Source organism: Numida meleagris, chromosome 4 (assembly GCF_002078875.1).
Source record: "Numida meleagris isolate 19003 breed g44 Domestic line chromosome 4, NumMel1.0, whole genome shotgun sequence".
Lineage (NCBI taxonomy): Eukaryota > Metazoa > Chordata > Aves > Galliformes > Numididae > Numida > Numida meleagris.
The window spans coordinates 59,644,090-59,788,268 of NC_034412.1; the positions used below are offsets into that span (position 1 = coordinate 59,644,090).

The following is a 144,179-nucleotide window of genomic DNA, read 5'->3' on the forward strand; positions in this document are numbered from 1 at the left end:
AAAGTCAGCCTCTTTCTTAGAGTTTGTAGCTCCACCTCAGCTCCAGGAGCCCAGGAGGATGCATCTGGGCTCCACTACCAACCCACTGCTGCAGCCAAGTGACCCTGCTTCCTTTAACAAGCCTTTTAACATGAACTGTAAAGGATACCTCTCCTGCCTTGAAAGTAAGATAAGACTGAGTTTGTAGAAGTGTTTTTCCTTGCTTGTGTTTGACATAAAAGTTTTTCAGGTTATGAAAGTTAAACTATGATACATGCTTAATACTTGTCGTGGGGAGTAGTCTTCCTCTCCTCTCTGAGGAAGCAGTGAAGAAGCCATTAATATAAGCATGCCTTGATAATGTAGTGGCAAAGCTGTTAAATAAAAATACAATTCATTACTGGCTTTTGGGGTACTAATGCAGTGTTGATACATAAGTTGATCTCGTTACCTGTTTTGTCCATTTCTGGGATGCCTGTATTTTAAGACTGGTTTCATGTGGCAATTCATGCTATTCTTATGTGGTAGTACAGATCAAGCGTAGGCTGCCTCAAACTACTGCTATTCAGAGATTCATCTTAATAGATACTGTACAACCTGTGTGTTAGCATTCATGTTACTTGCTTAATTACACCACTAGCTATGTACTTAGTGCTTGAAATACGATAAAGAAATCTAAAGTAAATTTTCTTAAATGTAAAATTTGTCTTAGCTTTTGCTGTATCATCAGAGAAAATGTCTACACCTGTATGTGGTGGAGCCTGCAAGCATCACTGGCAAACAATCTCAAACAGCTGAAGAGAAATTTTCCACCTTTTGAAGTCGACAGATTTCTGTTTTGACTCTATCTGTACTTGTATAAATGGGTTAAAAGCAGGCAATTTAAGAAAAGGCCACATCCTAAATTTTGCAGCTGCTAATTCTTCTTTCAACTACAATGAATGAAGCTTGGTATATGTAGACTAGCTTCAGGTGATGATTTTCCAGAAGGCACTAATTCTCATCAAAGTTACTCCTACTAATTTAAGGGACAGGAAGGTCTAGCTATCCCTGAAGCCTCTTGAAAAATCTGCCCTAGGTATGCTGGTTCCTAGGCAAGTGATGCAGGCACAGAATTTGATGGAGTGATTCTCATCTTGCATGGGAAGTTTTCAGTTTTTAGTAATATCTAGTATAACGCCTACTAGAAATAACTAGGCCTGTACTTAGTTGTCTTACTTTATTAAGAGAAGGGTATGTAGCAACAGGCAGCTGAAGTAACTGTACTTTTCTGCTCCAAGGGCTTAGTTTTAATAAACTATTATTATCTATTAATCTTATAATGCATACCTTTCTAACAGACCTGTAATCTCATTTCAATTGACAAAACTTCTCAGTCTGGTAACTCTGTTAATGAAGAGTCTGACTGACCATAAGGCAAGAGTAGGACTGCCTAACATTAAATCACAAATCAGAAATACTGTATTACCTTGCTTTGCTTCTAGATGGAGAGATAAGCAATTTTCTGCTTATCCTTTAAGAAAAATTATGGGCACTTTGGATGTAGGGGGGAGGGAGGTTAGAGTCCAGGTTAGAAAGTGATTGGATTATCAGTGGTTTAACTTATTTACTGACCTGTTCGTGCCAGTTTGATACCTGTGCTGTTCTAAACCTGGGATTACTCAGTACTTCGAAAACTAAAATTAAGAAGCTTTTGCAGAGTATAAGATTTTAGTTTTTTTTTTTTTCCCTCCATACTTTGTCTGTTGATGCTTACAGTACTCTAATCTCTACTTGATTTCCCCATCCCCCCTCTTTCAAGATGCTCTCTGGCAAAAGTTGAATTCTCTTCTTGAGCTGCTGCAGCTGTTTCTGGCTATGTAGGTGCTACCTATGTGTAGAGGAGACGCTAGGCTTTTCGTGTTGCTTCCATACTAAACTTTTGTAGCATTTTGTAGCATTTTTGAGGAGAGCCTTTCATTTGTTGTCTTTTAAGTATAGCATGGGTTTTGGAGCCTGTTCAGAGTTTTAGTGAAGCTGTGAGAAGTTCAGATAGCAACTGGTACAATTCAGAGATGGTTCAGTCTTCTGAACAACTGTCTAGACTGGTTTATAAGTTTGTAGTATTAATTCTGTTGGAGATGCAAATACTCCACTTCAGCTGTTCAGTGGTTCCAAATTCTTCTTTTTAGAAGAATGCTTTTAAGGCTTCTCTAAGGTCTGCATAATTGGTTAACTTGCCTGAGCAACTAATGCTGACATCAGGCTGTGCAGGACGTATTCCCTCCCCTACTGCACTACTTCTTTAAAACTATTTATTTTAAAGGAAAAATGTTTTTAAATGCAAGTTCAAGTGAAGAGATAACACTAATAGGTTTTTGAATGCAGCCAGTTATTTCTTTCCAGTACAACTCACTCTTTAATGAAAAATCTCTGCTCATTTAATAAAGACTTATTTATCTCATGTTGTAATCATGAGTGAATAATGAATGTATAGTTGGCATTCTGATCTTGCAAGCAGTGTATATCTTGAAAGTCTACTGATTTATGTTATGTTTCTGCCTGCTGAAAATTGTAGAGTTAAGATACCTTTTGAGATAGATAAATGTTTATCATGCACTTCAAAAAGATACCCTCTCCTCCTCTGAAAACTTCTCTTACTGAGCATATCTACTATGAAAAACTGAGAAAGAACAGGTGTGAATCTTGGGTGAATAGTCACTTTTTATAGACAAACAGTATGGCTATTAAAAAGGGAGATTCTGTCTCAAAGCCAGGAAACTTACTGTCAGGGTGAGGTGATGTTTGCGGGTGTTTTGAGTAGTTAAGTGTTGCTTTTGTTCTTTCTTGGAATTAGGTCTTATTCCCCAGGACAGAGACGATGAGTTAGTTAATGTGAGGGCACAAGGAAGAAAACTCTACTGAGTGTAGGCAGGACTTGCACACAGGCCATGGGCACTCTCACTACTTTTTCCTCTCACGCACCCACGCGTATGCCAGCTGCAGTCTGTCCCTATTATTATTACTGTGTTCGTTCTCCTCAATTGCCTATCACACATCTGGGAAGCTGAATGGGAAATAAGTACAAATACATTACTTCAAGGTTTTTTTATTATTTTTTTGCATAGCATTATAATTAGAAGCTGGAGGCATACATTTCTCTCCATAGCTTAATAGTGAGGCATTGTTCCTCTTGTTTTCTCATTTCGTGAGTACTGTATCTTTGTAGCCATTCTTTTACAGAACAAAAGATTGTTTTAATGGGTGACATATTTAAAATTAATGGGTAGGTACACTGAGCTAGTGTGTATATTGTGCTGTTCTAAAGAGCTGGTATAGCCTGCCTGGAGAGCAGGAGAGGCTGCAGGCTGCCTGCAGATGTTGACTGGACAGACAAGTTGCTCATGAGTGATTCCATTACGTTTCCTCAGATCCCTTTCTGAGTAATGTTGGGCAACTGCTCCTAACCTCTAATGGCTTCCTTATGTTCTTTCACCCTCTTTTGTTCAAACGGTGTAGCTGGCTGCTGAGAAGGACAACACATGACAATGGCCAGCGCAATACAGTTAGCAGGCAGATGACGCGTGACAGTGTATAGACAATACACTGGTTCTGTTTCCTCTGTAATTGATGACTGAGTGCTGGGTAATTTGGCTCATGCCCTCATCAGAGGGGGTGGAACAGGCCCAAATGACATGAAGAAAATACAATGCCTGCTGCTTTGGTTTAAGCAGTAGTTTGAAGCGAGTTGCAACCTTCCAGATCCCTTTCAGTTGCAGGTTACCTGTTAGTATTGACAATCAGAGCCCCTTCTCTCATTGTGTTTGCGGTGTTTGATCACATTCCTCCAGCCTTGTGCACGCAGCATTACAGCTGATTGTATAATAACTCAGTCTAGCATTCACAGCATGTTTTGCAGGGCACTGTGCCTGGAGATTTTGATCAGCAGCTCCTACTTTGGGTGAAGGATGAGAGAAGCAGGAAAGACTGGAAAGTTATGACATACTTTTTACCAGATCCTCATGTTGATTTTATATCAAAGTGTGAGGGAAATGCTTCTGAGATCATTGCTGTTTCTGGTATAAGAATGTGTACATAGCACGTGAAATTGTCACTCGCTCTCCCTTCTCCAAGAAGTACAGCTTGATAAACACACTACTAATACGCTGCACGTAGTAGATGAGTATTGTCATGATTAACTGAAATACTAAAATTACTTAATTAGTGGGAAAAAATAATAAACCCTGACCAGGGCTCTGAGGTAAGTCTATCAGGACCTCTTCCCTCAGTTGGTGTGCCCTGGCTGCCAAAATGGCGAACAGTACCCAGGGATGCGTCAGGCCCAGCACTGCCAACTGGGTGAGGGAAGGGATTGCACAGAGCAGAGCAGGACAGCCTTATCTCAAGCACCATGTGCAAATTTGGGTGACGCAGTATAAGAAGGACCTGAAGCTATTAGAGAGCATCCAAAGGAGGACTATGAAGATGCGGAAGGGTCTGGAGGGCAAAGTGGCTGAGGTCCCTTTGTTTGTCCAGCCCAGAGCAGAGGAGCTGAGGGGAGGCCTCGTGGCAGCCTGCAGCTCCTCACAGGGAGCAGAGGGCAGTGCTGAGCTCTGCTCTCTGGTGACAGTAACAAGTCTTGAGGGAACAGCATGGAGCTGCATCGGGGAAAAGACAGGTTGGGTGTTAGGAAAAGGTTCTTCACCAGAGGGCAGTGGGCACGGTCCTGAGCTGCCAGAGTTCAAGCAGTGATTGGACAGCACTCTCAGACATAGGATTTGAGTTTTGGGTGGGCCTGTGTGGAGGCAAGAGTTGGACTTGATCATCCTTGTGGGCCATATCCACTTGGGATATTCTCTGATTCTGTGAAACCTCAGGTTTTCGTTGAACAAAGCCTACATCAGACAAACCTCTTGCAGCAGAGGCAAGAGAGAAAAGAGAGACTAGACATGGGGAAGGGCTTATAAACCAGTCTCCTGCTGCTCCCTTTGTCCTTGCTTCCAGCTTTGGTTTCAGTCAGCTCTGTGACTTTTGCAATTGAAGCAGACTGAGTTTGCTTCAGTCCCTATAATTTTTTTTCCTTTGCTACTATATTCTCCCACAGCTCTCAGCCATCTCAAGAGCTTGCACTGCTACCTCCTGTCTCGTTGCTGTTTGCTTCTGAAGCATACCTAGTAGCTTTCAAATGTAGGTGCCATTCAAATGTAGGTGCCCTTTCTTCTACAGGGAGGCCCTCTTGTCTCAGCTGACTTCTTTAAGGGAAAATAATATATATAAAAAAAAGTAAGTTGGATGCCATCTGTCTCAGTCCCTAACAGAGATATTTTGTTTCTCTGGAAAAATAAGAAAAATATGTTGTGACAGAAGTGAAGCGTGCAATATGAATATTTAGCTTCTGTTATCTTGACTTTTGAGGTAGAAAAGAGTATTAGAATATCATGAGGGGAAGACAACATCCTCCCATCCCTACCCTCTGGAAGCTATCCACATCTCCAGTCCCTTCACTGACTGCCTTGTACCTCAGTTGGAATTTGGGCTTTTTCTGTGAGTTCCTTATTTTTGTTGTTGTTTTTGTCCAAGCTGCAGATCTTTCCTAATTAGGAGACAAGTATGTGATGAAGAGTGGAAGTTCAATATGTTCTGCTTGGGATGCATAATTCTGTTCAAATTTGGTGCTATTGTAGTAGACCTCCTGTTCCAATACAGCTCTGTTCAATGTCAATGCTTAGATCAGATTAAAAAGAAAGATCTGATGGTTAGCAATTTGCTGAGAGATTGCTAAGAAATATAACACATCTTTCTCTGCTAAAGTAATGTAGCTCCTACAACACTGAATATGGTTTTCATCTTATTTCTGTCCAAATCTTCCTAACGATTTCAGAGAAGTTGTTATGGTGAAATATATGCATCTGTAAATTAACCACTAGTACAATGAGAAGTTATACAAATCTATAAAATCTAACTAATTCATTGACAGTTAAATGAACAAGTTACTTCACAATATGATGACAAACAACGGTGTGAAGGAGGAGGAGGAACATACATGAAAGAAACAGCTGAACAACAATAAAAAGAATTGAGACATATTTTCTTTAAATGAAAACATCTTAAACAATGACCTTTCTGACAAACCACAGAAGTACTAAACATGCAGCTTTTTTAATAATTCCATGCTGAATTTTTGCACACACACTCCCTGGAAGATTAATACAGTCCAAATGTCTGTTCTTTGGACAAGGCCAGTGGGTGTATACTAAGTGAGCAAGTACATACTTGCAGGTTACTCAGAGTAGTCACAATAAGTCGAGGTGATTTATGTTCCTTCTCTCCATTTGAATGTGAATTTTGCTCACTTGATATTTTCTATATCCTTGTCTTCACTTTTGTGGGAAGAAAGTGTGGGGGAGAGAGAGGAAAGAAAATTGTTAGTATGTGATCTATGTCATAAAAAGTATTCTTAGAGTCAGCTAAGAATGAGTTGCCTTTGAATTTAGTTCAAGCTACCTCTAGTCCTACTGACCCTGGGCTGCTGTAGCACTCAGTATCATATTGTGTTTGAAAACCAGAAATGTCTTGATTTATGATGCTTAGAATCCTGTTTGTTTTGTCCCACTATGCAGTTACTGTGATCTGGAAATGGGGGGGGTGGGGGGAGGGAGGGGGGAAATATTGTGAGAAGATACCACAAATGCCATAATCAGTAGCTACTGGTTCTTAGACTTGTTAAAGCAGTAAATTTCTTATGCAGAAAGTACTTGAGGTTTACTTTTATTAGTTTATTGAAACCTTTTTAATTATCACTTCTTCCTAATAGCTTTCATCATAGAGATATATTGGATCAAATAGCCATCTGGTTATTGCATGAGGGAGTTGTTATGTGACTTTAATCTGATATAACAATAACTATTAATAACAAATTTTCAAAAGCCAACCCAAGAGTATTAGTTAGATTAATTGCATTCAACCAAGCGTAGGCTATTAAGGGTTGAAATCCTTGCAATGAACAAATGTGTCATCTATGTCTGCTTAATGTTTTGCTCCCAATCTTTTAGGTTTTTCATTTTTTTGCTTACTAGCCTTGAACAATGATAAAAACTGTTATTATAAACAGTCCCCAGCCCTCAAAACTTTACTAGAAATACGTTCTACCTATTACCTGCAGGTCCATAAAGATGCAAAACTACTGAGTTCAGATAAAAATAAATGGTTGTTGTTCTCACTCGACAATGTTTTATTAGAATTACTGTCCTCACATCTACCTAGTAACTTCAGTTTGTAAACTAACTGGAAGCAAAGCACTGTCAAAAACTGTCTCACAAATGACAAAATAGAATGACTCCATATTGAAAAATGATAGTTTCATGACAGAAATCATGAGAAGGGAAAGGGAGACTGCACTTCTGCTATTATTTGCTGAGAGCTCAGTGAACCTGTGCCTGTGCCCATGTGAGGAGGGGATGGCTGGGTTCAAAAAGCTGCTGGTTAGACAGGCAGGACCTCAGCAGCTGCATACTGAGCGCTTTGCATAGAGTGCCTCCTCTCTCCTGCTCTGTGTTTAGAGTATCTTGATGCTATAAGAATAATCTTACTTAGACAAAGGTCAGGCAAAACCGTGTTAGTCACTCTGCAGCCTGTGACGGTGCAGGTTGTTTTGTCCAAACGAAGTGTGTTTAGCATGCAGGTTGGCCACAGCCATATTGTACAACAATGGCTAACTGTGGTGACAGCATTTGATTCGGCTTTTCTGTGATTAATTATTATACCTTGGACAGACTTCAATATAATATTGGAAAGGGCATGTTAATATCTTGTACCTCTTGAAATGCTTTTTAAATAAGATGCAGCTGCACTGTATTTTCAGTCCATTCTCTTGCTGCTTTATGACAAAAGATGACTAACTCATTTATAGCAATACTGAGCAGTAATAACCTTGAATTTATAGGGCATCCAGTGTTTAGATGCCTTAGGATGCCTGACAGGCTATAACTTAAGACGTAGCTTCTGAAAAAGCGGTGTGGTTTAACACAATAGAACTGATGGAGAAACAGAAACCCTATTGTGTGATAAACAGAATGGTGTCCCACAAACAATATCAAATCCAAACCCTCTGCAGCCTGACCCAGGGGGTGCCATTGTTTCCTCTGAAATGTCAGAGGAGTGCACACTTGAGTTAAGGGAAAGCATTAACTTAGCTTCACACATAGTAAACCAGAACCAGCTACAGCTTTAGCCCGAGCTGTAGGATTTGTTGGTCTTGTTAACCTGGGATGAATACTTCAGTAAGGAAGCAACATAGTGGATGACGTACTTTCAAAGTACACTTGTCTTATGTATATACATGTGCAAATTACTCTAACAATTTTTCAATTTTTTCTCTACCAATTTTATGTAGATACAGCACTTCTTTAAAAGTTAGTGAACAGTTCTTAATCTGCTCTTGAAATTGACTTCTGTCCCATCGTGTGGGTTTACAGGGCTGTATCAAGCTTTGTCAGGTTCTTGGTGAAGAGCAAAAGTAGTTCCTGAAAGTGTGTCATGTGAAATTCTTTTCCCCAGTTATTCCAGACGTTTCTGCTTTGTGAAGCCAAGTAGACTCGTAAAGTTTAGATGGAAGACTTTGCTTAAGAGTTGTTTGGCTCATTTTACCATTGCTTGTAGGTAATACAAAAGTATTTATTTCTGTCTCAGTTTTGGGTGATATGATAAATGGTAAAAATGATATTATTATCTTAAATCCTTCTAGTCCTTTCAAGATTGAGTAACTTCACTAAGCATCGTTGAGCCACATAAGATGTTTATAATCATATAACTTAATCTTTGAGATAATAATTGGTTTTCTTCATTTTTATTATTTGCATATTTTCTATTGTATGTTAGTAATTCTACAGTTGATCCCTATAGATCTTGGCAACAATATCTGAAAACTGTTTGAGCCAGCGTTGTGTACTTGATTATTGAAGCTTGTTACATCTTTTATAGTTGGAAAGGATTGCACTGAAGGTCTAGCCTTCCATCTTGTACAGTAAAGACTTGGAAATAAAAATCCTATGGTTAAGCAAATTATCCTACTAAGTACAGTGAAAGATCATTTTGTGTACATTTTCTTTATAATTACAATAGGATGGCCATGTTCACAGTTTTCTTATTTGATATCGTGGCTGTATCAAAATGGGGAAGAAATGGGCAATTAGGTAGTCTTTGAGACAGGCATACAGTTTCCAAAACAGCACGTTTCAGTCTTGTTTTTATCACGTCATTCTAGTTAAATAATGCAAGAATACAGTGCCCCCAGAAGCATGAGAGCCAGGAATTTACGCATTAGAGCATCAAAATACTTTTTTGTCTAAAGGACTGTGATTTTTTTTTTTTAGATTGTGGCTATTTTAAAATAAGCATTTCTTACAAAGATTAGTAGAGGATATGAGAAAGAACAACTTAGTTTTATGGAAATTGATGCTATTCAGGAGGTCTTCATAAATCAGAATAAAAAATATTGAAATGCAATGCTCAGAATGTTGTTGCCAACACAATCTAGTTTTTAAGATGCACAGAGAGAAATGGAAATATTAATTCCAGTGAGTATTGGGTTGACGTAAAGCCTCTAGATTGTGTTGTGTTTTTTTAACTTACTTATATCAAAAGATACTATATATATATCAGCAGCTCTTTTTGTCTCTGATTGTACATCTTCAGCAGACTTGACTTCGAATTCTGAACATTTGAGAGAGAATTACTAAGTACCTGTGGTGTCAGATGGAAAGTAATGGAGGTTTACAGATTTCAAATGGAAGCACTCAAATGAAAAGCTATTTACAAATGTTCATCCTGCTTAGTGTAATGAAAAACTAATTCCTGACATTTGTTGGTGTGTGTGGTAGTGTAAGTCTGAATATCCTGCACGACACGGCAGACCTCAAAGGTTGAGATTTATAATGAAAGTTGCCATCCATCTGCTATAAAAATATTAACAAGTCACTGCAAGTTCATCGTACAGTATGATCAGCTGTCTTCCAGCTACAGGAAAACCCAACACCGTGTTCCATGGCCTGTTCAGGAATGATGGGGAAAAATACCATCCAACGTTCAAGGTTTAATAAAGAATTTATGGCATGGCTGAACTGCCACATATAATGAGTTAAATGATAAGGCATATAAGGCAGGTATGGAAAGGGAGCCTAATTTCTGTTTTTGTTTGTTTTTTTTCAACAAATAAAAATAATTGCACAAAGTAGAAATTGGCTTGGAGGCAAAATTTGTGTTACATGAAGATCCCTCAATGTTAGTTTGCAGGTAGGAGAAGGAAGTATGTAAATTTAAGACTTAATGCTTCCGGAAAGAGCATATGATCAGCTCAATGCAAGGCCTAATGGGAAATAGGATCAAAGAAAGTCTGACCTAAGTCGTAGGGCATTTATGTGAATCGTTAGCATTGAAAGTAGTAGCTTACTGGAGAGAAGCTGAATCTGGAATATCACTTGCCATTAATGAAGAGAGAAAAATGGATCAGATCCTGACAGGGCTGAAAGGAAAAAACCACAGTGGGTGAGATCAGTTTAGGAAGTTGCACTTAAACTGAAATAGTATGCTAATTAGCTGAGGAAGACACTTTTAGGACGCTTAAGGATGTGGCCCAGAAGTTCATTTACTACTGGAAAAAGTGATTCTGCCAGTTCTTATTAGTAAAGAAAAGAGTGGCTTATGGTAAATGTTTTTGTTGTTGTTTTCCTGTTTGGAAGAAAGATTTGATGGAGAAATAATTTCTAGAATGAAATGTATACTAAATTCAAAAAATACTGAGTCCAAAAAGCTCCAAAAGAATTAGTGTAGAAAAAGTAAGTCAAAAAAGAAAGCAGTCCTTAAAAATGGCTTTGAAAAGAATCTTCCTCAGCAAATCAAAATACGTTAGGGAAAGAATAACTTTGTTTTTTTTCCGAGAAAAGCTAACAGACAAAAAACTGTCAGAACTGGAGAGAAAAACTGAGACTGAGTAGGTGGGGCTTGTTGTCATACACTCAATAACCAAGTTTAATTGCTTAGGAAAGTAGATTCTTCCATCTAAGAGATTGAGTTTTTAAGTGGTAGTATAATATATGGCTTAAGCTGACTCCATGTCAACACAATTTGTTCTAGGTACTTTCACTGGCTGTACGTGGTGATTACTAATAGCAAGGGTGCCATTGTCCGCAAAGAAGGGGGAGCTGTAAAGGCATGCACAGGTCTTGCTAAGTTTTGCTGGTTGATTCTAAAGATTTAATTTGACACTATTACACTTCTCATGCCTGCATACACTGACATGTTGTGTAGACTAAAGCAATATGGTTTCACATTCAGCTTCTTAATATTGCATACCAAAATCACTGGTTTTGGTTTTAAATAGCCATATGTATTTGGTTTCTTTGGGAAAGAGAGTAGCGGAGGAAAAAATAGCAAGTTTTTTTTAGCCTGAACTCTGTAGAACTCAGAAAAAGAACACGAAACCTGAGCAGTCTGTATGCTATTCCTCTTCCCATTTTTCTCCTCAAGTAATGTGATTACACAAGCTGAAAGCTTCCTGACAACTGCAGTGCAAAATATGAATGGGCAAAGTTCTTTTTTAACCTGGTTTGTATACTGCAGTGTAGAAAGGTTGGGAAGTCGTTTGCAATGAAAGAAACAAAGAACCCATACAAAGTTAACGACGTTGTACGTAGAGAAACTGACTTGGCAGATTCTAAGAATATTTGACTGAAATTCTTGCTCTCTGGTCAAAGCTGAACACTACTTGCATGCTGGGAAAGCGTGGACATATGTGAACGAAGAAGAGAGAGCGTGACAATGTTGCAAGCATCCTGCAAATAGGCTACTATCTACACTAGTCAAAGACTGCTCTTAAAATGCTGGTCCTCTTCTAACTGCATTGGAGGGAAGTGGATGAGGTTGGAAAATAGATGTATAGATCCAGGAAGCAAGTTTTCAAAACAGTTGCTGCTGAGTTGATTAGGATTCAGTGAAGAAAACTTCAGTGGAACAGTGAATGTACAAACTGGGAATGAAGAATCATTATCATGAACAGCAACCCTTCTAGAATCTCTGTCAGCTACCAGAACCAAATTCTGATATCGCTACGGGTGCTGCAACAAGCTAATATTCTAATACTTAGGATGCAAGGAACTACTGAAAGGAGAAAATAGCATTTGCCTTTCTGATTTCAGTTCGCTGTGAGAGGGGCAGGAGAAGGAGGAAAGAAATGTAAAGTAAACTTTTAAGGATGATAGCATACCATCTAAACCATATGTGTCCAACCTGCTAGTTTTATGATTGTGTTGCCCTCATTTTTATGTTTGAATAAAAAGCATTTAAAATTTTGTTACTTATAGTCGTTAACTATAGTATTTATTTTATATGCGATCCAAGAAAATACATCTCCACACAATGTGGCCCAGCCAAGCCGAAATGTTGAACACCCGTAATTCTAAACAAAGGAGTACAAATTAAAAACCATTCTTTCTTCTGGAGAACAGATTCTTTTCCTCTAAGCTGTGGCATGCTTCAGGGCCTGGCATGCATACTTCAGGAATCTTGTGAAGATCATTTTGTCCGTAAATCTTTGTATTTCTTCTTAGAATATGACATGTTAACTTATTAAGTCTGACCCTTAATTAACTGTTCCTTGGTTGGAGAGAGCATCTTAATATGCTTCTGGTGTGATGTTGCAACAAGTAGTAGAACTCCAGACGAGTAACTTGCAATTCTTTTGTTTGTCACAGCACATGGATTTCTTCCATGAAATTCCATTTGGGACACACTGGCTTCCATGACCGTGTTAAAGCTTTCTCCTGAAAATACCTCATGCCCTTTAGAAGGAAGTTATCTAAGCAGTTCCTGACACTATCTGACTTCAAATCTGCAGGTTGTTGGATGCCCCAGTGTTCTTCCTTAATGCTTCATGTAGTTCTAAACAAGTAATTACAGACTAACATAGAAACATATTTTTTTTTCTCTCTGTGCTAGATTCCCAATGAGTTATCACCCACTATTTGCATTTTGGGGTTGGGGTGGAAGGTGTTTTTTTTTTTTTTTTTCTTAATTGCTCAGCATTGGATAGGCTATGGGTATGCCCTAGGATAGGCCATAGAAAGAAAACACTTGACCATATCAACCTTGATGTGCGCACAAGCAATTCAGAAAGTAAAAAGCAAAGCAGCAGGAATGCAAAATATATGAAGGGCATCCCCTGTTTAGTCAATTTGAAGTAGTTTGACTACAAGAGAACATCTGTTTAGCTATTATATAAACAGTATAGGTACCTTTATGTAAAAGTAAGACACTGAAAGATGACGTTAATCGTAGAAAACTTAAAAGAATTAGCATTTGTGTTATAACAGGTCAGGTTTGAATATTACGCCTTTAATATAACTTAATAGATTTCTTGTCCTTCGTTATTCACTGTGTTATGTGGTACAGGTTAAAACTAAAAATGTGGTTTTGATTTATTTCATTTTATTACTTCAGAGTGAATTGTTATACTTTGAGATATATTCCTCAGATATTTTTGGTTCCCAACAATTCATTTGATTAACTCAGTTGAAATTAACACCAAAACTTTCAAACCATTCTTCTTAAAAGTATTAGGCCAATAAAAATGGAACACAGCTGTCCCTTTGTATTTCTTTCCATATTTTTTTGCAAGTACATTTTGTAAATAGCAACTGAAGTATTCATAGCTAGTCAAAAACGTAAAACAAAAATGAAGTTATGCTAAGAATACTAGGAAACAAAACATAAAGTAACTGTACATGAGTTAATTAAAACTGTAATGAACCAGATAAAGTGGAAACACTGCAAATTATAATAGCAACTGGGAAAGAATAATGGAACTTATGTCTAAGTATTTTCCACAAATCCTGTCCTGGTATGATGCAAATGTGTGTGTGGGGGAGGGAACAAACCCTAAACCCTCTGTGCTCAAAGCTTGTTTAGTGGGTGGTGCTAAGTTTGATAACCCCTTCTTTAACTTTTTTCCCTGTCTTTAAACTTCCTAGTTGGGTTAATTTAAATGTAGCTTATGTATCTAAAATAAAAATTATGCTCGTGTACATTCTAGTGTACTCTTATCACTGCAATCAAGTATGTTCCATGCAGTGGAACAAAAACCATGAAACTTATTTACGTTTCTTTATAAACTCAGTGATGCCTCGGGAAGAGGAAGGGACTGACTGAGCTTTCCTACACCCGAGTTGTTGTAAGATTTCACACTGAAAGAAAGTAGTGTTTTTAATTATTTCTGTATAGTTTTGTACTACCATTTCAACAGCATTTTTTTTTTCAATACTCTGGATTAATTCCAGTTCTCAACTTTAGGTAAAACCAGCATGTTTCATATTCAGGCTCCACTCTACTCCTTAACCTCTCTATAGTCCTTTACCTAGGACTCTGGCTAAAGAGAACTGTTATTTGAAATCTCATGGGATCCTACTGATACACCTATTCTTAATTATATGAGCAAATAATTTCATCTTAAGTACACAGCGTAACTGCTTTCTTCCTATTCTTGGAACATCATTTACTGCTGTTTAGCCCAGCTGTGGCAGATCAACTTTCTTGAGTAATAACAGTATTGTCATTAATCTGGGCTAAGGACTTTCATACAAGTCACTTATGTTTTCTCTGGGTGACTGTGGTTTCTGCATGTGATCTTTGAATTGTGCACACAAACCAGTTTCTCAGGCATTGTTTTAGAACATGAGTGCCACTCATCAGTGCAGTTAAGCCACCTAGACACACTGAATAGCTTTTGGCAATGGAGTTAGTTGTTTCTGTGAATGCAAACATTCCTGGACTGATTGTCACCCTCCCCCCAGTTGCACCTTTCTTAGTTTTTCTTGGCACTTGCACTATCTGAATACAAAGCAAAGAGAATTGCCTTGGCAGGTGTTTCTGAGGGAGTGGAGAACTTGAAGATAGCAAGTCATTGTGTGTGGTGATTTAACTGTATAGAACAGATAACGCTTTCTGAAATGCCAAGTGCAGCGAATATTTGGCAGTGACTTTCTGAGAAGAAATCAATAGATCAATGCAGATCACAGTGCATAGGCTGCTGGTAAGAGGCTTTGGGAAGTGGACACAAAGGCATATTTCTCAGTTGCAGAAAATAGCCTTTACAATGGGCTGATACAAATGCTTTCCACGCTTTGTTTGTTAAAGCCTTTACTGAGAAGGCTATCCATTTTATCTGCGCTTTCTCTTATGTGGTCGTTGCTTGTATGTATGGAGGAGGCCTCGGCGGCATCCCTGCCTGGCTACTACAGAGTGATGGTTCATGAGACTGTGACAGTGAATTTAAGTCTGTCAGTTATGTAACCTGTTATGAGTTCCTCATGCCTTCAAACTGCTGCCAGCTATGCCAGCAAACCCTGCTGTACATGTAGCTTTTGTAGAAGTGTGCTTTTGTTTGTTCAGTTGGTCATTTTGGAGATGACTTTGCTGTGCCAGCAAGAAAATTCTTTTTTCTGGTGTATTCAGCATCCTCAGCTGAAAAATTTTCATGACAGAGGACAATAGCAGGCTATATGCACTCATGTTACATATGCACCAAATACAAAACAGTAATTCAAAAACATAATGTTCCACTCTTGCTATTGATTAATGATCAACATACATGCATCATGATATGAGCCTTTCATCTTTGTTCTGTCTGAGTCATTAGGAGTTTTGAGATCTTACCCTCCTTGCAGTTGCATTTGGGACAAAATAGAAGAGCTGTAACACATCTCTGCATGAACAACAGTGTCACCTTTACATTCAACAAGGCTGACTTTTATCCTTCGCAGTGTCCTTCTGTATGAACCAGAAAGGGTAATACCAACAGCACATTAAACTTATATATATATGGATGACTAGCTAAACTCAGAAAAAAAATCTGTAATGTTGCCAGGGCAGTTGTGAACATCCAATTCACATGATAACACCCATACTGATACAAAAGGAGAGATTGTTTTGGCATCTGTTTTGCCCACTGTAAAAGCTTCTTTCCTATTTTTCTTAAACTGAAGGAGGTGCCACTAGCTGCATTTCATGTTAGAAAAATAATGGATGGAGTTTATAAATGAAAACAACTAGTCATGCCTACTTCAGGAGCTTAAAAGCAAAACATGTAAGTGCATAGCAAGTTGTGTTGCAGTATTTCTATAAAGTTATTGTAAGGTGAATTATGGAGCACCACCAAGTTTTTGGTTTTTTTTTGAGAAATACCGAGGACTTCATAAAGTGAAAATTACTTTTAAAATATTCATAGTCCTTGGAAAATGTCAGAAAATTATGCTAATATTTTAATTTTATATGAACTAAGACAGACTGACCTCAATTCAAGAAAGTATTCTAGTCTAGAAAAATATTAAGTTCAGTTATGCATATGGAAGCTTTGGCATTGGATCTTAATTAAAAGATTAGTTAAGTTTTGCTATTATTCTTAAAACTGAAACGTAGGCCTGGACAACTTGGTTCCTCTGTTCAATGTAATTGTTTTTGAGGTATTAAAGTTCTTACATATATACTTTTAAAAACTGTTAATTTAATTTTAATTAATCATTAATTTGTTTAATTTAGCAAATCTAGGTTTTAAAGCTGTGTCCAATTATTCTTTCATTCCCAAAGTCATTCTTCCAACTATGTTTTTTGGATCTTCCTTCCTTTTATTATCAAAATGAGGGCCCCAGGTTATTTACAAGAGTAGTTGCGCATATATTGAATGACATCATGCATCACTATATAAATATCTGTGTATATATATGTGTGTGTGTTGGTGAGGATACATATTACCTTTGTTATAATATTTTTAAAAGTCATGTATCTATTATATGACTCTGTAGATCTTAAGCACAAAATGGCTTAATTGTGCATATAAGGACACTAGAAAGTAGTCGAAGGGAGTCTCATACAGCTAGCCCAGTTTTGCCTTCTTTCACTTTTCCCTAGATCTCTGCCCATGACTGGCAATTTCTGCTATTGCAGAAACACAATTGATCCACAAGGATACACATACTTCCATAATGACGTTGACTGTCATACTGTAATTAAAATTCTGGACATTTTCATACCAATGCAGGATTTTTCCTATATTTTTGTGAGAACTAGAAGCTTTAAATACTGAACTTCTACTATCTATCCATTTGTTAATGTATCTGGAAGAAAATTAAGTAGAAGACCACCATGCTCCAGGGGTCTGCTTTTGAGTGTTAAAGCATATTTAAATTGTTTATAAATGTAACTTTTTTTTTCAATGTTTTCCCTGTGCTTGCCACACATGCTTTTGTACTTGCTTCTATCTGCATAATCAGATGCAAACAAATCTCTTTTCAACTACAGCAGTCACTACTTCAACTTACTGTATAAGCACAGCAATGTGTATGATGTGGACAGAAATCTCAACTGAAATTAATCAGTTTTCTAGAAAAAATTCAGTGTTGAGCATTGCGGTTTTCTGAAAAGGAAGCACTATGGTGAGATCATAGCAAACAACTGAAGTGCAACAACTTATTCCCTGTTCAAACTAGATTGTGTGTAGCGTTGGTCAGAACACAATACCCCTGCTGGGTATATGTCACCAGGATAGTGAAGATTTTACTTTTTTGACAAAAACAATGCTACTTTTGGGTTTCTTTAGGGTTGCTAAATTTCTGGTATTCTTTGAAAACAATCTAAGTGAAGGATTATGTGATTTCCAAAGTCTTATTTCCTATGCTGAGAGATAGTGAGGGTAAACCCAAGTGATGTTAAGCAAATATAGTGCATGTGGAAAGTACTTCGTAGCACGGAAGCTCTTTGGGTATTGGGCCCAGTGAGAATACTCCTGGGAGTACTTCAGAATACCCGACCCAGCAGGCTGATCTCAGAGCGCTGCCGGGCGACGAGGCTCCAACTGCTCTGGAAGCGAAGCCGGCCCCTCGACGGCGCGAAACTCCCCAGCGGTTCTCAACGGCCGCTGCCCCACCGGGCGCGCGCGCCCCCTGCCGGCGCCCCGCCGCCTCTGCCCGGCCGCGGCGGGCCCAGCGCTGCGGGCAGGCTCCTCCCTCCTCCTCCTCGGGAGCAGGACGAGCCCCGCACCCAGCCCCTCTTCCTGCCCCCTCCCCCGGTGCAATGGAAGTCCCCGGGAATCCTCCTCCCCGCTAGCAGGCGGCGGCCCGGCCCGGTGCAAAATGCTGGGCATGTACGTACCGGACAGGTTTGCCCTGAAATCGTCCAAAGTGCAGGACGGGATGGGGCTCTACACGGCCCGCAGAGTGAAGAAGGTGGGTGACGGCCTGGGAGAAGCGGCGCGGCCCGGCCCGGCCCGGCGGGGAGTCTGCCACGTATCCCGGCAGAGCGGGACGGCTCAGCCCCGTTTGCTCGGCGCTCGCCCCGCTTCCGCCCGGCCGGGCTCCCTTTGCTCCCTCTGCCCGGGGCCGGCCGGGCGGCGTGTGTCGGCGGGCGCGGGGAGCGGGGCGGCCGGCCCGGCTACCTGCGGTGGCTGTGCTCTGCGGGTTGCCGCTTTCCCAGCTTGTCCCGACTTTATTTTGTGCTTCTGGGTTCGTTTAGACCTCTCGGGGGCGGAGGTGCCCGTCTGTCGTTCGCAGGCTCCTGCCGCTTCCGCAGCCCGGCAGGCGGAGGGTTAATTCCTCACTGCCGGACCGTGCCGCCGGGACAGGGGAGGGTGTGATCCCCCTGAGCCGCAGCTACCCGCAAATCCCTCCTGTCCCAAACAGGCTGTGTCCCTTGGTGCTCAATGACTGAAGGGAAAACCTCTTGTTTGAAGTCTCTATTAAAACTGCTCAGCTGGCGCGTTTAAACAACTTGTTTCAACCGCTAGAGGCATACCTGAAGTTGTGAATCCTGCATTACTGAGCACTTCTACTTTAAATGTTTTGCTTTACTTCCTTGTCCAGGTTTTGGTGCTGACTTGGTTGGCAGGACTGCCAGATTTTGTAGTTGTCCACCAGGCTTAAACACTGTAGGTAGGCATGCCTCATCTCTAAGGCCTCCTTCAGGGATAGAAGGATGTAGAAGGGGATCAAGGTTTTTATCAGTTGGCTTAATGTTTTTTTTCCACTGAGAGTCTGAACTCTCATATTAAACCTTTGGGAATTCGCATATGAAGGAAAATTGTAGTCTGCTATCGCACATGAATCCCTGGACTCTGAAATAGAGTCAACTTGAGAGTGAAACTGACCGAAATTGTTATCTGCATGTCAATATCAGCTGAAGGTCTGAATCCTTTTGCTTCATACTGTTGTAAATCGAACCCTTAGGTCTGCATGCTAGGAAAAATAGATCTCTTTCTTGCTAGAACTGGTCCATATCGGTTTTGAATTGTTTTTATACTGATCAGGTATGTGCTGTCAGATCTCTGCCTGTGCAGCTGTGTTGGTGTGAGCTCCCTGTACAGGACATCCTAGGAAAACTCAAAAGTTGCAAGTGGGACGTGTACTACGTGTGGAATGCAGAAGGAAAAGGCAGAGACATTGACAGTAAGGTCTGTCAGAGTTTTAGGAGCATGTTGTGAAATGTCTGTTATGGACTTGGTTTTTGTTTGGCTGAATCCTCTGTGCTTTTAGCACCAGCAGATGTGGTGTGCAAAGCCCAGGTCAGAAGTATGTGCCTGACTTTGCTCCTCGGTATGATGAGGAATCAGCTCCTGAGTTGCCCTATGGAAACTGGGCGTTGCTTAGAACAAGCATTCCTAAAAATGGTTAAAGACCTAAGCACAATGTGTGAGAACAGTAGATGTGTAAACAACACAAATGATACACTGGATATTACCAGGCTGTTTGTTACTCTTTTCCCATGGAAAAAAAAAAAAATCATATCTGAAGTGCTCTCAACTTTCCTCCTGCCCAGTAGTGAGTGAGGCAGCAGTACTACACTTCATGGCTATACTATGGAGTAGTTAACAGCTGTCAAAAAATTAATTGTTAATTAATTCCTTGGAACTCTGAGACTAGCAGTAATTGTTGAATATGACACTAATTGTGAAATAAAATCTGTGTTCTTGAGTAGCTAATGCCGCACCTTCTATTTCCTATTGTTATTGCACAGCTGTAATTGGAAGTCAAGCACACTTCAGATGATCTTGTATCAGAAATTGCAGTAACAACTGTCCAAATGTTAAGTAATTGTGAAGTAGGCCTCTGAAGATTATAGTATTTGCAAAATTTTGGAAATGGTATGTTTTGAACTGCTGTTACCTGCCATCTGCTTTTGTGCCTTTAGGCATTATGCCATGTTTTCAGTTTTTATGTCAGTAGGTGTAAAAGGTGGAATCTTTTTGGTTTGCTTTATTACCTCCACAAAAGCTGTAATTCGCTTGTAATTTTTTTTTTTCTTCAGCATCTGGCCTTTGGCTACAGCACCGGTATAAGACCATTGGTATAATCATGAGGGAGAGCTACCGCGTTTCTCAGTGTTCTGCTGAGATTGGGACAAGATTAGTCACGTTCTCAAAAGCAGCTTTTTTGAATGATGTGACTTTCATACCTTCAGTAATTTTTGTAGTTGGCTTAAGGCTCTGCTTTACTGATCTAAGAGGAAGTCTTGCTATGTTTTTGATCTATATATTCGGTATGACAGTGTACTCTCTAGCTAGGACTAATGGAAATATTGGAAAAAATAATCTTTAAGGCTGAATTAATAATGATGCTTATCGCCATGGGCCCTTGTGCTGCGAGACACCAAGTTTTGCGTCTGTAATTTCTGCTTTCTGTCCAAGTTTGAGGAGCCATAAAAAGCGCTTAGAAGTTTGAATCACCTCCAGTTCATGTTACATTCTCTTTACATTAGAGATGGGCATCTTGACTTTTGCTTTCTCTATTGTTTTGAGCTTCCAGGAGGGCTTAAACATATTGCAGTAGAGGTTTATTAGCTTGGAGTAGTTGAGGTAGGAATAACATATGGTGTTTCTTGTTTTGAGTCGGTATGCGCTACTAAGCTGTTGCTGTGTTTCACCCCAGAGGCAATGTAGGGTTCAGTGATGGGTAAAATTAATCCTGTAGGTGCTTTATCTGGTAGCTAGGCATCATTTGGGTTGTGAGGATGAAAGTATTACTGAGGTGAGGGATTGTGGAAACCTCCAAAGTAGTTAAGGAATTAATTCATCTTTTTCTGCCCACTGAAGTGTTATTCTGCTGCTGAAGTGAGTGTGGGAGACTAGCTGTTGAAGGTTCCTTATTTTTTATGTCCTTAAGTTATTTCTGCATTAAATTTATGGAGAATTTATCTTTTTCTTTCTGTAGAACAGAACTAATCTAGATTATCGTCAAACAGGCTTCTTTTCATCTTGATAATTGCTGTAAGTAACCGAAGATTCTGCAGATACAATTATGTGCTCCCTCAGAGCTCAGCAGTTGTAGTGAGCTATTTTCCTTTCTGCACTAAAACTACTTGATGATTTGTAAGGGAATGGGAAAAGCAAGTTCAGCTTGGCATGAGATACCTTCTCCAGAAGGGGCTTACCTTATCTTTACTGAGGCTAGAAAGGACATGCACCTCTAGAGCAGAATTACTCTGCCATCATCTTAATTTCCTCCTTAACCTAAGTGAACAACATGGCAAATTGTCCTCCTTGTAACATCTGCATGGCCCCTGTTAGGTAGTAGTTTGCTGCTGGGGCGGCACTCAGGAGAAACCTTCATTGTGGATGGAATGAAAGAAGAAGGGAATATCAGTTTGAGTGTTAAATCCTAGGATTCATAAGCTGGCAGGAGAGGACCTGTGACCTCATGATTAGCTGAAATGGAAAACAGAGGGAAGTGAAGGAGGTGAGGCCCCACAGTGCCAATTTTTGCTATCCCTGCACATACTTGCATCCCCATTCATGAGTTAGGCTCCAATTGTTCTCTGGCGTTCTTCTCTTTTTAGCTCCTTTTTTTGCTGGTCTTTCTAATGATATCTTTGTTGAGCACATTTTAAACTATCGCTTCTCAATTCTGTGTCATTATTATGCAATGCCGATTTTGTTTGTCTTTGTTACCTCTTCAGGTTTAATTTCAAGTAACTTTTTTTTTTAGTATTTGGTTGTTTGTTTCTAGGAGGATTCATCATGTAAGATTTCCATGCCACTTCTTCATTGACACTGTACACATAGGCAAGGAAAGAAGAGGGAAAACATGTAGCAGACTGTTCCCGGGACTGTGGAATGTGCCTGGGGGAAGATATTTTCAGAGAAGATCGATTCTTTTATTAGCCAAAATGTTGTAAAAATGAAACAAAGTTGTTTCTTATTGTATAGTTAAAACCTGCAATGCCTTAGAATATATTAGAGCCTTTCTATTTCAATACTGCCTAAAGGAAAGTAGTTTTCTACATTCCAGTTTGTATGGTTTGTCATTGCAAATAAGGACAAGTGGAAAAAAAAGTTAGACCTATATAAGCCCTGGTTATAGAATTTACCCTGTTGCTGGCATAACATCTGGAAAGGAAAAGAAGAAAAAAAAAAAAAGAGAACACCAAACCCCAAGACATTTGGAAGGACATATAAATGGATGCTTTCACAGTATGTGTTAGGGCTAGCAGGTGTTAGAACATTTTAATTCTGTTTTTGAAGGCTTGAATTAATTCAGAGACACGTGCATACTCCTACTTTTTAAAATAAATCCCCCTGTATATTCAAAACCTCAAAACTATTTAGTGATTTGATTTGTGGCACTTCAAAAAGTAGTGTTGCAAATAATCCTGCAAATAAATCTAATGTAAACTTTGTGCTTGCCAGATGCCAGATACTTTACATTTAGTAGGGTGTCTATTGCAAGGTGATTCCTAAGAATCCTAGAAGAAATATGACTTGTAAATATAACCCTTAGTTAAAATCTAGAAAAACATTATTTGCTAAATTGGAAAATAAGTGCGAAGAGGAAAGGTACGGTTTTAAGAGATTCTCTAAGCCATGAAAAGAGTGGGAATGAGCTTGAAGTTGAACTCAGTGTTGTGCATCTTTTTGTCAGATAGTGGGTTTCCAAAGGAAAACTGCCCTTTTCCATTTGAAGCTAAAATTGAGTTTTTTTTTTCTTGTGTCCCCACTGATTCATTTTCTTTTATAATCATTTCTTAGGGTGAAAAATTTGGCCCCTTTGCAGGGGAGAAGCGAATGCCTCAGGAACTGGATGAAAACACAGACTGCAGGCTCATGTGGGAAGTGAGTAGTCCACAGTGACGTCATCACATCTAGCAAAAACTGCTCCCAGAATTAAGTTTAACTATAACTTTTTGAGTTAAGGCTTAAACATACTATAACTAGTCTTTGTACTTACTGACGATGTTAAAGTACATTTTTTTGAGATAGAGAAGTTACTTCTTTTAAAGGATAAAGAAAAAGCAAATTATAATTTCTTATCAGTGAAATGTGAAAAATATAAAAGCATAAAAGCACTGTGAAAAAATTGTTGAAAAATGTGAAAATAAATAAAAATGATTAAAGTCATTTAAGTATGGGAAGGTGATTGTGAGTTACAAGATACTGACTTATGCTTACCAACAGGTTTCAGCTCATGTAAAACATTGTCTGCTGTGATGCTTGCTCTAGCATTTGGTAATTCTATAATAATTGTATGATAAATAGTATGGTAAAAGTTTTTGTATTTACCAGGGTTTGTAATTCTTTGTGTAGGTATGAGATCCTTAGCAAAATAAAAACCTGGTGCAAATGAAGGTGCAGGGGTTTTCAGGGCTCTTCTAAACTTGTTCTAAACACCTGCTTTTGTGCTTCTGTTCCATCCTTGTAGTCTTTCTTTTCTGCTGTAGTTCTTTGAGCATAATTCCATCATCCCTCCCCCTCCATTTCTTTTTCTCTCCCGATGAACAGTTTCAGCTGAAAGCACATTTAGTCCTCATTTATACTGGGAAACATACACATTTTCAAGCTTCTCGAAGCTTCTTTGTTTTCAGTGGTTGGGGTGGGAGGATTTTTTTTGATGTTGTATGGCAATGTGCAAAAACTTAGGCTTGACGTCTGCCTTAGAGGATTATCCATGCATTTATTGCAAAAAAAAACAACCCCAATACAACAAACAATACAACAAACTCAACTTATTTAAAACAAACAAACAAACAAAAAAACCCAACACCCAACACTTCTGGCATTAACGTCACTGAGTTCCTTATAAAGAGAGCATAGTGTTGTTATAGTCTTAACGGAGCTATAAATAGATTCAACACAGTGTAAAAGAATACTAAAAGCTAAACACTCATCTTGTTAAATCCAGACTCAGCTTAAATTCAGGGATGGAATGGCAAGATATTCCTAGCTGAGTATTGAGTGAAATCTGTGAATTCCTGTACCTTTGTTTATTTCTTTCTCCTCAAATAAGTCTTTTTTTTTTTTTTCTTACTTTGGGGATTTACCCAAAATATCTGTTCCCACAGAGGTGTAGACAATTCCTTCATTCCTTCCCCTGATTCCTTTGGTTATGTATTAAGAGCATCTGTTCTCATCTTGTTTGTTCTCAGCTGAAAAAACAACAACAATATAATGTGCTTTTGTTACAGATATTTGCTGAATACAATATGTGTTAATAGGCCCTGGCTTACTTGTCTTTTCATAACGTTTCTGCAGTTTATTTTAAATTAATAAAATATTTGAGCTAGAACAAGGTTTTTAGAAGGGATGGTAGGTGGATTATAGGAGCTTTCTAGCTCCTATAGGTCTTTAAGTTGGTTGGAAAGCCATATGAGTTTCCAGATGTCTCATTGCTGATGATTAAATGAGATTTATCTGTTTCTGTAAGTCAGAAAATAAAAGGGAAATACATGTATTTATTGATGACACTAATATGACCCCATCGACAGCAAACCAGAAAATGAGATTTTTATGAGCTGTTCTAAAACCTTTTCATAATATCTTGTTGTAACCTAGTTCTGAGAGCCTTGAAAAGATTCCTGCATACCAAATTTTATGACTTCCTGAATGTTTGAGCCTAAGTTGTTCATGTTTACTGAAGTTGATCTGAACACGAACTTTGTATTATAATTTGAATCATGCTGGGAGTAGTCTTAAGTTGAAAATTGAGACCAGGAATGCAGAAAGTAAAAAGTAAAGCAGTCCAAGTAAATGGTTATTCCAGAGACTGTGGGAGGCAGTCATAGCAACCAGCCAAGTTTGTGTGTAGTCAGCTGTACCAAATATATTAAAAATAATTAAGTTGATGACTATTGGATGAAGGAACCTTAAGACCTGAACTCACAGTCCAACTGTATTAAAAAAAAAAAAAATACGCTTTCAGAGAGGGCACCTTAAGAAAGAAAGCTAAATAATAGAAGCTTTTCAAAGGTCAAGTAAAAAAATGAAGGAGCATTTTTTTCTTGGTATGTGATTTTTGAGTTCTTAACTTCAACTTTGTGGAATGGTTTTCAGTAAGGAAGTTTACTTCATGCGTTTCTAGTGGTATGGAATAGTGGTCTCTGATGTGACCTGTCTTGAGCAAGCTATTCCTCTTTCTCCAAGACCAGCACTGTGAGTTGGCATCTCTAAGACATCACGCTGGGACGGAATTGTGTGTGTTATGTTTGTCTTTGGGAAAACATGGAACCTAAAGGAATTTATTGGGTCAAATGATTGTAAATACAGTTCTAAGAACACAAAAATCTATGTTTAAATAAAATGTAGTGGAGTGCTACTTGTCTACCTGTAAGTTGTTCATTCAGCAGGCTCCAGAAGACTGGCTTGAGGTTGGAGGGGTCATCCGTAGTGTTGCCGTTACCTTTGTAAATAGTTACTTGCCGAAATATTTTATTTACAAGTTGATGGACAAGCAAAAAACCAATTGACGCTGTAGTAACCGTTTAGTTAGAAATAATAAAAAAGACAAGAAAATGTCTGGATGACTATGCCTTTTCTTTCTTTCTGTTGATAAGCCACCTTCCAACTATGCTTCACCCCCTGTGCCACTCTATCTGACTGAAATGCACATTGTACTAGTTGGAAGTGCAGCTAGTTACTAGTGGTGATTTGTGAGTTTTGTTCCTATTCTTAGCATCCCACTAGCTTTGATTAAGTACTGCTTTATTGGTCTATATTAGTGTAACTGACAGAGCAATTTTAAATTATGTGTATTTCCTTGAAGAGAAAGTGCTCTGGGGCAAGAACAGAATAATCTTTAGGTATTAAATTTCATGGAAGTTTTTACCTCTGGAGGGTCAAATGTCCTTTTTAATATTTATTGTTCCATTCAGGATGGAAAGGGAGGATATCTATTCAGTTTATTTTGTTTACTGTTCCTAACTGAGAAAGTGGTATTTTTTTCAGTACTGCTGGATTGTGGCAAGCATATATTTTTGTTTTGGCAAGTGTGAAATCTTGAAAGACTGTAAAGACTTAGTCCTTCTTCAGACGCCCTGACTTACTGAGGAGGAATGTTCAGGATAGGGGTGGCACTTAATACATTGTGTAACACTGAGTGATACATATCTCAGGTTTGATTTATGTGTATCTGCCAAGATTGTTTTCTTCATCGTTACATTAAATCCAAGAGCAGAAACATGCTAGCAAAGAGTCTTTCTATGGAAGCTAATGCTCATATTTATTTATATTAAAAAGTGAAATGAAGGTGCGTTTTTGCTACTTCAGATACTTCTGCAGCGACAGTTCTTTTCAGTTTAAAAAACAAACAACAAAATCCACCAGAGTACTATGAAGGCAGCATAAAACCTGCAATTAACTGCAACAAGCTTTAGGTCGGAACTTTAATATTTGCTGCTTGAGGTGTAAGAAGTCAAGTGTTTAAACAAATGGCATTGTTTTTTTTCTTCCATATCTTGGTAGTAGAGTGTGGTTCTGGTGTGGGAAAGCTTTCACATATAGGGCATTAAGTTGAATTATGTTCTAAATTTCATGACAAAGTAAATCTTAATTTGAAGATTTCTGACTTTACTCTCAAGATTAATACTGTATTAATACAGTATTGTTAATACTGGTTAATACTGTATTGGAAAGCTAGTTCCTAGCAATACGGTCTTGATTTTTTTCTGTGTGAACACTAGCTTCCCAGTTAAAGTTGTTTGCTTTTAGTACTGTTTTTTGGGATCTTGAAAGTGAGTTGATTTAAAATAACTTCTGCCAAACAAAAGTGGGACATTGATGTTAGGATTTCCAGGGGTATTCCCCCTCTCCCAGTTGCAGTTTTCTGTCATAGATTCTCAGTATTATTGAATTAATACCAATTGGGATAGATGGGTATCTAAAAATAGTCATTAAGGTTTTCACTAGTTTGTTTATGTAGCTACACTTCATAAATCACCTATTTTAAACCTTAATTTAGTCATCTTTATTCTTGTTAAGTGTGTGACCTTACGGTCTCTTCAGTGACTTTCGGAACAAGCCCATTGCAGGACCTTAATGGTCAAAGTAGGACCTTAATGATCTTTAATTTTTGTGATGAGGAGAAGCTACCTCTGAACGTGTCTGAATGTTAGGATCACTGCTTCAATTAGGTGATGTCTTCAACCTCTTAGAAAGCCCATTTTGATAGTTTGAGGTGCTGGCATTCAGACTTGTATTCGTAATAGAATATCAGACAAAAATTGCTTCAGGAGACTTGGATGTCTTTCCAGTAAACATGAAGCTCAACGGCTCTTGTGAAAGTCTAAGAATGAAACCTTGTGAACCATTCTGTCTTTGACAAAGTCAAATAATGTCATGAACCAGCAGGAGATTCATTAATATGAAAAAATGTTGCTGTGTTTTGGTTGGAGGAAAATGTGTATCACCTATGAGCCAATATTTCTTCATCAGTAAGCAAACCAGCAGTTGCTGTGTTAGGTTTCTTTTCCAAGTATTACTTTAATACTTTCCACAGTGACATTAAAATGTGAGTTTCTATTCTGTGACTCTGAAACTCAGGATGCAGAAGCATTGCGTCTAGCTGTTTTATACCATTTACAATAAAAATCATGCTTTCAGCTAATTAAAAAAAAAAACACAAAAACAAGAAAACAGAACTTGAGTGAACATATATTTTTTTAAATTTATAAACATTTAGAAAATGGTTTCCCAGAAAGCAGGTGACATGTTAACTGCCTTCAGCAGGGACAACCATCTGCTAATTTTCACTGAAGATTTTTTTCTTCTTTTCTTGCCAGATGTGCATACTACGGTGCATTTGCACTCATGGACATTTTAAAGTAGCATACGTAACACCTTGAATGGATTTTGAAAGTCTGTAGATCATTTCAATGCAGCATAAAAGGCTGGCAGATGGAGTAGTGATGGTATGTATGGGCATTACAAGCATCTTAGGCATTACTGAGATGTCTGTAGGGTTTCATGTGGTAGCTTATACAATTTTTGTTTCCCCTAATACTTATATAGTGATACAATATTTGTTATTGCAGCATAGGCCGGTGATATCCTGGTTGATCTTGAGGTAAAACCACCTGTATAGTGGCCGTGAATGTCAGATATTTCATCTTACTGTAAAAATATTTTACTAAATTGATACCTTATGTGTTAATTGTCAAGAGGATGATTCTTAAATACATCAATTTTAGGTGTTTTGTTGGGTGCTTCAGTAACATGAATGCAGTTTAGATGCTGAACAGTAGTGGGTGACCAAATATTAAGGATGTTGTAGTAAAATAGATATCTTGCCGTGAATTACAAGACATGAAATTCAAACCTTGTTCTAGATTCATGCCAGTTTGTCTATTCTTAAATTTGAAGTGAACTGCTGCTTAATTATTTGGCCTGTGATATGAAAGATGTCTGCATGTCTGTTAACATTACTGCCTGGTAGTAAATGGAAACTCCAACTTATCTCCATTGGTTGCAGGAACATCTTGGCCACAGTTGTCAAAAGGGCCTCAGAACTAAGTGGATCCTAGAACAAGGTGGTCTACTGAACTACAGCAGGCAACCTCAACTTTTCTGGATTTACCCCTTCATTTAGAGGAAGGGAGGATAAGGTCCTGTTTCTGTACAAAAACAAGACAACAACTAAGAAACAAATGAACGAAAGAACTTAGTGTGCCATCATGTATTTGTGCCTAGGCTTTTCAGTTCTATTCTAGGACCATAGGCATATCATATCCTTTTAGGTTTTTGCTGGTCTATGAAGATGACTAAATTCTCTATTATTTAGAAGCTGTCTAATGTAGACAGGTGGCAGGTTCAAATATCACAATTTTAAAATAGGAATATGTTCACAAGCATTATAAAATTGATCCTACTTAAGAAAATTTTCAGGGAACCTCAATCTTGTAAAAATTTTCTGTCCCTTTTCTAAATGCTTGATAGCTACCAAGAAAAAGCACCATAAGCATTCAGATTTATGGGGAAAGTGCAGCTATTTGCTTGCAGATTATTTAAGAAAAGCCTCCTTAAAGCATTTTCTGCATTAGTTTGTGATATACAGAAGTGTTTTTCACTTCCTCCCCCGGTAAGGTATCCTTTGTTTTCCAATAATTTCCTACGAGAAATAGTTGTGGTAGACAAGTAGCCCTGAAGATTCTTAGAGTGGTTCAGTGATGGGAAAGGAGCATATTGGGAACAGACTGGAATTCTGTGGCAGAATGAATTCTGTTTAGTTCTTCAGGTCTCATATGCAGTAAGTGGTAAGGTTGTGTGTCTGGTTCCTTGTAAAATAGGGTTAACTGATATATACAAGGCCAAGAAACCTTAGGTTATTTATTATGGAGGGTTTGCTTATTGTGTTCTGGAAAATTAATTGCTGAGTCTTTGTTCTGTGGGGATAGAGAGAGAAACTGCAGTATCTTTAAGTTCCTTGAAGAGCGCAGAAGCAGCTTGACACCGTCTTCCTATTTTCTTCTCTTGCTGTTGTAGCTGGTGCAACTGCCAGGATTGTGGAGATATATTGAAGCTATACCATACATGCTTTCCAGTGTTGCTGATGGGGAATGCAGGAGGAAATTTCCAGTCACTGTGGCTAGCAGAATTGTGTGGTTTGGTAGAGCAACATCTGTCTTAGTGACAGCCATCTTTGATCCTATATCCTTCTAAGTATGAACGAGTATGAGCCAGGTGGAAGCATTTTATATTTATTTGTTTGTCTATTTCACTAGTCTGGTTTTCTTGTTTGGTGGTTGTGTCACAAAGCAAAAGGCTGACTGAGGATTCAAGTAGGCTATTATTGGAGCGTGCGTCTTTTGGGACATACTCCAAACATCATTACAATTAATTAATAGTTCAGTATGGATGATATTTAAGTGCACTTACTGTCAACCGAATTTAATATAGAGTCTAATTGTTTATTTTGTTTAACCACCATGATTAGCTTGTACTGGCTTTTAGTTTGAGGAATATACTTGCGAAGCAGGAGCTAGTCTGTTTGTTTGTTGTTTTTTTAAAAATAAATAGATAAAGTTTGAGATTCCCTGCTATGATGTTCAAAGATCATTTACACATTTAAAAAACTCACTCATCCATCTAACTGGCTAGGAAAGGAATGGTAAATATCACCAATCTAGTCCATGTTAAGTATGATGTTTTGACTGTGTTTCTCTATTTTTTTCCTTCCTCAAATCTGTGTATTTAATGCAGTATTATTTCCGTATGAGGTGGAAAAAAAACTGTAGAAAGTATAACATATTTTTGAAGAGTTTATTGTATTTGTTTATCAATAGTTTCTTTTTGTGTTAAGTCTTTGCTTTGTATTTGACATCACTTCATGGATTGGCAGAGACTAGGAAAGAACAACTGAGATGACCACATATTGCTTCTGTGAATACAAATCATTGCTACATAGTTTAAGGATCAAACAAATGAAGAAGAATGGATGAAAAGCTAGTAGTGCAACGTGTATTTTTTTTCTAATAGGATCTCGATTCTTTTTCTAATCCCAAGTCAAGACCTGATGGAAACCTTTATAGGACCTGCATGGTGCACCTCTCTAACGCAGTCTTTAGTAGCTGTAGCTAAATCACAGAGCCATTAGCTTGACTTAAATTGCTCACAGATGTTCATCTTCACTGTTAACTATTATTACTCAGGCAAAGTGAGGTTCTGCTCTGTGGGTATTTTGAACTGAGTGATTATTACAATGTAATTGATGCAATACTTCTGTGAGGAAGGGTACATTTCAGAAGGTAAAAGTGCCATTTACATGTATTTTTGTGTGAAGCTGGGACTTGTTTTTATGGTTTGTAGTCATTCTGCCCAAGTTATTGGTGAAACCAACAGTTCCAGCAAGGAGCAGATATTATTTCCTAGTCAAATAGTCAGCAAATTGCAGAATAGCTAAGCTTGGAAAGGACTTCTGGGGGTTATCTGGTCCAACTCCCTTTTTCTGGCAGATCTGCTTACAGCCAGTTTCCTAGGACTGTTGTCTAGACAACTCTTGAGTATTTCCAAGAATGAAGACCCTGGAGCCTCTCTAGAGAAGGTGTTCCAGCACTTAGTGTTAGACAATACTGTTTCCAGGTGTGTTTAAGTATGTAGATTTGACACTTTTGGCTTTGGTTAATCTGTGTGTTTGAAAGTTAAACAACTTCTAAAATTTAAAATATTGGCACCTTTTTATGGTATGTGCTTCTTAAGATACAATGTGTTCCTTTAGAACAACAGTAATATGTTCAAAGACTTACATTTTTTGCAGAGCTACAGTAAGGTTTTTGTATTAATCTGAGAACAACATGCTGTCATCAGCTATTATGATAATGAAATAGAGTTTTTTGTTCTAATGATATCTTAAAAGTGTAGGTAACTTAAGCAGCCATACTGAAGACATATTGCATCTGTAAAAAACAAATACAGCAAGAATGTGAACAATTTAAATACAAAGCCATGATGACAATCTAATCTTGATCTTGCGTATCTGAAATCCCTAGCTCTTAGGAAATACTTACTCTGGAAACTTGTTGTTGATAGATGAAAATATGTTCCTCATATAAATAAATCATGTGGAATTTTTGTAGTTCTGTGACCTTTTTTTCATGGCTTTCTGTCTTCTGTTTCAGAGAGATTTAAGTGATACACTATTTAAAAGAAAATAAGCAAGCCATTTTTAATATGCCAGAATGGCAGCTATATTATTTCAGCAGTATTTCTTTGTGTTTTAAGGGCAAAGAATCACTTGATAAAAGTCAGATTTCTATTTCCATTATTCTGATTTTGACAATGTAAGCTACAATTTTGTCACAGTCATAGGAATTCTGCAGATCTGCAATGTTACCCAAAAGCTCCTGATGTGGAGATTTTGTGTCATAAGTAATTCTTTCTTTAAAACATTGGCTAACAGAAATATCAGATATTTTGTTTGATCTGGAGTTACAACTATTAGCAAATATTATTCGAAGTAGCTGGTTCTACTGCTGATGTTTTGGAGTGGGAACAGTGCAATGACTCATTCATCAGTTAAAGCTGTTGTGCTTAAGTGCCTTCAGTTCTCCAGCACAGCTTTTTAAAGTTGCTTCTTCACTTAGTGAATAAAATCTGAGCATGTTTGTTTACCATGCTAAATAATTTATGCCCCTTCATTTTTGTAGAATGTTATTTTGTTGTTACTGAAATTATTATATCAGGCCAGCACAGAATCGTAGAATGCTTTGGTTTAGAAGGAACCTTAAAGATCATCTTTTTGCAATCCCCATGCCATGGGCAGGATTTCCACCCATTAGATTGGGCTACCGAGGGCCCCAGTCAGCCAGGCCTTGAACACCTCCAGACATCCACATATTCTTTGGGCCTCATTGTAAAGCATTTATTTCTAATATCTAATCTAAGCCAACCATCTTTTAGTGTAAAGCTGTTAACCCTTGTCCTATTACTACACTCTTCAAAAAGAGTTTCTCTCCAGCTTTCCTGTTGGCACCCTTTAGGTACCCGAGGGCTGCTACAAGGTGTTCTTGGAGCCCTCTCTTCTCTGACTAAGTAAATAAAGACTGACTGATAATCATTGGGGCTACGTATTTATATTTCCCTTGCATAGGTATATATGAAAGATGTTCAAGTGAGCCATAAAATAGGGTTTATGGAACAGATAATTGTGTTTGTATTGTTCTGAAGATAGTTCTTACAACGTGTGAAAGGAAAAAAAAACAAAACTGAAAAGACACTTAGAAGACTTAGGAGGGAAATGAAAAATACAGTTTTGAAAAAAGTACTTTATGGGTTTCTAGGACATTTAGTATTAATGTGGTACAATTATGTTAGCAGTAGTGTTAACAATACTGAAATGGTATTTACTGGATTTGGAATTTCACAGAATTACAGGGGTTGGGAAGGACCTCAATAGGTCATTGAGTTCAACCCCCCTGCTAAAGAGGGTGCTGTACAATAGGTCACGCAGGTAGGCATCCGGACAGGTCTTGGATATCTCCATAGAAGGAGACTACACAACCTCTCTAGGCAACATGTTCCAGTGCTCCATCTCTCTTCTTATTGTGAAGAAGTTATTCCATATGTTAGTACAGAACTTCCTATGTTCAAGTTTTAGGCCATTGTTCCTTGTCCTATTGCTACGCACCACTGAGAAGAGCCTGGCCTCATCCATTTGCCTCCCACCTCCCTTTAGATATTTATAAACGTTTATCAGATCCTCTCTCAGTCTTTTCCCCTAACAGAACAGACCCAGGTTACTCAGCCTTTCCTCACAGGGGAGATGCTCCAGGTCCTTTATCATCATTGTGGCCCTCTGCTGGACTTCTAGGAGATCCCTTTCCTTTTTGAACTGAGGAGCCCAGAACTTTACACGGTACTCCAGATGTGGCCTCACCAGGGCAGAGGAGAGGGGGAGGATCACCTCTTTTTAACGCACTCCAGGATACCATTGGCCTTCTTGGCCACAAGGGCACACTACTGGCTTATGGCCAACCTGCGGTCCACCAGGACCCCAAGGTCCTTCTCCACAGAGCTCATCTCCAGCAGGTCATCCCCTAACCTTGTGATTATTCCTTCCCAGGTGCAAGACTTCACACTTGCTCTTGTTAAACCTCATCAGGTTCCTCCCTGCCCAACTCTCCAGTCTGTCCAGGTCTTGTCGAATGGTAGCACAACCTTCTGGTGTGTCAGCCACTCCTCCCAGCTTTGTATCATCAGCAAACTTGCTGAGGCTGGACTCCATCAATGACTTGGATGAAGGGATAAAGATGTTGAGTAAGACCGGACCCGGCACCAACCCCTGGGGAACACCTCTAGTTACAGGAATCCAACCAGTCTCTGCGCTGCTGATACCAACCCTCTGAGCTCTGCCAGTCAGCCACTTCTCAGTCTACGTCACTGTCCAGTCATCTGTCCCACACTTTCTAAGTTTCATAACAAGGGTGTCATGGGAGACAGTGTCAAATGCCTTGCTGAGGTCAAGGTACACAACATCCTCTGCTCTCCCCCCATCCACCCGCCCAGTGATGACATCACAAAGGCTACCACGTTGGTCAAGCATGACTTCCCCTTGGTGAATCCACGTTGACTCCTCCTGATCACCTTCTCTTCTTTCAATTGCTTGGAGGTGGCATCCAGAAAAAGTTGTTCCATCACCTTTCCAGGGATGGAGGTGTGGGTAACTGGCCTGTAGTTTCCCAGATCCTTCTTTCTGCCCTTTTTGAAGACTGGGGTGACATTGGCTATCCTCCAGTCTTCAGGCACCTCTCCTGTTTGCCAAGACCTTTCAAAGATGATAGAGAGTGGTTCAGCAATTACCTCTACCAGCTCCCTCAGCACATGTGGGTGCATTCCATCGAGGCCTATGGGTTTGCGTCGACTGATTTTGCTTAGATGCTCTCTGACCAGATCCTCCTCAGCCAATGGACAGTCTTCCTTTCCCCAAACTCTCTCTTTTACCTCAGGGTGTGGGATTCCTGAGAGCCAGTCTTAGCATTAAAAACTGAAACAAAGAAGGCATTCAGAATCTCTTGTATGAAGAATAATTGTATTTGGTGATAAAGAAGCATAAAGAGTAATACCCATTGTATGTGAGATTTGTTTGCTGAATACCAGCATGCCTTAATGTTTTATATGTTTGTGTGTTTGGTAGATATGCTAGATGCTAAGTTTTAATTTTCCTTATTTTGAAATGTTTCAGGTTCGTGGCAGTAAAGGTGAGGTCCTTTATATCCTGGATGCAAGCAATCCACGCCATTCTAACTGGTTGCGTTTTGTCCATGAAGCTCCATCACAGGAACAAAAGAATCTGGCTGCAATTCAGGTAGATTTGGTGCATTCCTACCATTTGCTTCCTGTTACTAACTTGATCTCCTATTTGATCTTTATCTCATGCAGAAAAAAGATCTGAGAAACATAGCTTTCCTTTTCTTATCTTTCTTTTTAGAAGCAAACGCTTGTGCTTAAATATGGTACCATAAATAAAAGATTTAAAGACTGAAGGGGTTGTTAGTTAAAATCTGATATTCTTTGAAAGATTTACATTAATCCACTGAGATGGAATTGTACTCAGTAACTTATATGAGCTATTTCTCATTTACAGTAAAACGAACAGTTTACATTTAGAAAAAGTCATTTCCGGAGTAGTTCATTCACTTCTGTAATGGCAGCCTAATTTTCTCACTACAGCCTTTCTCAGTCCAATTAAGCTTTTGCCTGAATACAGTTGTTTCTTCTCATGGTGGAAATTAGAAACATAACTATGTAGCTCTATACTTGACTAAATCAAGACTAGTGATTCAGAGTTCTAGTTGTTTTTTATGCTGAACTCAGATATGGACTTGTGTGTGAGAAAAACACAATTTTACCTTTGCTTTATAGTTAGTTTAAAATGTAATACAGCAGTTTGCCAATTTTGAAAGCAAGCACAGTGATTAAATTATTCCAGTAGAAAACAGAGAATTCAAGGATCTAATTATCTGATAGGATGATCATGCAGTGCTTGAGGATAAGTTAATAAAAGAAGATCATTTTCTAGTCTTGGCAGCAGATCTGAATTTATCCAGCTTATTTTTTCATTTTTATATTTGTCATTTGCAGCGTTCTGTGGTAATGAGTTCCATTGTTTTAATTACATATTATGTGAAACATGCTTATGTTTTTCTTTTAGCAACTTTTTAAATTTCGCTTGATTCCTCTTCATCTTTGTATGACAGTGAATAGTTACTTTGTTCATTATTCTGAGCCATCCCTGATTTTATAGAACACTATTATAACCTTTCCCTTTTATTTGACGGCTCTTTTCTCAAGCTGAAAAATCTTAGTCTGTTTAATCTCTAAAGTTTTGGAAGCATTCTTTGACTTTACAGAATTTTAACAAAGGCAGCCATATTTTTCTAATTATAGGTATTGTCCTTTTAGAGATTATGAAGTAAACAAGTGCTTGGAGTATTTTTTTTAACACAGATCAGTAAAATAATTTTCAATCCCACGTAAGCAAAAATTACTACACTCTGTTTTATTATTTTGTCTCAAGATGCATACTTGCCAAAAAGTTGTTTCAAGTTAAAACAAGCTATATGCTAATGTAATCAGAATCTGCATATATATATATATATATATAACATTATAATCATAGAACGAATCATAGACTTCATGACTTCATGGCCTCAAAGACTATCCAGTGCCAACCTCCTTACTGTGGACAGGGTTCCCACTGACTAGGTGAGGCTCTCCAGGGCCTCATCCAACTTGGTCTTGAATGCATCCAGAGATGGGCCATCCAAAGCTTCTCTGGGCAACCTGTTCCAATGCCTCCCCACCCTCTGAGTAAAGAATATCCCCCTAACATCTAATCTCAAATATCATTTCAAATGAAGTGAAACAAGAAAAATGTTTACTTTAATAAAAAAATATATATGTTAAATAAAAAGATTAGTTAAGCTCCAGCATGTAGTTTTGTGGAAGGTGCACACTCAGTACTGGTAACTTCAATTTTTGTGCTGAAGACCTTATGCCTCCTTAAATCTCATGTTTTCTAGAGGGGCTGTTTGCTTATTTGGTTTTTAAGCAAGCACTGTCCAGTGAGATTTCCTCTTGTAGACCTCATGTGTCCTCCCTCTTTTTGTTTCAGTAGTGAGCCTTTGTATGATTTCCATTCTGCTGTTCTTCTTGCATCTCTTCTGCCCAGCATTTATTCCTTTATCACAATAGTTGAATGCTACTATTAACAGTGGTATCATGTTGGGAAATGTGATTTGTTATCTGCCTGCCTTCACTTGATTTGCACCTCCTGTTTTCCAAAGCTCTAGTTTTACTGAATGTTAGTCTGAGGTTTACATCTGCAGCTTTTCTTTCAAGGTAATCTTGTGCAAATCAAAATTCAAGGATGATCTCTCTAGAAGCTAGAGGTATATCTACTGCTGTCTTCCAGATGAATTTGTTTCTCTGCAAGTAAAAATATTCACCTATCTCTGGCATTCCATTTCTAGATGAAGGTGTCTGCAATTTTGCTGTTGATATTGTTTCTTTGGACCTTGTTACTGTTCTTGTTTTAGTTCACTATGGACAGGTTTATCATCAGTTTATCCTTTGGGTCTGTGCTCTCATCATCTTTGGATCATACTTCTTTAGGTCTTTACGTCCACGCTGCAGTTTAGTTTTGACTAATGTTAAGGGTGTTCGCTGTTGTGTCCAGTTCTGGGGCCCCCAACACAAGAAGGCCATGCAGATGATCAGACTGCTGGAGCATCTCCTCTATGAGAACAGGCTGAGAGAGCTGGGGCTCTTCAGCCTAGGGAAGAAAAGGCTTCAGGGGGACCTTGCAGCGGCCTTTCAGTACCTGAAGGGGGCCTACAGGAAAGCTTGGGGGGTTCTTTTTATAAGGGCACATAGTGACAAGACAAGGGGAAATGATTTTAAACTGGAAGAGGGTAGATTTAGACTAGATATTAGGAAGAAATTCTTTACTGTGAGGGTGGTGAGACACTGGAACAGGTTGCCCAGAGAGGTTGTAGATGCTCCCTCCCTGGAAGCATTCAAGGCCAGGCAGGATGGGGCTTTGAGCAACCTGGTCTAGAGGGAGTTTTCCCTGCCAATATCAGGGGGGTTGGAGCTAGATATCTTAAAGGTCCCTTCCAACCCAAACTCTTCTATGATTCTATTCACCCATTCAGTAAAAACTTGTCAGTATTGACTAAGTGACTGCTTTGTTATGATTTTCCACGATGTTTGTGGCAAGTCAATGGTTAATTTAGTATGATCACTGCCTCTGAAATTATTTCTGTATGTTTTTCCTTCTGTCTTGTTTTTTTCTGATATATCAAGGCTTTAAACATGAAGATTTATGGCAAGATTTGTTGTCCTGCTTACAGCACTAAATATGAAAGACCCTCACATGTGGTCATCAGTCCCAGGCATTAGTCAAATATATATTATAATCAGTGAATAGACAGTGTGATACAAGTTACAGTCAGTGTTGGCAAATGCAAGGTAAGCTTCACAAGAGGGAGCAGTGTGAACAATTAATGTTTGTTATTACATTTTAAATAAAGCACTCAGTAAAATGACCTGAATTTCTGAACAAAGGTCTTAATAGAATGTCACATCCAATGTCTTTATTAATGAAAATGGTTATTTAAAGAAAGGAAAATAAACTGTTATTCTGTATTACATAATGTATTATCTTATATAGTACAAGTTCAGCACTTTTTGCATGTCTTTTTAAAGGATCATACGAGAGTCACAAGATGATTTAAAAGGAAACAAAATGTGTCAACATCATTAAAGTTCTGTAAACTCTTCCACAGAGGGATGTATGAAAAAGTGGAGGGGAAAATTAGAATAAATATCAGCATATACAAAGTGATGAGAAGTATCATGGACACAAATTTATGAACACAAACAAAAATTTACTGAGTAATCACTTTTTCTTTAAGTGCCATTGATAATCAGCTGACAAAACTTGTGTATTCTTTGTGAGTGACCTTGAAATTGTGTGTGTGTGTGTATACATACGTATTTAATTACATGTAGCATGAATAGGTACTGCTTATGTTAAGAAAAGCGAAAGATGCACATATTTCCTTTCAGGGTTTGGTTTCACTTTAGCAGATGGAGGTGCAAATCCCAAAGCACTGCTATTCCTCTTGGGAAGAAAAAAGCCCACATATCCATCAGTATTTTAATTCCATAATCTTTATATCTTTGTCGTTAGTGATAGGAAGTAGTACTTTGCTTTATGAAATCAGTGGACAACATGTTAGTGGAAAATTTCCAGTATTCTTTACCCTGAATTGTGAATTGCCTGCTTGCCACAAGGACAACAAAATGATGTTTTACAAAGAGGGAAAGGTATAAACTTCGTTAATAAGCTTCATTATAACTATGTTGAGAAGTTGCATTGCTGAACAAATACCTAGATAATTGGAAGTTTAAAAGAATTCAAAATACAGATTACTACATCAAACAAAACAAAAGCTTAATCTTAAAGAATGAATATGCTTTAATAAAGTAGAATATGTCTGCATAGTTACAGAAAACCAATTCTCTAACTAAGAAAAGAAAATGGAATAGGTAGAGATGGTTAGAGAATTTGCGTTCTCAGCAGCAAGTTATAATTACCTTTGAGAAATGTAAAAGTGTCTTCGAGACACTTTTATTTAGTGAATAATTTTTATGAGCTTGGTTGGAATTTTTAAACGAGTATTTGACTTTTCTCTTTTAGTTCTGCTTACTTTTTAAGGGGAATCTTTACTAGTGTATCTCACAAATCAACAATGACTACTTAAAAATATTTGACCATTTGCGATAGTAGCCTATAAAATGAGAAAATAAAGCTTGTGTGCTTCACAGCTGCCCTTTTGAAATTTCCTGGGAGTCTTTGTATGAACTAACGAATATATGAATGGAAACTAAGCGAGTCAGAGAAACTTTGTTTTTAAGCTGGAAGATTGGGAAAAATGTATTGAATTGAAATGTACACAAAAGAGTGGGAGGAGCCCTTTTTCTGAGGAAAAAAGTCATCTGTCAGTTGTTAGTTACCATTGTATACACTGAAATTTCTGAAGAGTTTAACTGCAAGATTATGGTATGTAGTACTGCTATTTCAGTAAAAAACATTATTCTGCAGATGAAAGCCTAAAAACAATGGCTGCAGGTATGTGTACAGACTGGGAGAAGAACTCACTGAAAGAAGCCCTGTGGACTTGAGGGTTCTGGTGGACAAAAAGCTGAACATGAGCCAGCAGTGTGTGCTTGCAGCTCCAAAGGCCCACTGTATCTTGGGCTGCATCAACAGAGAGCAGTGGCAGCAGGGAGAGATGGATGATTGTCCCCCTCTACTCTGCCCTCATGAGGCCCCATCTGGAGTACTGCGTTCAGATCTGGGGCCCCCAGCACAACAAAGATGTACAGTTGTTGGATTGGGTACGGAGGAGGGCTTTGAAAATGATCAGAGGGCTGAAGCACCCCTGTTATGAAGAAAGGTTAAGGGAGCTGAGCTTGTTTAGCTTGGAGAAGAGAAGGCTCATTCTCTCAAAGGAGACCTCATTGCAGCCTTCCAGTACTTGAGGAAAAGCAAGAGGGAGACTGACTTGTTACCTGAGCAGATAGTGATAGTACAAGACAGGATTGCTTTAAACTAAAAGAAGCGAGAGTTAGGTTAGTTGTTAGGGGGAAATTCTTTACCCAGAGAGTGGTGAGCAACTGGAACATGTTACTGAGAAGAGAAGCTGTAGATGCCCCATCCCTGGAGGTGCTGAAAGCCAGATTGGATGGAGCCCTGGCAACCTGATCTACTGCTTGATCTAGCAGTTGGCAGCCCTGCCCTTGGCATGGGAGGTAGTACCAGATGATTTTTGAGGTCCCTTACAACTCAAGCCGATCTATGATTCTATTATACAACTGTCTTAAACTTTTTTGGATGAAACGGTATGGTGGGCTGTCTGTGCTTGTTGGCCTTTGTTTCCTTCCTCTACTACAAAGCACACATGTTCTTAGTAAATTGGAGGGCTATTAACATTTTTTTGAAAGATTTTTTACTCCTTTCACCATGTCTATGTGCACGCAGATAAATATACTTCATGCTGGTGCTGCTTGTGTGGAGGGAGAGATTTAAATGCCTTTGTGATTTCTGGAGAACTCTCATTGCAGCCTGAGGAGCTACTACAGTGGGGATATGTCTATTAATTAGCACTCCAGATGCCTGACAATTGGCACAGATTGAGAAGCTAAACAAATTAGCATTGGAGGAAGAACGAGCTTGAGCTGTATTTTAGGTTGGGTTAGTACCGAAGCTGATTTCCTTTCAGTGAGAAAGCAACAAAAATCACTCAAGCATTGAGAGTCCTTAATACTTCTTCATTATATTTTTTAATTGACCAAAAGTATGCAAATAGGACAGAACCAGGATGCCTTTTGGTATGCTATAAAACACATCCCACGTGTACACTGGGGAAGTAGAGAGATGATGAGGCTGCAGCAATATTGATAAGAACTTGTTTGCTGGGATTCGTGCACTTAGTATAGATTAACAAAAAATCCTTAGTTCTGGTTGCTGTGCTCCTACATTCACTTTGTGGTGCAAGGTGTGTCATATGTGATCTAATCGAAAGGTGCACTATTTGCATTTAATTCATCAGTTTTAGGGCACTATTTTTACCTGTGATACGTCTTAAATTCTTATTTTTATTTTTTTGACAAGTTAATAATCAATGTAACCTTATGCATGGATTTATAAGATTGTCTTGATTTCTAATAAGATTGGCCTGAACAGTGATGGCTTATCCCCAGGGTTTTATCCTAAATGGAGGTTGAGTATAGAAAGAACTTTTGCCTTTCCTCATATCAGAGTTGCAGGAGATTATGAGAGTTCAGACTGTAGTAAATTTAAGTATTCTGAAACTCTTGTCAGAGACATGAAAAACAGCCACTCTTAGATGTACAAATAAGTTAGTGACATGCTGTTAGATATGTGGATTGCGCAGTGTATCTTGAAAAAACATGTTATTAGTTTTGATTTCAGATGGTGTTGGTGAGGTGAGAAAAAAAGTAGTGAATCCTGGAAGGCAGCAGCAGCTATGAGTCCATCGAATTACATGGGTTTCCCTGTTATGTGACAGTAACTTCCATAATATTTAACAGACTTACTAAATAAGAGGAATCCTACATCGCTGTTTTCAGTTCAAATTAATCTTAATATATTATGAGAATTAAAAATCATTATCTTGTCCTTGTGCTGTGAGGCTTGTTACAAAATCTATGGCTAGATGGACATTAAAGAAGCTGCAGTTAACTTTCCTGGATGTAAACCTGGATGTAAATAAGCTTTAAGATTTATGATACTATTTGGAAATCTTTGTTGCATAAACATGAGTCTATTTTTGTTGCTTTGGGTAACACCCAACGCAGTTGATTCATATACACCAAAAAAGCAGCTTCCATCAGTTTATGAATACAGCTGTTTTGGTTACTGCTTCCATCCCAATCTACCTTGATAATTTAATCTTCACTGTCAAAGAATAAAGATTTTAGGTTATGTATCTATTTGAAAGCTTATTTGTTCATTTTGGAGAAGATTTTGTACCTTATTATTATGTAGTTTGTTCTTTCATGCGGAATCTGGGCTGGATCCATGGCCTTCCATAATTTAAACTAGCAGAAGGTTTTGATCAAGTGGTTTAAAGTACATTGATTTAATAGATGTGCTTGCTAAACTGATAGTGAGGATAACTGACAAGAGTTGAAGATCTATTCACAAAGCAAACTGGGAATCTTGGAAAGAACCATAAAAAACAGTAGGTAAACATGCTACTGAAAGCTGGATTCTAACTCATGTAGCCTATAGAGGACCAAGCTAAAGCTTATTCATTATTCAAATTGAATTATTTTTCTAATATTTGGACCTTTCATTTTCAAACTCTGAAGTTCTTCTTAGGAAGACTGTGGCAAGAGAGGGCAACCAGCTTTACCTTGGTCTAGGCTTCTGTGCAAATAGAAAAAGCATCCTAGGTGAGACAGAACATACTTCTGGAACACAAAGGCTCCTTATCCATGCAGCCATGCTGGGAAAGAAATCCTAGAAGGGTATTCCAGCTTTGTGCCCTTTGGGGAATGGAGCCATTCCTGTCATAGTTCAAGCCTATTATTAGTTCAGAGTCCCAGACTTGACTTTAAATTTTACTTCTTCTAAAGTAATTATTTATTGCTTCTACTTATGGTTTGCAACAGGAAGGGGAAAATATTTTCTATCTCGCTGTGGACGATATTGAAACAGACACAGAACTTCTGATTGGTTACTTGGACAGTGACATGGAAGAAGAGGAGGAGGATGAGGAGGAAATAACTGTTATCCAGGAAGATGAAGACAGTGGCAACAACAAAGAAGTGCAACCAGCTGGTGAAAAAATTGCAGGTGAGTAATATGTGAAAAATAGTATAGCTTGGGAGCTTAAAAATAGAATCATAGGATCACAGAATGGTTTGGGTTGGATGATCTTTCAAGATCACCTAATACCACTCCGCCTCTCCCCTCCTCCACCATGAGCAAGGAAAGCCTTTCACAAGATCAGATTGCCTGAAGCCCTGTCCAACCTGGCCTTGAACACTTCCAAAGATGGGGCATCCACAGCTTCTTTGGGCAACCTGTGCCAGTGCCTCACCATCCTCATAGTGAAGAATTTCTTCCTTATATCTAATCTAAATCTATTGTCTTTCAGTTAAAAACCATTACCCCTTGTCCTATCACTTACATGCCCTTCTATAAGTCGTTCTGTGTTTCTCAGAAACCCCTGGTAAGTATTGAAAGGCTACAATACGTTCTCTCCAGAGCTTTCTCTTCTCCAACTCTCTCAGCCTTTTTTCATAGGAGAGGTGCTCCAGCCCTCTGATAATTGTTGTTGCCCTCCTCTAGACCTGCTCAAAGAGATTAATGTCTTTCTTTTGCTGAGGGCCTTAGCAGTATTCTAGGTGGGGTCTCAAGAGAACAGAGTAGAGACCTGCTTGCAGTGCTTCTTTTGATGCAACCCAAGGTACAGCTGGCTTTCTAGGCTATAAGTATGTACTGCCATCTCACCGTATTTTATCCACCAGCACTCTGTGTGCTTCTGTGCTTAGCTGCTCTCCATCCATTAATCCACTGGAAGTAACAACAAAGGTAGTATTAACAAGGGGAGAAAGAGAACATTAACCATATTGTATTGGGTAACTGTAAGGTTCCCCAGGTTAAGTCTGAGATCTTGTATGGTTTTCAGTGGAAACTGGAGTTCTTTGCTTCCCCTAATATGGGGAAGCTAGTCCCCTGAGTTACCAAGTGAGCGTACTTAGATTGTGTGACAAGTTACCATTAATTTTTTTGAACTAGAGGAGTTCAACTTACCTGATTATAGCCTCATGAAAGGTTTATGATCTAAGTAAGAGAAGTAGGTTCCCTTTATTAGAAATTGAGAGAAATAAAACTTTTCATAAAGCAGTTCAGCCTATCCTAAGGTAAGATATCTAAGAAAGGGTAGGTAACCTGAGCTGCTATGTGAATTTATGCGTAGTTATGGATTGTAGAGCCAAATTGAGTGACTAGCTTAGACCACCGGACTAAGTCACACCTAACTTAATACTTCATATCCATTTTCAGTAATACTGGTTGTAATCTACTCAAGATATACTGTTTGTTTGGAGGGAGAAATAGCAGTGTGTCTGCCACCACTACTGAGATGGCAGTAAAATTCAGTCTCATGTACACAGGGATGCAGAAATCTACAAAGTCTGTGCCAACGTTGTGAGGCAGTTGAAGTATGTTGCAGGTTGGCTAATAAGATGAAAATCTAAGAAGTCCTTGATAATAAATATTGAGTGCAATATCACAATTAATATTAGTATGCAAGAAAGGAGGCAAGATGGTTTCAAAAATATGCAAGGCTGTGATTCTTGAGTATTCTTGTAAGCAAGACTAGCTCAAGAAGTGAAGACAGTGTAAATGAGCTGAGATTTTACATAACTGATTTGCTGTAATCTGCATTCAGTTAACTAAGCTTCTTCCTTTTGGAAAAAGATAATCTTGCTAGGTAATGTAAATCTGTATTAATTTGGAGACTTGAAGTAGAGTGGCTTCTGTGACAGAAGGGGTCATATGCAATCTCATTTGATGCTGAGAAATTGATGGGATATGATGACCCTGAATTTGCTTGTTAGAGGAAGAACAGGTAGCTCAGTTGCCCACTGCATCACATCAGTGTCATTCTGAAAGCAGAATGGGCAAATGTTGTCCTTCACTGATTAGTCTGGTCCTCTTGCAACTGAACATTAGCTACAATGCATTAAATTATACAAGTTCTCCTCTTAACATAGAACTAATATAGAGCAATTATTTCTTATGTCAGGTTCACAGATTGCTTTGTAAGACATCTTGTGGTAATTACAAAGCTTATCTCAATAATATTGTGCTAACTGCAAACTTGTCTTTTTAATATTTTGAATCAGTCTCACTTGGAACTTTGATGTAGTTGTAGCATACCAAGCTTAGAAGTGATAGTGTTCATTCTAAGCTATATTGGTTTGTATTCTGTATTTGCTCACAAAAATTATTTTTCCCTCACCTATGACAGAAGATGTGAGACAATTACCTGGAAGGAAAAGGTACTTAACATGAAGTCTTTCCCTTTTCTTTAAACAGAATTTGCTAGTAATAGATTTGTCTCGAATCCCTGTTCAAAGTGAATCTAGAATCACAAACTCAGAGAAGTATGTCTGCATTGTATCTAAGCAGTCCACAGGGATGGTAGTCTCTGCTCTTCCTAGCTTTACAGAGCCTGCATAACAGGAGAATCAACTGGTATTAGATCTTTATTTTGTAATATGAAGAAGTCTTCAAACAACTGCTGAAGTAAATAAGGTTGCACAGGTATACCTGTGCTCAAAATCTTTACTGTTGTCAGATGCCTTACGCAGGAAAGAGCACAAATTGTATTAGCATTAAATGCCTAACCTTATTTTCTGGTGTTTTGTGTGTATAATCCATTGAAACACAAAGTCTCTTGTGAATGAGATGATGCCATTGTGCAGAATCAGTTTCTACAAGAGAGTATCTCTTAACGTAACCAAAATGACATCCTGAAAGTATTTCTGTTTTCTCCTCCAATCATTCAGATACCCTCACTTGCAAAGAGGACCATGCATGCCCGAATTGCGAGTCCAGTTTTGCAAGCCAGGAGATTCTAGCTGAGCATCTTCAGACATTGCACCAAAAACCCAGTGAGGAAAAGGAATTTAAGTGCCGAAACTGTGGAAAGAAATTCCCTGTTAAACAAGCTCTACAAAGACAGTGAGTAGAAACAAGAATGTTTTTCAGGGATCCTTTCATTCAATCATTTATTTCCCTTGGCTTCATCACAACCTGGGCTTTAATTTTTCTGCTTCTGTATTTGTATACTCACTCTTCTTATAAATTCTTAATAGGTTAGTTTCCTGTATTTGTTGGAGACTTCAATTTGAATAAAAAATGTCACTAATTTTTAATATTTTCAGATCATATACTGTAAACCCAATTAAAGCTACTGGTTGGTGCAAAGCCCTTGATCCCCATCTCCAGTGGGTTATTTATTAGTTAGGAAATCCGTTGTCCCTACTGAATTAGAATGAGATTTAGAAAAAATGAATGATATCCCAAAAGGATATAGAAAAGCCATACTTTATTTTGAATTAATTAAATATTTGGATGACAAAAAAAAAAGAAAATAGAAGCATAGAAGGTAGCAGATTTAAGAGTGCCTCTTGTTATTCGATCCTTGGTAGTGTAAAAATGCAGTTTTGTCACTAGAGTCATGTATCTTACACTATGCTTTTACACAGAAATATAACCATTTTTTTCTTTTCTTGTTTATGTATATGTATTTGCTTGCAACTAAATAGGTATATTACTTTTTCTTATACATTTAATTATAGGTAGTACACTGGATGTCCAAATATCTTGTTATAAGCAATACATTTAATCTAACTCTTTCATGTCAGAAGGAGACTCATATTGCATTGTGTATTACAAGAATGTTCTTGTAATAAATTGATTTTTCTTATGTCTGAATAACAACAATGTTTCTTAAACTGGCAGTTCTTTATGAGCTCTACGTTCTTTCATGGAAATAAATTTAAAAACATAGCAGAGAAATATTTGGTGGAGATAATTAAATATTTTTTATTATTTTAAAATATTTTTTATTATATTTATTATTATTTTTATAGGCATGTTTCTTCTAGTCTGAAGTGAGAGTTGGATTTGTATTGAATAGCTGGTTAAGTAAATCTTTATGTAATGCATAGTAAAATTAATTAGGATACAGCAGTAGGACCACAACTCTTGCTGTTTATGCATTTAATTAGTCCCCTAAATTCCAGGACACCTCACATGTCGCATAGTTATTCACCTACTTAAATGTTTGTAATTTGATCTATGTTTCTAGCTACTGCAATTCTGTGTAAGTTGTAAAATGGTCCCTTCATTTTTTTTTTTAATTTTTATTTTTCTTTAGTGTACTTCAGTGCACAGAGAATATCAACCCAGGAGACTCTTCAAGAAGTTTTCAGTGCTCTGTTTGCAATACTTCCTTCGGCTCAGAATCGAGGTTTTGTGTCTGAGTTACTGGACTGCTGTCATACCATTGCTGGCCTTCCTTTGCATGTTAGCTTTCAAGCTTGTTAGTGTATGTGAATCCTAACAATGAAAGAAGTCAAATGCTTTCATTCTTATTTGCTGTAAGTAATGCATGAGGTGGCCTTGGAACTCTGCAGTGCAGCATGTGTAAAGCTCAGAGTACTTACTATATCACTAATTTCTGCAGATACTGCTTCATGTGTTGTTTTTATTTGCTGGTTATCCCATATAGTTATGAACAGCACAAGGAGGCATGCAGAGGGGATGCCAGATTCATATGCAAGGCAGATAGCTGTGGGAAGAAGTTCAAGAGTAAGGATGCCCTGAAAAAACATAAGGAAAATGTTCATAGTGGTAAGAAAGAATTTAATGTTTCTTTCAGAGAAAAAATAAAACTCCAAAAAGTTCTAACATGTTGCTAGCCTTAAATGTGCAAATCCAAGTCAACATTTTCTTTGATTTCTTTTTTAATGGATTCATTTGTATCAAAAAGAAAATTAAGTAGTAACTAATTGCAAGGATAAGTATTCCTCCTCCCCCAGGGAGAAATTGCTGTATACCAGATGAATTGTTAGTTTGCTGCAGGAAATGTAATGGGAATCTGGGTAAGTTTGAACTAGGCAAATAACAGATAAAGCAAAACATTTCAGTAGTGAGGAAAATCAAAATCACTGGTACAAGTGGCTACAGGAAGTTGTGAGTTCTTGATCTTTTGGTATTTTCATGACACAATGGGATGTCTTTCTGGAAGACATGCTTCACAAATGATTAGGCTTGATGAGGATATTGCAAGAAATTCTATAGCCTCTGTTGTGCAGGAAGCCAAATCAGACAATCTACTAGTCCCTCTAGGCCCTAGCTGTTTTATAACTGTGCACTGTGAGTCAATAGTTTTCAATCAAACTTCAGTCTGTTTTCGTGAAAGGGCAAAATGCTTCTCTCAGGTCCACAATGCAGATCTCAGCTGTCATCCTGCTCTCTCTGCACGACCCCTCTCAAAGTCACTGTCAGATCAGTATGTGTGGGGACAGCAGAATACCACAGTGCAAAGAAAACAGTCTTTACTTGATGAGAACACGGAAATGCTTTGTAAGATTTTCATTACGTGAAATCTCTTTCTTCTGCCAAACTATTACAGAGTACAGAATTCCATAACAATTTTTGTATAAGTTTATCTACTTTTTTTAATTCATTGTTGTCAGTGAGATTTTTTTTTCAGCTATGATTGTTATGTTTAGGCTCAACTTTGGTTAGTTATGTACAGGTATACAAATCCCACAATTATTCTCTTGTTTGATCACTCCAGGCATGACTGAGGTTAGGCACCTGGAGGATATTTTAGTTACACCTATACAGTGAGCAGAGCTTTTATTTTACCACTTGGGAGTCATAGAAATCACAACTGGTGTCAATGCAGGAAGGAAAATAGCCTACTATTGTTGAGGAACATTTCTAATATTCCTTCATGCCTTGCAAAACCTGGAGGCAAGGGAAAGTAGAAAGGACTGCTACATATGTAGTTCGTTATGCAAAGCTATGAACAGAGACATAGAGATTCATTATCACCTTCCTCTTCTGAATGCTCTTGCAAGTTAAGGTATTAAGTTCCAGTATTTATATGCGTATCAGCATATGCCAATACTTAAGTTTTAGAATAGCAAATATAGATATGAGTTGAAGTATTTATGTATTACTATGAGTTGTTGAACTGGTTGACATGGTGCATTGTAGTGAGAAGTGTACCTTGTATTATCCTTTCACAGTCTGCTCACATTATTTCTCTTTCACTCCTCTGATCCACTGTAATAGTATGACCTGAGCTGAGCATACTGAATTTACATTCAAAGTCTTTGAAATCCTATATGTTCTTAAAGCCTGCTATTAGATTCTTTCATTTCTTTGTACAAATGTTTGTTGGAAATAAAATTCTTTATTTGGAAATAAAACTGTGGGCAATAAAATAGTCTAGAAATGAATAACATTCTATCCAAATTCCTCCATTAACAGCATGCTATGATATATCAAGATGAAATATGTAACCTTTATTTTCTAGTTTAGCTGCTTTAGTTTTATCAATCATCAGCAGAACGGAAACAATGAAGACTAAGACACGTTTTGCTAGTCTCAGAGGGCTAAGAAATCCTAGTGTTTCTAGTTACAACCCCCATAGGCCAGTTGAGATTAGAAGTCATTTCAACATGTTTTACCAAAATGTTGTGTATGTATTTGCACTGAATTTTTAAAAAGTAATTTTATTTTAACAACATAAATATTAAATAAATCTTGTTATCAGCGTCCTTTGAAAGACTGTACTTTTGCATGAGAAATCACTTTTCCTGAAGTGGTAGTAAATGTTCTTTCTGGACTTGCAATGTTTACATTCATGCTTGCGGTTGGCATCACTGGGTGGTAAAAATACAGTTAGGAAGATATGTTAGAGTTTCAGTTAGACAGAAGACCTTGTTTTTACCTCTCATGTTAGTAAACCAAAGGAGTAATTTATCTGCTTATATTGTGTGCCAACTAAAAAGATGTAGTTAACTATGACATCATTGTTCTTAAGTGAACCCAGGAAGAATAGTTCCGTTTTTCAGGGGCAATTCCTGGTGTACTAGGTGATTTCTCCTTTGGCCATTTCAGGAAAAATTGAGTGATTTCCTTTTGATTGCATTTGTAAGTGAAAATTTTGTGCACAGACTGCTCTGCAAGCACAGACTGCTGGTGTTCTTGCCTCATTTTACTTCATGCACAAAAGTTTTGAGTGCCCTACATGCCTTCTTGAAGCATCTTGAGGTGAGGGCTCTCATGACCACTTTACTAACCATCTTTAATTGACTGTTTTATTTGTATATATGTTATACATATACAAATATACATTTATCTGTATATATGTATATACATGTATATATTAATGTGTAGTCTAGAGCAGAACATGTGATCTTATAGAGCTATTTTTCACTACTAAAATAGATGGAGAGAGAGATTATTATCATTAAAATTATTTATTAAAATTTAGTATTTTGGAAGGGAAAACAAAAGTAAGGCCAAGCTTAATGTTTTCTTTCTGAAAATTCCTCCCAGGAAATAAAGTGGAAAAGCAAATAATCAGAATCAACATCATTTTAATTCTTTAGGACAGCAAGTTTAGGAAAGATACACAATGCTAAGAGTCTGAAAAGTAGAGGTGTAAGCCATCAATGATTTCAAGTAGGATCCATTTCCTCTGTGCCTGAATAAACAATGCTTGCCTTTCTTTGGTTCTGGGTCCATTCTTTTTAGCGCTCAATGCAATTTGAACATTTTTCATATAAGCTATGAAATATCTTGCATGGACATATAATTATAAACAAATAATTAGGTTTGTGGTGTCTTTGCCTTGTAATAAAATAACTTTGTAGGTAACTAATATAAAATGTAAATATTAGAGAAACCCAATTAAATGCTCTGTCATTTTTTAAAGTGACTGTGAAAAAGGAAGGAAAATATATTTGGTAGCTAACCATTTGCAATTTGATCTGTGATTTATATTACAGACTAAGTTTGAATTCATGATCTGGTACTAATACAAATTTCCTATCTTGTTCAGTTAAAGACCTTTAATGTATGTTATTTTATTCAGTAGAGTTCTTAATGCTTTTTGAATAAAGAAAATTAGACACAGTTGTTTGGGATCTTTTTTGTTTGTTTGTCATTGTTGCACTAACTCCTTTCAGGAACATATCTATTAAAATTATAGTATACAGTTCTTGATGATATTAGTTGTATTGGCTTATAGAAGGATACAGCTGTTCAGTTGTAAAGTGAATTGTTCTTAGTTGTGAATTGTGCTCTTCACGCTTGGTTGGTAATATGTGGTAATATCTATATGAGGGCTTTTTTTCTTTATTATTCTAGTTTAGTTGATTTACATTCCATTTGTAACTGGCTAGTTGGACACCCACAGAGAACTCCTGATACTGAATACTTTCAAGATGGGGTACAAATGTAAAGATCTTATGTCAGTGAAATGACCCATGAAAAGTCACAAGCTCACTAGAAATATTTAGGTTCTTTCTTAGCGCTTCCTTTTTAAGATGTTGGCGGTATTTTGTTTCTGTTTCAGGACATTCTAGGAAAAAGCTGACGTGTTCAGTGTGCAATAAGAAATGTTCCTCAGCAGCAAATCTCCAAGAGCATCGAAAGGTCAGTAAGATGAAGGCTAACCCACAGCAGGCTTTGCCTTCCCTGAGATGTAACACTGTGGTGCTTAGGTCACTTGAAAGATGCTGTAATGCAAACCTTTGGCTAATATCTGTCATGGTTACAAAATCAATGTGTTTTGTGGTGGATATTTATTTTTGTAATCACAGTTGGTTACGTCAAAAGTCTTCCTAGTGTTGTAGTGCATCTTTTACCAAATACAGAAATGTCTGTGCTTGTATCTTTTGCACTTTTCAACATAAAGTCAAATGTGCATGCTGTTCTTTAACACTAAGCTAAATGTAAAAGTATGTTATATAACTATATGATACACACACACCTTAAAATAGGTTCATGAGTCTTCAGTTTTTGTACAAAATGTGTTCAGTCTTTCTTATTACCTACTGACATAAGAGTAAGGTTATTATTTGTAATTTAGTTATGAGGTAGTTAAAAAAAGTGCTTCCTCAAAAAAAAAAATTGCAATGGCTTTTTCTTTAGTGTATGACTAGAAAAGGAAGAGTTAACAGTTTTAAAAGCATCATTTGGAAATAAGGGGGCTCATACAGAATGCAGATGGACTAAGAATATGAGATTCTGAATCCATTATACCCAAAGGAAGTCCCAGCAAGATTAATTTGATAAATCGCTAAAACCTAAGAGAGCCTGTTTTTACAAAAAGCTACATTTTACTGTTTATCAGATTAGCTGTAAGTCTTTAATAGTGCCTTGGGTATAACCTAAGTCCATTGAGGATATAGATTATATCAATTAAAATATGATGTTGCAAAGGAAATGACGGGGCCTCTCCTTTTTCCTTTAATTTGTCTATTTATTTATTTATTTAGTTTCCTTTTCCTTTTGCCCCCTTAATTGTGTTAACGTGCCTTGCATTTCTTCACTCACAGGGCATCAGTATGTTCCTCCTCATACCAAACTGTGGTATGCTGTGCCACTAATAATCTCAGATTTTATGTGTCATTGCGCCTTTTGAAGGCCTGAGAATGTAAAATATCATGGTTTAATGTAATCATTTTATGAAAAGATTTACTTTGATTCTGCATAGTGCAGGCACTAGGACACAAGCTTCTCTTTTAAGACATCCAGAAGATAGATATTACAGATTCACACATCTATATCACATAGTGAAGGAAATTGCATGTAGGACTCATCCCTTCTGTTGTTTGAACTACTTTGCTTTTGTATGAAATATGTGTTATCAAAGATAGTTAGGTAATCAAACAATAAGTGAAATGGAGAGGACACATTTTTTTCACCCAATTTCCTGTCAATATAAAGAAATAAAACTAGGAAGTAGGTAAAATATAACAAAAAATGGGTCTGAACAACTGAAAGAGTTCTGACAATCACAGAGAAAGAAGATAAAGAGGATGACTTCAGGGGAGATTGAGGTCAATTCACTCTATGAAGACGTGGTCACTCCTGTAGCTTTCATGTCATTGCTGATTTAAACCTATTTCAGCTTTGTGTCATTTTCCAATTGTTGCTGCCTTCTCCCTTTATTAGCCATTCACAATTAAACTTTAGTGTTATCATCTTCAGTCCCTTAGTCTTACCCTTTTGTTTTCCAGACTGTTGCTTGTGCTACACTAATTTTTGGTGGCATCACTTTTTTTTTTTTTTAATCACAATACATTCAAGGAAATGTCAAGCTGAAAGAGAGCCTAGAAAGTTTTTGCGCCCTTCCTACTCTCCTGAAAATTTTACTACATCTGTAGGTATCTTTCTGAATTCTGACTTGCAACTTAAGTCCCATGAACTTTCTTGAAATGTGTGTAGTGGTTTTTTCTTTTTTTTTTCAGATAACCTTTGTAAATCTTCTTTGCTACAAGCTGATTTAATAACTCTTTCTCTTATCTCAGAGAATGCCAAGAAAAACTCATGACTGTCTTCTTTGTAATGGATTAGCATACTGTAAAATTTTTATGAACACCCTTTGTCTTTCCTGAACTATACAAACACAATTATCTCAACCTTTTGTTATTGCATCTGTTTTCCTGAACTATTTAGTTTTTGTAAGCATTTTCATCTTCTGCCCAAAGGAATGGAGTTGTGATGCTTAATTGAGCCCTTACAGTCCCCAAGTAGAGGGGTATGATTATCGTGAGGTCTTCAGTACAAAGAATATGTCTATTAATACATCTCAGAATGACCGTGCTTTTTGAACAGCAGAATCAAACTCATTTTTAATATTTTATTGGGAATTCATTATTATTCTCTGTAATGGTGCTAGGTAAACTCATTGTCTGTATGGTATTCATTTCTTTGATTTCTCCATCCAAAAGTTTGAGTGTTTTAGAGCTTCATTCAGTGCGTACAAATAGTTTTGGATTCTTACCTTGAGTTAGTGGTTACTGTTCTACCCAGAACTGTCTCATCAACATTTTTTTTACTTCATATATGTTTTCCAAAACTACATATGCTACTGCAGCACTCATCCTGCATGATGCTTGCAAATCTTTAACAACACTTATTATATCAATCCACCAATATTATTGCTTGTTGAGGTCATCCTTATCTTCTTACTTTTCTTTCTATGTCCACTTGTTCTCTTTTGTATTGTCCTCCAATTGTAAAGTGGCATCCTTCTACCTGACATTTATTTTTGTCCATGATTTGGACTGCTAAATTACATGGTAGAATAAAAAAAGAAAAAAAGTAAACCCAGCAACTGTGACTCAGCAAATGCACTACAGGAACTTACAGTATACTGAGTAATGTAAGTGTTGTAAAACAAATGCCTATGTAAGATGTAGGACTGTACTTGACTGCTAAGACTTGTTTCTACTATTTCATTTTTGTATTTCTTAGTAGACTTAGAAGAATTTCTAAGATTCCATTAAGAGACGTCCTGTGGTGTGGTCTCTCAGAGATAAAGTGACAGAACTGAGGAGGAGCCACTAATTTGTTCTAAGAGATTATATGAAAAAAAAAAAAAACACAACTTTATTCCTTCTCAACTTATTGCTCTTTCTGTCTTATAGGGAGGGATTTCCTGCAAAATTGTGCCAGGGAAAGTCGCACCTAAACATTCTCTGTGATTTTCTTTTTCATGCCTTTTTTTCTGTCTTTTTTCACCTGGCAGTTCCATGTGTTTCCCCATTATTTTTTCTATCCTTTTTTATTTCAACACTAGCCAATGTGTTGTTTTACTGTGCAGTCTTTGTCATGATCACTATAAAGTCACAGAAGTGAAAATCAAATGTCAAATAATAATTTAAAAATGTCAAATTGTGGAGTAATTTCAGTTGAATGCAATATACTGGAAACTTTGCTCTTTTAAAGCTCTGTTTTCCAACACAGAGTCTTATTCAGTTCTTGGAGCAGTAGATTGAAATTCAAACTAGTTTTTAGAAATGTTCGTCATGGGTGACTTGTACCTTAAAAGTTTTACCTCAGTCGCTCCCCCAAAACTCTTTTGAATGGCCTTTTGCTTTTCAGTAGACCTTGTGAAAAGTTTAAGGTTGTTGGTCTTGTTAATGAAGGCATATATTTTTCTGAGTAAACATTAATTTTGTTCAGGTTCTTGCTAGTTCCTGTAACACCTAGCAAGTTGTTGTCTGAAGAGGTAGCTCTTCAAAGCCCTATGAAGCAACTTGTAAGGATGTTCTGACTGTAATGTAATTGTGTAGTTTTCTAAATAACTGATTGAAGAGTGACAGCTATAGATATATGCTTGATAGCTACAGCTATTTAATGCATATGCACACCAGTCTGTGCCTGATTCTTTTCTGAAGAATTGATTAGAGTACCAACTATAGAATATATATTTGATAGCTCTAGCTTTTTAATGTGTGCACACAAGCCTCTGTCTGAACGCAGATATATTCAGTGAGACTATTTAATAAACAATAAATTGAAATCAGACAGCTGGGTAGAAGTACAGCACAACCTTAGGTTCTGATGTGTTAAATAATAGATTTAAGAGCACCTTACAAGTCATTTCAAATAACACCAAAACATTGTTGTGCTTTTAACACTTGCTCAGTTGAAACCAGGAGACTCTGGCAGGATTCTGGTAATACTTGGTTGCAGAGTTAGTGCAAGCTTCAGCCAACAAACTGAGTCAAAACTGAGATAATTTTGGAAAAGGTAGAATAGTAGACTGTATGTATCAGGGAAATTAACCTGTAATGCAGGTGGGTAAACAGGGTATTTCAAATGAATGATTGTTATTTGACCTTACCGCCTGGTTCTGGCTAAATATTTGGTTAAGCATCACTGTCCAAAGTATGCAAGTTTGTAGAGATTGTAGGAAACAGCATAACTACTCATCCGAGCAAATTTTTTAATGAACTAATGTTAGTTGGAGAGTAATTGCATGGAAACACAGAGGTTCTTATGGAGAATTTCTTTTTTTTTTTCCTCTGTTTGTTTTAAGTGGGAGTCATTATTGTGCTCTCTGCAAATGTTTTTCCTTAAATGTTGCGTTGAAGCTTTAATGTTTGTTATTTTTAGCTGCTAGATTCTTCTACAGAATGTTTAGAGATCCCCAAAAGTGCTTCACGAAATGTAATATCTGCCAGGAAGTTTTGCTGTCTAAGGCTGCAGTTCTGAAAGGCTGAAATGTATGTTCAGTTGCACTGTGACTAGGTTAAGGTGAGGCTGCTGAAAGGAAGTGTAATACAGAGGGGAAGGCGAATAGTCATCTGGACAGGTGGAGAGCTGGTGTATGTGTTGTGATTGTGGTAAAAAAAAAAAAAAGCACAGGTTTAATTTTTAATTTAGTATCAGAGATTGCAGCTCTCAACTGCAGCTTCTAACTTTTTTTCCAGCATCTAGTCCTTGACGACATTATATGCTGTGATGCTGAAAATCCCGCTCAGGCTTACTGTGTTTACAATTTAAGAGACTGCTGCCCCTCCACTGTCTTGCCTCCACAGCTCTTAAGACAAACAGTAACACCTTTTGCCTCAACCTGGAAAGAGTTTGCTATCGTAAAGAGTGCTGCATGAGTTGCTTCTGCTCTCCCAGGTTAAATAACAAAAACAGTGAAATCATTTATTTTGCCAGTGTGATTACTTTAGTTATTTTTTTTTAAAGAACTTGATTTTTGCCATGTTCTCCAGTTGACAGCGTATTTCCGACAAAAAGGGTGGAAGATTGTTAGCTCTGTGTGTGTATATCCTTTGTGCATGCCTTATGTGTATATGTTATGGAAGTGGAAATGCACTGTGCTGAATGAAACTAAGACCTGCTAAATTCTTAACAGAAGTGTCCCTAAGCAATCTGATGAAGCACAGTCATTTTTAAACCACACCTGTATTTAATCAGATTTCTACAAATAGAGATAAGTCCTAATAGAGTTTGATTGTACTGCTATTTTAAAATTGTTACAGTAGTTATGGAGTAGTTATTGTGTTGGTACTTTTACTTATATCTAGTTTATTAGAAGGAAACGTTCTGAAAGGGTATTCTGCATCTGTTGTTTTATTATGTCATATTAATGATATTTTACATTGATCTGATACTGTGATTTTGTATAACCTCTGTTTCTGAATATTGTATTAGTGATTTTTTTGTTCCTGGTACTGGATATTATTTTTGAGAGATACTATTGTTCCTTAGGGGACTAACAAAGGGGAAACCATAGAATATCCCCGCATATTAGTATAACTAATGGATTAGAAATAGTCATAGTCTGTTGGAGAAATTCTGTGTGTGTAAGATATGTGATCTTGTTTGAGACAGGTATTTAATTATCATTAAACACTCATTTTGCAGGTTCATGAGAGCTTTGAGTGTCAGGAATGTGACAAGAGATTTATTTCAGCTAACCAGCTAAAACGCCATATGATAACTCATTCAGGTAACATATTAAAATGACACAAACCTATATATGTGTGTGTGATGTATTTAGCATATATTCAGTTTTACATTAATCACTTAGAAATAGAACATGTGGCGAATTCTTTGTTGTCCTGGGCTGTTGAAGCAAATCTCATGTTCCAAGGAAAACATCTAAGTTATTGTTTCTAAGCTTTTCAGAATTCCAAGTGTAATGCTATATACTTTCTTCTGTTGCTGCTTTGTCAAGCTTCTGTTTCATGCTAGCTGGGGTAGATGATGTCAGTTACCTGGGATGGGGCAAGAGATTGTTGCTTGGCTTATAGAGGCGGTGAAGACCTGTTGAGTGGGATTTTATGTTGAAAAGAAGAGGATGGGAGCTGGGTTGTGCTGTCAGACAGATCTGTGATAAAAGGGCAGATATTTATATATATATTATGTGGACTCGTGCTCAGAATTCTCATGAAAATGATCATGAAAATGCTCATTCCCCACACCATTTCATAGACGACACAAGTGCTTCATTGTGCCTGTCCTCCTCTGCCAGAACAGATCACTGTGAGCAGGGAGATGCCTGTCCATACGCTTGGCAGCAGGACACAAATTGGCTCTGCCAGAATTTCTGATCACTGCAATCTAGTGTTTCAGTTTCTTTTACCAGTGATTAGAAACATCAACCAACACAGTGGAAACGCAGACATTGTTCTCTCATGTACATTAACGTTTAAAAATGCAGGTTTTTGCAACTGCACAGGCTTGTAAGTGAACTATTTTCTTGGTGTCAGTCCACACCAAAAGCTCATTTCTCTTACCATAATCTATATTTCAGGGCTCTTAGTGTGCTTTTGACACTTTTGGATGAGCGTTAATGTAGTTAAGTTGCAGTCACCAGTTGAAGCATAAAGGCTTTTGGAAGCTAATATGTATATTGTTAATTAAGTTTTAAAACATTTAAAAACTGTCATGCCCTCCTTCACATTTGTAATCTGGAAACAGTGTTTTCCTCTTTGAAGTCATTCTCTTTTGATTTAAGCTAATTAATCAGAATTTAGTTTTAGCAATGATTATTGCAAAGAATGTGCCAATTTCTTGATACACCATGGCTCATCTTTTGTGAAGTGACTTAACTGTCTAACATAAAGGGCATTGGATGTCTTTCTAATTGGTTTAATCTTAATTGGGTTGACTTAATTGCAGAAATCTCTCCGAGGAGATGACTGTCTCTGCCTTTCATCTTCTCCCCCCTGTATAAACAGGAGATTAAATGTCCCCCACTCATTTTCTGCAGAAAAACGCCCCTACACCTGCGAGGTTTGCAATAAGTCCTTCAAACGACTTGATCAAGTGACTGCACACAAAATAATACACAGTGAAGATAAACCTTATAAATGCAAGCTTTGTGGAAAGGGATTTGCCCACAGAAATGTTTACAAGAATCACAAGAAGGTAAAGCACTCTGCTGTTGTTGTTTACAGGTCTGCCAGCCTCAGATGTGCAGATTTTTTTCTTTTAAATGGTTGATCATTAAGCTCTGGCATGCTTATAAACATGGGAGTAAAGTACTGGAAAATGTATATATATATATATATATATATTTCAGTGAATGTTGTTATAACCAAAATCTCAAGATAAGACATGAGTTCTAGATAAGGCAAAACAAACAAACAAAAAAAGGGAAATTAGAAGGAAATCACAGTTGCTTGGTTAAAAGCGTCAAATACATTTCCGTTTTGACTTTACCAGTGTTTTTTTCTTTTTTTTTTTTACATTAAAGTATCAAATTAATTTTTTGACTGATCTAAAATGTCTTCAATTTTAAATTAAAAAAAGACAACAAAAAACACAGTATTTGAATAAAATGAATTGTAGTTCTGTTGTAGTCATTCCTCATTGTTGGACTTTGCACCAGATGCTTTCCAAGCAATACTGAATTTGTACTCAGTAGCAGTGTTCAGACTTTAAAACAACATCAGAATAAGCATCACCTGAGAAGTAGGCTCTTGAAAAGATGTTTTGTTTCTGTTCATTTAAGCTCAAATCTATTTGACAAAGTTTTCATAATGCCCGTCATTAATTTTAACTTGAACTTACGTTTTTGATGGTAAGGCTGTATCCATGATTGCTGTTTCAGAATGAATCGATAGAAAAAAATCGTCTAGTTTTGCACCCAGTATTTGGCATTGTTTTTATTTTTATATTTTTTATACTCCCACTTTTTTTATCCCTCTTGATGAAACTGGTATACCCTTACCTAGAAGTCTTTTGCAGTTTGGCTCATGTTATATGCCATCTGGGATTTTGGCACAGGATCTTTACACCATCTATCTTTTGCACTTTCAGCCATAAATCATGTAAGAATAATAATAATGCCTCATTCATAGGGTGAAATGGTGATGATGGTCTAAAAGAGAAAGCATGGAGAAATCTGCTGAAAGACAAGATTAGCTCCCATATATGCCATGGTATATACTATCTTGTTTTAGAGTTATTAATAAAATGAGGCAGAATCTCACAAATTTGATATATTCTAGGGAAATACATTGAATATTATCTGGGAAGATAGTGCTATATCTTCAATGAATACTTGTAACGTATTTCCTTAGGTTAATTTGCAGTTGATGACTGATAGGGAATTTTGGCTGAGAACAGACTTCAGGCTTAAGTATGAATAATGAGCAAACACTTTGACCCAGTTCAGTGTTCAAAACAGCTTCACCACTAACATAAGCAAGGACTGTGTGTTGCAGAATTGGTTCTTGTGTCTGACAAGGATTAGAGGCTCCACTTAATGGAAGAAATAGTAAAAATTATACAGATTCAGCAAGTACCCAATTTTGACAGAATTCTTCAAAGCATATTGGACTACTTATTTCCTGAACCTATTTGCACATAGTACTGGCTGTAAATAAACCCTGTCCTGTAGTGAAATAAACGTATTCCTGCGTTTATATTAAGTTTACCCAAACAGCTGTGCATATACACCCATCCACAATTAGGTCTTTGATTGCATATGCTAAATGAAGAGATGAGCCTGAGAGATGGGAGATAGATGTAGATCTCCTGAATTGCTTTTGTGAGATGCCTATCTCTCCACTGAGTATAGAGATTTTAAAGATATTGACTAGCATAACTAGGCACCTAGATTTGGGCTTATCTGACCCTCCTGATTTCAGTCCACTAATGTACCTCTAACAAAGGTAATCAAGCAGAAGTAGTAGATAATGGAGGATATGATGGATACAAATAAAGTAAAAAGTGCAAGTCAAGCATGTGATAGTTTGAGATGCCAAAACAGTTTCAAGTGCCATGATTTTGGGAGGGCTATACTACTGCGAAGGGTAGAGAACAAGAGTTCTGTTGCTTGGTCACAGATAAGTTGAATGAGTAGGAGTAGAAATGTAATCCTTTATTGATTATCTTTCTTCTGTGTATTTCTTCTACTCAGTTTTTTAATGAATCTTTAAATGTGTATTCCTTTAAGTCCACACTCTGTGTTTCATTTTCATTTTGGAGGAAGAAAAAATCAGACTCTGAATAGTTAGACTTCTTTCAGAATACAGTAACTGTACTAGTAACAGGGAACTTTGCAGTAGAAATGGTGGATATTGTAGTTAAAAACAGTTAAATCAACAGCGTTTGACAGAAGACACGTTTTCAAGTTTGGTAGCATCACACTTGAAAGATCTCTTTGGATTTTATGTCATTTTAAAATTTTTTATTCATAATAAGAAACAGGATGTACATTTCGTACCTTTGAGTTCTTGTTGTTTGAGATGGAAACTTGTTGCTGTTGTCACTCCTTTATGGAAGCTATTTATTTATTTATTTATTTTTAACTCTTGGAAGTATCCGAATCAAAATGAAATTTGGCTCTCACAACATGTATTTTTAAATCTCTGTCAAAGGTGCGGAAGAGATTAGGTCCTTGCATTTCACAGGATCTTGCTGGAAGATAGTGGGTTAGCTATGAGTGCATCTACTCAGTGCTCAGTAAAGCATTGGAATGTAAACCCTAACTTGGTACTTATTGCAGCCTTGCAGGTACAGATCTGAGAGGCATGAACTGTTAGTCCTTTTGTGGTAATGCTCTGGTGTACTGCTACTGCACACAAGTTCTGCACTGCTCTGTGTAGGTGCATGTGCAAGTTTGCTTTGTCACTTGCTTGAAGATGTCAGCACTGAGAAGTGTTATGCAGTGTGGAACTAGCTCAGATGTATTTTGAAAAAGCTCAGACTAAATGTCTGAGTGATCATGGGAAGAAAATTATTTTATTTTTTGTGGAAATAATAGTATAAATAACAATATAAAATAATAGCTGAAATTAGGAGATGGGCATTGTGTTGCAAATAGTCATTTTTCATCCAGGTCTGTCTGGATGAAGGTATATCTTCTGTGCCATATAATGCAGGTTACTTCTGTACAGGACAATGCAAAGTTCTTCCTCCATCTGCTCCTTTGCTATGTATAGAGGATGAATTCAGAGAATAAAATATGAGGATATGACAGTGAGCAGAAGTAGGTCACCAGACACGGGATTTTAAAGGGTTTACGGTTAATCCAGGGTTATTTGGTCTTGGGGAGCATAATGAATTAAAACAATTGTACTCCCTCATCTTCTCTACTGGTACCCTTGGGCTGGGTTTAAACTTTCACGGATGCTATTATAGAAAAGGCTGCCATGAGATATTCCATAAGAGCCCATCCTTAGTTACTTCGATCATACGATTGTCCAAAAAGTGCACATGACCACTTAGTTTTGTACCGTTTCTCATGATAGATGCCAGTGCCTGCCCTGTTTCTGAATGAGCCTAATCCAGTAACAATAATTTCTATATCTTTCAAAATACTGTAACCACTGGTGTCCAAGAGAAAACAAGGAAATTAACAAAGAAATAATTACTCTATTTTCAAGTGTTTAAGTGGAACTAATAGTATTTTCTTTCTGCATAATGAATGTTTAAGTAGAGGGAAATGTGTAAAATATGGTTGGGTTTTTTGGCTTTGTACTGTTGTTCATGGTCCCACTGGTATTTTAACAGTGGAAAGATTTATTCAACAATTTCGACCTGCTCTAGAGGAGATAACAGTAAAAACATCAATTTTTCTTTTGCGCTTTATTTTCCTTTCTCCAGCTTGCTGGAAAGGTCTGATGAAGTAGTAGCAGAAGATGATGGTATTTTTTATGGTGTAGATATAATCTTTCTCATCGCACTATGTTTATAAAGAGTTGCAGTACTGCATCCAAACATTTAATGCATTTCAAGACTCTGCTTGCTACTGATTTACAGTGAAAGCTTTAGACAGTTTTGAAAACTGTCTAAAGTTCGTATTCAGTTGTAGAACATCAAGTTACTGAAACTAACTGTGATATTGGCAATAAGTACTGCTTATATTCCGCTCTGAATCAGGTCATAAAATGAGAGTTCAACTCAGATTGTTTAGTATGACCACCTTCCTTTTTGAATTCTGATGCTGCAGACTTTAGTACCTGATGCTTCATCTTGTTTGAATGGAAGACAGTTCTAGAATATTTCTTTCATGAAAGCAGTTTATTTTACTGTGTTCAAATTCAGTTGAATCCAATTCAAATTCAATCTAGTGCATTTTGCAAGCTGCTGGTGGGACCCTTTTCTAAAAATAAAATCCCATATATAATTGTGTAAGTGTAGAGTAGTCTATTGCTTTGTATTGCTATGTACATATTAAATACGTAGCTTAAACCTAAGCTAACCTGTGTGTGCACTGTGTACCTGCTTACTAGATATATACATATCCTATTATATAGCAAATTGTATATATATATTTAGTATATGATGTCTCTTCAAGCAGCTTTTAGTAAATGTGTTAGCTGTATTTTGAGATCTAATGTAAGCCTGACAAATGTACTTAACCCACTTTTGGAGCATGGAGTTTCTATAGTTGATTGCAAACTTGCATAACTGAATGAAGAGTGAAGAGGTTTGACAGCTGTGGTACCATGCTTCTCAAAATGCATTTGCCTTGAACATAGAATCATACAATATCCTGAGTTGGAAGGGACCCACACAAGGATCATCGAGTCTAACTCCTGGCTCCTGAAATTTTCCCACCGTACTCTGAATGGAAGCCATCTCTTTTCTGGAACCTGTTAGTAGGACAAAGGTGGACAGTGTTAGAATTAATATGCTTGTTTGCGGATATACCTCTGCTGATTAAGATTTTCATGGCTTCTTGTGATACAACTAGCTTGTTTCTGGACTAGTCACAAGTAGAGCAAATGAGTTGGGATATCTTTTTACCCTTGCATGTGGGTATGACTAGTTACACTTTTGTAGTGAAGTTCAGAAAAACAGATGAATTCTTGTATTTTGATCGAAAGACTAGAACTGGCAAGAGAATGCTAAGAAGGAATTACATACAAATAAATGACTGTGCTCTTCAGAACTATCACTCAAGCGGTGAGTGTTCTAAAATAGGGCATTTTTTAAGTAAATGACATGAACTTTGTGCTCATGAAAGGTGCCAGATTGACAGCCCTAGAGACTGAACCCTTCTATTTATCCACAGAACAGGTACAGCACAGACATCAGCACTGCGAGCTTCCCCACAGTGTCTCGTCAATATGTCTCAACCCTGTTCTGGAGGAACCACCTGTTAAGGTGAGAAGGTAGTTCAGTCTCTTCATGTCCTGTCAATCCTTGGTCTGACCGCTGAGACTGCCAATCAGGGTGTCACCTGATGCAGATTGTGATGTAAACCTCTAGGAGCTGGTCTGAAACATTCAGCACATTTTATATAATGTATAATATATTCCACACATTTGAAAGTGTTCCACTTGCTTTCTTATTTTAAGTGACATTGGCTGGACTCAAGGAATTTACTTTGAGTCCAAAACCTCTGTATAACATTGCAAGTACTCTAAGTTTTTGCTGCTGCTGTTTATTTGAGAGGACATTTGTGTTAAAATCAGTCTGTGTTTGAGGCCAGGAGTCTGCACCTGAATAATTATGCTGGCTCCTCATAGTCCTTTTTTTCTCCTTATTTTAAGGGATATCTCTTTGTGTCTTATGGTGTTATGAATTTTTCTGCCATAAGCAGAAATGCATAATATACATACATACTACGTCAATATTTACCCTTAACCTACAAAATTAATTTGTTTAATTTCATGCATATTATAAAGCACTGTCCATCCCCATTTGCCCTTAACACTGTAGTTGCCCCTTATGGTCCTTGTTAGCTAATACAATGTTCAGACACTGATGCTTTAAAAACATTCTTCCCTTAATGAAAAATTGTAGGGTAGATAACAGATTGTACAGATGAATTTACTATCTGAATTTACTAGGAGGATAGCACCAGGGAAATGAGGAGTAGAAAAGGAAAATTTATAACAGTAGCATGAAGCTGGATGTTTCCCAAGCTCCAGAAAAGAAATGTGCTTCAGCAACTCTGCTGTTTGTGAGATTCATCCAAATTCAGCCTTTTATTTTATTTATGGCTTTGAAGGCTATTTCTGCTTTTCTGTTTTTGAAGTCTATTGATGCTGTTTCTCAGCTATGATATAGTTTTACTACAGCAAACAAAAATCTCAGTTCTGATGCATCCTTTTTATTTCTTTTAAAACATGAAGCTGAAATAAAGATATGCAGGAGTAGTCACATGATTTGAGAAATTTTCTTTGCTAAATTTTAGACTACTATCTTGAGATAATTAGATCAGTTCTACTGTTAAACTGAAAAAAATGCAGGGTTTTGTGTACATGTATTTTAGTATGTTTTTTATGTTAGTAAGTACTTAGGGCCAGTATTAGTGCTGATAAAGAAATGAAACTGAACTTGAAGCTTTCCTTCTGGTTATTTGTTATTTTTATTTCTATTTACATATAACACTTCTGAGGATCAGGGTGGTACATTAATTCAGTAGCAGCTTTGCTGGCTTTTAGGATTCAGAACAATGGCAAAATGATTGTTTTAATTCTCTGTCCCCTGATATTTCAAATTGTTAATATATCCCCTCCTGAATTCAGTTTGGAAAATTAAGTATAATTACTGTAATGACAGCTAATTGATTTCCATGAGCCTTTCCTCTGACATGTTGTCTTTCATCTGCAGACCCATTCTGAAGAGAGACCATTCCAGTGTGAGGAATGCAAAGCTTTGTTCCGAACCCCATTCTCTCTACAAAGACATCTACTAATTCATAACAGTAAGTGCTAAGTCAGAGAGGAAAAAGAGCTTCTTCAGTTCTCTTGTCTGAGAAAAATAGATCTCTAGCACCTCGCTCCAACATACAACTTACTATATTAAATTAGACTTAAAATTCAACTCTAATTGCTAGGAATTAGAAAATTCAGAGCAAATTCAAACCTTGCCTTTGAATGCACTTAAAAGCCAATACAAATGCACTGTAGAAAATTTGACTATGGTTTAAGATCTGATTATAAGATTTCTTTCTGCATTAAATGTGATAGTATTACCTTTATTTTAAGAAACAGAAATTGGGAATAAAGATAAGGAGGTGGCTTACTCAGCTTTTATAGGTAATCCATTTCAGAGCTCGAAACTGAAATTGTTTCTCCTGCGCCAGTTCAGACTTCGCTGTAAGCTAATGTTTCCTGCCAGTAGCGTAGAATTAGCAGCCCAGAAGAATTCTGTGACCATTTTCCATTATGACTAATGTGTTCATGGCATTCTGTACTGTTGTTTGTTTGTATTTTCTTTAACTTATTTTGCACAGATTTATTTTCTGTGGAATTCTCTCAATATTTACAGAGCCCCGAATGACCATTCAACCATGTTAGTGTTAGCAATTTAAAAAAATATTACTCATCTAAAATCCTGGTAGCTTAGAAGACAGTGCTTTGATTCGAGGAATATTTACATGGGTTTAATTTAAAAAAATAAACTTACATTTTTTGATCCAGTAGAACATTATTTCTGGTAGAGGAATTAATAGACTGGAGTGTTTGGTTTGTTCTTTTACAATTATCTTTGAAACCTTCTGCAATTTTGCAAAGCACTGGATTTTGTAAAATTGTCATCCAGTGTAAAATGTTAAAAATGCTGGGGGGAAAATGTTTGTTTATTTAAAAAAAAAACAACAAAACAACGCAATAAAAATTAGCAAAACTTGGTCTTGTTGAACTTCATCCCACTGGCCTCAGCCCAGTGATCCATCCTGTCCAGATCCCTCTGTAGGGCCTTCCTACACTCAGGCAAGTTGACACTTCCTGCCAGTTTGGTGTCATCTGCAAATTTCCTGAGGGTGCACTCAATCCCCTCATTCAGGTCATCAATAAAGATATTGAACAAGGCAGGCCTCAATACCAACCCCTGGGGAACTCCACCTTTGATCTGTCACCAGCTGGATTTAACTCCATTTACCACCGCTACCTGGGCCTGGCCATCCAGCCAGAGTGTACCTGTCCAAGCCACAAGCTGCCAGCTTCTACAAAATACACCTATTACAAAGACGAAAAACAAAACAATCTCTGGATGTTTTTAGCTGACTTTACTATTCTAGGCTGTAGGAAAGAAAAAGTTGTTTGTGAAGCCTGAAGTCTCTAGGAAAAAAATCAACAACAAAATGTAGTGTGCATGATTTTTCCTTTTAAATTCAGTATTCCATTGTTCTGGAGGGAAGAGCACAGCAGAACGATGTAAAGTGCCTTAAATGTTATTTTACAAACTTAATTTATTGGGACAAAACCCAGCATGTTTCATAAAACTCATTATTCATATGTTCTTGTCTTGAAATTGACAAGAGTGTATTGCATATGTTGCATTTGATTTTCAAAATTCAAGATCAAATACACTTGCTCACAAGGCTGTAAGAGGTGTAGCTGATAAGAATGCGTAACGTAAAGCAGTTTGCATGGATCATTCAGTTTTCTGGGATTGTAGAGACATACATGAACAGGATTTCATCTGTTGAGAAAGACTTCATCATCTTTATGTATTTCTTTTACAGTAGAAGAAAACTGTCTAAGGAAAGGCATTCACACTATGATGTGTATTACTGGAGAAAAAAACTGTAGGATATACTATGTTAGGGCTCTCTTTCCACATTTCAAGGTATTTACAGATAATGATACTGTAGTTACATGTCATGCACTCCGAAAAAAATTCCCACCTTCAGTGGTTTCAAAAATGGATGTCCTTTGTTGTTTATTTCCACTCTGTAGACTACATAATCCTGAAGAGAAAATATGTAAATTGTTGGAAACATTTTTTGTGTGTGGTAACATCTAAATCTAGCACAGTGCAAGCCTATGGACTGAAAATGGAAAATGGAACTACCTTTTTTTTTATTTCTTAGGCATTGATGTCCAAAATGTATTTGGTAGTTTTAATATTACTCTTTATCTACCAGAGGCAATGGAAGGAGTGGTTCAGTTCTTAAGCAACTGACATGCTCTTATGTTTACCCTATGAAATCTGTTTATCACAGCATGAGATGTCATGAAACTGTATAGCTCTGTATAGCTCCTGCAAACTTCTACAATATAATTTTTTATGCTGCTGAGGAGATTTTAGCACTCATGTCTTCTTGTGGACTGATTTAGACTTTTACATTATGCCACTGAGGAAACTTCTGAAACTCTTTTCATAGAACTGTATTAATATGCTTTATGAAGTTTTCATGCATCTTTGCCTATGGTTTTAAATAAAAAAAGAAAAGCCAGCAACTGTTCAATGAGCCATCTGTGAGTGAGGACAGTGTTCTTATGGCTCTTCTATAGCGAGGTATCAAGTTTCCGATAAGAAAAGGAAGCTGAGGAAAAGCACTGATTATTTGCTTTTATCCAGTATAACATTTGAAAAAAAAAAAAAAACCCACCCAATTCTAGGCTTCACATCACTTTGCATGTTGAAAGATTTTGCTAAACTGACACCAGAACTTGGCTAAATACATAGAAGTCATCAGAGTTAGCTCTGAAATTACCTGAATTTGGAGGTCTTTTATTTGAAAACTCGTTGATCTTTTAATTCTTTATTAGTTTTTGTTGTTTGAAAGTTATTTATTTTCTCAGATAATAGAAGTGCATTACTGAAAATGATAGGAATGATTATCAACAAAAACGTAAAATAAAGAGGACAAAACCTCCTTATACTCAACAATGGTCAAATCTTCTTAAATCATAATGGTATCATATAAATTTAGGGACATCATACATGGTAATTTGTTGAACTTGTTTGGTATTACTCCATTTTTTTCAATTTATTTTTGGATTTAGAGCTAAGTTGCTAAAATGAGACAGAAATTCAAATACAGCCAACTAAATAGGCACAGAATCTCTTATAAGACATAATTTCTTTAAAATAAATTACTTGGATATTTTCTTTTGTCAAAGCAGTAAAAAAATTTGTGTTATTTAGAAAAAATAGTAATGACTTCACTTTGTTCACAGAGTAGTCTTGTGTTTCCAAGACAAGAACTGAAGAGATTACTGGCACTTAGAAGTGTTAATCCTCCACATAGCAGGATGTTAAATTACATCCCTGTTGACCTTGAAAATTTTTCTGGATAGCTAGGCTGGAAGTATTTCAGGGCGAGACAACTTACTCTAGTATCTTTTAGCATATTCTTGTGTCATCGAAGACAAAACAGCTTTTGTTACCAAATTGAAAAGGAGTAAGCGTTTTGAGGGTTGGGGAGAAGAGGGCAATTTTGTCTGATTTATAGTGGAGAAGAACAGTTTATCTACGCTTTGGAATGTCTGTGGGTACTTGGTACATGGCTGTGTTGGTGAGCCTTTCTTATGGGTATTACATCTGTAAATTGTAACAAAGAAATAATGTTTTTGAATGCCTCAACATGCAGCATCAAGTAGCCTTTAATATGTGGCATACTGATATCAATTTACATTCATTTTGGACTGGGACTGGGATTATTTTAAGATTTGTTGATCTGTATCAAGGAAATAAATTACCTCTCTCCATATATCATTGCTACTGGAAAAATTAGTTAATGCATGTGCGATTCTGTGTCTTACTCAGATCAGGAGGCTGCAACTCAGAGCTCTGTCTTGAAAAATACAAAGTGAGCAATAGTCCTGAGATTATGATGGTCTTTTTTTGTGATGCAGTTGCTGCCTGGAAAGGTTTTTGGGATATAAAAAGGCGACTTCCAGTTTAGACTGTGACTCTGGTTATAACCATAAGCACCATTGATTTCTGAATGTGTGCCATGTTGCAGATGATTATTAATTTCCCAATGATATTTTTACCTGATTTGAGATTATCTTTCTGTTCTCAGACCTAGCTCTTCAATTCTTTTCTTTTAATTTTATGAAAAGATAAGCATTAGTGTACATCCAGAGAAAGCTGGTATGTTTAAACCTGATTTTCTTCTTTACAAGGTGAGAGGACCTTCAAGTGTGATCACTGTGATGCCACTTTCAAAAGAAAGGACACCTTAAATGTTCATATTCAAGTCGTACATGATGGACATAAGAAATATAAGTGTGATCTCTGTGACAAAGCTTTTGTGACACCCTCAGTACTGAAAAGTCATAAAAAAGTGAGTAATATCAATTATTTTGTATTTATTCCTTGCATGTCCTTAAGTGTAATGGAGTAACTGTTACAGTATTTTCAATGCGTGATTAGGGCAAGTACTGTGCAATATCACACAAATCTGTCTTCAAAATTGAGGGTAGAATGTAGAGGAGTCCTGACATGCCTCTACAACTTTACCATATCTTATAGATGTGGGAACTAGTGCTTATCTTTGGATGACTCTTCCTTCAACTGCAGCAATAACATGTACCACGTGAGACAAGGGTTTTATAATGTAATGAAGAACTTTGTATCAATTCCTTTCATAAAAATATATGTATATATATTATTTCTATGAAAAGGTATTTATACAGACTGGGGGAAGAACTCCTTGAGAGCAGCCCTGTGGAGAAGGACTTGGGGGTCCTGGTGGATGAGAAGCTGGACATGAGCCAGCAGTGTGTGCTGGCAGCCCGGAAGACCAATTATGTTCTGGGCTGCATTAAAAGAGGATCGGCCAGCAGGGAGAGGGAGGTGATTGTCCCCCTCTACTCAGCTCTTGTGAGGCCTCATCTGGAGTACTGCATCCAGGCCTGGGGCCCTCAGTACAAGAAAGACGCAGAGCTCTTGGAACAAGTTCAAAGGAGGGCGACTAAGATGATCAGAGGGCTGGAACACCTCTCCTATGAAGAAAGGTTGAGGGAACTGGGCTTGTTTAGCTTGGAGAAGAGAAGGCTTCGGGGAGACCTCATTGTGGCCTTCCAGTACTTGAAGGGAGTGTATAAACAGGAGGGGGAACAATTGCTTATGAGGGTGGATAGAATCATAGAATTAGCTAGGTTGGAAAAGACCTACAAGGTCATCCAGTCCAACCAAACGATAGGACAAGGGGGAATGATTTTAAACTGAGACAGGGGAGATTTAGGTTAGATATTGGGAGGAAGTTTTTCACTCAGAGGGTGATGACGTGCTGGAGCAGGTTGCCCAAGGAGGTTGTGGATGCCCCATCCCTGGAGGCATCCAAGGCCAGGCTGGATGTGGCTCTGGGCAGCCTGGTCTAGTGGTTGGCGACCCTGCCCACAGCAGGGGGGTTGAAACTGGATGATCTTTGAGGTCCTTTTCAACCCAGGCCATTCTATGATTCAGAATGTCATTAGAAGCCCTCTACAAAGCTGTCATGACTATGAGCAGAAATTATTCAATAGGCAGAAAATCTTCAATTCCAAATTGGGAAGTATTGTATAAAAAATAACGAGAATCGTTGCATGTAACTTACTTGAAGGAGGTCTTGCTTTTGACCACAGAATGTGGATGGGAGAATTTGAAATAATTCTTTTTATAGAAGGCAGTTTAGCCTTAAAAAGTTGATTTGAAAAGACAAGCTCAGCTTATGATTTAGATTTAGAGACAATCACAATATCCTTCTTATGATTGATTCTGTAAATACAGTCTAATTCTAGCATTTATTACAAACCAGACAGGATCCAATATGCAATATATATTGACTGAAATTGGTGAGAACTCACACTTTGCAGCACTGCTGTCTATCGTATTTCAGATGAATTGATGTCTGTGATTCATTCATATGAAAGTGTCAGAAACCATTTACACAAATCTCCATAGAGACTTTTTGAAGCTCTTGTTCAAGTTATCAGTGGAAAAAGCTGTACTACATTTGGTAAAACTCTTAACTACATTTAATAATGAAGTACAATTCTGAGAAATTACAAGTTTTTAAAAGTAGTCCCATTTGAGTTAATTTTATTAGGTAATCGAGTTACTGTTTTCTAGTTTAGAAACCACTATCAGAGAAATCCGTCTAAAAAATGGGTTGCTTATTATTTCAATGATGAAAATACATGAAGGTGATTTGGAAATTTGTAATAATTATTGAGGAAACTGTAAACTTATGAACTGTAAAAACATTTTTTTGCTATTAATAATGAGATTAGTTCAGAAATTTTAGAAGAAAATTGAAAGAACACCTTAATTCCTTAAAATCTCTGCCTGAAGAGATGGAATGGCATGTATAATGGTTGTTGGAGAGAATAGTGGTCAATGTGGAATACAGTTAAACTGTTCCATATTTTGCTATTTGAAGGCAATGCTGTAACTTTCATTCTCATCTCTCCTCATGTCATGTAGACTCACACAGGCGAAAAAGAGAAAATTTGCCCATATTGTGGACAGAAATTTGCAAGCAATGGAACACTGAGAGTGCATATTCGAAGTCATACAGGTACAGTGATATTTATTGTAAGGAACAGAAAAAAATGTCTAAATTTATACCAAGGTATCTGTAAGTTTGTCTAGAAATGCTTAGTTCATCTACAAATAGAAGTTTACAGATAGGCCTAACAGCCTGTATTTCTGATGTTTTTCCTGCTTAATGTGTAAAACCAGGTTCTATTTTGAACTGTGATTATGTGTGAATATATATACACATATATATGGTTATTTATATGAGTATTCAGTGTGAATTCATTCACCTCTATGGCTTCTGAGGTGTTTTGAAACTCTGAACTCATGTTATTGTAGCTTCTGACTTTATTACAGCCTGCATGTTAGCCAAATTAGAATGTTCTACCTTTAAAACACTTCAGCTCCAAATTTATTTTCTTTTGCAATATCTGAATCATTCTGATGTTCTATTAGTATTCGTAAGTCTGAGTTATGTAACTTGTTTTATATTGCCACCCAGATTGAGCTACTGTTTCCCTACGTGCCTCTGTGAACACACTGAAAATAAATTAGTCATGTTGTCATTTAGATAGGCTTTGCTTTCTGAGCTTATGTTTTTATTACAAATAATTGGCAGGCAAATGAAAGGGGTTGCTTTGTGATAATTTGTTTCCAACATAAAATTGTGTAGATTTGCTTTTGACAGCCAAAGCATCAATTAACAAATCTTTCTGTGACATTCCATTTACTTCACATAAGCATATTTGGTTTGCAGGAAGATGACAGAACTGGTGTTTCTAATAACTTGGCTTTCTGTGGTTTTTGGCGTATTAATCACTTCAATGTGTCAGGACCACCTGTTGGGATTACAGGTCTTTACTAGTTTGATGTATTTTATGATTTTGGATTTGACTACCACTAACAAATTTTTTGATCCTGTAGTCAATTTAAAAGACTAAACTTCAGTTTAATTGTTAGCTCTTCATCTTTGCTAAATTTAATGTTTGGAACATTTTTCATTCATGGCAACTTTATAAAACATACTTATGAGCCTGTACATAAGCATTCTGCTCAGGTGGTTAGTATATATTGTAATCATAGACACAAAAGACCCTGAAAGTCAAAGCTGTTAAGACAGAATCACAATGCAACAGTTCTCTCATCTGTCCATTCCTCTTCCTTTTTCTTATTCTTTCTTCTGTGACTCCACCTCCATGACCTCTTTCAGAGTCCTCCCTGTGTACTGTGTCTTTCTCTTCAGTGTTCTATCCCATAAGCTGTAGTTTGTTCTTCTTTTGTCACTTCCTCAAGATGCACAGAAGAGGAGGGGGAAAAAAAAACACCATGAAAACACAAAATACCATTCATGGAGCATATGATATCAGAACTGTGAATTCTTGGGTACTATGCAGTAGGAAGGACCGGCCACTTAGTCACTTGGGCTGTACAAGAACCATGTTGTCAGGAGTGAAAGGAAACAATAGCATTGTTAGTCATTCAGCCCACCAGTCCAGATTTCTAGGACCATAACCGCCTCCATTTCAATTGTCTTAATTTTTTTTTTTTTTTTTGAGGGCTATTTTGTTACTTCATTTATGGATATTTTTTGCCATCTCATGAGGAAACTATTAGCCTTTAATTTTCTTGTTTTTACATACTAGACTTCCATGGAAATTAGAACTTCTGTAGATTTTTTTTTTCCCAATGCTTAAGGGAATATCACAATATTACTCTAATTCTTCAATTAAAATCTCATGATACACATTCTAATGTGTTTTGTAGGCAAATCTGTTTTATTGCCTTTGTTTTGTTTTGTTTTCTTTCTCATTTCATAGGTCCTTTTCTGAAACTTTGGGTATGGTTTCTGTGTACTGTGTGTGTTACACACGAGTTTGCACAGTAGAGAGGCCCTAGTTTTTCAAGCTGATAGTGCAGATAGATCTTGGGAAAAGGTTTTATAGATGTCCAAGTGAAAATGCTTTTCACACATGTTCTGCTACAAGTTGCATTTAATGTTTCAGTGCTTTCAGTGCTCTCAAGCAGATTTTTCCGAAATTAGGAGCTATGCTAAGGTGAGTTTCGTGAAACCACACACCAGAGAACTTTAATCTCCGGGACAGAGGCTTGCAACATTTTTAACTGCTATTATACCAGAAGCTGTAAACAGTGACATTTTAAACATACTTGAAGTAGAAAGGCACTGAGGTTTTTTAATATCTTTGTGGATTAAATATGGTGGGAGACAGTACTGTGTCAGGAGGTGGTGTATGTTTCAGTTAATGGAATATGCAATGTGAAAACAGCTTGTGAAAGAATCTCACTGCAGAAAAAAATGAAGAAAACTTTCAAGTCCTCTGTGTAAAAAGCTTAAAGTACTCCTTTTACAGAGAGTTACAAATTTGAGAAAAATATCTTGCTAAATTCATTTATGATGACCTGTGATAAACTGATCCTATCCTCTTCCAGTCCAGTGTCTGTAGTGATGTCTATGGGATTTTTGATGGAGGGATTTGTCATTTGCATCCTTCACTCTAGGTATCAACTGATACACATTTTCTCATATGTATTTTTTGATGTCATTCTCATACAGTTCCTGATCATTTCATGGTTATTCTGATGAAAGGTGGAAAAAAGGGAGCAGGAGGAAACTGTCTCTAAGTTTTGACTTCCCAGTGGTTAAAAAAATAATTATTAAGTTATACACTGCAGTACTTTGTGCTAGGGTTAGTGAGAAAGTGCTTCCATAGATTTGTGTTTCACTTCAGAAGGGAAGGTTTTGACTTGTCCTGTCACTGAAGTCTTCAGGTAACTTGTTTGAGATCATAATGCATGCAGACCAATCACCAAAGAAAACTGCTTTTTAGTGTGAAAAAACTGTGCTGTACTAAGGAGATCTGAGTGAAGCACAGCTTTCTGAAGGATATCTTGCATCATTTCAAAAGAAAGTCAGGGTAGTTGGTAAAGGGAATTAATGTCATCTGGAAACAGTACAAAATAAGTACTTATTTGAAGGCTTTTAATAATAAAGTTCGCAGTGTTGTGAAAATCCTTCATAGCTTCTTAGAGTTTTTCTGAGAAGTCTTCAGTTCATCAGTGAAGAGCCACAAAATTGTTACATTCAGTTATCAATATTTCATTTTGAAATGTTGCTGTGTTGAGTATTTCATGCTCTTGGTATCTATTACATTTATTTGTTTTAAATTAATTGATTCGAAACTGTGGACTCCTTTTTTTAGTCAGACTTCAAAGTATCACTTTTCATTCTGACTTAGAAGTGAAACAGTCAGCCACTGTCCCATTTGCAAGAGATTATTCATCTTTGTGAATAAGCCTTCAGCTGGGGATACGTTCTCAGTGCAGCTAAGCAGTACATCATAAGCGCAAAGACTGCAAAGAGCTTCACGTCTTAGAGATTAGTTTTGAGGTCCTAGTGCAGATATTTGTGTTATCGCATTTGCTGTGCATGTGGTCAGCTAGACTTTATTAGCTTCTTTATATAAGAGGCTTTGTTCTGTGTTTACCAAATAAAACTAGGCAGAAGTCTTTTTAAAAGTGTTGTGTATCATGTTTTATTTTAATTTTTTTGATAGGGCTGATCAAGCTAAGATTCTTGGGAATCTTGCTCATTCTGTTTTGGACTTGTACTTTCATCATACTTTATAATCTATGTACAAAAAGACAAGCTTTTTTTCAATACGCAGCACACATTCTTAAATACTGTTACTCACAGATGAATGCATGCTTCTTCAATAAGCAATTTTCTTCCCTCTTTTGTCTTAGAATAAGACTCTGTAAATGAGCCCTAATAGTACTTTGCCTTTTGCAGAAACTGAGCTGGTTTGGGGTGAGTGAACATGTCTGCATGTGCATGGATAGAGGGAAGTGGTTGATGTTTGCATCTGAACCTAGCATTTTGGTCTGTAATTCATCATTTGGGTTTCCAGCCTAGGAATGACAGAGACAGCTCTCTGTAGGTCAGCTGAAACACTATAGCACATTCTCCCTCTGCTGTATCCTGTTGGTTTATGGCTTCTTAGGGTCAGAGGGAGATGGGGTTAATTCAGCAAAAGAATCCTCTGACTGTGATGTAAATTCCTTGGCTTGTTCATAAGTTGCAGAAAAAATTCAATGGACTGCTCCTTGGGCTAGAAGGCTGTGGGACGGGAGGTTAATTACTTGCCTAAAGTTTCAAGCAGCTTTCAGTGCTAAAAGTGACTGGCTGTGGTTTGTGCAGTTTTGCAGTTGTCTTAGACATAGATATTAAAATCTGTTAATTGCTGTCTTATGTGTGTATGTGTATATGTATTTGTGTGTGTCTATGCTATTTGTATACATGCATTTTATCTGCCTGATACAAGTACTGTTTCTTTCCTAATCAGTTGTATCCTAATCACTTCCATCTTTGGGATGTAGCACATCAAGTTGTGGAACAATGGAAGTTGCAGTAAAGTAGTTAATATTTGCAGGTTCATTTATTTTTGACCAAAGAAAACTGAGTCTATTTATACTGTAACTGCCCTTTCCATGATATATTTTTCCTGAGTAACAAAACTAAATGTTAATTATGGAATTAAAATCAAAATTTTTGCTTATTAACAGTAGTTCAGCCATCTCTGAAAACAAAAGACTTCAAAATATTTGAGGAAAACAGAGTCCAAGCACAATGCGACTACTTCTTGATACTGCATGGAATATGTCTCCAAAATTTTAATAGCTAAGCAGGCGACTGTTTATACATAAGAAAAGGTGTACATACAGAAAAGATGTAGGATCACCACTGTAGCAAACTGTCAGGCAAATTGCCATAATGTTATATGTGTTTCTCACATTAAAAAAATATAATAATAATAATAATGTATAATGTGTTTCTCACATTAAAATAATAAAAAGATAGAAGAGGAGATTGAAGGAACTTCCTTTCATACCTGAATCAAGTACATGAAAAAATGCATCTGTATCTAGTCAGCAAACAGCTTGCAAAGGTCTGCAGATAGGTTGTTTCTATTCAGTAACTTAGATGATTTCTCTTTTATCTACTGAATTTAAAAAGAGGTTTGCAGAAGGCCTCGGAGGTAGGGATTCTGCATTTCTAAGCCTTTCAGTTTATACATCATTGTCCTATTTATCTCCAGACAACAGTTAAATCTTTAAAAGTACCTGTAAAGTTTCATGCAGCTGTCAGCTTCTTGTCTTCATGACTGAAGAAATGTTCATATAAGAGATAGATTATGTGAATGGTAGTGACATCTTTAGATCAAATGAATTATACCATCTGATATACTTGAAAAGATTTGGTTGACCTGAAGTCACAGATTTTAATGCTCCATTCACAGTGAAACCAAATTGCTTACATCTGTTGACAGATGCAAATAATCAAACTGCTTTATTCTTTAAAGTAATGGTGTAGGGTTTTTGTTTGTGATTAAGAATCCTTATACCACTACACAACCGGTAAGAGTGTAAGTGATTAATAGTGGCAGTTCATATCTCATTGTGTCTCTGCAGGTAACATAGGTACATTTAGGAGCAAGGATAATAAACTTTTATTTGATAAAGTTCTATACTAATCTTAATGATTTGTTTAGTTACAAACAGCTAAAATCTCAATTGTATAATAATAATCATTATGAGCCAGATAGGACAAATATTTAGCCATAGTTAGACCTATAGTCAAATCCAAATTCTCGGAGTAAATCCTGAACTTCATACTAAACAAGCTTTCTCAAGTGTGAAAGTATTATTGCTGTGCCTCCAAGAAAAAAGTACTTACAAGAAAGAGTACTAAAAAACAAATTTGTTAAAGCAATCTGGTTTTATTTTAGAAAAGCATTAAATTTATGTATGGTTGTTTCTTTTTTCCTTAATAAATGTGGCTTTGCTAGTGACAGGAAAATGTATTTGATTGAATCACATAAAAGAAATTCTAATTCTCCCTTGTGCCTACAAAATATACAAGTACTGGAGCTTGGTTAGAAAGCATTCAGAAGTACATAGGCTTAGTGTTATTAATCATCAGAGAAGAAAAAGAATTACAGAAATATTTGATATTTTGTCTACAGAGTCCTCAAAGTTTGTATGTTTGTTAAATGTGATGAAATTTCTCTAATCAATCCATACCTGAGTACTGTTTTTCTGTTTCTCTCAAGCAATAATAGCAGCCTGCACAGAACTATTCTCTTCAGACCAATCAAAGAATCCCGTCCCTTTCTTTATCTGACTGAGTGTAGAATTACAGGTGTCTTGGTGTTTCTGGGTCTTGTCTCAGCTGACATCCGCAAGTATTTTATCTTTCAAATCATGAAGTTATTTCGTTCTTGGCATGTGAAAGCTACTTCTGTGTGGGTACTTTTGTACTTCTCTAGTGCTTATTTTGAATGTTAAGTTTAATGGCTGAAAATCAAGCAGGCCAGAATTCTGTGTTAGCCAGATCACTGTATGCATTGACTAGTCCAGATTAGTGGTGAGGCTTGTAAATAGCAGCTAGCTGCTATTGGCCCTGCTATTGGCCCTGCTATTGGCCCTGCTATTGGCCCTGCTTCTTGGTTACTGCACTGTTATTTTCCATTCCTGCAACCCTTGGTTAGAACTGTAAAAATTCCGTAGGAGAGCTTAAGCATTAAAAGACCTTAATGTTTAAGACTATTCAACACTTTTGAAAATACCTTTCTGTATCTAGAAAACAGCAACCACTAAACAAGAGGAAATTTATTATTTTGAGGAAGTGCTTCTCTTCTCAAAAGCCATTTGGCATGCTGTACAGCACAAAGGTGATTTAATTTACTGAATATTTTCTTAAACTGCACGTATTTAATCTTCACTCAATAATATTTTTTCTGGCATTTTCTACTTTAAGTTCTGTCAAAGTCACTTTGTTTCTTGAGTTCATATTTAACTTAATCTTAGTTCTTAATGAAGTTAATTTCATTTGGAAGAAATTAAGTACTGTGCATTTTAGGTTTATTTCTCTATGTGTGTATACAGTGCAATAACTGAACCTCTGTATGGTTAAAGATGCAACCTTCCCTATTCTTTGATGAAAACTCCATATACAGAGAAACAGCAGCTAAGGATAGATATTTAAAGTTGTCAAGTGCTCTGTATGAACAGATAATTTTCTTAAGCATATGTCACAGATTATAATTTTGTTATACCTGTTAACCTTTTGCCATCCTTACTTGCTGTTGAATGCTGTCATCATCAGAGATTATCTCTGACTAAAAGAGCCCTTTTGCGGTTCTCCTTCTGGGCTGCCCTGTTGATCACCTGGTATGAAGTGTTGCATGTGTGATCCAGATGGCCCCTTTGCCTCCAAATTCTCCCCAGGTGAACTGTTTCTTTCCACGAAAGTTGGGTGATGGTGGATTCTCCATTTTTCCCCTCTCACCTACCCCAATCTTAAGTTAGGTGTTTAATTGGGGTTATACTTTAGCATAGATATTGACATTTTAAAATAACATATGCAGATTTTTATTTGTATAAATCTTCTTTTAGTCCTTACATTTCAACATCTGAAAAGGAACAATGTTTAGAAGATTGTAAAGGTTCTGGGGAAGATTCTGATGCAGCACATTGCCACAATTGTCTGTTAACCTTCTAAAGAAAACAAATTTTTAAGTTGCATGCAGCGCACTTGGTCTGATGCTCAGTGCAATCATTTCTAATGCTAGCGAGTGTTGACCAAGATTGGTGGTGCTGAATACCAGCAAAAAATGTTAGAAAGTTTTTTTGTTTTTAAAATGAAAAAAAACCAACTCGATACATTCCTTCTATAATTCTTTTCCCTTAGTACAGCAGTTTCAGTAAAGACAGAAAGACAGAAATTTGTACGTGAAGGGTAATGTACGCAATTGATATTTTCATAGCAGTGACCAAGCCACATGGGAATGGGGACAGTAAATATGACTCAAAATTAAACAGAATGAATGATCATACATGGTTTGATAGATTGTTTCCAAAACTCAATGTAATAGCTCATTGAATGAATACTTTTGCATGCTGCTGACCATCTTTTTTATGCCTCTATCTCTCTCATTTTGTTGGTGTCTTCAGGCTTTTATTATAGTTTTTAGATTAGGACTATTCCTCTGTTGCATGTTTATAAATTACTATAGCCTTGTCTCATTTAATAGAAATGTGTTCATCACCTGTAAAGTGTGATCTGTTTTAATAGAGGTCATTGTTTCAAATGTTTTTGTTGGTTGTTTTTTTTTAAAAGGGGTTTATACCTGATTTTGTAATTAGTTGTGAACTACAATTTGGAAATAGCAACATATTGGACTCATTTGAGCTATTATGTCTTCAAGTCTTTATTAAATGTATTACTTTAGCCACTGAAAACTAACAATAAGTGTTTGGTTTTGTTTCTTAATTCTTTTACTTGCTGAGGTGTCTGAGTTTGGAAAACCTGAGTTCTCAACTCATTCAAAGTATTGCCTTGTAGCATCTTTGACTGCAAACATCTCATAGTAAACTGTCTCAAGTTGAACTGGAATGGAAGATCCTTGTCTTTAAATTTAATTCTTTATGCCATATCGAAGTCCAGTAGATATTATGATCCCAAGCTAGAGATGTAAACACGTCAGGGAAAAAAAAAACACAATTCTATCATGGCATCTTTTCAAATCAAAATCCCATATGGTTTTCCGTTGTGGAATTGTTTTTCTTAATCCATGTATTGGGGTTAAATTTATTTTTATTATGTTAAAAGCTTTGTTTTTATTCATACCAAATCTGGAAGTAGAATGTCTAGACTTTGAATTATATTAAATCCACTGCAATTTATCTAAGGATTATTTATTTGGGGTTATTTGTACAGAAGTGCCCTTAATGTGTTGAGCAGTTTGTTCTTGGGCAGGAGTGTGACAGTCGGCTGTAACTTGAGAGTAGTCAAAGCATTTATTACTTCCATCTTACATGAATGCTTTGCTATTTTGATGTAAGTTGTTACATTTACAATGTTACTTCTGAGCATGTTGACTGAACGAGCTGTAATTAATATGCCTTGTGGAGTTTGATATTGAAGTATAATAGAAAGCCTGTTTAAATGCAGATCATATTCTCAGTTGCATTTTAATGGCAGAGTTGTGAACAATAGCATAGAAGGTGGATCTTTTTCACATATTTTCCAAATGTGAAGTTTCAAGATTAGATGGTGGTAGTATACTCGAAGGTTAAAGATTTTTTTCAGCATGTTATCAATATATTTAATAAGTAAAAGTTGAAACAAAACCCAAACCAACCCCAACTTGGTGAAATAACACTGTTTTTGAAAACTTACCTTCATGTCCAAGAGAGGGCAACAGAAATGATTCAAGGGATGGAACACCTCCCCTGTGAGGACAGGATGAGAGAGCTGGAGCTGTTCAGCCTGGAGAAGTGAAGGCTCAGGGGAGACCTGAGAGCAGCCTTTCAGTATCTAAAGGGAAGCTATAAGAAGGAATGGTACAGACTCTTTAGCAGGGTCTGTTGTGATAAGACAAGGGGAATGGTTTCAAACTGAAATGAGAGATTTACACTGAATGTAAGCAAGAAGTTTTTTACGGTAAGGATACTGAGACACTGGAACAGGTTGCCCAAAGGTGGATGCCCTGTCCCTAGAGACATTCAAGAAGAGTTGGCTGTTGCAAGCACTGATTTGTCTTAAGTGACCCAGTTTTCATCTTGTAAAATCCTAAAACTCTATGAGATAGAAGTTATACATATTGAAGATGTATGTACACGAAGGAAACAGTTGATTAAGTAAGTTCAAAGGCATATATATATATTTTGGGCATTGAACTTACAGGCTACAAAGAGTAATTAAAATTAAATAAAGTAAGAGCTACAGTAAATATATTTGGGATCATCTTTGAAGTTGTTCTAACAATTGTTAATGACACAAGTGTGCGAGATGTTTGTGTAATTTAGAAAAATAGGGTGTCACCAAATGTCAAGTCAGAGCTCATAGTCTTTGTTATGTAGTAAACTCAATTTCTGGACCAGTAGAGATTTAAAACTTACAGTACATAATAGCTGCTTGAAGTTGGTCTTTTTCAGGTGTAAGAAGTTGATATGAAGTCATGCTGGTGCCCTCTACTGGCGTCTACTGAAAGCTCTTAAGGCCTTAGTCAATCAGATATCATCATCCCCATGGTTGGTTTCTGAAGGATGCTGTTTATCTGTTTATTGAGTTTCAGACAAGCTCAAAACCATCTCTTGAATGTAAAATGATTTCTATTTAAAGTAGCTTGGGGATAGACAGAGTGAGGGAGGAGGGGTACAACTCCTACCCGTCAACACTCATCTACCTACAAATTGCTGAAAGCTTTAACTTCTACATTCAAAAGCCCTAAAGCATAAAAATGTCTGCTGAATTAAATATTTGAACACTGACAACTGTTGGACAGTTTGAAAGACAGAGGCTTGGATTAAAGACATCAAGGGTCATGAGAGAGAGTCTCATTTCAAACTACTCAATGAAAACACAACTATGACACAGCAATTGTTATTTAATAAAAATGCAAATTCAATAACTTTGCTTACTGACGGAGTACAAAGAGAAAAAATATTTCTATTTCACAGCTATTTTACTACAAAGATTTACTGCTGTCATTGAGAGTTATCTGAACAGTAAGAAAAGAGAAAATAACAGTATTCTACAAAAGAGATTTTGTATCCCCTTACTTAAATAATCATCTTATCTCAACTGTCCTCAAATCTCTGCATACCCTACAGCGACATGGAGATTTTAAGTACACTGTTGACTATGTCAGCTTTACTATGTTCACAACTGGCCTTCTAAAGAGCTGTTTCTCTAAGGTGTCTCCACTAAATATTTTCTGTGATTCTTTTACATCTTGTTCACAGGGAAGGAAACATCCTTTATTTTCCCTCTGAGTAACCAAGGAGGAACATCTATGTGGGGAAAAGATGACAAAAGGGATGAGGCTTCCCTTCTTGAGTGAAGATCAATATCTGTGTTAGAAGGGACTTGTGGAACTTTAAATGCTAATCTCTCTTACTGCCATTCTCTTAAACTCTTTTCATAGGATAATCAGTGAAAGATATCTGAGGTTTTTTAATTGTGATTGAGTGTTAATAAGTGTTCATCAGACATTTGAACTATGTTAATTCTCTCTATATATGCAAAAGTTCTTTCTTGAGCAGAACTCTTTGCATTGGCTCGGTAGAACAAGCTTTACTTAATCTGTATTTTCACATAAAGGTTTGTTGCATCTTCAGCATTATGATTTTGTAGAGCAGATTCAGATGTGTCAGCAGAACAAGTTACGGCATCTTGGTATGCTGAACTGTGTTTTTAGAAACATTCTGGTAGGTAAGAGGAGATGATAGAATGAGATTCCAGTACATAGCCTAAAGAATTCAAAATCAAAAGATCTTTGAGAAATTACAGAGCCTTAAAATTTCTTAAATTATTGAGCTATCTTAAAAACTTTTATTTGTGTGATTCTGAATAGCTTTGTATCCACATTACAGAGGGTTTGGGAAAATCAGCCAAATCATTGCTAAATGACCTTAATTTAATGGGGGATAAAAATAAATACCTTTAAGATACAAGAACTGCAAGGGAGATGCAAAGAACCTTCTGCTTCTGTTTCGGTTACTAATGGCAGCAGAAAAAAATGCAGAAACTTTCATGGAAAAATAAAAAGTAATTAACAGGACAGTTTAGATGTAGAATTTAAAAAAGAGTACATTTTATATTTAAATTAGATTCTACCTCCCAGAAAGTGACCACTTGCAGAATGAGGTTTGGGCAAAGGGTGTGGGGTCTTCTTGTTGTTTTACTGTTTTTTTTTTTTGTTTGTTTGTTTTTGTTTCTCTCTGCATAATCAAATCTTGTTAAGACAAAACTAAGCAGTGAAGAGTAATATTTTGAACCAATCCTGCATCTTTCCCTGCTGGACTTTAATTTATAATTTTCCAGATGCTTATCTCTCTTTTTCTTTGAATTGAGTATGAAGACAAGGTCAGAAAAAAGTACCTCAGTTTGTCAAATAACCGTGATGCTAGGCTTTCATGTACTGAGGCCATACTTGTGGATTCTGATGCTTTCCTTATTTTCAGGTGAGCGTCCTTACCAGTGTCCCTACTGTGACAAAGCTTTCAGCAAGAATGATGGATTGAAGATGCACATTCGCACTCACACAAGAGTAAGTGTAGCTTACTTGCTTTGGTGGTTATTTGAGAATTATTTATAAATCACATGTGGGGAAAAGTAAATATCTCCTGTTTACACAAAAGTAAGGCTATCCTGACCAAGGTATTTCATACTTACCAAAATGAGAAGTGAAGTTGTAAATAATTAACTGTTTTTTTCTGACTCCCTTAGTGGCCTTCTGTTTTTCCTGTGTTCGGCATCTTCTGTTAAAATAACAACAGTATGATTTTCTTCTTGTAATCTGTGGTTATTTATAAATAAATATTTGTGATTGTTTCCTGAGAAAGCAATTCTAAAAAGGCTCCACCATCCTTTAAACTTCAGTATCAAGTAGTTTGATTCTTATTGTTTCCTTAAAATCCAGACACTGTGTGCTTTTGTAGAGGATGTAGTTTATTAATGGATGACAAACATTAAGCTGGAAAGAATCATAGAATCATTTGAGTTGGAAGGGACCATTAAAGATCATCTGGTCCAATTCCCCTGCAGCAAATAGGGACATTGACAACTAGATTGGGTTGCTCAGAGGTGAGGTGAAACCACAACAACACTCAGCCTTCCTTTTGTTTTTAGCAAAGAGATGCAGAGCTGTCCTAAAACAACCAGATGTGAATTCCCATAGCAAAGGATGATCTCAGGCAAAGTTAAGCAGGTCTAATGGTCTCTATGTTAACTGCCTCTAGCCTTCCTTTCCTCTATGAGGAAAAAAAAAAAAAGAAAAAAATCTAGTTTTTACTGGTAATTCCTTGGGAGCTGTTCCTTCTTATGGAAATCAAGGCTGCCTGGAGGCCAGACTAATCATCTTCATTATGGGTTAGGATATGAGGGGAGGGGAGTGGAAGTGAATTTTGTGGTTCCCATATGCAAATCTGCACTCAGAATAGCTTTTTGAGTACGTGAAGATAATACCAAAGCTGCATATTTTATTTTCTAGCATTTTACCCAGGTCTTCAGGGCATAAAGTGGAGGACCTACATAAAGTTGTAGCTAATGCACCCCAAACAGAAGTAATCAGTACTTTGTGCAGTGCTTCCTGGTGTTTCATTGGGAACAGACTAGTTCCGTGTTGTTTGTTATTTCTCCGTCTTTTTAAGAATTTAAGAATTGCAATGAAACCTTTTCTGTTATTACTGTCTCACATTATTATTTCTTCATATGGAGAAATTTCATTATCACATATGTGACTGAATGGGAGGAGCAGTAAATAAAACCTGCTAAGTCATAATAAAAGCTTAATTTTTTCCTAATTTCTTAGATAGTTTGAGTAAAAACAGAAAAACCAGCACCCAGAAAAACCAACCCAAAACCAACCAACAAAAAAAAAACAAACCACCTCAAAACCATAAACATCTTATGTAGAAAAATAGGGGGAAAAAAAGAGTAAGAGTAAGAGTAAGGCCTTTAGCGCCTGTAATGATGCATCTCTGTTGACTGTAGTATTTTGCAACAGATGATAATTTCTTTCTTCAAAACAAACGCTTGTGAGTGAGGCTAGAGAGTTTTACAAACATTATCTTCATTGCTTCAAAATGATAAATAAACTGAAGAGTATTTACTTAGAACTGCAAATCTTATTGTCTTTGGAAATGAAGTATTTCAGTGTAAGTTGTTCAGTTTCTTCTTGATAATTCTGTATTTTTCTGGTCGCCGTATATATATCAAAATATTTCAGAAGTTTCTTCAAATTGTGCTGAATGGAGCACTGAATAGAGTTGCTCTTCAGCTGAGTGTAATTTGTAGGATGTTTCTTGCTCTTAGCTATACTTTGAAGCATAATTATACACCTTAGTAGAGAATTTGCTCTTTTATTGTAGGCTTTTAGTTACTTGCTACTATCTCTTTGACATAATTTATTGCTTACATATATTCCCATATGTCATCACATTTTGCCACTCTTACATATAAGCAGAAAAAATTAAAATCTTTGAAATTTACCATCTGGTTCCAAAATGCTTCCATGACATAGTACTGAAAGGCAAAGTGAGAAATAGGAGGAAAAAGAAAACAATTTAAACTACTTATGGAAAAAAAATTCAACCAATGCTTATTATTTAGGTAATAGGAAAGGGAAGAGTTAGAAAACAACTTACTGAGTGGAGGTTTTTTCTTAATTTGTGTAGACGTTATAATCAGAGAAACAAATTTTACTGCACTAAGAGGATAATAAAATCTGATTTTAAACATATCGAATAATGTGCTGTTACAGTATCTGTACACAAGAAAAGAATGAGATATTCTGCACAGCTCAGTTCATGCCAAATGTAATTTGAGTGTTTCCATGTACTTGGGCTGCAGTGATCATCTATATACAGTTTATATTTCAATTTTCTTTTTTACTTTTTTCCTATGTGTAAGTGTGGTAAGCAGATGACTGGAAATCGTTACCGTTTCACTAGAGGATTAAAAATATGCAGGCAAAACCACAAAATGAATTCTAAAGAATCATGTTATGCTTCTTTTTTCTGTCATGTTGTTTATGTGTTATTCCTTTTATGAAGCTTCAAAGAGAAGCTCATTTACAAACAAATGGCATTTTATATTAATATATCCCCAAATTTCATTTTTCTGAATCAGATATACATTAACATTAATATAATTATTAATTAACATACATTAATTATGGTAATTCTCCAGCATTCTTGCCAGTCAGATTATCCCTTCACTCGGGTTTTGTGAGTGTGATCAAGACTTACAGAGGTTAAGATGGTATCCTTTACAAGGCTGGTATCTTTACATATTTGTATGTAATAATGATAAGCTGGATTGCTAGTTTTGAGCATCTCAGATCTATAAATAATCATAGACTGAAGTGAAAATTCTGAGCTATTTGTAAAAGTCATTTTTGAAGTGAGTACACTCAATCACATTGTAACCTCTCTCAGGCACTCGGAGTGTTTGTTGTGATGTTCTTCATTCTGGAAATCAGAGGCTGCGTCTATGGTAGCAAGTAGGAGGAAGGCAAGGAAGCAAAAGGAGGAAGTTTTTCCACACAGAGGGTGGTGACGTACTAGAACAGGTTGCCCAAGGAGGTTGTGGATGCCCCGTCCCTGGAGGTATTCAAGGCCAGGCTGGGCGTGGCTCTGGGCAGCCTGGTCTAGTGGTTGGCGACCCTGCCCACAGCAGGGGGGTTGAAACTGGATGATCTTTGAGGTCCTTTTCAACCCAGGCCATTCTATGATTCTATGAAGTAGTATTGTGCAGTAGTGATGTAAAGTGAAACAGTTGGGCCTGAGGACCTCATGTTCATATTGTATGTGTTTCAAGGATTTTACTAAGGATTTTGTGTAGTCTTGTCCTTCAGTCCAGCAACACCCCCTGGTATGCATCTTCTGGTTTAATTATTTTCCAAAAGGAATCCAAGTCATGCAATCCAAACCATTTCACGTGTGTACACCAAAGGACAGCAAAAGGCAACGTTTGGGGTGTGTGCCTTAAAAGCAAACACCTGATCTGAATGTAAAGACTGAAGTAGATAATGTGTCAGAACTTTCTCAGTGAAGAAAGATTATACCTGTGCAGAAATAACTGCAGAATCTTCTCTGTATGATATTAATTCCTTATGATTCATTCTGTGATCCTAAGCCATTTAAATAAAGACTACATTAAAGATTAAGTGTACATTAAAGATTAAGTGTAATGTGTTTCCCAATGTTTATTTCTATCAGTTCTAAGAACAAGAAAAGCCAGGAAGTCATAGTTGAAATTTCTATTTAGAGACGTTTTATGTGTTGGCTTTTGAAGACAAAGGATTGTAAAGATAATGACTATTCCATTTTTTATTCTTTCCTGTGCATTCATTTTATTTTGAAATATATTCTTGCATGCCTTCTTAAAAATAATTATTTCAAGAAAAAACAGCAAGTTGTATAAATTCTGAAGGTATTTTTGTATCAACTATAACTAACAACGTGGAATAAGCATAACTATAGCACCCTTCCTCAAGAGCTTTTCTTCTAGATACCTTGAAAAAAAAAGTCTTGTCTTTTGGCCAGAAAAAATTGTGAAGTAGCTTAAATGTAATAATATGACGTCTAACAAGAAAAAGATAATTGTAGCGATTAAATTTAGATATGTTTTACCAGTGGGATTAAATGTCAAACCTGATCCTTGGATCAGGGAAGGCTGCTGGAAAAATAATTTTAGAAAGTTAGTCTGACAGCTGCTATACTTTGTACAACCTGGGTGGCCACAGGTGTCAGCTCAAGCTCTGGAGTAAGCAGGGAAGATAAGCCAAAATTCCTACAGACAATATAAGGAGAAGAAAATACCAACCACCTAATATTAAAATTTCACTGGAGTGCTGATTTCTTGTTTAAAAGCAGATGTGCCTGATTTGTTTGGTTTCTTCTTAAGAGGAAATATAACAGCCTAGGAAAACATAAATAAGGAACTAATTGAATTTCTTAATGAAGTGAATTTACAAACTGTATCAGCTTTGAGGAAATATGTATCCATCCTTCATTGTACAGTAAAGCTAAGCTTTTTCCTAAGGCGCTATTCAGTGCTAGACACAATATTATGTAGTATAAACTTAAACATAGAGAAAATACTGCAGTATAATTATTAGTGTTTGGAAATTTTATAGTTCATAGGTGCCCAGAATTACTGGGGCTGATATTTTCAGTACTTTCTCAGTACTTTTGGAAATGTAGATTTATTACGTTGTTTCAGTTAAATACATGGCAGTGATGGAAAACAGAAAATGTAGAAGTCATTCCCAAATGCTTTTTCATCATTTGGATAGAATATTTCACATTTATGCTTCTAATGTGTAACAGATAGATCTCACTTCTGTAGTTTGCTTAAAAATCTGATTTCTGATGGTTGAAAGGCTGCTGGATTTAATCCTCTTTGTATGTATCCGAATTAATAGTTGAAAATTAGAGAAATTACAGTGGATTCTTAGCTACATTTCCTTTTTTTATGCATAGGTAACTACTATTTAAAAAAAGTATGAACATTGAACTATATTTTTAAAAGTTCAGAGATATAAGAAATGAACAAATCAGGTAGTAAGCATATTTTTTGTAATTTTGACACTAACTTTACTTTTCCACGCATTAATTGCATGACCAGCTTTTTCACACATAAACAGACATTAAATGGAACCAGACTGTAGATTGCAATTGATGTTGTGTTTTTCTGAATACACAGAATCATGATATATCCCAAGCTGAAAGTAACTGACAAGGACTGATAATCAAATCCAATTCCTGGCTCAGTAATTCTGTATATTTCTATGATTTTAAAGTCAGCTCTTGAATTCCTAAATTCCACAGTTAATTTTTCAGTGGTGGCTGAGAGAATTAGTCTGACTGAAGCTTGAATGATTATATCTGGACAGGCTGCAGTCACATGAGTGCATTCAGTGTAAAGATATCCTTAGAAGTTAAACATTCACTGGGTTGTCCTTCTACCCTTCTTAAAAATGGGACTTCACCTGACCGCCATAACTTTTCGAATATCATCAAGAGTGGCTTGGTGACTATTTCAGCCAATTCCCTCAGGACTCCAGAGTGCATCTCATCAGAACCCATAGACTTATGGATGTTCAGGTTCTTCAGGTGATTGTGAACTTGATATTCGCTTACAGTGGGAGGGACATTTCTGCCCTAGTCCCCAGCTTCTGACCCACCTGCTTGACGGATGTGTGAAGAGCAGTTGCCAGTGAAGACTGAGGCCAAAAAAAAAAAAGGTGATCTAGAAATAGTGTACCATGTTATTGTGTGTGTTGTCATTGTCCCCTCCCCCAGAATGGGAAGAGAAAAAAAAAAAGCATTGGGTTCTAAATATAGTCTTCTATGAACAAGACTGTGTAATGAAAGAATATATGAGGTGTTGATTGAATTTGAATTTTTTTCATTATATTTTCTCTGTATTTCCCCACTGGTGTCACACGAGTGAGTTCCAAACATGTGTGCCTGAGGATGATGACTTTGCCAGTGCTGTGTTTTTCTTTGCGTACAAGATTTCTGTTTGTATACAGAATATAGAAAGACTGAATCCCAATTTCACACTTAGGAAAAAAAAAAAAAAAAGTAATGTTGACTAATGACCTTTTTCCCTGGTAGAGGGAGAACGTATCTTTGGTATTGATATTGTTATTCCAAGATCAGATCAACATCTGTTTGGTTCTCATCATGGCTGGCTAAATAATTCCTCTTTCTCTAAATCTTAGGGCAGAAATGACTTCAGCTCTTTAAAACAAAGCAAAAGAAAAAAAAAAAGTAAAACTTCACAATTAATTGTAGATAGCAAATGGGTAGAACTACTGTGGAAAGAAAGATGTTAATGGTATAGAAAAGTCCCACTAACTACAAACATGAGAGATTTTGAAGAAATACAGCTTTTTACTTCTGACAGGCATTTAAATGAAGATGAGTGTTTTTATGTTTGCTTCAGATGTTTTTAGAAGATTGCAGAATTTTTTTCTGAACCTGAAAACTGAAGTAATAGAGAACTTTCCTAACAAAAAAATTTGTTTATATTTGCCAGAAGTATTTCACTATTGCTTCATCAGGAAGATGACTGTGCCTGCTGTAGTCACTGGAAATATTTTAAAAAGACTTTTACTTCTCAGTGGAGGAAGTGTGTATTTCTAAAGTGATTTATTAACTGTCTAACTTTCTCTTGTTTATTGAGCTTTAATCATTATAAGATTCAAAGCCCTACTACTTCTGGAAACTTATAAATTCTCATCAGCCTTTGTCTTCCAGTGTCAACATTTCTTCAGTAATTTAATGCAAGTCTGATAGTTTAAGTGGGCCTTTGTCTGTGGGAGATCCGCTTGCTATGACTTCCAAACCCCCTCCAATTACTAAGAGAGCATCTTGCTAGTTCTTTCACATTTTTCACACTTAAATACAAAACTGGACTCCATTAGCTTGCACCATCTGTGATCTGAAGTGACTTAGCCTCTCTTCTCAACAGGGGATGTGTTGCTAGTGGTGATGACCTAGAAGAAAGTGTCCCTGATGGTTTTTTCCTGACGTTAATCAGCTTAATGGTTTGTTTTAAGGGCTGAAGTGTAACTACATAAGCCACCCTTGTTTCAGTAGACACTTTACTGTCTTTTGTACTGCACTGTTTCTCAATTTCCTACCCTTCGATGAAGATGAAAGCTGATCTTTTTAAAATAATTGAGTGTTACATTACATGTCACCACTTCATTGATAGTGAAACTACCCATCACTCCTTCTCTATATAGAAGAAAACTGTATTTTGACACTGAAATTTGCTGAAGCTTAAAGGTCTGTTAACACAGCTGCTGTCTAACAGGTCTTCTTATAAAGAGCTACTTGCTTGGCCTGGATCCCTCAGCTTGATCTGACACTCTCTGTTGAGGGGTTTCTAGACCAAGAGAAGGATCTTTCAGGTTTTCTGTGTCTTCTTATTCATTGCTGTTCTGTTTTAATTTTGGTAGACATTTGCTGTTACCCACAGCCCATTTTGCAGTTTTAGTTGTTTACAGGCAAGCATCATGAACCCTGTATAGGTGTCAATGGCTTATGGGCGTTCAGCCCGGTTCTGTGACAAATGGGATGGGGGACCCATGGACCCATGACCCATGAAAAGGCAAAAGGGGAAAAGGGTAAGGAGATGGCCCTGAGGGCAAAGAACAGCGGCAACAATCTGAGGAGAAACAAACTAATTTACTAAATAAGATATCGGAATGCAAAACAACACACTATAATACAATATAATTACAATTTAAGCTGATAAATCCAATACAGAGTGAGAGAATGTCCCAAAATCAAGGTAGGCCTTACTCTACTACTGACAATAAGACGGCTGGAGAGTGAAGTGCTGCCAAGACGAGAGACGGGCGGAAAAAGGAGGACATCTCGTGATCTGCAAGTTTTTATCTTTTCCCTCTGGCTGGACATGGTAACAGAGGAGCAAAGTACCTTAGGGAATTTAGTAGTCCTTCTCTTCTGAGAACCAGGTACATTCACTACGTGAGGTTATGATGTGGAATACCAATAACCGAAAATCATAAAACCATGACAATAGGCTGCCTCAGGTTGAACTCTTTCCAGGCTCTTGTAGTTCTGTGTCTTCAGTTCCCTTTCAGATGGGACTGTTGACTGAAATGGTACCTGTTCTGGTCACCATCTTTAATAGATGTCACCTCCAATTGGCCAAAACGCTCCTGAGTGTAGTTTGAGGGACACATCAACATTAATAATCAGTAATGAATAAAACAGGCTGTTACTGGTGTTAGTAAAAGATTTAAAGTGTACAAAGAAAAGGTGCATGTGAAGTATAAAATATTCACGTCTTAATCTTTCCTGAATGCCTAAGATGACCTTTAGATAATGCTTCCAGAAGTCAGTGTCTGCCTCTGTCCTAAATTCTACAGCAGGTCACACCTCTGCTTTTCCTACGTTGTTCAGAGTGACTAAGCTTCTGGATTTCCAGGGATTCTGTTTGAGAGGTCAGTTCTTGGTGGCTGCAAGCCTGGCTGATATACTTTACTGTTTTCTGAGTGATCATGCGTGTTTGTTCTAGTCCACATTTTTCCATTCTTGCTAATTTTTTCAACAACACTTCAGTTTTTTATCTCTTGTGTTTCCTTTAGTGAGAGTAAATCACACCCCTTAAAGTTCTATATCCACTGTTTACTAAGGAACTTGGATTGAGACCTTTTGAAATTATTCTGGCTCTACCAAGAAGCTTTGTGTGTGTACTACGACCATGGATAGCAGCCTTATTGTTCATTTTCCCTAAATATGTCATGTTTGCCTCTAGACTTGTCTGTTATACAGATGTGAATTTTGTATGTTTCCAGAGAAGAAAAAAAAAGTTTTTTTGCTATTAGTTAAGTAATATACAATGTAATGTTTTTCCTTGTTTCACATCCAGTACATTGATTGCCATGTAACACTTAAGATGGTCAGTGTATTTCACCCTGAGATTCTAGTAACATTCATGGATGCTTCGATGTATGAACATGATCTACAAAGAGAAATGAGCAATATGTGAATTTTTGATGGGAAGTAAATCAGCTGAATTCAGGAGATTTAAAAAATGAGCACAATTCTAGCTGTGGTATGTTAAGCATGCTCTGTATGTCAGTTAAAATCTAATCTCTGAAAAGGATTTTTGAGTAATATTTCTGTAGTCAACAAGTTCGCTTTGAGTAGTATAACTGCAATCACTGTATGTATGACACTGGGGCTGTTTAGTCTGGGGAAGAGGAGGATGAGGGGTGACCTTATTGCTCTCTTCGAATACCTGAAAGGTGATTGTGGTGAGAGCAGGGTTGGTCTCTTCTCACTGGTGACAGGTGACAGGACAAGGGGAAATGGCCTCAAGTTGCACCAGGGGAGGTTTGGGTTGGATATGAGGAAAAACTTCTTTACAGAAAGAGTTGTTAAGCCCTGGAATAGGCTCCCCAGGGAGGTGGTTGAATCATAATCCCTGAATGTGTTGAAAACCGTTTGGATGTGGTGCTCGGGGACATGATTTAGTGGTGGGTTGTTAGAGTTAGGGTAGTATGGTTAGGTTGTGGTTGGACTTGATGATCTTGAAGGTCTTTTCCAACCTGAGCAATTCTGTGATTCTATGATTATTTATCACAGTTGTTGTTGGAATTCCTTTTTTTTTTTTTTTTAATTACATAAACTAAAAATAATCAGAAATGGGTGCTTCTATATTAGAGTACCATTTTTTTACAGAGAAACACGTTCCAGAATGGCAAGTCTCATTTAGGCTCTTCTAGGCCTTTCTTGTCTTTCTTTGTTTAGAGGCAGAAACGTAAATCCCCATCTGTATATTTCTATTTAGACCTCGTATACTTAAAGGAGTAGTATTAAATCACTTCAGTATCAGGTAAATCCTGTCCCTCTCAATCTCCCAGCTCCCTTCCTCACTTGCATCATCAATAAAAGGAAACACATGTCGTCCTTTGGCTTTACTGCCACCATAACCATGGGCTGGCAGATGCCTTTAGAACAGAGGGTAGATTTATAGTACTAGCAGTTGCTAACTCCTCTGAAGTCAAACTTATATGAATCTTCCACTGACTTCCTGTTTTATTGACAGTTATTCCCTTTTCCAACTTCATTCAAGTCTCATCATTGTCCATGTTGTCCTTTTGTGGTGGCATTTCAATTTCTTCAGACTTATTGCTGTGTTTTTAAATCCATATATATATATGTAGTATGTGCAGGTGTAAAGCAATGGTTATGCTAAGCCAGCATTATCTTTTCCTTGTTATAAATGTTGCCTTCTCCAAGCGTTAGTATTATGCAATGGAAATTTGATTTGAGGGAAAGAAGGAAGAAGAGGAAGCAGAAAAAGCAAAGACTGTTTTGTTTTGAAGAAGTTAGTTTATGAAAATGATGTCTCCTTCGAAAACAACAAAGTGTTTCTCTGGAGAGAAACTTAAGGCTGTTTTACTCTGGATAATGCAGGTTTTTATTATTATTTATCTTATATTTTTTTAATGGACACAAATGTGAATGAAGGGCAGCTTAATGGAGAGAGAGGGCTGATGTGAATCAGAACTGTGTCTGCTGAAGTCAATGGAACATACAGATGTAAGGGATCTAAAATTAGATCAAAGACAGCTTTGGATACATTTCATGCACTACGTATGTGAATTTGAATGTAAATGCCAAGAGAATGAATAGATATGCTTTTTTTTTTTTTTTTTTTTTTTTTTTTTTCAGTAGAGAATTATACAGATCATACAAATAAATGAATATAACCTCAGGGGCGATATTCCAGCCCAGGTTTGTGACTAACTTCCCAGTGTTCATAATGGCTTTCTCTCTAAAATGGAGCCTTGGCACTTCTGAAGCTCTTTTAACTCTGAAATGATGAAGTTAATCATAATCAAGTTAACCCTTCAGTTTCCTGTAGAACAACATGATAAAAAGGAAGCAAGTATACCTGATACTGTTTGCAATAAGTGATTTTTTTCAGAGGTGTTTAAGATACGCACATCGTATACTTTACATTTTCCCTTTCTGTGGAACAACCCACACAAAGAAATGTTGTTTTCTGAGAACTCACAGAAAATGTGGTTTATGTTAACCACAGTGCAGAACCAATTAAAGGTGTTGCAGTAACCTGCTTTTCATATGGCTTATCCATATACTTCCTTAAAAATTAATGCTTCATGAAGTCTTCAGGCAGTCCAGAAAAATTTTCCATCATGAAGTTTTTAGTGTAGATGATAATTTAAGATCAGCAGAGGGCTTCTGTTAGGCCTATTTAATGATGTGCAGCTGGACACCGTACTGTCAGGCTGTGTCAGTAGTCAGTTTTGTCTTGCGTCAAACTAGAATGTACTTTCTAAATTTCATAATATACTCAAATGTAAAATTGATATTGCTAAAGAAATACTTTCCCGTGTTTATAGAGCTTTCTGTAACTGCAAGCCGAGACATTTCTTTGGCAGAGCGTTTTCAAGGAAACTTCATGGGAGGGCACTCTCATGACTTACAGCGGAAGAACTGAGATCTCTGGATAATGCAAAGAGCTGCCTTAAAGAAAGAGCTTGGGATTTACCCAGAACAGCACTGATATTCTGTTTGTTTCATTTGTACAGTTTATGCTGGCAGGATTAAGCAATATATAGAGATGTATTTTCCCCTACGTACTCAGAATTAGAAGTCAATAGCAACAAAGTTCTTCATTTTTTTAGCTTCAAAACGTTGCCTGAGTTGTTCTTTCTCCCTTAGCATCGCATCTCACAGTATCTCCCAAAAGACCATATAAGGTTAATTGCTATTATTTGTTAATTCATGGAGTTAATGTTTTTATTGCCTATGGATTTGCAGTCTTTATTTTCAATTTTACCTAGTAAAAATCCTTAGTGTTTATTTTATCCTCTCTCTGTCTTATGAATTCAAGCAATATGTAGTTAGGGACCACAGGAAAAAAAGTAGTATGAAAATGGAAGAAGTACGATTGACTAAAAATAAAAGTGCCTCTAGAGCTTCAAAATCATCAGTGGGGCAATGTGTAGTGCCATAATTCTTATGTTCATGCTTAATTACTTTATTTCAATGTTGTTTTCCATGCAGTTCTTTCATAACTTGAGTGGAATAAAGGAGAATTACCTATATATATATATAGGTTTATGTATTAAGGAAAAACTTTGAAGAAGAAAATCTCTATATAAGTGGTTTTCCATACATACTTCTAATTATTTAAGTATTTGAGGTCAGTGAACTTGCTACTTTTATAACATTTTGTGTTACAGTAGCTGCTAACCAATAGTTCTAATAAAAATACAGATGGCTATGTTGCCATCTGTACTTCTTCATAGATTCTGCAATGAATATGTGATTAACCTTCTGTCACCACTTTTTTCAAAATAAGTTTTTTTTCTCTACCACAAGCTTTTCTTGTACCCCCAGTTATTCCCCTCACTTCTTCCCTTGCTTGGAAACCTGGTAAAGAATGCAAGGTTTTATAGACATCTTACTACTCTTTAAGCTTTTGTGGAGGATGAAGGAAAACACATTGGAATTTAATGTTTTCGTACCTTTCATATTACAAAAAACAGACTTCCAAAATGGCTAGGTTTGAAAGACTGGAGCAGATAATTAATTCGTAAGTGGGTGTTGAAGTGGAAACTGTCAGGCCACAGCTTTCCCAGCTTTCACTTAATCATCTGAAAGTCGTTTTCTGTTGTTTTCACTGACTGTAATCCCTTAGAGAGAATATAAAACTTGCACCATCCAGCATGGAATTCCACTCCTTTAATGACTTGGGCTCTGTGTTGACTCACTTTCACTCACTGTTGTCATTTCATACAGGAAAAGCCATACCAATGTTCTGAGTGTAACAAGGCTTTCAGTCAAAAGCGAGGCCTAGATGAGCACATGAGAACCCACACCGGAGAGAAGCCGTTTCAGTGTGATGTGAGTTGATCTGTACCTTTGTCTTCTTGACTTCAGTGCAGGAACAAGGCTTATCTTCAGTTAGAATATGGCCTTGCATCCATTGTCTGTGGCATAAAGTTTCACCTTATATGGTCTTTAATTGCCTAGTTTATGAAAGACCATTTTGGTGAGTTTTATGTATCCTCTGCAGTTGCCAAGAGCATTGCACACAGTTTCTTTATGGTTTTGACTCCCATAAGTGCTATTTTCACTGTTCTTAATGCAATTTGGGTGTTGCAAGTTACAAATTCATGCTAGTTGGGTTCCCCTTTGATTGTTTGACAGGTTAATAGTTGGAGGGAGCAGCTTATACAGTAAAAGTTATTAAAGGCATTACGTGGAATCTGAATGCTTCTGATGTTGTTCAGTAACACAAATACGAATTCAGAATTTCTTATGTTTGTTTAGTGAAATCTGGTATGTTATTTTCAGTAACTATCCCTGTGTTTTCTTTGAACAATGAAGAAATCACAGATGCTGTGTATGTTTGCAATTCTGAAATGCAGAATATTGTATTACAGTTCATAGATCACTGTCAATTACAGCATGCCCCATCCTGCATACAGTGCATCTCATCACTTCCAGGGTGTGTGGGAAGGTTGAGTGTGGAGAAATGATCGGCAAGGAATGTCATTCAGAATCATCGAATGCTGGGTTTGAAATTGTTGTTCAAGGATTTAGTGACGGCATCCGCCCAGGGAATAAAATGAGGGCAGGTTCTTTGTTTTGTGATTCTAGCTCTGATTGAATTAGTCTCAAGCAAAACACCAGTTTTCAGTTATATCCTAGGTGGCTCAGTCAGAAGAGTTGTAAAGTTCATCACAAATCCCTAAAATTGGTTGCAAGATTAGAATAACCACTTTGCATGGAAGTAAGAAGGTTCTACTGATTGATCTGGCTTTTAATGGCGTAGTCTAACATTTCATTGAGACTGAAATTCACTTAATGAAAAAATTCAGATAAAATAGTAGCAATTTTGCTAATGTCTACAAGTCATGAGATTTGTTGTATACTTTTGGGATAATCTCATCCTGGCTGTAGATTGTACCTTGAGAATTCCTCTAGTTTGAGATCATTGTCAGTAACTTTTTCAGTTTTCAGATGGCTATACTATTTATCAACTGTTGTCTGGCTTGCAGTGTAAGAGCAACCTTTCCCATGCTTTGGATCCAAGATCTACTGGTCTTGGATACACAGTATGCTTTTTGAGACCAATATGGGGAGGGTTGCTTTATTTTCTTCTTTTTTCTTTCTTTAATTTTTTATAGGAACTGCATGAAAATGTACTTTCCAGCTTCAACTAATTCTTCGGTCTTCCTTATTAACCACATAGTGCTTTGTTTTCCCAAATCATATTTCTTGAAACAGCTGTGGTCTGTACCTAGCCCTCATCCTTTGCCAAGAATTCTTATGTACCTTCTTTTATTGCAGATTTTTTAATGCTTTAAATTACTGTCGTGTTTCACTAAAATAATTCTTCAACACTCATCTTTGACCAACAACACACTACAGAGATTGCTGAGTTTTCAGGGTTTTAACATGCACAGCTGTTGCCACTACTGCTCATTCATACAATATTCAGTTGCCCAAGTGTTTACAGTGTTCTCTTGCTTCATGTAATAGAGACTTGTGCTACGTGTCACAGTAATCCATATAGCCTATTTGAAGGTGATGCACTTCCTTTACATGGCCATTTCTGTGTATTATCAGTCATCAAAAGCAATTTTAGAGCTTACTTTTAATTAATCAAATCCTTCATCTTCCACTGATAATAGTGGAAATTGAATATTCCTATTTTAAACTTCTAATATACGTCACAAGGGAAAACAAAAACTGAAATACAGAAATACAGAATATGCATATCCTAGTATATTGGATTTCTGTCCTCTGAAGACCTGCCTGTTTTTAACTGGAAGGCCAGTTGAACTTCAGTTACCCCAGAGACAAGATATTATTCTTTCAGGGCGGAAAGGTCAAGTGCTACTTATCCTGGCTTATTTCCAGTGCAGTATTTCCCACCACTCTGCCTTTAGTTGACCCTACATTTACTTTTAAATGTCAGTTGTCTCCATCCTTCCTATTCAATCAAAACTTTTATCATTTTGGAGAGAATGATTAGAATTCCAATGCAAATAAGCAAGAACGGTTGTAAATCTGTAAAATGTCAACCTTGCTTGTAAAATTGAAATAGAAAGCAAACTCCTGAAAAAAAGATATTCGTATGCTTGAGAGCAGCACTAGATATGTCATAACTTTAGGTAATGATCCTGCATTCCCTGTTTTGTTTTTGAAGAAGTCAGGTAGAGTTAAATATCTTAGGGCCTTGAAGCAACAGCAGGACATGTGGTTCTAGATCCAGTTGTTAAGTGAGCATTATAAATGAAAAAAATGTACCATGAGACTGTGCTATAGCACTTCATGTTAAAAATCAAGAGATTTGTTTTTAATAATATTTATATGATTACTTTATTTTTAATACTAATAACTTCTGAGGAAATCTCTAAAGCTGATTGGCCTAATGCATCACAAAGAGGTTTATGTTATGTTTACCCTATTCCTTAGCCTCTTTTGCTATTGAAAACTTCTGGAGGAAGGTTTATATGGTCTGAATGGCTCTTAGGTTGGTTCTTTTTGTTCTATGGTTTTATGTTTTGACATTTCCATCCTATTCAAAGTGGATGCTACAGATTCTCCTTCTACTACATTGCTGAAATTTTTGGAAGTTATCTTAGTGGAAGCTGAATTTGGCATCTTGAACTCTATTTGTTACTATATTCTCGTTTTTTTTTTTTTTTTGAAATTGGGAGGTGTAAGTAAGATGCACAGTATACATGCACCTCGCGTGTGTATATCCATGACTGGCTTCCTAGCTTCCAGGAAATGTGTGTTTACGAATACATAACACTTCTAACATGTTGAAACATGAGAGCAAGTGTGATGGTAATGATTAGGTACATGAGTTCATTTTGTGGTTTTTTTTGTGGGAGAGAAATAGAAAATAGTACTTGACAAAAGCAGTATTAAGACCCAGCCAGTGAATACTGTAAGTAACATTCATCATCACTTAACAAAGGGTGACTGTTGCTTGGGGCTGAAAGAGGTAATTATACGTTTAGGGAAAAAAAGTTGGAGAGTTACAGTTGCTGTATAACAGTTCTCTCTGTTACATCATGTCATAAATTCAAAAGTGTTCCATTGCAATAGCACATACAATGTTCTTGTCTGGGGAAAAATTATTTTTGGTACAAAACTTGCCTCAGGCTGTCCCTTTTTTTTATGGTCATTGTATGGTTTTGCCTTAGCTGGCATTAAATATATATTCTGCAGGTCAAGATTATCTGTTTGTATAGTCAGTTCTGTTTGTCTACTTTGATTTTAAAAAGAGTCATCCAGCATTTTCATTACTTGTTTGATACCAATATGAATTTAAAATTCTATTTTCCATCAGAGAGATTCTGCTGGATTCTCTTGAATTTCCTCTGCATAGGACATGTTTTTGTCTGGAATGAGCCTGGAATTCTAAGACTGCAAGCCTGTAGATGTTCATTTTTATCTAATGATATGACCACTGACTGTTTCATTTGTCAGATCAGGAGCATATATTCTAAAAATATTTTTTCTGGGAAATTCATACCTACGCTATATACCTGGATGGAATTTGAACATGACAGCATAACTATACAATTTTAAGTAACTTAATGTCTTGCCTACAGATTCTTAACCTTTCTTTCTCTTCTAACTTCTCCTAGCTGAACTTATTTTAACCTTTCATTTTAACTGCAATACAGAAATTTGTGTAAGAAACGACTGCTTTTGCATAGCAGAGTCCCTTATCCCTCTCTCTATTCAAAAAGCAGAGTGTACTGGAAAGCATGGAGTGCAGAGGAAGAAGGGAGGAAACAGCAGATAATAGAGCAAAGGAATTGCGCTTTCATTTGAAAAATATCATCTTTTTCCTTGGCCAGGCAAAAGAATACTGCAACAGCTGAGCTTCCTCTATAACTATTATTAACCTTTGTTGCAGTCTTGAGAGCACCTTCTTTCTCATTTCTGCTTCCTCATAACTGGGCGATTTGAACTGATTTTTAGGAACCCACAGATCTCATTCTGCAGGTCAGAAAGAAAGCATTTACCTTGAGGTTAAATTGACAGATGTTTCTGAGATTTTTGTTGTGTCCAGAGAGAAAAACAGGTTTTCAAAAAGTAATGTTACTGGAATACCTCAGTGTTTTGCAGATTGTTAAGGTACAACACTGAAAGACAGAGTAATAATCTTTGAAGTGTTCTTTGAAGCAGTTATACTTTTGAAGACAAACTCATTTATAAATATTGCAGGTGGCTGTGGCTTCAGTGATGTGAAATTATACATACTTGAAGTTTTAAGATCTCCATTGTTGTCTTTGTATTGTCTTCTTTGGCCTAGGTTTGTGATTTGTCCTTCAGCCTGAAGAAAATGCTGATTCGACACAAGCTGACTCACAACCCCAATCGACCGATGGCAGAATGCCAGCTTTGCCACAAGAAGTTTACAAGAAATGACTACCTCAAAGTGCACATGGAAAACGTCCATGGCGAAACTGACAGCTAATTATGATGTGTGAGAAGAATGGATCTCATGTTCCAAAGTGTTCCACTTGTATGTGTACATACTCCAGACTTCTCACCTGACTAGTAGGCATAGTCAGGAGAAATAACTGTGTTCACATGTTATTTTTCTCACTTTTTTTATGTGATAGCAGGACAAAAACAAAGACATTCACTTGAAGTAAAATGTAGCTTGCAAAAAAAAAATGTTGAAGAGACAATTTAGAAAGATTTTATCTTAATTTAAAACAAACAAACAAAAAAATCCACCCAGCTTTAAATACATTTTACTTTCTCAATTACAGCCTTAGAAACTTAGATATTCGTGATGCTGCCTGGAAATCTTGGACATCTAAAACTGAACCCCTGGCTGTCTGCAACTATTTCTATATCTAAGCTTCAACACTCCATTATAAATCTTAAAATGGAAACCAGGCAGAATTTGTCTATGTGATTGATGGCTGATTCTATGCAGTCAAATTTTATTCAACTCTTATAATCCTGAATGTTATTGTGACGTGACTTTGTCTCATTTTATTTACAGCTTTCTCTTTACTAGATGGAACTGATTAACTTGAATTGGTTCTTGAGATGCCAGGATGTATGGACACAGAAACTGTGGAGATCTGTCAACGTAGGTTCTAGATATTGGTAGAAATATACTGTTCATGGTTGCATGTAACATGACAGAAGTAAAAAAAATTAAACAATTTAGTTCAATTATTATTTCATACTCATCATTGTGACTGGCAAGGCAAGTGGAAAGACTTCCCAAATGAGTGGCTTGAGCAGCTCCAGCTGTCTAGTTAGTATGTATTTCATTTCCTGGTGAGGAGCTGGTTCTCAGTCTTTCCTTCTGCTAAATCAGATGCCCTAGTTTTCTTCATCCCACTTAACTACCTTTGTTTTGTTAATCCTGTCAATGAGCACTGGAAAAAATACACCTAAGTTACAATGGAATGCTTCCAAATATCAGATTGAGTTGTTTACTGGAGTAAAACTCTGGAAAAGAGTTTCCTCAGGACTTCTTTGTATCACAGCTAGATAACTAAGAAATTGTTATCTACAAGAATAGCAAAAATGTAACTTCAGGGAGTGATTGCATGTGAAATTCCTGAGGTATCAGCAGTTAATATTAAGATTCTGTCACTGGCAAATTTTTCATATTCATTTTAGACCATGTTTTATAAAATGAACTAGTGTTAAAACATCTTGGTTCTAGTTTTTATGGGAAAAGAATTCAGCTTTTCTGAACTGCAGTGGGAGCAACTGAATGAACAGCATGACTTTTTTATCTCACTTTTTTCTCAGATATGTCTGTCGTGATAGATTTTCCACTCAGCACAGCAGCCATAGAAATAGCAATAGATCTTCCCCAAGTTATGTTAGGCTTTAATGAGTTACCTGCAAGGTTTATGCAGGCAAAGATGTGATCTTCAGCTGAATCTGCAAATTTGAAATTAGAACTGTGTCCCCTAGTTTGATATTAAAAAAGAATAAGGTATAGTTAGGCAACAGGCATAGTCTGCCAGACCGTATTGTAATTGTGTAAAATGAGCCACTGCATTCACATACTGAGATAAATTCATATGAAAAGTGTTCTGAATGAGAATTGCATGAGAAGAACACAGTTAATATAATGTTGTTTCTTAATGTACCAGGTCAGTGTAGAACAAGCGACTTAGATGTCACGCTGCTGTGTGAGAGAAAATTGCATCACTACATGTATATGTTATGTGATCTTGTGTTATTTTACAATCTCTACCATGTGAAGTTATAAAGTCTATGTTCTTTTTAATTTTAATTAAACATAGAACATTTTTTCCTGTGTTTTAGTTGTTTTTCACAGTATTAGTTGTGAAGGCAAACTGCATGGCTGATATTTCGCAAATTATAATTATTCAGTAACACTTGACTATTTCATTCTATTTGATTTGTGTGTTTAAAATGCATATGCTTAATTGATTCTGATTGTTCAGGATTCCTGCAGAATTTAAAGAAATGTGATTGTAAAGATTTACTACTTTGCATCTCTGATCAGTTTGTCAAAATATACAAAGTCCTCTTTCTGCCCTTTTTGGTACTTGTGAGTTATATAAAAATTGGAGTCTTTGGTAGTTCCATATAAATAAGTTTTTCCATATAAATCAAATATGTTGTACATGTATAAGATGAATATAGTAGAAATAGGTATTGCTAGGCTGATTGAAGAATACTTCTCTCCTTATTTGGAAAGCTTTTTTTTTTTTATCAGACTTGTAAGTCCAGAGAAATTTAATTTATTGTTGCAGTTATTATAAAAAATCATGTAGTTAACCTGTTCAGGTAGCAGAATCAATACCAAATACTGAGATGTCTGATGGTGTGTTTGGGGTTTTAATTTAACTATGTGTTCTTAATAATCTGCAGAGATATTTAATGTAGCTGGGGTGGGAGGACCTTGCAAAAGTGACTTCTCTTGTTTTGTTTTGCCTTTTTGACAAAAATATAATAAAGAATTAAGTCACATAAAAATGAATTTATACATTTTTTTAAATTATATTTTTCTTCCTTTACATTTTTTCTTCCCTGCAGTCAATACAAACTAAAGCACAGGGAATGGCAGAAGAAAAATAAGAGAAAATAAAACAAAAAAGAAGAATTGAGTGTTTTTCTAAACAGTTTTTGAGTGACTACACTATAGAAACACAAAGAAGAAAATCACCTTACCAAAAAAAAACAGAAAAAAAAAGGAATCTTTTTATACATTTTGTTGTTTCATATTTTGTTGCCAGAGGTCTGCAAAGTTATGCTAAATATTTAGGATTAATGATTGTATTTGAGAATCACAGCTAATTGCTGAAAGTCAGTGGATGAAAACAATGAATTACCTTCTTTACTGCTGGATAAATTACATTATATATATTAATAGTATTACTATAGCATTACGTATTTATTCAATAGCAGCAGCTAACTAACTGGAGCAGCGATCTACATAATGCTTTCAATAGAATAAGGGGTAGACAGCATCAATGTGTGGGTGAAAAACCGTCATGGAAAACACAGGTAGGTACAGGTATCCAGCTCCACCTCGTACAACTGTAGATATGTGAGGAGGAAAACCAGGATCTTCTCTCATGGGCTACAGTGGTTACAGATCTGCCTGAGCCTCTAAAAAACAAGACCTGGCTCAGCTAGGAACTGCCCTGTTCTTTCCATGAGGTGCTTGTGTTTCATGGAGGAGGTAATATGATCTTGGTGAATTCATGGTGGTGAACTGTATAATGGAGTTTATATGCAATGCAGACTTACCTTTCTATATTTCTATTTGGTCATACCTTTCTTAAGCAAATAAACAAAAACAAACAAAAAAAAAAGAAACCCAAACTTTTTCCTTTGAGTAAAAATTTTCCATTGGCAAACATTTCTTTCAGGTGATTTTGAGCAGTGAGAAATTGATGCTGGTTTAAAGGTAATTGTTGATTTTTTGTGTATGTATGTGTTTATTTTGCTTTATTATCTGTTACTGCAAAATGACAAAAATCATCTTTAGTTAAAATGCTGACTTTTCCGCGGTGAGTTGCATGATGCAGACTGATGTGAAGAGTTAAGAGTACTCCTGAAATAACAAGTGCCACTGTTATTTTAGAAGGCTGTGTTTTGTTTTTATTGTATAGTTTTTTCCAGATCATTACCTTGAATTTGTTCTTTATTTTTCCATTACAGTTAATGTTTCTTGGAGAGATTTATATCTCTAATGTTAGGAACTGCAGCAAACTTCTTTTTGCTTTCTGGTCTGATCAGATGTACAGCCAAAAGCTGATACAAGTCATTAACATGTTGATAACAGCAAACACAAAGGATATTTTTAATTCTTTTTGTCTGTAAGATTTTCAAGGATTTGATGGATCCTTTAATTTATACTAGCAAGTTTTAATTGAAAATCAGAAGGAGGAGGAAATATGGTAAGTTAATAAATGTATTCTGGGCATTTTTTGTTATGTTTGAATGTACTGACATAGTATATTCAAAGCATTTTGTATGTTCTGCAACTAAACTTGTGGTTCTCTTACAAGCATATACGTTTCTGGTCTGTGTTTTAAATTGAGACCTTTAATGTTTTGCATTTGCATCAATATGTACCAATGCTGTTATTCTTCAAAGATCTCTTGCTGTAGCTTATTTTAACTTAGAGCTGTTTACAGTGCATAACAATGACATTTTATGGAGCTGATGTCATAACGTGCGATTATGTAAATTATTCACAGGGTCTGAAGAAGTTACATCATAAAGCTATTGTGTCACATGTTATTTATGAGTGCTAGATTCACCAACTCAATCTGTGTTTCCCACAAAAAAAACATAACCAGCAGTACCCTATTAGCTCTGCCTCCTTTCCTTCCTCTTACCAGTGCTTTCAGTGAGTGCACAAGTTGTAGGGAAGAAAATCTAGGAGTATTCCAACCAAGGAAAAACATTTTGATCTACTGAAATGTTTTTCCTTTCTGAAGGCTGGGAAAAGGAGAGGAATTCTGAATCCAAACCTGAAATTTATTTATTTGCTTTTATTGTTTTACATTATAGGAGGGGAGGATATTCTCTTGCTGTCTACCTTGTGGCACCTTATGAAGAAAGTCACTGTGTTGAATGATTTCCGCTCTAAGTAGCTGCAGTCCAGTAGTCCAGCCTGGAGTTCAAATGCTGAGGTATAAGCCATGGCTTCTCTGCAAAATGTAATCTGAGATCCACTGATCTCTTGTATGTGGCTTAGATACCATTCACAAATGGATCTGTCAGTTTTTTGGCAGCCACTCATAGCAAGTTCAGTTTAAAAGACGCAGCATAATCAGTCCCTCTGAAGCATGACTTTTAATGTTCAGGTGATATTAAAGTGTTATAAATGCAGTTACATAAATATTTATGGCACAAAAGTATAGGAATTCCCTTCAGAATAAGATTTGAACTCTGCCTATTTTTTTATTTTGTTTTTATTTGTTTGCTTTTAATGTAATTCTTTATACAAAAAAAAAAAAAAAAAGTAAATCCTGAGGAAACTTAAGCGTGCAGACTCCTTTACATTCACTTGCCTGACTGCTGGGGAGGGAGAGTGGTAGTGTCCCAAAGTATTAAATAGCTCCTTATCTGAGTCAAAGAAATACAAATACTGTCTTCTGCTGGCCAAAGGTGATTGGTAATGCTGTGGCCAGGTGTCATTCTCTCTAGCAGACTATGAACTTCTGGCTCATATAATGTTATATTGTTATTACATTATTATTATTATTATTAACATTATATTGTTATATAATGTTAATCATGGATAGTCATGAAGCCAGCTCCGTTAGGCTAGTTATAGCTTAGAATATGATAGGAGTTACAGCTGTAGAACTGTGCTCACTGAAAACATTTGAATTTTGTCAACTTATTTTTGTCTTTTGTATATACCGAGGTACAATGAGAAGATGGAATAATTTAAGGATGCATAGTAACAGCTGAAAGGTTATCTCTGATAAACAGTTTACTTGACTTGGAGAATTGTTCACTGAATGTTTTAGTCTGAATCTACATGTCTTAGTTTTATTTAATAGTTGTCTTTGTTTTAGTCTATTTTGTTTCATATTGCCATTCCTTTATAAACTGGTAGTGAATCTGTAATACTCTGTAAACAAAGGCAGACAGTATACTAGCGGACTCAGTGTTTCCTGAATATTAGCTGTTATGTTGCATCACTTTTCTCATGCCCTTTTTGTTATGTTCAGGTAGCATGCATCCCTGAGTTTGCTAACCACACCTACATCTCCTGTTACAGCAGGAGTGAGATCAGATGCTGTACATTACATGCAGATTGTCATCACTCTCCAGTGACAAAAGAAAGCAGGAGGAAATAACCACCCATGCTGCAAGTGAAAGAGAGAGCGAGAGGTATGATGACCCATTTGTGTTTCTGGAATCCACCTAAGGTAGGAAAAAAAAGTGATTATTAGATTTCCGTCATTGCATGTGTTCTTGGCCTGGTCTCCTATAAATAAATAAATAAATAAATAAATAAATAAGGGTAGAAAGAAGGAGCAGCAGAAACAAAACTACAGTGTTTCAGTTATTGATGGTAGAAACATATGCAGTGATATGTTTTGATGCAGTCCTTCAAAATGATGGGCAAATGTTTTGTGGTTAAACAAAAATTCTTTGATCCGAGCTTGTGGCTGGAGTGGGCAAGAAGTGTGTTATCAGGAGATATGTGTCATTTTGAAGTGAAACAGATCACTTGTACTAAATTTTTGTTAACGGAGTCGTTCCTTCTGCACTGAATGCTCAATGATCTCGTGTAACCAGAGTCAACTGAGTGCTGAGAGGGTTCCCATTGCTGTCAGTCTTTGTGCAGTCTAAGTGGAGTTGGACTTTGAGAAATGGCACATGCAATATATTTAAGAAATGTATTTGAGATGTGCTGGATGTACAAACTGAAACTGTTCAATTGAAATTATTTATAAATGTTTTTATAAATAATTTAGATACTTACAACTTTTCTGTTATATGCAACTCAGATTGAATGTTTTTTGAAGGACAAAAACCTAGTGTCCTGGTATTAGTCCATCAGATTGTGTGATCCTTCCAACAACTAACCCAAATAAAACTTGGAATTTCAATGTTAATAAAGAGTAAAGTAGTAAGAGTTGCTACCTAGAGTTTTGAAACAGTGCAATCTCACAAGTGTTTGACAGACATGTATGCGTATATATGCATAAACTGCTGTATAGATCAGATCTGTAGAAGACAGTCTAGTATGAAAAGGTGAGATCATGATCTTGTAGAGATCTAAAGCCTGATTCTGTGTGTGCTCCTTGAAATTAGTTTAAGTAAGTCTTGGAATTTACATTCTTTATGATTTTCTTAACAGAAAACTGAGTTGCTTGGTAAGGAACTCAGCTCTGTAAAAGGCAAGCATAGGTGAAAAACAATTGCTCTTCGATGCAGCAGATACATGTGAGCTCAAGTGAGAAACACATTGAAACCTTTGTCTTTAAAAATTGAACATTACAGAGAATATTTTCATTTTTATTTGTCTTTGAGGAGGGCATTCTGCAAAAAGGCACCATTAATAAAAATCTGGTGTGTTGTTGTTTTGTTGCTGTTATTTTATCCTTCTATAACAAGACTCTAAGCTCTTAAATCCACAAGTTCATTTTTGATTTGACAGCTGTTCAAACAAAACTGGGAGGAAGTGCTACAACAGGTAATGCTGTTGCTGATTAGACACTTTCACTGCAACATTATCCAGGTTGAATCTTTGGTACCAGTATTGCAGTTATTTTCTATCTGTGTCATGCCTCACCCTTGAAAATGTTCTTTAACAAATTATATCTGCTAAATTCAAGGGAGGTCATAAACCCGTTCAACAACAAGGGTATTTCTAGACATTTTAAAACTTGGAAGACCATTTGCCTTTTTTTTTAAATATATATACTTATTTTTCTAACAAGTCATTTATGCTGTAATAAAACTCAGAAGGATTGTTCTCTACATCATCTACATCTGTATGCAGTTTGTTCAGTTTCATAGTAGGTAGACTGGTGATCATACAATCATAGAATGACTTGGGTTGGAAGGGACCTCAAAGATCATCTAGTTTCAACACCCCTACCATAGGCAGGATTGCCAGCCACTAAATCAGGCACAAGATCAGGCTGCCCAAAGCCCCATCCAACCTTGCCTTAAACACCTCCATGAATGGAGCACCCACAGCTTCTATGGGCTGCCTGTACCAGTGCCTCTGCTCTCTCTCAGTGAAAAATTTACCCCAAACATCTAACCTAAATCTCTCCTCTTCTAGTTTAAAACCATTCCCCCTTGTCCTATCAGCATCTACCTGTGTAAAAAGTTGATTTTCCTCCTGCTTATAAGCTCCCTTTAATTAGTGGAAAGGCATTAGCAGGTCTCTTTGAAGCCTCCTCTTCTCCAGACTGAACAAGCCCAGCTCCCTCAGTCTGTCTTCACAGGAGAGGTGCTCCAGCCCCCTGATCATCTTCATGGCCTTCCTCTGGACCCTCTCCAACAGCTCCCCATCTTTCTTGTGTTGGGGGCCCCAGGCCTGGATGCAATACTCCAGATAGGGCCTCATAAGGGCAGAGTAGAGAGCGACACTCCCTTTTGTCTCTCTGAAAGCCATCCCTCCTTTGCTGCAGCCCAGCATACACTGCTGGCTCATGTCCAGCTTTTCATCTACCATGATCCCCCAACTCCTTCTTCACCGGCTGCTTTCAGTGAGTTCATCTCCTAGTCTGTACTCATATCTGGAATTGCTCCAAGCCAACTGCAACACCCTGCACTTGGCCTTGTTGAACCTCATTAGGTTTGCTTACTTTTCAAGCCCATTTTTTCAGTGCCTTCTGAAAAGACAAGACACATCTTTTTTTTTTTCGTTGTTGGAACTTGCTGTTCCTAACCAGGGCTACATGCTACCCTTCCTACTAGTTTGGAGCACAGGGTTTAGTTTGTGTTACATGAGACCAGCAGCTTACATAGATAAAAACTGCTATTGTTCTGTTTTTATACTGAAGAAAATGTTGAATTACACTGTTATTCTGGATAAAGAGTCCCAAGTCTTTAGCTTTCATATCTTCGTGTGCAGTTTGAGCAGCCCTGAATCATGCAAGAACCCCTTCTGTTGAGTCTTTTCCTGTTCTTCTGTTTTCAAAACTAACTGTGTGCATCTGAGAGAATATCCGATTGTTGTTTTCAGTGACTCGATCTAGGAGCGTTTTGCGAAGGAATGCAGTAGAAGGTTCCTTCTGCCTTGAGAGTAGTTTTGGGTAAGGCCAAACGGGTGAGGTTGTCCCTTTCTCAAGCATCTCCTCACAGGGGTCCAAAACAATTGTGTGGGTTGACAGGGCTATCTTTTGCTCTTAAGTACAGAGAAAGACCATAAGATCAACAAGCCCTCTCCTGGAGCTGTAAAGGAGGACAGCTACACCGACCAGGTGTACAGTTTTACAAAGCAAACCTGCTGTTAATTTGTTTGTTCACCGCTTTACAGTGGAATTAGGCTGGCTGGAAAGCAGTGATGTCTTCTTTCTACTCTGAAACTTTTCATCAAGTTACTAATTATAGAAAAACAGGTTAGGTTTGAATATTGCCTTAGAATTGAATTGAAGATTAGAGTGAAAAAAAAAGCTGTATAATTCATAATTTGGACTTCATTTTTATTTTCCTGATTCTAGAAATCTGTCATTCAAAGGAAGGCTTTTCATGTCACTGAAGAACTCTGAAGACCCTTCATTCAGCTGATCATGGGAGAGGTGGCAAAGGGGCTGCCTGTTGGTTGAGATTCAGCTGTTCTCAGTCAGATGGAAAAATCACTGTGATTGCTCTACATGTTTAGTGGTTTGTTTTTAAACTTGGAGTTAGTAGCCCATTGTTTCAGAAATAAAAATGCTGTTCATTTCCCTTGTGTCAATTAGCACGTTTATTTTTGTACCAAAATGGCAGCTTACTGCTATATATTTCAGTGACTATAAGTAATCTACCTTATCAGCTGAGATTGTCTTTTTTTGTTGTTGTTAATTGACAAGCCTTACAATCAATCATCCTGCTTAGGTTTGAGTCTACATGTTAGGCACCCTGTGCTTGTTTGCTATGTACTGTGAACTGGGTTATATTTTCTGAGTCTTTTAACATTGTAACAACTTCATCCTTTAGGATTAGCACATGCTTTGTTTTCTTTATAAAAGAATAACAGCAGAAGCCAGTATTTTCCTATTGAAATATGTACATATTAATCCAAATTAAAATGCTGTCAGTAAGCAGAAATACAGTTCCTAGCCAGCAGAGAAACTAGTTTCTAGTTAAATGCTACAAAACAGTCTTTTACTAGAAATACAAAATTAATAAATTGAAGAGTCCTTAGTTGTGGTTGTAGACTGTTACTCCTCAACACCTCCTTACTTAATAATTGTAAGTTACTAGTAAGGTGAATAAATACATTAAACTTTGGAAAGTTTAATATGTATGTGTTTCCTAGCAGACTTCTTTTCTTTCCTAATTTCAGATAGCTTCCTTTGCATATAAAGAAGTCCAGTCAGTAGTCAACATTGTAATTGCAAGTTTCCAGTGGTTATTTGTGCTGCTTCTTAAACTGGAGTCCAGCGAGTTCTGCTCAGGATATGGGTTACTATCATGTCCACAAGGATGTGGTTCACTTCAGCAGTAGTTGTTCATCATTAAAGGATAAATGCTTACATATTTTTCTTCAAAATATATTTTCAGAAAGATAAAAACAACTTTTGAAGTCATTCACTTCTAAATTCTTTCAGAATTCAGAGTTGCATATTTGGTATGTGCTGGAAATGGCTGTGGCATTTGCCTTTGCTTTTTCTGTAAGCAGATCCTGGCTGGATAAAGTGACTGTTTTTACCATCTCTTCTACCACTCAGTATTCATCATCAGATATTTTTAGAAGATGCAGACATAAAGAACAACATTTTCTAGAAAGCCAGCAAAATAGATCACAGATGAATTCTTGGGTCTCTATTCCTTTTCAGACTTACCATAGGTGAATCCACAGCTACTGTAGATATTGGCAATGTGTTCACAGAGGCATGGAGAGCTTTAGTCTGAGAAAACTGAAAATGTTTTCTTGTTCTTATCTTATACTTTCTCAATTTTACTTTGGAAGTGTGATTTATACTGGTGTAAGAAAATGAAAGGCTATAGCCAATACAGATGCAAGTAAATTTTATGGAGTTTTTATTTAAATTAAAAAAAGTTCATGTATGTATGCATGCATGTGCGTACATAGATCAAAATATGCACACACAGAGAAGTGAATGTTATAAATACAACTAAAGCTTTACATAATGATAAAACAAGACAAATTGGGTCCACCTTTATGTGTGAAAGGATGAAAACCCGATCTGCATATTAGGCAGAGAACTGTCTCTCTCTACATTGTGTCTGTGAGAAAAAGCTGACACTAGTAGGGGAGGACCTTCATTGATAAGGTTCATTGAACGACCTGCTAATGAGCCACAAGATATTGCTTCCATGTCCAACAACTAACAGAAGCATCCCTGTGTGTGAGTAGATTTCTCCAAAGTGTGAGAATCCCCTATCCTTAAAAGTACTTAACTGCCGAGCTCACACAGATGTTGCTCATGCCCCTGTGCATCAGTACAAGACTATGTACATGATTAGTGGCAGAAATTTAAAGGCACTTTCCCATGTAGGCATTGCAGAAGTAGTTGGTAAGTCAGATGGCAACTTAGCATATGTTTATTTGGAGACCTTTCACAACCTGAATAGTTATGCATCGAATTTGTATTGACCATATGGCAGGAATTCCCAAAGTAGCTAAATTTTGGTACTTGCGCTAGTGGAGAAGAGTGAGAACTGAAAACAGATTCTTCATCTTGTAGGTAATGATAATATTAGTAGAGAGGTTGCAGTGGACAAGTTTGTTTCATGTATAATTTTATTCTTTCTTGGGTACTGTGGAGGAGAAAATTTAGAGTAGACAATCTCTAATCAAGTAGGTGGTTACCTGCTTTAAAATGAAGGACCACGTAACTCTTCAGACTTTATACTGATTACATGAGCCAACTTCCCTCCTGCACTGTGTCATCTTATACTTTCCATATGTTTTACAAGATGGATCTTGGCATCTAATTTGGCACTGTGAGCTCCACTGGGTAAAAGGAGTAAGTCTATTTATGGCTGTAGCCCCAAATACTTAAATGTCTTTTGAAGATTAGTTGTAGGCTTCCAAGTCAGTTAGGACAATTTTGTCCTTTCCTATCAGGGAACGGTATGAGGTACTGTACATGAGAAACAAATCTCTCCAGTTGCAGCTTTGAGTTGAGCTAGCTGTTGTACAAACTGATCATAACACTGCCAAGCTGAGGATGCTGGCTTCCTCTGTGTGATTTTTGAAGTCATATCATTGGCAGCAATTAATGGTGTTCCAGCTGAAATCAGTGAACAAATATGAATGACTGAATTGTGGTAATTCTGATTGTGTGGAACCAAACCAAAGCAGGCCAGTTTCGGAACAAATGAAGAATTGTCTGAAACTAGTTAATAGGTTTCATATTTTCACCATGTGGCAAGGCTATATGTTTAAATAAATGCAATCAGAGATCTAAAGGCAATTATGATTTCCTCTAGTAAATGATCAAATTCTCCTTTAAAAAAAAATAAGCAAACACCAACCAAACCAAAACAAACCAAACACACAACCAAACAATAAGAATAAGAATGTGCACAAAACCCACATGTATTTCAGAATACTAAGATCTTGGTCTATACTAAGATCTATGGTCTATCTTTTCTTTATCTGCTTTCTATATGTATGTCTTTTTTACATTCTGTAGTTTACCTATGCTTCTGCCCTCTTGTGGATTTCAAATGTATTAAATATTATAGATTTATATGTTAAGGCTTTAAGATTATAGGTCTTTGTAAAGATCTTATGACTGATATAAATTTTCTAGAAAAAAAATTGGCATGAATGCTTTAGGATTCTGCTCTGTTTCTTCTTAGTGCATTGTCTTACTTGTAGAGTTGTTTTGCCTACCCTTTGTTTTGGGAATCTTTTATTCTGATTCTGAACTACATTTGCCAAGGCACAGTTGTTAGATCTTCTATATGCTGTTCTCATTTCTTATCCCTGTACTGCCACACAACTTCTTCGAATGTGGCTGTTTAAGTAAACCATGGAATGAAAGATAATGACAATACGTATGAAATGTCACTGATTTAATCAAAGTTTTGGGAACTTTTTCTAAGGTCAGAAAGTGAAGGTCACAAGTTGAACAGATCAGAGCCTTCTACGGCACATTTTACTAATGCAACCTGTAACATTGCTTGCTTGTGTAGAATTAGTGAAGTGCTTCAAAACTGAAGGCCAGGAACCACTCCCTGTGCAAGTACATCCAGGAGGATTAGTGTACATAAACCTATAGTAAATAATGCATAAATATGGAGCTCCAGATATTCAAAATGTTATACATACAAGTGGAACTTTCCCCAAGTTGTTCAAATTTATCTATCAGTTTAATTGTGTTTCTGTTTTTTAAGCCAAAGTAGTTTTGAATTTTGCTACACAAGTAAGAGAAAGATATGTGGTATGTTCATAGTGTGTAACTGAATGCAAAAACACAGCTATTGAAAAATGACCTATTAGTATCGTTGTGGCTGTGTAATGGTCAACACAAAGTTTAGATAGCCTCCTCTTGTATCTTGTGAAATACAGCAGTCACAGGACAAGAAAGGAGAAATAAATAGCATGGAGTCAAAGCAGGGAATTAAAAATAAGTGTGAAAAGTGAATTATCAGATAAGAATATGAAATAGATTGCTGGTTTCCTTAACGGAGGCAGCAACCTGAAGGAAGAGCATTCTGAAAGAGCAGTCTTAGGAACTTTACAACAAAGTGGAGGTAAAGATAAAAGCCTGATCTAGTCCTACTTTTCTTCTCTTAGGTGTTTTTTTTTTTTTTGTTTTGTTTTTTTAACCACCTGTTATCAGCAGTTACTGACAACAGCTTGCATCTATAGCACTATTTGATTGGAATCCTGTTCTCTTTCTGGATGCACTGATTGCTGGTCTACTGGGCAATTTCAGCATGTTTCTACCAGAAACTGTGAAAATTCGGGCAAAGGGCCGTGTTAGAAATGTCCCTAGGCCATTATAGACTCTAAGAGGGTGACCGCGGGTTCCCATTGGGGTTGCAGCACGTGCCACTCGCTCCGTCCGGGCTCACCCTGTCCAAGGTGCTGATGTCACCTCGGAAGCATCGGAGAGCCTCTGTACCAGAGGATCAGGTACCTCCCTTCTGGAATCAATAAGCCTTCAGGTGAAGGACAGATCCGTCAGATGCAGGCTTTTTTTCTGTTCTATACAGCAACATGGGAAGGTAACTGTCATAGCCTGTCTTGCTATTTTACCATAATGGCAGTACTGTTATAATCTCTATTCAGGCTTGGCATGTAGCCTCACAAAAGTACACCTAAGTGCATTTTGGCCTGAATATTCATGTTTTTTGTTTTTTTTTTACCCTTCTTCTTTTGTGCTTCCATTTGCATTGTTTGCGTGAAGTTACACAATATCTTTTTCTGTCTTTGTGAAAGTAACAAAAATATTCAGAGCCTCTGGAGATTTATTTCTTGTTGGTAACTAAACTTTTATCACGCAGTGTTGTTACCTGATGTAATTCTGGTTATCTGATCTGGTTACCTTAGTTTATCTGATCAAAAACTATATTGTTGCTTTTTCTTACTTTTTTGTTTGTTTGTTTTTATAGTTTGTGGTCCTTTTTACAAAGACAGATGAAAGCAGAGACTTAAGTTTAAGAAATTATACTAAAAACATAGTTTCTTTGCAGTGGGTGATCAGAGAAGCAGGAATTGTGAAAGGGCAAGCATAATTCCCAATTAAATGCAATGGTATTCCTCATGGCATCTTCTGAATTGGATCTTGTATTTCTAGGGGGGTGGATTGTAAACACAGCCTCCTGGATGCTGAAAATGATTTCATATCTTGCACCTTTTGTCTAGGTAAGAGGGAAAAGAGTGTTTTAAAGAAGGTCAAAAAAATGGCAAAATTTCTGAGTAGAAGATCTCAGAAGATAACAGGAATCACAAGATGTACTAAATGTCCTGATGACTGTCAAGGCTAGACTGGAAATAACAATTACTTCTTTTTTTAAATACATTAATCTCTGCACAAACAAACAAAAACCCCATGTAGGAATTAAATACTTTATTATAGTCGTAAGTTGGTGATCTATCATGATTTGTCCAGCTGTACTGCTCTTTATTACATGTATGGGACTGTTTTTACCCACTATCTATCACGTACATGTGTATTTCTTCACTATAAGACTCCAAGAGAACATTTCAACATGTCTGACTTCTGTGAGAGTCCATAGAACTTGGGTACTTTAGGAAAAGTAAAGAAGAAGTGTTCAAACACCATCCTAAATAGGATGTGAGGAACTGAAAGTTAAGGGTTTTTTGACATTGACATTTTGTTCTTGCTAAGTAGCAATTTACTTTGTACATGTGTTGGGATTTTTTAAAAGTGCTACTTTCTCTGAAGTAGTGAGAAAAACTTTTGCACATATTTTAGTCCTGACAACAAATTCCTTTATTCTGCCAACATAACAGTCTCATTTTGCTGAAGAAGGCTTAAAGTCTGTTGCTCTTTTTTTTGCATCTCCACTTGAAATTCTACTAAATCTTTCAGTCATTTCTCTTTACATCTTTATTTTCAGCACATTTAGATGATCTGTAGGGTTTTAAGTTGTTTTAGCTTGGGTCCATTGTGAGACATTAATATATTTTTGACAAGGTACATGGTGTGGAACGTTTTGGGCTGTAACACCAATAAAAACAGATGGGGAAACAGAGTTGCATGTGACGTAAGGCACGCAAAAATGTGGATCTCACCAATTAATCATGTCATACTGCTGACAAATAAGTGACAGTAATTGATGCAGCCCTTTGAGAGGCAATCTGGAACTACTGCAGCCTGGAAAAGCTCATTCATTCCTTTTCCTTTGTTAAGTTCATGGTGAATAACAGCCCTATTTAATTGCTGCCTAGTGTTGCTTTAGAAGGTAACAGTGTCACTGACAAGGCAGGAAGTAAGAGTCCAGCAGTTAGCACTATTTAGTAGCTAATGCTTGTATGCATTCTGTTTCTGCAAACTATTGATGTTTTCTGTTCAGTATATTACCACCAAAGGGCCATGCATATAAAGTGCACTTGAATATCTGAATGTGTTCCATTAGTTTTTCTGCTTTTCAGATTTGTACAGGTTTCAACTTGTCAATCTAATTAACCGATTGTTTTAATTACTTATATTCATGTTATACTGTTAGGCCTTAGTGTCTGGATGTCTAAGATGCCTGGCAGATTCCAGGAATAAAATGTATGCAGTCTGACTAGATCTACCTTGCACCCTGTGCTTTGTTTTAGGTAAATTTGTCTGACTCAGAGCAAAGACAGAAGGTCTTAGGGCTGCAGGAAAATATCTAGCTGTTTTAATAGGCATTATGCCTGCCCAAAGCAACATATATTCTACCCACTGTCTGCTGCTAAAGTCTCCTTTGCAGAGCATTCCCCCCCCCCTTTTTTTTTTTTTGTAATCAAGGAGAAAAATCAAAGCTCACTCCAGAAAGTTAGAACTGAAATTGAACTGGATATGTCTACAGAATTTTCTCTCTAGTAGGCAGTGGCTGCTTCCATCACATTGAAAAAAATTTCCTTCCAGAGAGACAATAACCTGCCTTAGTTGTTACTGGAGAGAGGCCAGAGAATTTCACTTCTATGCAATAATATTTTTACAGTAAAAGAGCTGCTGAATAGGGCCTTCTAGGGCTATCAGATTTGCTGGTAGAGCCACCTCCTACCAAATCATGATTTATATCTGCTGCCATTTCCTTGTAATTATCAGGCAGGGGAAGGTAGTATTCAAATCTCTGTTACTATTGCCATATGCTTTATGACACTTCCTTTTGTGACATTTTTACTTCTTTTTTGTTGCAGCAGAACAGGTGTCCTCAGCTCTGAGAAAAGGAGCAGTAACCAGACAGGTGGCATAAATAGTTATATGAGAAGAACTGTAGAGAGTGTTGAGGACATCCAGCTCATTGCTCTGGCTGTTTGATTAATTGGAAGTGCAGGTAGTCAGCTGATAACAGGGGATAAAGCAACCAGCATAATGATGGACCACTGTGCTCTATGGGAAATAAGAATAATCATACTATCCCAGCAGTTCTCTTGTAATATTCTGCTGGCACTGTAAGAAAAAAAAGAATAATTCCTCCCATTTTATAACTGTGAGAATTGAAGCATAAGGCAGTTAATTGCCCTGTGTGCTGATAATCCAAATACTTCTACCATCCATTGACTGGAATAGGAGCTGCAGATACTTATGATCTCCAAGAAGCAAGATGGTTGCATCTGATTTCCCTGATTTGGACATGTAAATATAGACTTAAGGAGAAAACAGATAAATATGCTAAATAATTATGTGCTTCTTTATACTAAACTCCATGGCAATGGCTATTTGAATCATCCTAGGTCTACACATCAGTTTCTCTGGGGCTGCAAATGACTAATGTGAAAAGCTGCAGAGAACTGAAGTGCTGCACAGAGCTGAGAAGTGTGGATGTGCTCATCTGCACGTGAAGTGACACGGGAGGAGAGACAGCTCCCAAGTTGTCAGAGGGGCTGCACCTACCTCTATTCTAATTATCTATAGCCCCACAGTGCATCGTAATGCACACTTCACGATGGTGTAAATGAATGTGTACTGAAAGGCTGCCTGTAGCGTCTTGATCATTTTCATCCCTGTCACCAGGTTTGTAGCCAAGCCTCAGAGCTGCTGAATTCCCAGCATGGCAGTATTGCTGGACATTTGACAAATTGGAAACATCTGTGAAAATGTTCTATAGACTTAACTGCCCCTACAAGTTCTTTTCAGGTGATACACCGATCTGCTTTTGTGGAACAAAGACTTCAGAAATATATGTCCATTCTTTAAAATACTTCATGATTTTGTGCGGATGCTGCAGTCAATCAGTAAGCGCTACCATCTGTGTCCAGTCTGAAGGGCTTTGAAGCATAGGTGTGCCAAGAAAGAAGTAGTCACAGGGGCTTTTGTTCAGCCTTGGAAATGTTAAATCTTTCTGCTTACTAGTGGGCTTACAGTATTGGCATACCCACAAAAAAACTTGTACCAAAAGCAGAGGCGGGCAGAACTGCACATTTGGGAGTGCCCATGGAGATGGCTTGTTCAATGTATCATTGCAGGGGTTGGTCAGTAGTAATTCCTATCTTGTTGATGTATGAAATGTGAATGTCTTTTTGGACACGCTCCAAACTTTTCTAGATTTGGCTTCAGATTGGCTGAGAGCATTTAGTTCATTTATCATGCATCATATAATCTATGTGCAAAACAGAGCAAACTGTGCTTTATTTTTTCCATGAAACTCATCATCCAGCCTTTTCTTCTGGAAACACTTTAAATGATGCTTTGCTTCCTTTTGTGAAATCTCTAACTCCTGATTTTTTTTTTTTAATCCAGATTGTACTGTTATGTTTTTTTTCCCCCTTTTATTTTGAATCTTCTCTTTTTTTCCTCTTCTGTTTCTAAGTGCTCTAGGCATTGCTGACTGAAAAGTGGTCTTATTTATTTGTTTGTTTTACTTCAGTTTGGCCATATTTGTTTTTCTGTATCTCAAATTTATATCATTAGAGGCTGAAATTTTTCCTCACGTCAGTGTTATTGCTCTGATATTGCAGTGCTGTTGCTAGAATAGCTAGCTAGAATATCCAGCAGCAGACTACTAGAGAATGTTAATTTTCTCTAGGAGAAGTAGAAAAAATGTGGGGTTTCGCAAGTTATTTACTTCAAGAGAGGAAACTAATGGCAATGTAAAGAAAATTATCAGTGAGATCTTGCTTGTTTACTAAGTAGGTACCAGATTTCTTTTCTGAGGAGAAAAAAAAAAGTCTTATTTGGGTGCACTTCCGGGAATTTCTCAGTAACAGTAATTATAAAAAGCTAAAAAGCTCTCATTACATCCTTCCTTGGAACCATTCTTTTCACACACCCACAATGCTTGCTCTGACTTCGTGATTGGCTTTGCTATTGTTGAGCCTGCTCTCAGATGCAGAGATACATGGTTCTGCCCTCCAAAATATCCAATGAATCACCTCCACCTGCATAGCTCAGGTATACGTATATAAATGTGACTCTCTAATGCTGCTATAATAGCTTTATACAACTATCTTAAGTGAAAGGCACATCCATCTTTCTAACCCATCTTAATAAAGTTTAATCCAGTCTGCCACCTATTGACAAGATATTTTGGACTCCACTTTTAATTTTGGAGTAAGTAGACATAAAGATGTAAACCTAGGCTATGAGCAGAAGGGCTATGGAAAAGCAGATTTTGTGCAACTTCAGGTAGATTTCCTTAGCTTTTTATGTAAACCAGTGAGACAATATCTCAGAAACTGGGAGTAAAGGAAATGAGACTCAGAAGGAACTCATCATTCCATGGAAATTAGAGTGGTATTGCATGTGAAATATAGGGAACTGGAATTTTGGTTGTTGCTAAAGTCCTGGCGAGTGCCAGTACTTCACTGTAATATTTTGCTGTTGTCATTTCAGTTTCACCAAACCTTTTCTGTTACTTCAGTAGAATTTGTGAAGTGGATTAGGTATGATGCCAAATCTGTTTCCCTGGAAGTGTTTTCTCTTCTTTGCCTTTTCCCTTCAGATTGTTATTGCTGTTACATGTCAACTTCTCAACCCTTCCTTGCCTGGCTATCATTCCTGGTGTTTAGATCTTTCTCCAAGAAATCTGGAAAGATGCGCTCATCTATATTCCTTCCAAGCAGAAGAACAAAAGTACAAAATGAGTGGAGTATTCCCTGCTGATTTCACAACTTGAACCAATATTTTTCACAGTGTTTATGGAAGCCTTCCTCCAGAGATACCTGCCAGATCTTGATCCCTGCTCAAGGTCTCACTGCTGTGTCTGTGCACTGCTGTGGATTACTGGGATAAGATGTAACCTGGGAAAATGTGACTGGGAGTGGTAAAAGTCAGGACCTTTTTCTGTAGAGAGAAGTTAACACTTCCTTTGCATCTGAGTTTGTTATAACATGAGTAATCACGCTCAGTTCAAGGTTCTTAAAGATAACAGAAAATAATTTTCTGACATACCTTATTAAGTATTTTAAGTTTTGACACAATGTGGCTAGCACTTTTTCCTGAATGCTATAGGTATTTTACTGAGCAGCTGAAGTTCTGTTGTTTTTTTTTTTTTTTTTTTTTTTTAACTGAGTTTTTCTGATGCTTTCAGGGCTGCATGAATGGAAGCAGTCAGCATAGTTAAGTTTATTCAGAAAAGTTGAGTCTGGCTGCTTGTGACAGTGTCCAAGCAGTGAGACTAGGAATACACATATTGAGACAAGGTTCTGAAAACCTTGTTTTCAGTGTGTAACAGTGATTGGAAGTTACAGGAATGGTCAGCATTTTCCTGTTCTACCCTGTGGAAAGTGGGATTTTTCATAATATGAGAGCAATTCCTTACTACAGTAAAATATTTGCATTTCAGAAAAGTCATTTCCTGATCTGTGAATTTAAAACTCATAGACTTCTGATTGGAAATGTTACTCTAGGAACTACAATTTTTTTTGAGGTTATTAATGTGTTTACAGGGATCCTCTGCTTGTTCTCAGTCACAGCCAGGGTTCGTATTTTTATTTTCACTGTTTTGCACCTACCCCAAGAGGTTATTCCAAGCTGGTGAGCTTACACTTAAGATCAATAGCTCAAAAAAGGGATGAAAAATATTCTTTCTAGTTTATGATGATAAATGAGGAATTAAATAATGAATTGTCTTAGCCATACTCTGAAGTCTGTGGAAAGGTAGAATTTGAAACTGTATTCTGAGTGAGTTATTAGATCTGATTCCTTGGCTGGGTGTTCAGCTATACAAAATGTTTTCTTATACTGATTAGATTGGATGTCATCTAGCAAACCAGGTCCTCTTCTTGTTTTGACATGTACAGTCGAGATTTCCTCTTTTGCTGGCAGACTTCATTAACTATGTGGCTTTTTTAATCACTAGACACACACCAAAAATAGCCTACATATTGTTCAAGTATCCTTACTGGTAGGAAGCATGACCTTCTCTCCAATACAGGGCCACCAAAAAAAAAAGGTAGTAAATTCTAATGTGATTGTAACTTAGCCAGCATTTACATAAAAGAAAACAATGATCTTCTTGTTATGGAGATCATTAATGAAACATCAGCACTGGTCTGCAAATGCTACCATGCTGTGATCCAGCTGAAAAAACAGCCTTGTGTAACTTGAGTACATTGCATAACACAGGAAGTGGAAAAACAAACTAAATTTTCATGGGCTGTTTGCTTTTTAACGACAACTGAATAAAATTCTACACTGAATAACTTTTTAAATCTAATGTACATATCCTCTGAAGGTATATCTGTGAGGCTGCATATATTTTCTTGCCTCCTCATTGTTGCTATTTGCAGCTGCATTTTTCAGTTAATCTAATATATGAAATTTCAAATATCATTGAATTTCAGATATGTCACATGGTACTGTTTCTGTTTCCCATTGGATAAGGTACGATTGCTCTGCAACTAGGATTTGTAGGTAATTCAAAATTCATCTTCCTTGCTTAGTCAGGCATGTAACTTCGAAATTTGTTTACCAATTAGACTCTTGAAAGATAAGTGCAGTAAAACATGTGTTGTGATAGGCAAACTCATGTTCCAATACATTCATGGAAGCAGAATAATTTGTAGAACTTACTGGACATTATTTATCTAGCTATAGTTCAAAGTATTTTGATGCATGTTTGTTCAAGACAAACCCATTTCTCTCAGATAGAATTCTCTGGTTATATCTCACTGTAGCAAGGCAAAATGCAAAACTCAGCAAGATTTCAGGAGGCAGCGGTCAGTGAAGAAACTCATCAGCTATTTCTTATAAGGTCTGCCATTTTCAATCGTGTTAAATTCCCCTGAGAATCAAGTGTGCGAACACTGATCTGAACCTAGTTTTTGGCATTCAAGTCTGAAATGTTTGTTAACAGTCCTCCACTGATATTTTCAGGATTCCCAGATCAGAGATTTCTTCAACATGAGTTACAGTATGTGGAAGTTTATTTTGTCGTAATGTTTTTCAAGGAAGTTGCATCCAGGCAAAAAGGGTAAAGATCAAATTTAAAGACTGAAAAATCAGAAAACTGAACTGCAAAATTAAACTCTCATCTTTCGCTATGGATAGTATGTAAACAAACACATGCACAGACTTCAAGAGAATTATGTTGACTTTTAATTAACTGAAGATCTATTTCTCTGACCCAGCCGAAGGGACACAGACATTGCTGACCAAAAAAAAAACGTTGTTCAGCATTACCAGCAGATTGAGATCAACCCACTTGTGAATTCATAGTAAATAGAACAACCATGCTTAAAATTGTATTTTATCTTCTATTCATGGGAGAAGAGGGTTGGAGAGAGTGCTGTTCTGGCTTCTTCTAGTAAATTGCTTGAGCTGTAAACTTTAAATTTCTTTTATGCACCGAACTCAATAGAATTGTGAGGCACACTCTCATTATAGTTTCCTTTGTTATAATTCAAATTAATAGCCAACTGGTGAAGATAAGCTTCAGCATAAAGATGTTCTTCAGTTTGGTGAGCCTTCAGTAGATAAGTGAGGGGCATGTACAATCTGCACCTTGGCATTTTGATATTTTCTGCCACCAGGACCTAAGAGAAGATGATGAGAAAGTACTTCACTTGGATTTAATTGCCATATACCACGGGGCTGAAGCAGCATTCTCAGCCTACATTATCTGCTCAAATAAACTATGTAATATTAACCAAGCATTAGGTTATTGGGGTTTATTTGATCAGCAGAACTCTCCCACCTCCTCCATCTCTGCTTGTAGCAGTGGCTTTTCAGTGGAGTGAGGACACACATAATTTATGGTTGCCTGGGGGTCATTCTTTAGATTTGAGGTTAACTTAAAATTGGGCTATGTTTTTATAATTATTTTTTCCTTAATTTTATTTTCCCCAGGTGAAAAAAAATCTTGATATTTAAAATATGCAATGATATGTAAACTGTATATTAAACGGTGTAGTACTGGCCAATTTCCAAGCTGAGTTAGATTTATAGGATAACAGTATATATAGTATTATTTTGTGCCAAATTCTTGAACTGACATGACACTTAATTTTAGCTGACACATGCACTGCTACCTTTAATTCTCTGTATAACATTTTATGAAATGCAGCAAGTAGATGAAAGATGCATGCTTCTTTAAAGAGATGGTTGTTTTAGGGAAAATATTCTATTTAGAGATTTGTTGAGATGAAACTGTTTGCCTTCTACTTTCTTTTTTGTCCTTTGTATTTCAGTAAAGCCTAGAGGACCTTGCCTATTGTGATAGGCACAGCACACATGTAAGAATAAAAGCAGTCTTTATCCCATCTTGCGGGAAACCAGACATGACAACTAAGAAACATTTGTGAAGATCTGACCTCACTCAGGCCAAAGACTCATCTGACATTTCTTTTGCTGCAATGTAGCAGAAATGATCTCTAAATTAAATATTTTTCAAGTAAGCCAAGAAATAAATGTCTTTATTTTTTTTCCTTTTGCACCCATGTGCTGAATTATCAGCAGTTAAACTTTTCAAAGAAAGATCCCTCCACAAGTGGCTTCTTCTGAATTTATTGACATTTCCAGTGCAGTCTGAGGTGAAATTCTTACGGAATACTGGGGAACGAAGATTTTGTTAACAATGAAAAAATATTTCTTACTATGAAATTAATATCTTGAGGGTACTTTTTTTTTTTTTTTTGTAAAAGACTTGTCAGAGCTTACACCACTATATTTGTCATAACCTGTTCATACTCAGTTTTGAAGAAGCAGGTTTCAACATTATTTCTTGCTTAAGTGTGGTTATACATGCCTGGACAAGTCATTAATTGAATATGTGTGTGGCAAAAATTATTTGTACATAGAATGTATAACCTACATATACCTAGTGCACAAAAATTATTAAATAAGAAAAATTAGTAAAGTTAGAAAATATGGGTATTTTTAATTGCACGTGTATGGGTGTGTGGTTGTTTGAATTTAAAAAGGAACAGCATTAAATTTACTGCGATGCTCTGGTGATGTACTGAAGTCCTGTTCAATTGCTTCCTAAGCCTGGAAGGATGCTAGTTGTTAGTAATACCATTCCAGAGATAAGTAGAGTTTTGCAACTCTTTCATTGCAGAAGGCACGTTATTCTTGACAGGACTGATCTTTTGTCTCTTGCTTCCAACCTTTGGGGTGCATGTGTTTGGCTTGTAACTTCCTATGTCTCTTGCATGCTCATTTCCCTGAAATGTAACTAACAGGAAAAAAAGGTCTATGTTAATCACAGCAGTGGCTGCCAATTTCACTTAGAACAGGTACAAGGAGTTCACGTCTGTTTCTTTGATCCACTGATTCAGTGAATGGAGCTCACGCACTGAATTCGGGAAACTTAGATTGTGTTTTTTCCTCTGATTTTCCTTTTTTTGCAGAGCAATGGTCTACAGTAGAGGAGTTTGCTGCAAGCTGGGATGTGTCTCTCTAGAGGGGGAGGGAGGCAGATACATCAGCATCGTCAAAAGATGATTTTTGTGGATCCTATTTTGAGTGTCTGTCTTTCTCCTTGGAAATGCTGGATTTATAATTCAAGGCTCTGAAGCCAAGAATGGCAAAGAAATGAGCCAAGTCTGTTTATGAACCTTGACTTCTGACACTACAGCCAAGACAGTGTCTTAACACCAGACAGGATAGAGACAATTCTCTCTTTAAAATCTTACATTGTTTTTGCACTCCACTCACTCCCTTTTTTTTTGCTTTTTGTCTACTCCTCTGTTCATTCTTGAGTTTCTCCATTTGCTAATCTGAGTAAGAAGAGAAAAACCTAAATGTTTGCCAATCTAGGACAGCTTAGAAATAGAAAAATAAAAAATGGTTGCATGGTTTGTTTTCTTCTCCTAATTAAAAGATTATTTTTTCAAAAGTCTGAAAGAAAACAAAGGTCTTTCCAGTGCAAAATATTGTTTGAGAACTGTCATCTACTGGATGCCTTATATCCTCAGGTTCAGTTGGGAATTCTTTGGAATCACGTATACTCTAGAATTCTGGACAATTCACTGTAGCTACTTTATTCTATCAGATTTGGGCTGCAGTAATTGAAGCTGAAGTAGCTGAGCCACTGGAACTGAATAAGACAACGAGAGTGAGTGTATTTCCACAGAGTCTAAGGGTTTGATCAAAGTTTTTTCTGTTATCAAAAGTAATTCCCCGTTGTAACAGGAGATCACCTGCTGATGCACATGTTTTTAACAGATACCAAAGCCTATTTTCTGTTATTTTTTCAGGAGGATGAACTTCTGTACAACAGTCCATCCCTTAGTAGAAGTAAGTTCAAAGAAATATCAAGCAAATGTCACTAATCCTTTTGAATTAGTGGTGCAAGTTCATGAGGTCACTTGTGAAAATGATGTAATATGCAGAAAACCTCAAAAATCTGAACATATGTTATATGTGAAGCAAGAAGCAAAGTAAATTGGAACATTGAAATGAAACCGACTGACATGCATTCTGTATCCACATCAAAGGTCTGGACGAAACACGTTAGAGACAAGAACACAGAGCTGGTAATGTCTCTATTTTTCTGACTGTAGCATCATACATAAATTACACATTGTGTTGCAACCACTCTGACCTTGTACCTCTTAGCATGGGGATCAGACTTAAGGAGGATTAACATCAGTGGTGCAGTTGCAAACAGTTGGGGGTATTTTGCTTGTTTGTTTATTTACCTTCATGATCAAATACATTACATTTATGGATCTGGTGATACCATTTAGTGAAGCCCATATATTAAATATCAGTTTAAAAAAAAAGCGTTTTTATAAAACAAGTTTTTTGTATATATTGTGGAACAAGAAAGAAAAAAGATACTGGTCAAATATGCTAAGATCCTCAGGGAATTATAACCAAACAACTGAAATGCTTTTAGGACCTAAGCTAATGATAGCTTCAGTCACAAATCATTTTATAATTCTTTCAGATATAATCCCGTGACACAGTGGAACCCAATCTTACTTGCTGTCACTGCTTTTTTATTGGAACAGCATTATAATAATGGTAAATGAAAACAAAGGTTCTAGAGATCACACTCCTCTTTAAGATATTGCACTGTATTTAATATTGCACAAATGATTAAAAGATTGATGCTATGTCAGTTAGAAAATTACCCATGTTTAGTGAGTTAAAGATCAATGAGAAGGGGACAGAAAAATGGGAACGTCAACTATCAGAACTTACTATCTATTAGTCATACTGCTCAGGAGAAAAATCATCATTACCGTTCTATTTCTGTTTTCTTTTTAAGTACTGGCTATTAGTGACAGCAAGACTGCGTTTAGGATATGTCTCAAAACTGTGTTACCTGAGGAGGAATGTTTTCTGTCTAGCTAAAAATTCCATTTTAATGTAACAGTTTTTGTCTGTGATTTTTGATATTAGGAAGCATGATTTTAAATTATGAAGAACACCTAAAACAACTGTCCTTTGGGCTTCGTAAGCATAGAACTTTCTTTCACCTGAAGAACTAAGTTGAGCTTTTTGGCACTGGGCAAGACCTGACAAGTTTTCTGTGATGTCCATACATACACCCACTGCTTGGGAAGCCCACTGAAATGAGGTGGCTAAGGAACCAGTATTACTGAAATGCTGGCCAAGATGCAGACATTGGCATGGGGTGTTTCTCGTTCTGGAGCCTTCATGCAGAGTGTGCAGTATTCCCCCTCTAGTCATAGGCATATACTCACATCCCAGCCTTCCCCTGTGCTCTTGTACACATTTTTTCTTTAGGAGCGTGGGCCAGGCAGTGAAAACTTCATTTCCCATAATATCTTCAAGGAAATCCATGGGATTATCACCACCTGTTACCACTGTGCACCACTCAGACGCTGTTCCACTTTGTGAAGTGAGATGGAAAGTGAATGCAAACGTGAATGACAATTGCAAGGATGGATGGCTGCAAGAGAGCCTCACAGATAGATTGTCCTGCCTCAGGATCCATGTCTGGGTATCCTGGGACTCTACACTTCAGTCCAACTTCCATGATCTTTCTCTGATGCTTGCTTTCCCTGTTTATTTTCCCACTCTTTATGACTTTTCTGGTCTCTCAGTGCCTCACTAGTGCTTTTTGCTCCCTTGCTTTCAAATTACTTCCATCCAAAACCAAAAAAAAGTAACTGAATTTATTTTAGCAGATTCAAACATGCAGACTAATGCTGGTGAGACACACACTACACACACTGTGGTGGGATGCAGTTGTCAAAGTGTATCTGTATTGTGCTCTTGAGGATGCCCTTGGGCAGGTGGCTTGACCAGCACTCGCCCATGGGGGCACATTGTGTCCTGGAGGTCCTCTCTCTCTGTCTCTCTGTTTTCTTTATTTATTCATTTGTGTCACATATGCCTCTTCTGTGGGCAGAATTTCTACTGAAGACTTGATTGATTTCATTTCACACATGCACCATGTCAGAGGGGAAAGAAACATTTTCTGAACAGTGTCATACCAGCAACAGCTTACACTTGTGATGCCTGTGCTCTGTTGTGAATTATTGTCACTTAGGAAGCCTTGCATTACAAGGGATAATGTACTGCTTGAAGCATGATTTGCATTGTTTACGAATCTTACTTTTTGCCAGGAAAAAAAGAAACAGTGACAGCAGAATAACAAGGAATAACAGGAATGTTTGTCCTCCTATCATAGCCTTACATTATTATCATGCCAGATCATCTAGAAACTGAACGCTTGTGTCTTTTTTCCATAGTAATCTTGGAACTAGTAACAAAAAGGAAAAGGAGACATGAATGTTTTAAGACAGAAGAGAGTATACTGCTTGAAGAACTGTTCTCCACCTTGCCTTATGCAGACCTTGTGGAGAGTGCAGAAGGTTTTATCTAGAAATGCAGTCCTCACTTCTGTGATCATCTCCGTGTGGCAGCAGAGGTCTGTCTGTCAATCATCTTTGCTGGCTTTGGGAGTGTTAATTTTGAAAAGAGCTGGGGAAAAGACAGCTTACAGGTTTTTGATATTTCTTAATGTCTCTGTGGTGGCTTGTGCTTCCCTCCTGCCTCCAAGGAGGGGGTTTTCAAAAGTGCTTCATTGGCTGACAGATCTTCCAATAAAAGACAGTAGAAAGGCTCTTCTAGGTGCAGTAAAAGTTGAGATAGAATAATCACAACCACTCATTTTGAAAGTTTCATCATTCATAATTTCATACTATAGAAGCTGATTATTCTTAAGTTCAACATTCCCTTGTCATTATCCTAGTTATTATCCTCCCCATCTAATTACACTTTATTCACCCTTAGATATTGCAGTACATTGTTGAAAAATATTAATGTAGTTTATACAATACATGAATAAAGGATGTTGCTGAAGAGTCCCCCTAGATGAACTGGAAAGGGTAAAGTATGGAAGAGATCTGAAAGTGTGTCTTATGGCTCTTCTCAGTCACCTCGTATTAGCTGTGACATTGATTGTAGCTATTCTGATTGCCTGAAGGGCACGCCAGCACTATTTCACCTGCAGCATAAAAGGTAATATGGATGTATTAAGCACAAGTAGTGTGTTTCTGCAAGGGGAGGTTGAAAGGAGGGGACGTAAACATCCTCGAAGTGCTCGAAGTTTTTGCTGAAAAGGGCAAGATTTGTGTCTACCTGTCACATTAGCACACTTTGTGTAGTATTGCAAGCTTTTTGGATGATGTCATTCAACTACAAGAGTATGTAAGGGCAATTCAGTGCTATCACATGGCTTTCTGGCAACCTTTGATAGAACAGTTGAAGAATATTCAGGTAATTAGGCCTCAGGTGTTAAATATATTATTCCTCAAAAATAGCTTTTAACACCTGTTTTTTGAAACCTGCTTGACCTTTTTCTATCTTCATAGAATTCCATTAGTACAATCTGACAGCCAAGAGTTTTTGCTACGTTTTGTAATTTACAGCTAGGAAACCTATTTGCTGGAAATCCCTGGTTTTATTTGATTCCTGTTTTATCTGTTTTGAGATTAGTGTTGTTAGATGAGTTATTGAATTGTCTTGGCCATGACCAGTATTGAAGAATTTCTCCTACTAGTATCAGCATTATTTTGTATTATGGTTTTATAAACATGACCAAAAACCCTAAGCCCAAACAAAATAGAAAAAAAAAAAAAAGGGCCTCTAGTTAGTCATAGTTTCTCTTTAATGTAATATTACGTTTCTAGCTTCTCTCTTTGTTTCTCTGTCCTTCCCACATGTATAACAATATACATTTCAGCTGTTTCTTTCATATTGTTTTGTTAAAGAGGATATATTTATTAATCTATATGAGTGGATTTCTTGGTACAAAAATGAAGAAGGGAAGAGTTTTGGGCTTACAGATGTTGCTCTTTCAGGATTTTATTTTATTTTTTTCTAATTCCTTTAAAGGGAGGAATAAGTGATGTTTGAGTTTCACATTTGCTCTCTCACATTTATACCAAAAAAAATTTCTGGACTTGACTAAAATTTGCTGTGACAAATGTGAATAAAAGAAGGAGGGATAATTACTATTTCTCAGTAGTGAAAAATGCAATTGCAGAGTCAGTGCTACTGACTAAGCTAAAAGAGAGCCAAAAAGATTGTTACTGCTGCAGAGTTTGATTCTGCATGCCAAAATTAAATTTGATCTTTCCCGTTGGTATTCTGGTGTAGTGTTCTAATCCAGCCTAATTTAAGTGAGAGCTGTGGGCTTTTGAATTATTTTTGTTATACAATCCATGTTTTCTGCATAAGCAGAGTCCCTGTCAGCGGACACTGTTCCCAAGTCCCAGGCTGGTTTTCTGCATACAAATGTGAACACGACCTGCTCCGGCACCCAAATCCTTTTTCACTAGGCTTTATGGAAGTAATCATGTTCTAACTCTGTCAGGAAAAAAAAGGAATTTCAAATCCACATTTGATCACCCCTAGCAAAACAGCTACAGCTGTAGGTCCTTTCTAAGGTTTAAAAAGCTGTTTAACACAAAAGCTGTCAAGATATTTTCACCATAATGTGGCTAAGCTAGAATTGGAGGGTCCTATTTTATCAGTGGTCTCCTCCTTGTGCTGCTCTGAGAATCCCCAGAATCCCATCTGGGATTTAAATCTTCCTTGTTGTGGTGACAGCTCTGTCTGTTATCAGTGGCTGCAGTCTCTGGGAATGGTTCCTCCATGTTTACCGGGACTGTTTCTTCCCTAGGATTAATTGCATTAAAGTGAATTAAGTACTAAAGCAGAGTCCAGCAAGGAAACACACACCTCTTAAAAAAGGACAGAAAGTTCACTTGTTATTTATACCAATCCACTGTGAGAACTCCTACTAATACTTAAATTAAAAATTAGTATCTTAGAACTAAGCAACTCATGTCTTGTCATGTATTAGGGACATAGAGCATCTTTGGGATGAGGCACATGCGACTCGCACAGTGATGTAGTGACCAACAGCTGGGAAAGGAGATTTTTGTGTTCTTTGACCCTGAACAAATTTACTTGCTTACAGAGACTATAGAACTACTGGTACTGACCAGTGGAACCATGTGGCCCTTTTCACAGAACTGATAGAGTATTTTCAGTATTTCACTATAAGCCTTTTGCTTAGGATTGAATAAAAATCAGAGTCCTTACATATCCAGTAAAAATGTTGTTAATTCAACCATTTAATTAAGTTTGAACAAGCCATGCAACGCTGAGAATGAACATCTTGTGCGTAATTTGTGTTTAAAGTTTATGCATCCTCTCATTTGTTTTGGTGATTTTGTTGAATATATATATATGTAAAAGAAACAGGGTACCAATGGAAACATTTCTAGATTGGGTTCTGTGCTGCAAGTGGGAATATACTCGGCAGAATATTTATGAGAGGGGTATATGCTGATGTACAGAAATAAAGAGTATCCCTATGGCTTAAAAGTACGTTTAGCACAGGCACTTATAGTAAATCCCCAAAATACAGCTGAAGAAGTGGAATGCACTGTGAAAGTGATGCTTCAGTATCATTGCATATCTTTGCTGATAATGCCTCCCCCCACATAAAATTTTCAAGGATATAGGAAATTTGGAATGACAGTGCACTAAGGAATGCACTGCTTCTAATCTCATATATGTAGAGCTAGGCAACACATACAAAGAGTATTACAGAATACAGCATCAAAAGAAAACCCTGATATGCTAGCTCTACCAGTTTCCCCTCAGGGGATTTGACAGAATCCATAGCTTCATCTCTCATTGCACATGTCTAAAAAAATATTAAAGGCAGGCATTTTGCATAAGATATGCTAGGGTACAACAGCAAGAATATTAATGTATTTGCTCCTGATAAAAGCATTTCATGCCTGTAGTAATCATCTCCAATTACTTGTTAGTGTCGTGACTTTTTGGCTATGGTTTATCTAACAGCATTTAAACAGAAGCTCATTTGCGTTAAGTTTTTTTTGAGGTTGAAGTTGGTATGTGTTTAACATACATGCAAATTATTAGAAAATGAGGGCAAGACACCCAGATTGAAACTTCTGCTGAATTTGCAACAGGGAGTTGAACTTACATAGGTTTAATTCTTCAGATTCTTCCTCAGTCCTTTTCTTTTCCATGTATCAATTTCCAGCAAAAATACATCTTATTTCCATTTGCTGAGAAAGACCTAGGCATTCCTTTTCTTTGAGAACATCCAAATCCTCTTAGGCAAATACCCAGGAATGTGTAAATATTGGGGGTGGAGAGAAGCTTCCAGGGTAATCCTGCATTCATAACCAATTCCAGAAAATACATAGACAAATATGCAATATCCTCTGAGTGTAAAAACATATTAAGATAGATATTTGCACATGTACATATTTAGTACATAAACATTTGATTTGCTCCTCATATATATAAATCCTTTTAAAGGGTTACTATTTTTCTATCTCGTTTTGCAGCAAATACTGCTCAATGGAGTTGGCAAATGGATAAATCTCACAGATTCTCTCTTCAGAAGAAGAATTCTCAGATATTTTTCTGTATCTTCAAGAAGAAATTAAGTATTATTCTTTTCAACATCCTGTAAATGGAAAAGGCAATATTTCTAGGGCGTATAAGTTCCCATTTGTTATGGAAAATGTTGGGTTCCTTGTTCTTTTCTGTAGCTATCTCCTTTCTGCCAGCAAATCCCAGCACCACTCTTAAATGTTTTCAGAAATTAACCTCATGTCCTGTCCTCCTGCCTTTCCCTCCAGAGGTCAAATGATAGGATATGTCTTTTGGTAGAGAAGAAGGGATGCCAGATTCACAGCTGTGCAAATATCCTGTGCCCGTGTGTGAAGAACATTTCAAACAGTCAACCCAGGATGTGCCAGAGTTGGTTGAAGATGGAGCAAAAATAATTTGCACCACTTCAGTGTGGACTGCCAGGCCTGGGCAAATAATTGATGTTATCCTGAGGCGGATGCAGCTGGTCATTGATCAAAACATGACTCAATTTTCAAGGTCAGTTCATGTAATCTAAAAATGTAGGATGAACAGCAGCTAGGGTTATTTTTTGTCTTATCATTTGCACTTTCTACTTCTGATCTAAACAGCAGATAAAGAGCTGAAGCTTTAAAGTTTTGGTAATGATCTGATAGAAATTAATCTTTAAATATTGCTAACTGATTTATTAACAATGGAGTGTTAGCAGAGGGAAAAAAGTAGGGAGAACATTAAAATAGAAAGACTGCCATTTATTATGTTGTGTGAAGAAAGGACTTACTAGGGTCTCCACCTTGTGCCTGTGCAGTTTTAGGTTATTTTTTAAAGAAATTTATCTGTGATTTGGAAGAGCCACAATGGCAAAGATTCTAAGAAGATTGTCCAAAAAGTCATTTAAACCCCAGGGCAATATTTGTTTTATCTCTAACAAAAGCCAAGATATTGGATTATAATATAGTCCCTGCCATAAATTTAGTGTTTCCTCTCTTTAAAACCATCATATTAGGTCATACCACCTTCAAAAGTCTTTGCAACTGAAACCCTTCCAGAAGGCAAAAAATTAAATTTCCTGCCTGAGAAGTATGGAAATAGAAAATCTGCCTTGTTTCCTGTTTCTCTTCAAACAGTCCTACTATTGGATACAAAAATGCCAATTGCACTGTAGTTGGTAATATTTGCATTGTGAACTGTTAAATGAAACGTTTAATTCTTCAGCCTCTGTTAGTAATTCTGGTGGAAAAAGAAGCAGATTTATAAATCAAATTAAAAAGAAAAAATTACTATGATGATTGGAAATGCATGTGCGTTATTTCTGTAAGCAGTTCAGCTATACTATAACTCCAGACATATTCCTGAAGCCTGATTGTTCCCTGTGTAATGTTGCTCCTCGTCTGACATGAGAAGCAAGATTTCCGAGAACAAAATATTTATTTCATATATGTAAAGCACTGGCCAAACTAGAAGCCCTTCAATGACTTTGTAATTATTGGCAAACATTAAGAAATGTCATGTAATGAAATGGTTAAGATTCTGTTGGGTTGTTTTTAATTTATTTGAAATGCTAGGGTCTGCATTTTTTGTATTGTATTCTGTTGGGCTTTCATGAGCAGCATGCTATTAAACAATTCCCTTAAAATAAAGTAATTAAAAGTCTTAATTATCTATCAATGGATAGAGTTTTAGGCAGAACAAAATTTTTGAATTTTATCTGCTGAAAAAACTCCGTACTAGAGTTTTACTATAGAAGAATGAAGTAGTACTTGGATCTGACAGAAATGACCTCGTGTTTTTTGAGACCAGCGCTTTTAATTTATATGCTATCAGAAAGGATTTTGATTTTGGGAATAAAACAGTAATATATTGTCAAAACACAAGAGTGTTTTGGCTCTCAGTTAGTTCTGGAATTCTAATTCTTGGATATGTACCTAATTTCTCCATAGTGTAAGACATATGTCATGAAGATGTTTTGCTTCCAGTTTTTGGCTTGAAATTACACAGGAGAAGTCGAGGTGCATCTGAGGATGAGTCAAAGAATGATTAAAAGCTTCCATTACTGAATCTGATCTAGGCTTGCAAGCAAAATTTAAAATGTTTTTCCCAAGCTGAAAAAATTTTTAGATTTTCTAAAAATGTTTCTTTAGTTGTGAGTTTGTGAAGCAGAAGTGTAAAGCAGAAAAAAATAATGTTTGAAACAATTAGTAAACACAATAGCAAGAACAATAATGGAGGAAGTCTATTTCTCTATGTCAGCGATATTCCTGAAATATGGTAGGTGCAGTTGTTTTTATATTCCCTAGTTATTAACGTTTCTTAAGTGACCAAAGCAACTGACTTAGCTTTAATGTAATGTAGTATTTGGAATTGTGGTTTTTTTTTTCCCTAGTCTGGTTTTACTCAAACAAACTGAAATAAACCTCCAATTCAAAGATATGACACATGCTAGTCCCATTGTGAGTACTGTACCTTCATTACTTGTGACCTTGCTGTTTGATGATGTGGCACAATGCCACAGCATAATTCAGTGATCCACTCAATATCATTATTCTTTCATGCGGAAAACAATAAAAAGCACATGGTATCAGTTATACTTCACTGTTTCCCTGAGAATTCAAGCCCTAGGAATAAAAAACACTGTCTGAAGACTTTGAATTTCCATTAACTGGCAACAGTTGGTATGAATTATTTTTACTGAAGCTGCTCTACCAGCCCTGGGTCATAAAAGAAAAATAACATTGGCATTTGATTGACTTCATAGGTGTGGTATATGTCATGCTTAGAGGGAGCATAAAATTCCAAGTCAGGCAGAAGAATCTTTTTATTGAGTACCGTATTTATCATGGAGAAGTTTGGAAGAATGAGTATCCTATTATCTTAATTTCTACTGCATCAATACTTAGCAGGGTGATTTGCGTGATAAAACAAATATACCAGATAGTGAATACGGTGAGCAGCTACAGTAAAAGTAGAACATAAAAAGGGAGGATTCTAGAATAATAGGACTTTTTGTGTCATTGCAAATGTGTAAATTCTTGCACGTGTCCATTAATACGTTGTAGGGAATTTAAAGAACTTCCTTAATTGTCATTTCTCAGCAGAGTTCTGTAATTAGGACATCGTTTCTGGGTACCATCCACGTTGAACTGTAGCTCTTGACAGAATCTTTGCACTCTTTCTCTGAGGCAAAGAGGTCCTTCCTTTGGATGTATGTCAGTACCTCTAAAGGCACACACTGGACTTAAGGTTTCAGTTCAGGAATATATTTACATGCTTTAGAAATCAAAGCTGAGCTGTTAAAAACAAGACAACAAATTTTTATTAGGAAAGTATTTCCAAAGCATGGCTTGGACCTGAGTTTTGGAAACTTCGAAGCTGTGCATATTTTCATGCCTTACTATCTCTGTGAGAACTTTTGTTGTAACTGACCATATAGAAGTCAGCTACTATGCAAAAGAGGGGCTTTTGTTCCTTTGTTCTTTGATATAAGACACAATCACTCTGCACAGTCTGGGCTAATTCTGATATGGCAACATCTCTGGTAAACTGCAATCAAATTTATATTACACCGTTTGTCTTAACTCCCAGGATTTTGGCTACTACCACATTATGTAAATGGATTTTTTTTTCCTATAATTTCCGTAATAGGAAAAACTCTATAAAAGCAGTAGTTCTTAAGGTAGAAACCTAAGCTTAACTCTGAGAAACTTAAAAAAACAAACAAACAAAAAAAACACTCATCTGGAATTACCATGGTAAAGCAAAACATCAATAAAATACTTGTTAACCAGAAAAAAAAAAAAAAAAAAAACCAACACAGGAAAGCAAGTTAACTTCCAGACTTCTAAATTTTGTTCATGACAAATAGACATTTATCCATGTTAAATATGACTTAATCAACAGGCTTGCTTGTATACCACCTGGCATTACAAGTTTACATGCTATGGATTTACAGCTTAGGTTTATTAGGCAATACTTATTACTTTCTATTTTTATTCTAGAGCTGGAGTTGCAGGAAACAGAGAATGGAATTTAGCCTTCAAACTCTGTAAGTCACACTGGATGGCTTTGCAGATGAGGTGAACAAATCAGTGTTCAAGAGTGGGTGAAGTTCAGAAGCAAGAATGTAATTGCAAAATTGAGAAACCAGCAATATGAGGTTAGGAATCATCATTAGACTGAAGTCTTTCATCTTTGGTTATTTGAAATCTGTAAAGGTAGGAAATTTGCCACTGATTAATGAAAAATAGAAAATTATGGTCAAAGAAGACATCAAGTCCCTGAAAACTCCAGATGGATCTTTGTGGGCTTTTGTTAGCAACTGCTTACCAGCAAGGCTTTTTTTTTTTTCATGTCTTTAATATCGCAATTAGAATAATTGCTCTGCTAAAATACACTATATTCTATAGCTATGAGAGTAACAGTAGCACTAGGACAGTAGATGAAAGAATGGTGTCCAAGGTATTTGACAAGAAATATTTCACTTAAAATGTTTTCTTGCAGAGGCTGTTGTAGGAGCCATGTATACACAAGAAGGCCTTTTGGTTTAGGGTCTCATAACTGCATAATCCTGGAAGCGTTAGTGGTAGGAACCTGGACTTCTTCCTCAAAGCAGAAGGTCTATCAGCCTGTCCTGTTGTTGACCCTTGGCGCTGGTCTGTTATCTCCAGTGTATACTGTTATATTTTCTTGGTGTCCAAATGCAAGTGTTTTGCCTGATGTCACTTCCTGTAGCCTGTCTTTGGAATGGTGACAAGGCACCTCTTCAAAGCCCTCCTCTATTCTGTCCCTTATTTGGGTCCGTTAACTTCCATGCCTGTCTGGCTCACCAGGAAGGAGTATTGCTTTAAAGCACTTTCAGTTAACTGGGCGGTCATGAAGGTCCAAAGTCGCTCTGTCTTCCCTCTTCTGAGATGTGATGGACCCTGTTCTGATGGGAAGCAATGAATTTTCTCTTTCCTGATGTATATGATGACAGACATTTCCTAAAGTTGACTAACTGTACTTCCTTTCTCTGAATAGTCTTATTTCCAGTATCACTGGCTCAGTATACAAATGTTTTAAATGGCATAATCAAATTTAGTAATGTTAAGAAAATCATATGTATTTGGAAAACCTTAGGATTTATTGTTACAAAATAGCATCTAGTAGTTAAACTACAATATTTTTTCCAGGCGTCTTTCATTAGAGAGACTGATGACTGTTATTACAAATATCCCACAGAGTAGTCAATTGTGCCGGAAGGAGAGTAAAATGACGTGCCAGAAGCTATGCAAGAGAGATGATGTGCATTATACTGATTTTATGAGGTTGTAGATCTTGGGAAAAGGAGAGATTTATAATGCCACTCCCTACAATAATTAAGAAAGCGTGTGTATGATTTATATGTATGTAGTGGAAAGATGGGGCAATTTGCTGAAAATATCACAGAAAATACAATATCTGAATAAAAATGGTCTGTGCAGTATGTGCCTTCAATGCCTCAGAAAACTCCACATATTCTACACCAGTTACGACGTAAAAGATCATTTTTCAAATTGAAAAATGTCTTTCTTTGCTGCTGAAGTCAGCCATTATTTTCTCTTTCTTGTTCAGTGATTTGAAGCTGGCTTAAAAACTACATGTCATGTTCAATGCCATACAGTCTGAAAAACACCACTGATCAGCTGTCAGCATGATGTTTTATAAATCTTGTCTTCAGAATGAGAACAGGAATTATGTAGGGATTTTACTTTTAACTCAGCATAGGCCTGATTTGGTGGGTCACTTAAGTGTAGCCTTACTGGTTTTGCATAAATGCCATTGAAATCACTTCCAGAGATTTAAAAAAAAAAAAAAGAAATCCATGTTTGTTTTATAGCTGATTCAGGAGCAAAACAATGGCTTACATGCTTTGTTGACTTGAGGTCAAGGACAACAGCGTACGTGCAGTTCTTGAGGTAGAGTTTGTTAAGGTAATTTATTTTAAAAGTGGGTACATATATTTATGTGTCAATATATATATATTTATGTATATATATAAAACTATAAATATAAACTATAGACTATATATATGAAATACTAGAATTTGTGATTTTTTTTCTTCCCTTCAATTACAATTAAAAATTCAGCTATCAAATGATGATACTGGCCCACAATGTGAGAGGTGGATGTTGGTGGTATGGCAGTAGAGGCTGAACTTTCCCACCAGTATTCCATCACATGTTGTTGCTGTGTGACAGGTGGCAGCAGAGGGGCAGTCTGACAGAGTGGTGTCTGACATGGAAGTTCATATGGAGCAAATGTGTGACATTGAATTCCCCCATGTGAAAAAAATGGCACCCACTAACATTCATCGACACTTGCTGAGCGTTGATGGAGACCAACCAGTGGATGTGAGCACAGTGAGGCGGTAGGTGGTGTGTTTCAGCAGTGGCAACAGTGACAGTGGGCCACCTCCACCAGTGCAGATTCTTACAAACACAGCATGCAGGCTCTTGTTCATTGCTGGCAAAAATACACAGCTAACAGCAGTGACCGTGCTGAGGAATAGTGTGTTGTAGCTGAGAATTTGCTCTATCAAATAGCATTATGATGCTCTTTGTATCTGTTGTAGTTTCCATGGAAATAAATAGGAAGCATTATTCTCAGAGCGAACAATGTGAATATTACTTCCGGTGATATTTTACTCTTTGCACATGTTCCAAGAGCACATGGGGAAAGCAAGCTCTCAGTAAGAATATAATACAATTTCTAGGGAATATTATAGATAAAATCTGTTTTCAGGAGAAAGTGTAGGGACAATAAGTTAATGTATCATATTCTCATAACTGTTAGCTAACATGTCAGTTTATGTTGTGGGAATGAAGAAACTCTCATCTGGCAACTTTATCAAGGGAAACTTATGTCTTAAGTTTTCTTCTTAAGTCATCTCCATTTTCTCCAGCAACACCTGGACTTGACTTTAATCTTATTTCTAATTGATTTAGGCTAGTGAAACCACTATTGTTGAATAATAATCTTTTTTTTCTAACACAGAATTCCATTAGAAAAAAAAAAATGGCACTGTTGTGTTTCTTATATGTCCCATTGTTTGTATTCAGGGTAAGTATTAGGAACACAGGTCTGATTTTTGCTACTTTCTATAGAGCATTAATGGACTGCTTATTAATTTGGAGTCTAAATTAACTTGAAAACAGGATTCATTGCCTGATTAAAAGTTTGCCGATATCAGTAGTGAAATACCCACTAATGACAGTGACCTGTTGCTCCTTGTAATTGTTGCTAATCTTGTGCTTAAAGTGTGGCAGTGGTTAGCAAGCTGGGTTCATGCAAAAGTGTTGGGATATTTTTTGCCCTCCAAAGACAAAAGAAACAACAAATATCAAAAGGGTTTTGTTTGCTACTTAACAAAAAAGCAAAAAGATAAAAGACAGCAGCAGAATTCAAACTGTGTGTGATATCTATATGTAAATATGATAATACAATACCTGAGGGGTCAGTTCTTTCTAAAGGTAATTTAGTTTGTATGCTAATAACTTTACAGTATACTATTTATGTTCTAAAGCAAAAATCTATAGTTGGCAGGTACAGATTATACTAATGTGGCTAAGTTTTTTAAACTCAAGAATGATCACCTAATGACAGTTAAACTAGAGATATGCCTTTGCAAGTTCATTGTCTTAACGTGCCTCTCTAAAGACAGAAAGTATCTGTAAATTTCTCTGGAATATGTGATGTGATGCTTTTAAGTTTTTAAGTATTTTTCAAATAGTTCTACAGTGGTGGTACTTTTTGTTCGCTCAAACTGGGTAAAGTCATGTGATGCTGTTACTGATGTTTGTGGTTTTTATTTTAAATTAAGTATTCTCAAATTTTTCACAGAGAAAAAAAAATACACTGTGAAAAATGTAACTTGTTTGAAACACATTCCAGATCACGTAAATATACTACTTTATCCATATCTTATGTTCTTGTCTGACCACTGGCACAAGTTATATTATATACATAATGTATTTATCCAGTGGTCATAGGAAATGTATTTCTTCACTGTGAGAAGATCTGAGTTTATCTCTGAGTTTATCTTCTTTCTCCCTAAATGTGGTCTTCTGCTGGGGAACAAAAAAATTAAACAACATGTAGCCTAAAAGATAAAACTTTTAGGATGATGTAGGTAGAATTTTGCATTGTTCCTTGAAGCTTTTCATCCACTACTCCCCTGATGCAAGTACTTTACCTCAAATTTGTGCTCTCATAATGATATTGTTGGGCTGTCCTGCAGAGAACCTGGGGCTCTTAGCCTCTTACTTTGAGGTTGCAGCTGAAGACTTTTAATCATCTTTCTTTTTCCAGAATTGCTGTATGTGTGGTAGAAAATGTACAAAGTGGTAAAGCAGCACATTATTCAAAAGCAAAGTTTGTATAAAGCCATGTCAATTGCATGCATGCTCTGTGTTTCAGTATGACAGAGAAAGAGATTCTCTTCTCCAAGCATCTCCAAGCAGTCCAGTCCTTCTCACGGTCACACTGAGTAAGGAAGGCCAGCAGTCAGAAAAACTTTGCAGAACACAAACAAACAGTTATCAGTATGAATTTTTGTTTCAGGATCCCAGGACAGAGGAGAGTATGGGACAAGAAGAAGGCCTCCTGCACTACTTGGAACAAGGATGCACACATGCATGCAGCTCTGGTTAAGAAAGAAGGAGTCCAAGAACTGGTGAAGTACATATTTGTCTGCTTCTACGAAATCACACAAAAGATTTTTGCTGCTAAGTGGTATTTTTTTCCTCTTTGTGAATAAGTTCCTTCTAACTACTGCAGGTGGCAGGCCCCTTTTCTCTAAGCTTGAGTTCGTGTGTGTCCTGAGACATCAGAGGGAAATATCAGGTGGGGGAAGGAACTGAAGAGAGACAGGAATGCTGCGCAGGTGTGAGGAGATTGTTTTGTACAACTTCTTTGAGGCAGAGAAAAACCTAAGAAGGGTGAGGTCTGGGGCTTTGTCAGTGCTGCATGAATGTGTAGTTGTGGGAAAGAAGTGTGTCTCTTTGAACAGTCACATCAGAACAAGTCTGTCTCATTTCTTTTTGTTTATTTATATGAGTCAGAAGTATATTTATTTGGACAGCTTGAAATAAATTCTGTTTTCAAGCAGGAAAAGTACAGCTAAATCCTTGAATACTGTGAATTTGCACCACTGCATTGAAATCAAGAAAGCTTCATTGATGTATGTCAGTTGTTGCATATTCTTAACTAGAAAAAAGTGTAATGTAATGCATGTTAAAGATGTCCAGATCAAATTTTTTTCAAGTAAATTCTTCAGCTTGCATGCCTGGATGGCTGAGATATCCTGGCAGGTATATTAGAAAAAAACTTGGTAAATTAAAACTAATATACAATGCCTGCTGTTTCTGATCTGGTTATAAGCTGTGCCATGGTAATCCTAAGTAATGCTTTCTTAGTATATATGCACTGAACATTTTATTATTCAGTATACCTTCTTAAGGGACAATATTCCTTATGCTTAATCTCTCATAGAAAAAGCATAGATTAGATATAAACAATAACTGCTTAAGCTGGGGATACATGCTCCATCTAATCATTGTACAAGATGAGGCAAACTGCTCAGAAACTAGTTTTTAAGCTTTATAGATTTACTCAGCGGAACAAGTGCATTGCACGAAACAAACTGATGCAGTGCCAAAGCTCACACAGGGGCAGATCTCAAATTGCCTGGCACAAGGCTGTTTTAGCCAGAAGTTTGGAGCATTTGAAGGAAGTGACTGTGAGAGGCAGTGCCCCCCACACCTTACCACCTCAGAACTCAGGGGAAAGCAGAAGCTATTGGCCTTGAACACAATGGATGTGTAATTGGTCTCATGTTGGGAGAAAAAACTGTTTTTGTTGGCAGGTCTTCCCTTTAACTTGGCAAAACCTTGGAAGATCATATACCACTGTACAGTCTGTGGGCTGCTGCCCATCTTTCATATGATCTGCCTTTGATACCACAACATTTTTTATTCACAAGATAACAGGGCTTTACAGATAGGATCTTTCTCTGACATTAAAATGGTTCCACATCCTCTCTCCAGGACAAGTTACCTCTCGAGCCAAGAATGCTTCAGTTTAAGTGCATGGAGCCAGTCACACACTGCTTTGAGCTGCATTTGCCAGGGTTTGGCACTTATATTTATGTCTGATTTTTTGCCTCCAGTTTTATCTTTCCTATTCTTACATTTGCATATGAAACGTACTCCAGGGTTTGCTGCTCTCCTGCATCTTAGGCAGTTTTACAGTTGCCCAGGAAAGGTGTAAAAGAGGCTTCCTGGCATAATGGATCATCTAAACTGTGCTGCCAGAGCTGACCCACCAGTGACAGCTATGCAGGTCTTTACATGTCAGCCATAACTTCAGAACATCTTTGTTTCTCTGCCCCTAAGGGAAAGGAATGTGGGCTTGCAGTGCCTTGACACTGATTCCTTTTTCTGAAAGATTCCCAGGAGGAAGTGAGGTCAAGAGAAGAAGGGATTTGTGGGTAAAGTATGAAGTGTTGTGAAAGGATGGCAGCAGTGTTGGAGAAGTCTTTATTTTAGCATATCAGTGAATTGTGAGTTGCAATTTCATCCTCTTTTTATTCCCCAGAGTGAAAAGGAGAATTCTAATTTTCTATTGAAACAAAAGATTTATGCATAATGTTCTATATCTTATAGTAGGCATTGGGTTGGAGAGCATGACTCAAACTTTCAGGCTGGAAACAACTTGCTGTGCCCACAGAAGTAGCAAAGGATACGTAACCACATCCCTTATGGATAAGAATGGAGCATACAAAGACTGTTGAAGATGAGGCATTGAAAAAAAGAAATACAAATGCTTCTGGAGACCTTATAAAATGACAGTTAACTCTACTGTTCAACAGAAGTCCCTCTGGCAGACTGTTTAA

The 144,179-nt window shown here is 36.8% G+C and overlaps 1 protein-coding gene and 1 long non-coding RNA gene across 18 annotated transcripts in view; both read left to right on the top strand.

Annotated features, from left to right (window-relative positions):
• On the top strand, positions 12,628-111,617 carry PRDM5 (PR/SET domain 5). Of its 16 annotated transcripts, none has more exons than XR_002438152.1 (21): positions 12,628-18,224; positions 23,015-23,098; positions 34,929-35,051; positions 42,956-43,139; positions 45,866-46,040; positions 47,242-47,334; positions 47,596-47,717; positions 51,466-51,545; positions 57,288-57,372; positions 58,639-58,796; positions 63,903-63,989; positions 65,445-65,538; positions 69,695-69,855; positions 71,979-72,072; positions 84,081-84,166; positions 96,951-97,055; positions 101,500-102,294; positions 105,074-105,111; positions 106,224-106,345; positions 107,446-107,596; positions 110,855-111,617. XR_002438152.1 is itself a non-coding variant. In XM_021395263.1 (18 exons), exons 1-17 carry the CDS (start codon positions 18,132-18,134, stop codon positions 101,662-101,664), a joined length of 1,989 nt encoding a protein of 662 aa, XP_021250938.1. In that variant the 5' UTR covers positions 12,628-18,131; the 3' UTR covers positions 101,665-101,712; positions 102,205-103,481. The 16 variants fall into 16 exon arrangements, 11 of the variants coding, with proteins under 11 accessions (XP_021250938.1, XP_021250936.1, XP_021250941.1 ...); XR_002438151.1 differs by having other exon boundaries at positions 107,449-107,596; positions 110,855-111,614; XR_002438154.1 differs by having other exon boundaries at positions 107,449-107,558; positions 110,855-111,555.
• The window catches only part of LOC110398342, an 11,577-nt gene continuing 10,059 nt past the window's right edge, over positions 142,662-144,179 (top strand). For both annotated transcript variants that reach the window (XR_002438331.1, XR_002438330.1), the window contains exon 1: positions 142,662-144,179. This exon is cut by the window's right edge. This is a non-coding gene — a long non-coding RNA (uncharacterized LOC110398342).

Coding starts and splice junctions, on each gene's coding strand:
- PRDM5 (XM_021395261.1), top strand. CDS start 18,132: ATGCTGGGCATGTACGTACCGGACAGGTTTGCCCTGAAATCGTCCAAA. Junction 23,099..34,928: donor ACTGCAGGCTCATGTGGGAA/GTGAGTAGTCCA, acceptor GAAATGTTTCAG/GTTCGTGGCAGTAAAGGTGA. Junction 69,856..71,978: donor TACTGAAAAGTCATAAAAAA/GTGAGTAATATC, acceptor CATGTCATGTAG/ACTCACACAGGCGAAAAAGA.